General features: G+C 40.8%; 10 protein-coding genes across 14 annotated transcripts; 5 read left to right on the top strand and 5 right to left on the bottom strand.

Annotated features, from left to right (window-relative positions):
• Nucleotides 1-13,917: 13,917 nt before the first annotated feature.
• On the bottom strand, nt 13,918-30,044 carry ptpn11 (protein tyrosine phosphatase, non-receptor type 11). Its single transcript, XM_022739811.1, has 16 exons — nt 29,786-30,044; nt 27,354-27,476; nt 24,531-24,725; nt 23,207-23,399; nt 21,902-22,021; nt 21,696-21,809; nt 20,294-20,390; nt 20,064-20,161; nt 19,637-19,795; nt 18,709-18,840; nt 18,384-18,538; nt 18,209-18,276; nt 17,529-17,680; nt 17,307-17,425; nt 17,052-17,157; nt 13,918-15,845 (listed from the first exon to the last, which is right to left on the bottom strand). The coding sequence occupies exons 1-15, from the start codon at nt 29,797-29,799 to the stop codon at nt 17,088-17,090; spliced, it is 1,809 nt and encodes a 602-aa protein (XP_022595532.1). The 5' UTR covers nt 29,800-30,044; the 3' UTR covers nt 13,918-15,845; nt 17,052-17,087.
• Nucleotides 30,045-31,785: 1,741 nt separating this feature from the next.
• On the top strand, nt 31,786-37,228 carry tmed2 (transmembrane p24 trafficking protein 2). 2 transcript variants are annotated; one of them, XM_022739867.1, is made up of 4 exons: nt 31,786-32,126; nt 34,765-34,957; nt 35,520-35,627; nt 35,724-37,228. In XM_022739867.1, exons 1-4 carry the CDS (start codon nt 31,947-31,949, stop codon nt 35,846-35,848), a joined length of 606 nt encoding a protein of 201 aa, XP_022595588.1. In that variant the 5' UTR covers nt 31,786-31,946; the 3' UTR covers nt 35,849-37,228. The 2 variants fall into 2 exon arrangements, with proteins under 2 accessions (XP_022595588.1, XP_022595587.1); XM_022739866.1 differs by lacking the exon at nt 31,786-32,126 and adding an exon at nt 33,945-34,212.
• Nucleotides 37,229-39,016: 1,788 nt separating this feature from the next.
• ddx55 (DEAD-box helicase 55) lies at nt 39,017-43,868 on the top strand. The gene is made up of 14 exons (XM_022739806.1): nt 39,017-39,200; nt 39,303-39,353; nt 40,148-40,234; nt 40,362-40,453; nt 40,977-41,039; nt 41,254-41,403; nt 41,796-41,988; nt 42,114-42,196; nt 42,302-42,433; nt 42,521-42,613; nt 42,797-42,911; nt 43,020-43,188; nt 43,279-43,562; nt 43,655-43,868. The coding sequence occupies exons 1-14, from the start codon at nt 39,093-39,095 to the stop codon at nt 43,832-43,834; spliced, it is 1,800 nt and encodes a 599-aa protein (XP_022595527.1). The 5' UTR covers nt 39,017-39,092; the 3' UTR covers nt 43,835-43,868.
• A 45-nt stretch (nt 43,869-43,913) lies between these two features.
• On the bottom strand, nt 43,914-47,800 carry eif2b1 (eukaryotic translation initiation factor 2B subunit alpha). Its single transcript, XM_022739807.1, has 9 exons — nt 47,514-47,800; nt 46,650-46,751; nt 46,393-46,529; nt 45,830-45,946; nt 45,077-45,189; nt 44,896-44,964; nt 44,732-44,807; nt 44,368-44,493; nt 43,914-44,117 (listed from the first exon to the last, which is right to left on the bottom strand). The coding sequence occupies exons 1-9, from the start codon at nt 47,524-47,526 to the stop codon at nt 43,962-43,964; spliced, it is 909 nt and encodes a 302-aa protein (XP_022595528.1). The 5' UTR covers nt 47,527-47,800; the 3' UTR covers nt 43,914-43,961.
• A 1,274-nt stretch (nt 47,801-49,074) lies between these two features.
• bcl7a (BCL tumor suppressor 7A) lies at nt 49,075-55,198 on the top strand. Its single transcript, XM_022739876.1, has 6 exons — nt 49,075-49,217; nt 51,372-51,453; nt 52,412-52,508; nt 53,121-53,270; nt 54,521-54,624; nt 55,117-55,198. Exons 1-6 carry the CDS (start codon nt 49,126-49,128, stop codon nt 55,189-55,191), a joined length of 600 nt encoding a protein of 199 aa, XP_022595597.1. The 5' UTR covers nt 49,075-49,125; the 3' UTR covers nt 55,192-55,198.
• Nucleotides 55,199-59,465: 4,267 nt separating this feature from the next.
• LOC111217848 (CAP-Gly domain-containing linker protein 1-like) lies at nt 59,466-90,091 on the bottom strand. 2 transcript variants are annotated; one of them, XM_022739845.1, is made up of 23 exons: nt 90,005-90,091; nt 87,754-87,958; nt 86,174-86,554; nt 85,939-86,072; nt 85,618-85,742; nt 85,281-85,482; nt 82,922-83,119; nt 82,039-82,142; nt 81,565-81,625; nt 80,547-80,651; nt 78,961-79,122; nt 78,558-78,653; nt 78,116-78,173; nt 77,915-78,012; nt 75,530-75,604; nt 69,411-69,496; nt 65,819-65,864; nt 65,555-65,598; nt 63,908-64,013; nt 63,641-63,806; nt 63,425-63,477; nt 63,208-63,320; nt 59,466-63,014 (listed from the first exon to the last, which is right to left on the bottom strand). In XM_022739845.1, exons 2-23 carry the CDS (start codon nt 87,860-87,862, stop codon nt 62,780-62,782), a joined length of 2,757 nt encoding a protein of 918 aa, XP_022595566.1. In that variant the 5' UTR covers nt 87,863-87,958; nt 90,005-90,091; the 3' UTR covers nt 59,466-62,779. The 2 variants fall into 2 exon arrangements, with proteins under 2 accessions (XP_022595566.1, XP_022595567.1); XM_022739846.1 differs by lacking the exon at nt 80,547-80,651.
• Nucleotides 90,092-90,599: 508 nt separating this feature from the next.
• LOC111217860 (hydroxycarboxylic acid receptor 3-like) lies at nt 90,600-92,595 on the bottom strand. The gene has a single exon (XM_022739871.1). The coding sequence runs from the start codon at nt 92,266-92,268 to the stop codon at nt 91,222-91,224; it is 1,047 nt and encodes a 348-aa protein (XP_022595592.1). The 5' UTR covers nt 92,269-92,595; the 3' UTR covers nt 90,600-91,221.
• A 46-nt stretch (nt 92,596-92,641) lies between these two features.
• denr (density regulated re-initiation and release factor) lies at nt 92,642-98,580 on the bottom strand. Of its 2 annotated transcripts, none has more exons than XM_022739872.1 (8): nt 98,415-98,580; nt 96,802-96,914; nt 96,679-96,698; nt 96,486-96,570; nt 95,259-95,348; nt 94,296-94,412; nt 94,055-94,194; nt 92,642-92,951 (listed from the first exon to the last, which is right to left on the bottom strand). In XM_022739872.1, the coding sequence occupies exons 2-8, from the start codon at nt 96,902-96,904 to the stop codon at nt 92,907-92,909; spliced, it is 600 nt and encodes a 199-aa protein (XP_022595593.1). In that variant the 5' UTR covers nt 96,905-96,914; nt 98,415-98,580; the 3' UTR covers nt 92,642-92,906. The 2 variants fall into 2 exon arrangements, with proteins under 2 accessions (XP_022595593.1, XP_022595594.1); XM_022739873.1 differs by lacking the exon at nt 98,415-98,580 and adding an exon at nt 98,227-98,379.
• Nucleotides 98,581-102,204: 3,624 nt separating this feature from the next.
• Nucleotides 102,205-114,076, top strand: LOC111217826 (nucleolysin TIA-1-like). 2 transcript variants are annotated; one of them, XM_022739810.1, is made up of 12 exons: nt 102,205-102,464; nt 104,403-104,499; nt 105,323-105,421; nt 107,363-107,417; nt 107,840-107,927; nt 108,676-108,751; nt 108,918-109,023; nt 109,924-110,022; nt 110,112-110,196; nt 110,315-110,453; nt 110,608-110,753; nt 111,959-114,076. In XM_022739810.1, the coding sequence occupies exons 1-12, from the start codon at nt 102,439-102,441 to the stop codon at nt 112,095-112,097; spliced, it is 1,155 nt and encodes a 384-aa protein (XP_022595531.1). In that variant the 5' UTR covers nt 102,205-102,438; the 3' UTR covers nt 112,098-114,076. The 2 variants fall into 2 exon arrangements, with proteins under 2 accessions (XP_022595531.1, XP_022595529.1); XM_022739808.1 differs by having other exon boundaries at nt 110,605-110,753.
• A 1,041-nt stretch (nt 114,077-115,117) lies between these two features.
• Nucleotides 115,118-122,816, top strand: cunh2orf42 (chromosome unknown C2orf42 homolog). Its single transcript, XM_022739859.1, has 8 exons — nt 115,118-115,190; nt 116,903-118,064; nt 118,237-118,356; nt 119,821-119,925; nt 120,167-120,274; nt 121,105-121,205; nt 121,926-122,088; nt 122,165-122,816. Exons 2-8 carry the CDS (start codon nt 116,948-116,950, stop codon nt 122,401-122,403), a joined length of 1,953 nt encoding a protein of 650 aa, XP_022595580.1. The 5' UTR covers nt 115,118-115,190; nt 116,903-116,947; the 3' UTR covers nt 122,404-122,816.
• Nucleotides 122,817-142,179: the final 19,363 nt, after the last annotated feature.

Genomic DNA, 142,179 nt, shown 5'->3' with positions numbered 1-142,179 from the left:
ATCCACCCATCCATCCATCCATCAAGTCATGCACTCTGCTATCTCGCCTCCCCCGTACATCTCTCCTCTCCTGCGCTGGGGCTTGTCAGACGAGTGAGGAAGCAGCTTATGGAGCTTAGTTCTGCAAAGACGCATCAACACCTACTTTATCCCCTGTCTGATGACTCTCTGGGGATTGTTAACCCTTACATACACACACACACACACACACACACACACACACACACACACACACACACACACACACAATACAAGCCGCTCCTTTCTGATGACTCCTGGGTAAAGCCAAGCATGCAGATATAAGAGTAATCTGGTCTTCAAATCCCAACACGGGCGGCTGAAAGCTTTGACATCACAGAGTTGTCTGGAGATGAATGTACCTACTCTGTGTGTGTGTGTGTGTGTGTGGGGGGGGGGGGGGGGGGGGGGGGGGGGGGCAGGACAACAAAACATATGAGAGTTAAAGACGTGATGGCATTTCAGACACAATTGCACACAAGTAGGTTGAGGGGTGAGCGACCCGCAGCGTTGTTATTGTTCTTCGCCCTGCGACTGTACTGTGAACTGAAACGTCTCAACAGCTCCTGGATGTTTAATCCTGAAATCTTGTGCAGACACTGATGGTCTCCAGAGGATGAACCCTAAAGCCTTTGATGATCCTCTGACTTTCCCTCTTGCACCACCAGCAGAAAAAACATTTTCCAACAGCTCGTGCGAAACTGCACCAAGCAGTTAGTTTGCTTGTGTCATCATGGAGGAGACAATAAAGATCTTTTACACATCCATCCATCTATCTATCTATCATTCAGCCACCCTGAGGTTAACAGTTGTGGTCTTGAGCTCAGACGGATTGTAATGTGGTTCAGTCGTGTTCCCTTCTGAATTATTGTAATAACTTTCAGACTTTTCATTCAAACGTGTCCAATACTTTGGTTTTTGACCCACAACCTGCAAAACTGCTGCACTTTGTATTTAGTGCTATTTAGCAAACGTTAGCATGCTAGCACGCTAAGATAAGATGATGAACGTGGGTTAACAGCATTAGCATGTTAGCATGTAGCTCAGAGCGGGGTGTGCGTCAGTACAGCCTCAGAGCTGCAGCAATAAAGTCTGTTTCTGATGGGTCTGGATTTGTTGCGCCCTGGTGGACTGAGGTTCAGGCGCCGGCCACGGACTGAAATACAGCCGAGGACCTTTGTTGCATATAATTCTCCATCTCCCTCTCTCCTTTCATTTCCTGTCATTTCTCAGCTGTCGGCTGTAATAGAGACATAAAATGCCCCAAATATTTGAAAAAAATATTTTAGGATTTCTCTCATCATTATATGATATCTGTAATTAGCAGCTTGTCAGTGTTCAGTGTGTGATCACTCTGCATGGCAAGTTCAATACAAGAGCAAACACGCATATGGTGAGCCGCGAGTGGAAGTCACAGATTTTGTTTGTGTGTGTGTGTGTGTGTGTGTGTGTGTGTGTGTGTGTGTGTATACACCAGGGGCAGCGCTGAAGCCACCAAAACTGAGCAAAACAAAATGCAAACCTCAGGCTATCTCTGTCTCTTTCTGTCCACTGCCTCTCTCATTCCTCTGTTTGTGTGTGACAGGCCGGGGTGAGGAGCTTTGTACACGGTCTGACTCCGTGATGAGGAGGACGGCTGCAGGACTGAAGACAGACACGGAATAATGAGGAGAAATAAGGGCCAGTTCACCTCAAGCCTCCGGAGCAGATTCAGCGCTCCTCGTCGAAGGTTCTCGAAGTTTGCGTCCAACACAAAGTCTCTCTGTTCTGCGTGGAAGCATCTGCATTTGTTATGTTTTTATTAATTGAAATATTCACTTTTGACATCAAGGAACTATTCACTTTTGAAATCAAGGAACGTATCTAAATTTTGTTTTTAATGCCAGGAAAAAATTATATTCATCTGGAGACTACCAGCAGGGTAAGTGGGGAAAATGCCCTGGAGCCCAAATAATAAGAAACTAAATCGTCAGATCTTTTCTTTTCGACAAAATAATCAAATTTAGAAACAGCTCTGTTCAACGTTCAAGCCACTACTGATGAGAAATCCTCAAAGTGCTCAGAAAAACGTCTACAATTCAAAGTCAACTACAAACTAAAAACCACTGGGTTAAAAAACTGCATATTGCACCGATGCAATAAAAGCTAAACTTTACCGAGGGCCCAAAGACACCTGAGACAAGGCGACGTAGAAGTAATACTGTGTCAGGAAACCCACTGTGTTGTTGTTTTACTGTGAAGGAAAACGCAGCTTTGCACACAGAACCACAACACACACATTTATCGTATCAGGGTCTTTACACCATTATTGTCTATGTTTCTTTAAATGGGTTCAGATGAGGGCGACCCGGTGACAGATTGCTGGTGTGTGTCGGACATTTTAGACCTGAGGCCTCCTGACAGAATATTTGGGTCATGCAGGGGAGAGATCTGCACACGGCAGCATGTAAAAGTGTCATAGTAGTTTTCTATTCACAGCTGACACACACACACACACACACACACACACACACCACCCTTCTTGGCAGTGAACAGATCTAGTGCGCCCATGATACGCAGCTAATCAAACACTTCTGGCCACAGCGGATCTGTGCGGCACATCTGCTGCTCCTGCTGCGCTGAGACAATTCCCGAGCGCTGGAAAACGATGACGCCTCAGCTGCAGCTCTGACGAGGAGGGAAGTCAATTACTGTACAGCTCAACCGTCCAAATCACTAAAACGCTCCAGCGAGCGAGCTCATGTGGAACAGTCCTCACTGGAAGTAAATGGGAAATGGGAAATTCATAAATTCTAGTTGCTTGCTGATATGGATCGGGTCAGACGGACTTGACCCCGACTCTGACGGTGTTTTACGACCCGGGAGGCAATTTAACCGAAACTGGACAGACGCCCGTAAAACATCTATCAACAAACCTGATGGGCTGACAAACTCTTTTCATCTGGGAAACATGTCACATTAGAATCACACGTCAGTCTTAAAGACATGCCCCGAAGAAAATCATCCATGTTAATACGTCAATAAGGTGTTTTGTTATATAACACAAGACATGTCATGAGCTGAGTGTTTCCACCTTGTACTGCAGTGAACCAACGACACTCTCTTTTCATAAGGAACCAATCCTGTCACCTTGTGGGGACAGGGGGCGGGGCTAAATAAACCTGAAACCATGTCAGTACAGATAGAGAAAGTTAGCATTAGCACAACTGCTAACACTGTGTCAGCCACTGCTAGCTACAAGCTAACAAACAACATAAAGAAATAAAAGATGCTAACTGCGCTAACCGTTCTGACCCGTCTGCTAGTCTCTGGTTCTGGTCTCGACAGACTCCTCCTGTGAGTCTGGGTCTGACTGAGGCTCGAACATGAGGCTGATGTTTCCTCCTCTAACCGTCTTCACACTCTCTGCTCTCTCACCTGTCCACCTGGAGCAAGCAGGTGCTGGTGGGCGGGGCTCAAGGCCTGATCCAGATTTCTCAAAGAGGAAGTGAGAGGAGACGAGCTTCAGACTCGGTTTTTGATTCATTGTTTTTCACCTTTTATGTGGGAAAACAACGTTAAACAAAATGTTAATCACAGCAGAGGATTTTTACGTAGATTAAAACGTGTCTGGAGGAAACTGAAGGTGAAGAATCATCCAGTATAAACATCATTTTAAACAGCAATACATTTTCAGTCGCAGCAGGCAGCTGTTTTCAGAGAAACATCTGTAAAAAACAAAACAAAAAACAAAAAAAACCCCACTGTCCACTGCAGCAAACAGCAGCCAGACTCAGTCAGAGAGCAGCTGCCGAACATGTTGGATCAATTACAGTGAGATATTTCCCTCAGGAGTCGGTGGAGACCAAAAGCAGAGCTGAAAAGAGACGGAGCCCTGGACTCGTGTCGCTCTGTAGCTGCTGGACGTGGAAACAAGCAACTGTTTCTCTGTTCCCGCTGCCTCCGAGCAGCCGCAAAAATCAAATCTGTAATTGCAGGATTAAACAGATAATGGTTAATCGACCTCTTCCTGACATCATCACTAAGCTGTTTTTGCCACTAAAAGCAGCTTTCATTCAAGACAATTAAGTGTTTAATGCCAACACAGTAAAACGCACGGACAAACCACAGTAGGAAGGATTTCCCCTGAGATCAGCAGTCAGGGGCTGTTGAGTCGGCGTGAACTGTTTCCACTCAATCACATTAGCCACATCAGTCAGCACCTGAGAGCTCAGCAGTCTGTATAATATATATAATGTATATGTAATCCACCGCCACCCACATCACGCCAGCCGCAGTCGATACGGCTGACTGGGGGTCAAAAGGGGTCATTCAGCGGAGATTACAGGGAGCATGGGAAAGAAGAGGGGGCTCGATAAAACCCGACTTTGTCCGGGGAAGATAGACCAAATAAAAAAAGTGAGTATTGCAAATCGATTTCACACACACACACACACAAACACACACACACACACACACACACACTGACCAAGTGCATGCTTCCTTTCTTCCTCTCCCTCCCTCATCCCTTCCCTCTCAGCTTTAGCTTCACTCCACGTCCTGAGGGTTTCTGACCAGAGACTGAAACGGGGGGATGAAGGAGACGACAGAACGCCTCCTCATCTCTGCTGCACACACTCTTCACACCGGACAGCTCTTTTATTTTACGGGGAATCGTTGGACTTTCTCGCTGTGAGGAAATATGAAGCTCCAGCTCAAAGGCGGTTAGCTTAGCTTAGCATAAAGACTGGGAACAGGGGGAAACTGCTAGCCTGGATCTGTTCAAAGGTTAAAAAACCTACAAGCCCCTCTGAAGCTCAACACATTATATCTTGTTCTGTTTTTTGTTGTTGTTGGTTTTTAAACCGCACAAGCTGCTGGATTATTTATCACAGTGGTCGTTCTACACAGGAAGTTGCATTTTTCAACTGTCCACCTCCTGCAGGACCGATGGAACGATCCGTCTGCACAACGTCAGGACGTTTTGTTAGATCTTTACGCACATGAATGCAACACAAAGTGTGTTTTTACACTTCAAGTTTTCTCTTCTTTTCCCGGGTGACACTGCGTCCGTGCACACCCTGTGTCGGCACAGATGGAAGACTGAAGCTGCGGCGGATCCACTCCCTCATAAGTGCTTGATGTTAACAGGCCCCTGGTGATGGGCTCATTCATTAGCATACATTACAGTTAACAAGCCTGTGGATGTGGAGGAGGATAAAACGGTTAACGTTCAGCCGACTAAGCTTTTCATACCAGAGCTCGACTGATGTAAATCTGCGTGACTTGATCTTATCACAGATAAATGTCAGTGTCGGCGTCGACTGTTTGTTGGAGGATGAAAAACAAAAAATTTCAGTAAAGATATGACGTCATTTAGAAGCAGCGTTATATAGTTATATAGTCCGTCCACCAGAGAGCACTGACAAGTAAATTCATAAGTCTGAATTTAACAGATTCTTCACTCGATGGCTCATAGTGGTAACAACATGAGTAATCAATAAGAACGGCAGTAACAGACGTATGATATATGATTTGAATGTTTACATATGTTCACATGTTTTTAAAATACTAAACTCCAGATATTTATGTCTGAATCAGTAAGTCAGACTCTATTTAATAATAAGTTAAACTCAATATTACACCTTTGTTTTTAAGATGAACTGAAATCTCTCTTTCAAAAAAAGGTAAATTCACAATGTAACTCTTGTGACATCATCATGCAATTTTAATAAATTAAACAAAACAAACGAAAACACAACTACTGATAATAAATTAGATTTTTCATGATTTTTTGTTGTTAAAAAAGTCAAATAATTAATAGAAATTATTATTATTATTTAAAGGAGGAAATAAAAAGGTCTAAAAGGGTAAATACAGGAAATGCTCCTTTAACTTTAGCAGGTCGTTAGATTAGTATTATTGCTGATTGGACACGTTTTTACTGAACCACAGATTAATTTAAATTAGCAGGTTTTATCTGCTGCTGTGAACCTGGAATAAAAAAAAAAATTTAAACGTAAAAAAAAAAAAGCACCAAAAAATGTAATTTTTCATCGTAAAAACAGAAAATGTTTGAGTTTCAGCAGCTCGAATAAATAAAAACAGAGGTGTTGTCTTACCTGAGCGTTCACACAGACGAGCTGTCGGTCTTTCTCTCTGAGAGCTGCTTCACTGTTTCAACCAGCGGCTCCGACTCAGCATCCAGCATCCTCTCCGGTCCTCTCCTCCTCACTGTCAGCCTCCTCAGCACACACACTGTAGTAAAACCCTCGCTCCGCCCCCCCCCCTCCTCCCCCCTCCTCCCCCCTCCTCCCTCTCTTTCACTAAATCCTTCAACTCTCATCTCATCAGGGAAAGAAAAGATGGTGATGCCACAGTTTTAACTACAGTACCATTCACTCTGCTACTACGATTTTCCAGTGGTGGAAAGTAACTAAATACATTTACTCAATTACTCTACTTCAGTGCAGTTTTTAGATTCTTTACTTGAGTATTTTTTATTTTACACAACTTTAAACCTCTATGTCCTGCTCATTTCAGAGGGAAATATTCTACTTCTTGCACATCTTTACTTCCCAGATTAAGATATGACATTATTACTAGTTTATAAAGATCATTTCTAAGAGACAGAGTTGCTAGTTGAGACGTTTCCAGTTCATTTCATCAACTGTTTGATGCACAAAAGATTAAAAATATAACGTTTCAACAACGAAAGCAAATCTTAAGAAAATCCCAAAACACGAACATGAACGTGTGAATCAGAACTTTGTTTTTTCTTCTTCCTTCTCATTTATCCATCAATCATCTCACGACCCCTCAGATGGATCTGGTGACCCCCCCCCCCCAGCAGCTCCACCTGAAACAGCTGCAACAGTAAAATGCTGCTGAAGCATCGATGACTCAGGATCTAATAATGTCAGATATAATAATACATCATCACGAGAGACGTTCTTTCTGCGGAGTGAGTACTTTTACTTTTAACACTTGAAGTATATTTTGCTGATAATACTAAATTTACTTTGACTTAAGTGAGATTATGAACAGGTCTTACTGGATTATTTTTACATTGTTTTATTGGTTCTTTCGCTTAAATAAAGGACCTGAAATCTTCTACAATCAACCAATTAACAAATTAAATTTCCTGTGCTGTGTGTTTGATGGATTAACCCCCCCCCCAGTCCATTTCACTGGACCGTCCCGACTGTACACGTGTGCTGTAAACCGGCTGGGCTTCACGCACCATATGGGAATGCTTTCTAATAGATCTATTTTTGGTCCTTTATTTTCCCTCAAGCAAAACAGCTGCACTTATTATGTGCAATACAATACAAATCCAATAGGCCCGCTGCACTGTGCAATTACAGACCATAATGATTATGTAATTCTATTATTCAGTCAACATAGACGTGACTTAACCTGAAGCCATTTTCACCAACAGTCAGTGGAGCAACAAAAACACTGTCACTGTCACACGTGTGGGACGTTACACCGACATGACAAACGCATCTTCACGTCACCGACATCGGCCTCGGCCTCTGAGGAGCCACTTTGATTTATTGGGTTGTGGTCAGTGTGTCCCAGGGGAACAGCCCCCCCCCCCCCCCAAAGGCTCGACTAAAATTAAACAACCGCCAGTCATCCAGGCTGTGCAGCGGTGGTCGGCCTGTTGTTGCCCTCTTGTGGCTCCTTCATTGTAATGTTAATATCTTTACACTAACTTGCCCCACCCCACAGGACCGACTCACCCCAGCCCCCCAGCCTGTGCCTGCTGTGTAATTACGCTACATTGCACACTTAATTGGCCAAACATTTCGCCAGGCGGGAGAGATTTGCACGAAATTGAATGTTAAGTCAAGCTTGAAGAAAGTGCCAAAACAAGCTGAAGATGAGAAGAACGTGTCAGTTCATGCAACAGGACGGACGGTTGAGTTTGTTCTTCATTAATAAAAAAGAAAGAAAAGTTTAAAAATCTCAGGCTTCCTCAGTCTGAAAGTTGGATTTAATGACAGGTGAAATGTTAAATTGAGCCTCAGGCCCAATAAACAGGAAGTGATGCGAGATGACAAAATAAAGTGCAGGAAAATAAAATAGAGCTCTGTTATTTAACAAGAGCTTTTATGTTTTACTCTCTTTTCTGGGTGAGGAAACAAAAGACACTTTCTTTTTTATTCTGTAATATTTTTAAAAATGAATCTGAAAAATAAAAAAAGAACCAAAAACACAAACAAGAGCTTTTAAGACGCTTGAAATTTTATACTGCAAATTTCAGTTTTGCAAAACCCAAGTTCTTCACACAGGAAAACTAATAAAGATCTACCCATTACAAAATAACAGCGATGCTAGAAGTAAGTAAAAATAACAACATTTACATTAGAAAAAGAAAAAGTCCTGCATTCAAGTAAAAATGCAGAAATATTAGCATCAAAATATACTTAAAGTACCAAAAGTAAAAGTACTCATTGTACATTGTACTTGGGCCACTTCAGAAAATCACATATTATATGACTGGATTTTAAATTACTGAAGTATTGTCATGAAATGTAAGAATCACTTTAATGTTGCAGCTGGTAAAGGTGAAGCTGATTTGTGTAAACTGCTGGGTAACTTCATGTACAACCTTAATCTATCAGTTGATTTATATTTTGTATTAAAAATAAGAATCTTTAGAGTAAATGAAATAAAAAAAAGTTAAATATTATTGTGGCGTAAAGACAAAATGTGAAGTTATTTGCAGCGTAACACTCACAGCAGCGAAACAATCAAATGTCGTTAAAATAATCAGGACGAAGAAGAGCTCTTTAAGACACATGAGGACACACACACACACACACACACACACACACACACACAGCAATCCTGTTTTATGACATTGTGTGTGCGCTCATGTTTCCCCACATGACTTCCTGTTGGATTTATGGATGAGTGCGACCTGTCAGCACAGCACAAAGACCCACTTTAGGTTTTAGGAGGTTTGATGTTTTCACCACAAATGAACCAGTTTGTTACTTGAGTTTCAACCATTAAGCTCGAGGTGGTTCGTGTCCGACTCTTTCCTCACATATTTACATAATTAAACGCCGTTATGCAAACACATCACACTTATATAAGCCAGGGAGGAGACCTGCAGATCGGCTAAGGAGCGGCTCAGAGACTGTCTGTCTGTATTAGCTCCAGGATGCTACGGCGCGCAGTGCGAAGAGGCCGAGCTCTGATGGCCGCATGATGTGATGGAATCAGATCTGCAAATGATGCAGAAGTGATGCTTTTCTTTAGTGGTTAGAGGAGAGGAGGGCCAAAGGGCTGCCCGTGAGTTAGTGATCCCAAACACTGCTCAGCGGACAACAGTAACAAGATGAGCAGAGCGGGCGTGCAGCTTAAGCTTAACTAATGTCTTAACAACAGGAAATGCCGGGAAGACCTCAGGCTTCGTAAATCTTCCTCATCTTAGAAGTGGCCACGGGAGAATTCATTTGCTCTGCTTTCAAAGAACAAAGAAGGATTTTCACTGTCCCGTAACAAGACCAAGGGACGGGGTGTTCTGGATCGGAAGTAGAGTTTCTAAATGTTCTGAGCGACCACAAGTGAAGGTGGAGGGAAAAGCAGGCCGTCATGAATATGAGCGTAACGGCCCACCAGTGTTGCACCTGGTCGAAATTACAAATATCTGGACAAACGTTGGTTCAGAGATGGAAGTAGAGTGAGCTGCTCCACCGTCGCCATCTTGGCAGTGTCTGACTCCGCCTCCTAACTCCCAGCTAATCCAAAAATGGTCAAAGAGGTGGAGCGTGTGTGGAGCTGAGACTTCAGTGCATGCCGGTTTCTGGCAAGCGTACACTCACCCACCTGTCACTCAAAGAGGCCACGCCCCCTTAATTCTCCATAACTTTAGTCCTTAAATCAAATGTGAACAGGTGAGTTATATTAACAGGTGTCATGAAGGAGGAAATTAGCTCTAGAGACCAAAACAGTTTTTGTACCAGGCTGTAAACATGTTTATTTCTGCTGTAAAGTTGGACATTTTAACATGGGAGTCTATGGGGACTGACTCACTGTTGGAGCCAGACTCTAGTGGTCGTTAGAGGAACTGCAGCTTTAAGGTGCCAACCCATCATGAAGATGTTGAGATATTTCACTGAATATGTGAAAACTCAGGGGACCTCCAAAGTTGTTAAAATTGATCCAATGTGTACCTTCAACATCTGCAAAAAATCTCATGACAATCCATCAGATATTTGTTGAGATGTTTCAGTCTGGAACAAAGTGTTCGACTGACCAACAAACACTCAGTTTGCTCAGTTTCCAGCTTCGTGACAGAAAAGAAAACCACAAAAATATTTTTTTACAATAGTTCATTTAGCTTTAAGATTTTCCTATCCATACAGAGACATACAGGATTATTCAGATTATTAGAAAAATTCACAACCTCCAAATTTGGAGATGCGTAGTTTTTATGGAGATATTTTGGAGGAAAGAAAAGACATAAAAGACTCGTGTGACAATAAAACAGAGCAGGGGAAAGACAGGGAAGCTCTGCAAATGACGGCTAAATGCCAAATTCATTACCACGCATGCTGAGAGCTTAAGGTCAATGACGTGTAGATATTGTGTGTGTGTCTGTGTGTGTGTGTGTGTGTGTGTCTGCCTGCCTGCCCTGCATGCATACATACACATGTCTCTGTTGAATAATGTCATTAATAACCCTGGGTATGAAATCCTTCAGAGGAATCGTCCAGGTGCTGCTTGTTTGCTCTATATACCCGAATGCCTGGAAGTGTGTGTGTGTGTGTGTGTGTGTGTCATAACCCTTCCACACGTATCCCTGGTGGGTGGCAGGAAACGACCCTAGTGGTGCAGCTCAGTCTCGTGTCTCGTCCGTCTCCAGCTGACGTCGCCCTGAAAGAGACGGAAAGAGAAAGAGAGGAGAAAGATATTTTATATTTAATTTCAGTGGAAAATCTCACATTTAAACACGACACAAACCTTCATGATGCGACACACCAACATGGCTGGATTAACCTCCCACAGGTTTCTCGCCTCACACGTGATAAAAACTGTTACCTACCTTAATCCTCCGTCACATGACTGATCTCCCTCCTTCACCGCCTCCAGGCCAGAAACAAAAACTGAGCACATTTCCCATTAAGTGTAGATCACCAGAAACCATAACAAGTTACGGATTAACCGCATTATAAACATGACAGAAAACGATACCGCACTCAACCAAATAACGGACGTGTGTCTGGACCTGGTGGGAAACATCTGGGTCATTGTGACCTCAGCAAAAACTTGAACACACTCCTCCTACTGCAGAGAGAATAGAAATGTCACATTAATAAATATAAGAAATTGTTGTTTATTGTTGTGGATTTGTTCAGTCCAGAGTCTTGTTCCTCAGGTCTCTCTTGTTCTCCATCTTCTGGCCAAATGTCATTATCCTCATTAAGCACTGAGCCCATGTCAGCTTCATTGTACCTTGTCCTACGAGGCAAACGGGATTAGTTTAAACTAATACTGATCCTTATTCAGTTCTTAAAGGTCTCCAGATGAGATTTAATGGAATTCTAACAAAAAGCCACACAATCAAATTAGTCAACCACAAAGAAAAGAAAAAGGGAGGACCACAGTTAATTCTACTTTGTGTATAGATCCCGTAAAAGCTTTTCTCTTACCTTGTTAAAGGCTCATTTCACCCAAATTACAAAACCACATTTTCACAAAAACCTCAAGTGGTATTTGGCATCCAGGAACATTTTGAGTTATCTGAAGTTCTTACTCAGACATTTTCCACACAAAGTTCAGGATTTAAAACAGAGTAACTCATCCTCTTTTACATAATGTCACATTTTACACAATGTGACTTACAGTTTTTGAATTGTGGCCTTTAAAGCAACAGGAGAGCCGTCTGACTGTCTAAACACTTCAACTGCTTTCACCTAGTACTCATCAACTGACTCACACTGATATTTATTTATTCTTCAACTAACAGTTCAACTGCTTTCAGATCTCACATTTCAGCTGACACTTCAACTGTCGGTGCTTATTAACCAACATCTGAAACACACTTCAATTGTTTCCAGTGATTTCTGTTCAGCTGACATTTCAACTGCTTTCATCTCTTATCTGACATTTCAACTGCTTTCATCTCTTACTCAACAGACATTTCACCTGCTTTCATCTTTTCCCCTTCAAGCATTTACACTTTTACACTGTCATTGCTTGAACTTTTTCAGCACGTCTGTTCATTTCAGCTCTATTTTGACCGCTACTTCAACTTCCTTCAGTATTTCAACTACTTCTAATGTTTCATCTACAATTTACATGCAACATTCCTCTAGAAAATTCAGCATTTAATGTGACACATCGGATTATTTCAACTGAAGTGACTGAACTTGTGACGCTTTCTTAGAGTCACGACAAAGAGACACCAACTTAATGAGGCATGAGCTAGCCATTTATTGTTATTGAGGAAGTTAACATGGTTAACTGCATTGAAAGTCATACAATAAACCTCTTAAGCTTTGTGAGAGGTCCCTCCCTGTGTCACAGAGAGAAAGCTGTAGGAATATACATACAGTATATCTTATTGGCAAGTAGATATGTTTTTAGTAAGTACATTCTCCTCTACCTGGTACTCATGTACAATATACATGTTAAAAAATATAGTTTGTTTGCATTGCGATCACCGTTTTTTCCTTTTTTGTTCAGGATGTTCAGGATGAAAGAATTCACATTTAAGTGTTACAGGTTCTTGAATGGCGGTGGAAACTAAAGAGCACTGTTTTGTCTTTTTAATACCTATCACATACACATAGGCATATGCATAGAAGGCACGTCTATGCATCTAAATTGCTTACATGATAAATGGAAAGCAGTTTTATCATCTGCGAAAAAAACAAAAACAAAAAAACAAAAAAACAAAAACAAGAAAGAATTCAAGAACTTATGGCTGATCTGCAGCCACACTCTCACAGCACATACACGCATCCCTGCACACGCACACACACACACACGCGCACACGCACACACCACAGGACGCAAAACACCACAAACAAGCACTCCACTAAACATTAGACAAGTACAAACTCATCCGCTCCGACGATAAAACTGCATACAGTACACCACACTACAAAAGATCTCGTAACTCAGTCAGTGGATGGTGTTCACCCGGGAGAGACGCTTCAAAGAACACTTGCTGTGAAGCAGCAGCCGAGTGTTAGCAGAGTCCTCTGGTGGGAGGAGGAAGCTGCCCCCCCCCCCCGAAAAACACTGATTTCATGATTTTTTTAAAACACAAAGAACCTGTTCAATCCTGGATCAGTGGTGGCTGAGAACTGTCCCTCAAGGCAAAAGAGAAGAGCCGCTTCTTCCTCTTTTTTGTTTTTCCTCAATCAAGAGATTCCGAGTCAGCACTGTTACAGTAAGTTCAATCACGAGACTGCAGTTTCTCAAGGCGAGTGACGGTAAGCAAAAATGTGCAGAAGCTGGGAAGGCTTGACAAATGAAAATACTGTAGGCCACGTGTTTGAAATGAGTTAGTGAGTGAGTGAGTGAGTGAGTGAGTGAGTGAGTGAGTGAGTTTTCACCAGAGTAGAAAATATTTAACTTCCCTCAATACTGCAGCTGATTGAGAAGATAAAGTCCAAAGAACAGTTTGACATCTTGGAAAATACACCTTTGTGTTTTCTTGCACGGAGTTAGAGGTGACACAAGATACCACTCTCATATTTGTACACTACATATGAAGCTAGTGCTAGCGGGTGATTAGCTTAGCTTAGCTTAGCAGGAGGAAACAGCTAGCCTAGCTCAATCACCTTTTGGACAACTTGTCATTTTTACATTTTTTTATGGATCAAACAAAACAAGATGTGTTGGAGTAATTACTGACTTTAGAGGTGCTGGTAGGTGGATTTTATCTTTCTTTTGGACAAAATCAGGCCAGGTGTTTCCACCTGTTTATCTTTGTGCTTCTTTATGCTAAGCTAAGCTAATCTGCCATTGGATGTAGCTTCATGATTCGCATACAGACTTGAGAGTGGCATCACCGTTTAGCACCACCTCGAAAGCTCAACAATTAACACATTATATCTCGTTTGTTTACTCCGTCGTGCTGTGCCCTTTGGACAGAACCAGGCTAGCCGTTTACCCCTTTATTTTTTAGTGTTTACGCTAAGCTAATCAGCTGGTGGCTTGCTAGCTGGCTTCATATTTAGCGTGCAGACGTGAGAGTGGTGTCTATCTTCTCATCTGACTCTGTGCAAGAAATTAGATGAGTGATGTTCCGTTAAATGTTTGACTATTCCTTTAAAGTTTGATTAACATCAACAGAAAACAAGAAAATACTCTCCTATTGAAACCTGTATACTTGTGTGTGCATGTGTTTTAACTACTGAATCCAGCTGACTATCACAGGCCCAACAATCTACAACCACGACACTGACTATCTACACTGCCAAAGCTGAGAGATGTGTGATTGCTTTTTTAAAACAGTGACTCTTAAACTTAAGTACATGTGGTGCTCAAAATAGGCAATGGTACACAAAAAGGCATTTGTCTTTAAAAAGAACAATAAAGAATGAAAAAAAGTAATACGCACTTTTTAAAAAAAACAAAAACAAAACAAAAAAAAACTTAAAAAACAAAGTTTTTTTTATGGTTTTTGGCAGCCGGGCGTCTGTGGCGATGCCTGCAACTAAGAGACACAACTCCCCTGAAATCTTAATACGTCGTCACACTGACTTTGACACAGAAGTGCAGGCATGAAGGGGGGCAAAAAGAAATCACAACACGTGCCCCCCTCCCCCCCTGAAACTCCTGTGCTAACCCCAGATTAGAGTATTTATAAATCCACCAGGTGAATCAAGGCTTGACTGTAACTGTTATGCTGCTAAATAAAAGTGCAGCATTAAGGACATTCGGCTTGAGCTCAGGAATGGTTAACTAACAGACACTGTGTATCCCAACAAAAAGCATATTGAACCCCATGTGAACTAGAAAATAATAATAATAAAAATTAAAAGTTAATTCACACTCTGAACTGCCTGAATTTACATTTCTCTTCAAGGCGGTTCTGGCACAAAACAAAACAAAACAAAAAAAGGAATTAATGCTTAGAAGTCAGTGGATTATGATTCAACAGATCAACTGTAAGTGTGATATTACACTACAACTCCAATACTTCTTCATTAAGAGATATTACTCCATACAACACAGTGAAAACTAGACAGTAATCACTGGAGATTTTGCACCACTTTTGTCCAAACATAAGGTCTCGTCTCCCGCTGCTTTAAAGGCTTTTCAGGGCCGAATGGAGACTTTTAATTGGCTGAGAGACGTGGATAAAATAATTTGTGGTTTTGGCACAGGCCTCGTTCAGGAAACTCCTCACTTCCGTCTACACAACACAATTTACATAACTTTCCTTTGGTTAATTAAAAAAAAAAAAAAAGAAAAACGTAGAAAAAGGAGAGATGAGCAAAAGGTTAGCTAGGTTTTTCCCTCTGAGGAGAGTGCTCGCTGTTTGCAGCCCTTGTCGCGGCGAGATTTACAAAGGCTAAACCCAAACTGCGGTTTAGTCGGGGGATTTAGGCTTCTCAAAGGCTCTTCTGATGATCACAGTGGTTTAGAATTCAACTACAGGGCAAATGTTCATGTAAGATGAGCGAGAACAGGAGGACCCTGGTGTCTGGTCTCTCTCACGTTTCTGTGTTGTTGTTGTTGTTGTTGTTGTTGTTGTTTTTTGTTTTGTTTTTTTGTTTTTTTTTTTTCCTCTATTGTTCCATGTCAACACGGTCAAGTCTCAGGCGTCAAGGTGTGGCTGGCGAAAAAACCTGTCAGGTATCAAGATCCTGAAGGAGACAGAGACAAAAAAACAAAAATGTGATTTGTATTTATGTAAATTCTCAAATACTTCATTTACCTCACCTGCAGAGAAACCTGCGGCGTTACTGGCTGGTTTCACACACCGGCCTTTATTCCTAATTTTACAGTTTAGACAAAGTGGATTTTCTCTCATCTTCTTCTTTTCTGCTGTTTTAATTTGCTCTTGATATAAACTCAAAATTTCCTCCATATTTAGCTGCTGTCATGAATAAACTGTTGCTGTGTCTCAAATCAGATACTTCAGTCACTACGCTCACACGTAGTACACCGTGCTCTGTAAACAACAGCGTTCTGTTCCCGCAAAATCAATCACTGCTGTTGTGCACTCACCGGGGAAAGACGATCGTATCATGTGACCATGTCGCCCACCTGTCCGGCTGCTTTGCTCACTTTACTGTGAATGAACGTTTTACTTTCCCGTGTCCTTCTTTCTCGGTCGCCATGGTTCTTTAGCTTTCTGCTGAGGAGCCAAGATGGCGACCGTTGAAGGATGAGAAATGCCCATCGTTTGTTTTTTTACCATTTTGAGTGCACCATGTTGTTTTTTTACCTTGATTTATTCAGGGTAGTTTCACTTTCACATAAGGATTTGGATAAGTGCTGTTCTTTCCCTTTTTCCTGCCAGTCTGGGGATCGAACCGGCGGCCTTCCAGGCACAAGCCCGCTTGTCGATGTGAACACACGTACGCTCCCAAAACAACAAGTGTGAGTGTAGAAGTACATGAACTGAGACACAGCAGACATAAATGCAGCATGACGTACGCCTCAGCAGCGCTAACTCCGTCTTTACAACATCGTCAGGCCACACGTTTTTCTTTCTCTCTCTTCATCTAAACACACAACAGGACAGAGGTGACAGGAACCGGGGGGGGGGGGGGACCGGGGAACTGGGGGGGATAGCCCACAAAGTTTTCACTCAAAAATGGATTTTAATACTTGTGATCAATGTGACCTGGTTTCTGATCAAGCTACTGAACTTTCTGCGCAGACATTTCAAAATAAAAGTCATCCGGTGGTTCAAAAGGTGTAATCCCTCTTTTCTCCTGGTAGACCTGAGAGCAGTATTGTTCTTAGTAGCAATAGATTTTTTTGGCCAATGAGCTAAAAACACAAAAACCTATTCTTTTGTACGAGGAGCAGCATGTTGTTGTTGTTGTTGTTGTTGTTGTTACCTGGAACTGATAGAGCACTGGGGTCAAAGGTGAATCTCATCTGAAGCTCTTCTGCTGCTGCATCAGGCCCACGTTCTCATACACTCTAGAGCTGTCCTCCCTCATCCTGGCATCACACACACACACACACACACACACACACACACACACACACCAGTGAGAAACTACTCACAAGGCTTTCAGAAAGTGATTTAATAGCGACCTAGAGAATTGAACAGGTTCCTGCAGCAGCCTTTTACCAGCAGCGTTACTTACTCTGTGCAGGTGGGAGTAGGAATAGGAGTACAAGGAGGCAAAGGGCTCTGCTCCCCTCCAGTCAGGTCAGACATAGAGTACTTAATGTTGGTGTACTCGCGCCCTTTAATCTTACTTTTCTGTAGAGGAGAGGAGGACAGTGGGAGGTTAGAGACAGGAGCAGGAAAAAAAGAAAAGAAAGCTAAACTGTTAAAAAGAAGTGAAGCGTTGTGCGCTGCACACCTGCTCTTCCTCTATGCGTCTCTGCAGCGTCTCTATGTAATGCTGCACAGCCATGTAGATGAATCTGTACTGCGCCTCGGTCTGCACCATCCCAGAGCGCTGAGAACGAACCATCTGGATGGTCTTTGGCACGTCGATGTCACAGTCCACCCCTGCAACATGAACACATGAAACTTCACACTGACACATCCTCAGTGCTGCTAACAGAGCAATGACGTAAACTGTGTGTGTGTTATCATTATAACTCTGTCTGTTAATCAACTAATGACAAAAGAGGCAATAAAAGTGTTACTCAAATCTATTTCTAACATTACAAGATATTGAATGCAGCCTATTTCACGCTGACTTTCCTTTTTAAAGCAAATAAATACCTAAAAGTGTCGTTTTTAAAAAGGATTACTCAATGGTAACTCTTGTTTTTCTGCTTATTGTCTTGTTTTATTTTGTTTGTTTTATGTTTCTGCACGTCCATGTTTTATGCCGGTTTGAATCTCTGTGTTTTCTCTGTGATAATGTGAAACACTGTACAATCAGTGTCCAAAACAAAGAACAGCTGTAGTGGATTGCATAAACCTCTACAGGTGTTTTCTAACGAAGTGTTTGTGCCTCAGTGTAAATAAAGCTGGATTGAATCTCCGTTAGATTCTATCAGAATGAAAGACACAGGCGTGTGGACTCACCTTTTTCTCTGATCACATCTATCAGGATGTCGATCACTATAAACGTTCCCGTCCGCCCGATCCCCGCGCTGCAGAACGGAAGAGAAACCCTTTGATTCAACATGTCCGCTCCTCCAATGGAGTCTGTGACAGAGTGTACTCAAGTGTTTGTGTGTGTGTGTGTGTGTGTGTGTACCTGCAGTGTACCGCTATAGGCCCGGCGTCCAGTATGCTCTCCTGCTTCAGGTTGACTTCCTCTAAGAAGTCGAGTACGCCGCCCGGGTCGGTGGGGACGCCGTGGTCCGGCCAGGCCCTGAAGTGGTACTGCCAAACTGTACGTTCTGTGTTGCCCTGAACACACACACACACACACACACACACACACACACACACACACACACACACACACACATATGTATTATAACACTCATTTGAAAAGATGTTTCCCCTACCTGACTTCAAGCTTCCACTTTGTTTATTTATATCCACACACACACACACACACACACACACACACTTACCTGTCCCACTTTGGACAGTTTGAGCTCTCTTAAGATGTAGTCGTGTGCCGCCGTCTCTCTGACATTGCGAACGCGCATGGCGCCGTACTCCTTCAGAGCCGAGACGTCGGGCCAGTACTTCACACACTTACTCTGCGGAGACACAACAACACTCACTGTCTCACACCTCCACCACACCACCACAGCTGTCTGACGATCACAGCTGGAAATACAAGTCATCGGTCACATGCGACTCTTCTCTGGATTTCTCTGTTCACATTGTTTTTTCTCAGCTAGAAAACATTTTAAAGATCAGACTGTTTCATCTTTCATGAGTGTGATTCATTCATGCCTCCGTGTCTTCACGACTGGACGATTGTAATGTTTTACACTCCTGCCTCGGGTAAGGAGCTGTAGCTCATCTGCAGCGTCCACAAAGAAAACAATCTCTCAGATGAGCCAGCACCTTCTAGATGTTCCAAGAGCTCGACGTGACACAACGCTCAGCATGTGCCCCGAAACTTTGTTGTAGTTTAGCTCTGACTACGAGACGGTCCCGCTCAAATGAAACTTTTTAAAACTGATATCTGTCACTTTGTAAACTAATAATCTAATTTGCTGATTTTGTTGTCGTTTCTATTTCTGTTTTATTTACTATATTGTGCTTTTTTTTTCATGCTTTCAATGTGAAGCACTTTGTAACTTTTGTTTTGAAAAGTTTTATATAAATAAAGCTTTACTTATTTACTTACACACATGCACCAAAACCAAATGTTTTACTGAAGTGAGAATAAATCGTAGCTGCACTGAAAACATCTGGACGCTCAGTTCGTTCACACTGTCGCCTTCAGGGACGACAACTGCACCACAGCAAACTACAACATGTCTTTAAGCTTTGAGGAGTGGACCCGAATTAAATTAAAGCTTAACACTTAATCTTTCCGCTCACCTTCCCCCTCTCCACCTCTTTGGTCGTCATGACGATGACTCGAGAGTTTTCCTGAAACACCATCCTCCAGAAGTCACTGATGGTGTTCTGCAGACAGCCCTGAGTGGCAATGTAGCTCTTCTTCACCTTGGTACTGTTACACTTTGAGTCCAGCTCCGGCTGCGCACACACGCGCGCACACACACACACACACACACACACACACACACAGGCAGACATGACAGTCAGCTGAGTGCCTCGTGTACAACAGAGAAATACAACAAAGAGTCAAAACACGAGCAGAAACTGACAGACCACACATGCTGGTCGACTACAGGATGAAACTGACTGATGCAGTTCTACATCCAACTATCTACACATTAAAAAATGATGTGTGTGTGTGTGTGTGTGTGTGTGTGTGAGTCCCCTGAGGATGAAGTGAGTTTACCATGACAGTGGATACTACCATGATGATATTGGCGTTGATGTAGTCGGAGCCCGGCTCATTTAGGTCCCCATCATTCAGCACCACGCGTGTGTGGTCGACTGCAAACACAGAACAACAACAACAGTCAGTCAGTCAGTCGGTCGGTCGGCTTTCACCATCCCCTCAGGTGATCCGCTGCACCGTCACACTGAGAGGCTGCTGTAAGTGGAGGAGCAGCGAGTGTCTCTCACATGGCAGAATGTTCTTGTATCTGTTCTTGTTTTTGTTCTCGGCTCTCTGGCCCTCTTTACGACTGTAGAGCAGCTTGCACTCCTGTTGCTGCAACGTCTGGACGAGGAGGAGAGAGAGAGAGAGAGAGAGAGAGAGAGAGAGAGGGAGAGAGAGAGAGAGAGAGTCACATTTCAACCAAGACTTCGAACATCTTTAATCACACTGCTGGGTATTTATTCAAGCCCTTTTCAGACACGGAGTACGTTACATAACTGGCCTCATCTATCTGTGAAAGTGATGGCGTTCGGTCGTTCAGATATGTAAATGTTTGTTGTGGCTTTATTCAGACCTGACAGCACATTTACAGAAAGAGTCACAGAGAGAGAGAAAGAGAAAGAGACAGAGGGGTCGTGTCGGAGCTGGAGAAGTCATGACGACGAGGAAGAAAAGTTTTCTCTGCATCACTGAAGGATCTCTCACAGATAAGAACCGGTTGGTAGCACCTGGCCTCTCGTGAACCTGTAGTTCTGCGGTGTGTTGCGTCGAGCCCCTTATTTACACGCGCTGCTCCGAGCGGACGGTTGTTTTCTGACGTTTCCGCCACCACATATTCCCACAGCTCGTCTTTCATTTTTGCCTCCACACCGTGGAGAGTCGTAGTGAACGCGGACAGGAAGAACAGGAAGCAGGTCTGATTCACCATGAACTGCAGCTGAACCCAATCCCCTGGAAATTCTCATCATCATTTTAGTCAAATTTTTTTCTGCACAAATGCAAAAAAGACTAAACAATACCGGATCACTCACGCTGACAACTGATCTTATCGAATAAACACAAACAGAGAGCCCGGACTCTTCTGAAGGCAGCCGAGTGACGCGCATCGACCCATCGACACAACCACTGTGACACTGACGTGGACAGTCTTACAGGATTTTTGGAGGCCGACACTGATCTGGTTATTTGTAGAAATAAAAACAAACTTTTGGAAACAGTGACACTGGTCGTGTTCTGAACTCTGTTACCTGTGAAAATAAACTTTTTGCTCATGTTGTAATGACTGATGTGAATATTCACATGTTTCACTGCTTAATTAAAACAGATTCTGTTTCCTTTGTGCATAAGAGAAGATAATGAAGAGATCGATGTACTGTAGGTGCAGTCTCTGTTTATGCCTGAGCTGCTGTGGCCTTTTATGTTCATCTGATAACATTTAATACAAGCTGAAAATGTTACAGCTTCAACCTCATTGACTTTTACGTAGAAGTGACTCTGGAGCTCAGCGAGATGTGAAACCATCACGTTTATTTAACAAAGCGCACGTCTGAAAAGGGCTTTAGTGATGTTTTTTGTTTTGTGAGAAAAGACACAAACTAAATTTTTGTTTGCTTCATAAAAAGATTAGAACCAGACAGAACCACTCACCTCAAATTCTTCCCAGAAGCCCTGTTTGACCTTGTCTGTGGCTTCCGCAAGTTTGCTCAGCTCCCTAACTCGACTTTCGATCTCTGCCGCGTTAATACGAGTAGTGTTCAGAGGCTGCGGAGGAGAACGAGTCAGGACAGAGATTAGAATCGGAAAACGCCGCCGTCGCTTCCTGCTGGGGGAAAACAGGGGGATGGCGACGTTACCTGTTTTAGCTGAAGCACGGTGCCCAGAGTTTCCACCATGGGGTTCTTTTTGTAGTGCTCTACCAAGTCGGTGAGGGAGTCGAACTTCTCGCCTCCGCCGACGTCGTATTTCAGGTCGTGCTGAATGAGAAGCCACAGCCACATCAGCAACAAGTACAACAGAGCAGTGTCACCATCATGAGACAACCAAGATGTTTACGAGCACAGAAACAATAGGCAGATTGTAATGAGATGATAAACTGCAGTTCACAGCTGATTTGATTAGATTCAGCCACAATCAGGATCTGAAACTTTAAAAATATCAATAAATAAAATAATAATAAAAGTCTTACCAACATAAATCACTCCTTATTTCAAATACTGAATTAGCAATACCACAGGAAATGATGTCACCAAAAGTAAACATGGGCAGTGATACACTTTAGTTTAGGATGGATTTAAATGCAACTGGCTGGATGTTGGTAAACACAGTGTCATTCCTCTGAGTCTGGGCTTTTTAATGGAGCTGTATGGGCGCAGGTCCGTGTGAATTCATTAGAAAAAGTTTTGTGTTAAACCGGGAGGAGCTGGGGCCGAGTGGAAGTAGCATTAGCTGCTAACGCTGGCGTTACTTCCCCTTTGTTTACAGCTCCTCCCTGTAGCCGTCAGGTCTTCTTACATGAGTGATGAGGGTTAAGGGTCAATGTCAGCAGCTCTGTTTTAAAACCACAGGGACAAATGAAAAGCCTGGAACAGCAAAATAATTCTACTGATCTATAAAAATATCTACTGTTCTTTATTATTCGTGTTTCGTTATTATTCGACTTTTTGTCCATGTCGGGCTCCTGTAGGAATGACGGCTCTGTTTTCCCAGTGTTCTGATTGGTCTGTGTTCGGGCTGCTGGCAGGTAAGATGAGATCGTCTGAAGTTAACCTGCTCTGGTGCAGGTTAGCTGCGCATCATAGGTTACCATGGTGATGTAGACCTGTTAAAACTGGGCCAGCTGTGTGATACTGGAGAACCAGATATAATCCTCAAAGATAACCCACTAATCCTGCTTCATGCTACAGGCCCCAGGTTTTCTCAGATCCCCTACCCCGATTACAGAACGCTGCACGCACTCCAGCAATAAAAACATCTGGATCATTGCGGGAGTTACAGCAGCACGTCTTCACATCTGTACCAGTCAGGATCACGCCTTTAACGGAAAGTGTTAAGGTCCGGGCAGTACTGGTACCTGCACGCTTTACGGTAGCACTAACTGCTGTGACAGAGGGGATGTGAGGAGGCAGGGACAGACAGAGGAGATGAGGAGTGTTGTTTACCTTGCAGCAGATCATGACGTGAGTGACTTTGGGTTTGCTGTCACTGCTGTCCGTCTTGTCGTCTCCTGTACGAACCGACAGGACAAAATCCCCCGGATGGCTCTGGCTCTCTCTCACCAGGAAGCTGCCGTTCTTCCCTTTCTCCGTCAGCAGCTTCTCAGCCTCCCGGCCCGACAAGTGTCCGTGGAACCATCTGGCAAAAACACACATACCAGTAAAACAGGTTTCAACCGGACTCTTAAAAAACATCTGCTTCCATTGTTGATGAGGATAAACGTGTAACTTATTTTCTTTAATGGCTTCACTGCTTGTTTACATGAATAAATCAAGGATGTTTATTGTTTGCAAACATGGTTAAACAAGCAACAAACAATAACTTGAAGGATCTATTCCTTGAAACTCAACAGATAAGTGAAACACTAAACATTTTCTCTTGTTTTCATCCTGACATGCCTCAAATACATCTCACCTTCCTGCAACTAAAGTGCAGCTTCACGCACAAAATCCATTTTCTGCAGCATGACAGTAAAAGAGAAAACATGTCCGCCTCCAGGTGTGGTCATCAGATCCCATCACATCACATACACCTTGAATTAAACGTGCACTAAACAAGTCAAACAATCAGCTCACTCATTAAATACGTGGCTTTTGCTCTGTGATGTTAGACCGCTGCTCGTTTTCCCTGAAGCTTCTCTATTTCAGACACAGCGGGACAACACCGCTATAAAACACCGCTGGAAACCCTGATTTCATTTCTGGGAAAATAAAAACGTGGCAGTATATTTGTTTTACTGGCACGTATTTTTCTTAATTAACCAAACAACTGGAGTTGTGAAACTGCACATATTGTATTAAGGGAGAAGACAAAGTGGATGAATGTAATGGGAACACAGTTTGCCACAAGGTCTATAACCACTACAGTCAGCTAGTTCCTCTTTCTCAGGATGGAAAAGTACATTTTCACAGTAATTCCAGTTAATGTGATGAAGTGTAATCAGTTGAGGAACCTAAGTATGTGTATAGATCACAAATACTGGTTACTCCCATTAGGCTGACAGCAGCTCTGTTCAGCAGAGACACAGAGGCTTTCTTGAGACAGGCCTCCTCCATTATTTGCAATCTACAACGCACTCAGTTGCCAGTTTATTGGGTGCCATCTCAACTTAATGCAGTCTAATGCAACGACTCTCTCTGCTGATATATACGGAGGTGTTTCTAATATTGTGTCCACCCCATTTAAATCGGTAATGGTTCATTAAATATAAGAAAAACACATTAAATGTTAGTTATGCTGGTAATCACTCATCGGGTCGTCACCACTCACCTCTCTGAGGTGGGATCAGCACAGTTGAGCGGATACTTGAGCTCAATGACGTCACCGTTTTTCTCCTTCAGTTGCCCATGATGCTCCATGTAATACTGCACCAGCTCTGCAAGAGTGGCAAACTTCTCCCCGCCGTACAGGTCGTAGTAGTCTCCCGTGTTCTGGATCTTAATATGAGTGACGGCTCCATTTCGCCTGCAGAGAAGCACAATCATTTAGAGGAGTGTTACCAGCAGGAGTGAGATCATCATCATCATCATCATCATCATCATCATCATGACGTAAACAGGTCCCAACAGGAAGCTTATGTTCGTCCTAAAGAGTCCTGTTAATGAGTAAAAATCTAACTGTTTTATATTCAAAGTCTCACATACACAGTCAGCGTGGCGTCATTATTACATTAGATTCACCTGTGTTTCAGGTTTATTCAGGGAAATGTGGAAAACATGTTAAACCCCAAATATATACTTAAGATTAATTATTAGTTGATTATTTTCAACTATTCTAATAATGGATTCAAACATTGCCTCGTTCCAGCTTCTCAGCTCAGAGGATTTTCTCCATCTTATGTGACAATAAATGGATGAACAAATGAATAAACTTAATCAATTAAACTGTTTTCTCATCGCAAACTGAACATATTTGGACTGTTGTAATCAGATTCCATCAACAAGGACTCTGAGACAACAGGATTTTTCTGACATGTTATAGAACAACTGATTAATTGAGAAAATAATCAGTAGATTAATCATTAGCTGCAGCTCTACTGAGTGTCTTTGGGTTTTGGATCGATCAACAAGCAACTCCACGAAACTGTGACACTTTTATGACACATCACAGACCAAACAATTAAATGAATGTTCAGCATATTAATCAATAATGAAAATTATTATTAGCTGCATGTTTTGTATCCTCCAACCCTTCTGATGCAGAGCACATGCATGATGATTAAAATGAGCAAAGCGGTGAACAGTTTAACACCACACACACACGCGCCTCCAACAACACAGGCACCCTCCCTGCTATTAAAATAAACTGTGAAAATATTAAGTGGCAGAGCGCCGACACCGAGGCTCAACATTGGCAAATTTTAAAAGGAAACCACCACGTTTTTATGACACAAACCAGATAGACGCCGTACGCTGCGCTGAGTCATTGTAGGTGACCACCATTATTCCGGAAAATAGAAAAAAAAAGGAGAACTTGTGGCAGGTCTGAGGTTCAGTAGCATGTAACCTTGGATGACTTTTGGTTAAGTCTGGCAGAATGTGCACATAAAGAGACAGACGTGCTGGTTTGAACCAGCGGAGACTAGTCTCCCTGTGGAAATGTCCCCGTTTCCACAAGAGGAGCACGACTTGTTTTGTTTCCATAGGAAGTAAATATGGTGCGAGATGAGAGACTGTACGGCTAAAATATGAGACTGTTACAAAAATACCACTGGCTACATCAGCTAAACTGAGTTAATGATACTTCATCTTAAAAATTTATGACTCTACAGGCCCTTAGATAAAACCACTAACTGTTTTTTTTTTTTTTATTAGTAAAAGGTTGGTCGTCCTTCTCTGGATGATGCTGGTTTCCCACCATCATCCAACACAGTTCATGCTGAAGATGGAGCAGCATTTGTTGTGGGGATCTTTTTTTTTTTTTTCAAATAATTATCCCAGCATCATTTAACAGTGAGTATCACATCACATTTAAAGCTGCATTAGGTGATTTTTCTTGCAGGGGAACCAACTGAAAACACAACACTGACACATCATATCATCTGATTAAGCTGTGTGAAGCGTATGAGCAAAAACAGTTGCCTATCACACACCCAGGAGGCACAGAGCAACATTATCTTTCATTTTCAAGTTTTATTCGTTTCCGATTGATAAATGTAAGTCCAATATTTACTCCCCTGTTAGTTCCGGTTTCATCTGAACCAACTTCTAACTGAAATATCTGGCTCTTACGCTGCCAAATGTAAATCATCATCTTTAGTATTATGTAAGCTAGCCGACAGACTGATGTCCTAAAAAGCAAAGTATGCATAATTAACATGTTGCTTAAGGTTTGAATTATAAATAACTGAGATAAAATTCAATTTGTCTGTTCCTCAGGGGTCTACTCCAGACAGCAGGTTTAACAAACTGAGTCTAACCCTGAACTCGGAGCTGACGAGCCCTCAGACGGGAAACTCTGAGTTTTCTGTTCCAGAACAGCTGATCTGAGTTAGTTCAATCAACTCTGAGTATGTTCACTCTGAGCTGAGAGCGTGCATGAGGAATATAAAACACCATCATCAATGGAGCTCCGATTCAATGATTCACCGTGGCAACGGGTAAATAAACAGCAGAGTCTCCATTTGAATCCAGCGCAGGCAGAAAGATGAATGTGTGACATTAATGCACATTTATCTTTAAGAAACAACAGCAGCAGAGGAAGAGTCTCAGCTGGAGAAAAGAGTCAATAAGTTCAAACTATTACATTTTATTCATTGTTGTCCACTAGACACATTATTTAGCAGATTTTTTATTTCCTTGAGCTGGAATCTGCTGTTGGTTAGATTAAATGTTTGACTATATTTATTCAGCCGTGACCTGATGGGGACAAAGAAGAAGATGAAAATATAAACCAAACAGATAAGACAGAAGTTTATCTATAGATCTTGAGTGTAACCTCACAGTGGGACCCAGTAACAGCCTCATGGTTTTGATGATTTTCAGTTGAAAAAGCGTTGAGGTTAAAACTGAGTACATTTTCAGGCATCTAGAATTTTTGACACAGCATTATATTGTGCTGCTTTATGCACTCATGAATGCCACCATCACTTACCGTACTGAGAGGGTGAAGTCTCCTGGATTACTCTTACTGGGTCTGGCTAAAAAGCTCCCATCCACCCCACGAGTCAGCAGGAGGTTTTCAGCCTCCACACCTGTGATGTTGGGGTGAAACCACCTGAGAGAGAGAGAGAGAGAGAGAGACAACGATCAACCTAATTTACTGTATCATGCACTTAATTCACTCTCCACCGTTTCATGTGAGTGTCCACGCTTTCAAAAATCACAAGTATTGTCCATGGCATGTAAAATACTTTTTTCTAACAATCACACCGAAGCAGTGAGTTTTACAGATGCCAAAACTGCACTTGGATCTTAAACGACTTAAACTTTATCGTCCACGCACAGAAAACTGTCTTGTAGCCCAGTAAAGCACAGAACACACACAGACCTACTGTACATGCAGCCATCAATTGTCCATGGCAACAACATGGACGACCAGTTATTGTGATGAATGATGAATGTGTTTGAAATCCCAATTCACTGTTCACTACAGACTTAACTATTGAGCGTGAATGAGGGAGCGCTTTCAGTCTTCTTTTTAACCACCGTCGAGGATTTGTGAACGAACCTCTCAGACCAAATATCAATGCATGCTGTGTTCTGTAAGCACTGTTTGGGATTAAAATACTCCTTTCTCTTTCCCCGTCTTTTTTCCAGGACTGTGTGTCTCTTTGGTTCATGTCTCATGTCTGTGCTTCAGCCAGACATCTGTGATCCAAGTCTTCATCGTCCAGCAGGCTCAGAACTGTCTTCACATCATATGTTGCGTGCGATTAACTGCTTCATCCTCTCTTGGCATCTTGTATCTTCTCCATCTGTGTGAATATTATCCTTGAGTTCTGCCTCTCGTACCAGGCGTTTGATCGGCCCCAAATTCATTCTGCAGCAGGACATCGAGCCCAAACATAAGGAGTCGTGCAACAGACGGTCTGGTCCCCACAGAACCCTGATCTCAACATCATGGAGTCAGTCTGGGATCAAGAGACAGAGGACACTGAGACAGCCTGAATCCACAGAAGAACCGTGGCCGGTTCTCCAAGATGCTTGGAACAAACGAACCTGCCAAGCAACTGAAAAACTGTTTGTAGTACTGAGGAGAAGTGGTGCTGTTTTAAAAGCTGAAGCACAGCAAATGCTGTTTACTGTTGTTTGTGTGAAGTAAATTCATGAACAAAAACTATTTGTGGCATTACTAAAGCGTTCTCACTTTACTTTTAGTTCCTGTCTGTCCTCTTTCCAAGTTTTCATGGTGCAGGGGAGGTTTTGTGGTTAATGTCTTACCAGCTCTTGGCAGAAACTGAAACTCACTCAACATCTTCTCTGTAATACGGAACATCCACTTCAAACACATTTAAACTCTTCCTGAAACCTTTTAACCTTTTACACTCAAATGTATTTTGATCTTCACATAATGATGCATGTGCAGAGGTCGACACTAGAAAACAGTTTTCACGCTCAGCTGCTGAATGTAAAAAGTTTCTCTGTGCTCACCTTAAATCTGTGTTTAAGTCATGCACCTGCAAGCATGACTGATGGTATGTATTGGTCCGTGTGTATATATATAGTAATATATTAGTACTAGTTACAAAACTTTTGAAATGAAAGATATTTGTATATGCATAGATTATGGGTTTTTCAAATAAGGGAGAAGGTGTAAATGCCTTTAAACTTTTTCTAATTGATGATTCACAGCAGAGCATTTTTATGTCTTACAATGACTGAATGGGATCTTTAATATCTAAAAGAAATATGACATGTTTGTGCTTGTATTGTCATTCTGTTTCTTCATGTTCTACTGCTGCTATTTCTATCTACTCTTTCTATATAACCGCTTCTTCGTGTTTGACTGGCCTGGAGGAGGGTTTTCCTCTTCTGTTGCTCTTCCTGAGATTTCCCCAGCAAAAGGTTGTTATTTTCTTTTCCAAATCAAAGCTCTGTGAACAGAGGCTGTCTTTAACTGCTCTGACACCAGTCTGTGATTGTGTGCTATGCAAATAAAACTGATTTTACTCGGGGGTTCAAAGAAGTATTGTCGGGGATTTAAACAGCAGCTCCTGTCACAACAAACCTCCCCTGTGTTTTTTAGACAACAGTTGTGTTCGGTTTTCAATGAGTGTAGCTAGTCTATACTTTTCCTACTACTAACCATGATCTAAGAACGGTTAACTAAAGCAGAACCACAGGTTTGATATCAGACTTAAAGCGTTAACAGTGTTTAGTAAACATCTTCAGACTGGGCTCTAAGTTGCCGGTGTGTGCTAAATGAAGCAGTGTTTAGCTAGCTGCTCCTCTGCCATCACTTTTCTTTCCAGAAACGTCGACACACTCAGACCCTGTTCGCCGACAGTCAAACATCCAAACAGCTGAGTTTAGTTAAAGCTAGCTCGGCTAACATTTCCAGCAGACATTGTTTTCCAGACTTACCTCCGAGATGTCATTTTTTTCGTTCCTCACTTCCTCGCTGGCAGTTAGCGGTAGCTTCAACTAGCTGGCTAACGTTTCCGACCGTTTCTGCTTCGATCACAGGCTAAAGTGCTTCATCGGTTCACCCCCGGTCAAAACGGGCACCGAAATCCGGGCATCCACACACAATTTTAACGGCGGGCGTTTACAAAAAATAAAAAAAAAGTCTTTAGGCCTCGGCCCCGGAGACTTCACAGCAACTCGATTACTGGACGTCTTCTTCTTCTTCTTCTTTTTCTTCTTCGTTCCAATGGCCAATTGCAACCAAACGGATCATTACCGCCACCTAGTGCTCAGTCCTTAGAATTACAGAACGTCACCGAACATGCGACAAGGTAGAGGGAGCGCGGATATCTTCACCTTGCGCGGCCTCTCTTCGCTGTCGCTTCGCCCTCAGTTGAAGCCACAGAGCTCGACCCCATCCTCCGGCATGCAGCGTGACATAAATTAAACAGCCCTGTCGCGTTTCTATTCGCGCATGCTCATTAAAGGCTTACCGGGGGAACAAGCGGTAAGTGGCGCGGAGCGTCACCGCAGGGTTCGCCAAGATTCCGCAACGGGACGCCGTGCTTGCGTCAAACACAAACTTTGCAGCTACACTGCTTAAATAGAACATTTTATCAATCAGTCTGTTTTCTATTCTCCGGGAGCGTTTTGATGGAGTTATATTTTAACCCTTGAGTTTGGTTTCTATTGCCTTTATTGTCCCTTATTGAGACTCTAACAGACCCCAATGTGTAAAAAATAATACTGCTAATTGAAAAATAAATCAACTGTTCTCTCAGATATTCTTTTATTTTACTTTTCTTCTGTTCTTATTAAAACCAAATATGTAGAAAAGTACTGAAGTGGTAACCATTGACTTTGACAAAATGGCCTTGCACATTTAATGGATGTGACAACAAACTGAAATGACCATAAAGCAATGTTAATACACCAAACAAGAAATATTCAATACATATTCCTTTTGCCAGTGTGTTGTGTTAGTGACATTACTGATTTTGTTTGTTCATGACTGAACTGTTACAAAACTCCACTAATCGGAATCAAAACATCTCACTATCTAACCATGTTTTCATGTTTTTGTTTTTATGTGTTGTTCATAAAAGATTCCAACCAAAACGAATGCACTTGTTCAGCCTTCTTCTCCTTATCTCTAACTCACTCAAATGACAGCCACCACAGCTGATGCCAGAGTTGCCAGGTTAGCTGTCACAGTGTCTGAGGATGTCATGTGAACAGACATTTCTGACATGTACTTTCAGTGACATACCAATGTGCCAGGGCCTGCTGCTGACAGCTGCCACAGTGTGGGGACTCACTAATGACAGCAACAGGGAAAAAGATGTGAAACACTTGTGACATGTTTGAGTGCTGAAGATGCTGAATAAGAATACTGTAGGCTAAAGTGAGGTGGCTCAGGTGGGAAATAACTATATCAAGATGGATAATTAAAAATAAGGTAGTTCAATGTGTCAGTTTATTAGTGTGCTTTAAGTAAAAGCACCTTATACACAAATGTTTATATAATATAAAGAACATTACATTTAGTTGTTATAAGAATATATAAATAATTGGTTATGGAAGGTCTATGCCATTTCTAGTTTATTTTCAGATATTAGACACAACTCAAGTCAAAACAGAGGAGGCTGTGGTGTTCACAGATTATTCTATAACATTGTTCATGATGATTTTGTTACATTGTGGTTGCACTTTGGGGGCCCTTATTTTTAGTGTAGTCTATCTAACCTGTTTGTTTTTAATTATACACAAGAACAAATACCGTACACTTTTGAATTACTTTTTTAGTGTTAATAATATTTAACATCTAAGCGCTTCTCCCGACAAAATATAGGTATGGTGTTCGCCAGATGTTGCTGTGATGATCTGCTCGTCTTGACAGCCTCTGCGCCCTCTGAAGTTTGTCCCTCCCCGGCTACAGTTTAAATCCGTACGTGGCAGTCACAGAGCGGTACACCGCAGCCGAAGCTGGAGCGGCTCCTCTCCTGCAACAACTCACTCAAACAACCAGACATCCTGCACTCCTGCGGGATATACTGTGTCAGGGATACATTTTATATCGCCAGACTTGCTGTAACGGTCGCTTCATAACATTTGAAACATGTTTACCGTGTCGGAGCTGGTTGTCTTGCTGGCCGTCCTGTCTGCCACCGCGTCCGGCTACTTCGTTAGCATAGACGCCCATGCCGAGGAGTGCTTCTACGAGCGGGTCAACTCCGGCACCAAGATGGGCCTCATGTTTGAGGTTGCCGAAGGAGGGTTCCTGGACATCGATGTTGAGGTGAGATATGTCACTGAGATGATAAACCAAGCATCTAACATGGTGAAATACATGTATTTTGACTTAACTTGTTTGGTGCTACACAAGGCCTGTGCTAACGTTAGCTATTAGCGGTTAGCTACCTGCGTAACGTCAAGTGGAACTAGTCAGGTGCTTCCCGGGCTTATGGCTTTGTATATCACTGTTATTTTAATTTCTGGACAAAATATTGCAGGGACATCATTTTGTCTGTTTTGTGCTAAGGAGTGTGTGACACTGACTGATTAATTATGCATAACGATACAGGAAGTGTAGCGTTAGCATATGTCCGGCTAGCTGACTATACAGCCAGTAAGGTGTCTGAACTAATAATACACTGTGAGGGCAAATATCCCTAATCATCTTGTGTTTTTTTATTCTGTGGAAACGCTGCTCTGCTTTTAAAAAGCACAACTGAGTGTTTTGATCCCCCCCCCCCAAGNGAGTGTGTGACACTGACTGATTAATTATGCATAACGATACAGGAAGTGTAGCGTTAGCATATGTCCGGCTAGCTGACTATACAGCCAGTAAGGTGTTTGAACTAATAATACACTGTGAGGGCAAATATCCCTAATCATCTTGTGTTTTTTTATTCTGTGGAAACGCTGCTCTGCTTTTAAAAAGCACAACTGAGTGTTTTGATCCCCCCCCCCAAGATTTTCTNACAAACTGAAATGACCATAAAGCAATGTTAATACACCAAACAAGAAATATTCAATACATATTCCTTTTGCCAGTGTGTTGTGTTAGTGACATTACTGATTTTGTTTGTTCATGACTGAACTGTTACAAAACTCCACTAATCGGAATCAAAACATCTCACTATCTAACCATGTTTTCATGTTTTTGTTTTTATGTGTTGTTCATAAAAGATTCCAACCAAAACGAATGCACTTGTTCAGCCTTCTTCTCCTTATCTCTAACTCACTCAAATGACAGCCACCACAGCTGATGCCAGAGTTGCCAGGTTAGCTGTCACAGTGTCTGAGGATGTCATGTGAACAGACATTTCTGACATGTACTTTCAGTGACATACCAATGTGCCAGGGCCTGCTGCTGACAGCTGCCACAGTGTGGGGACTCACTAATGACAGCAACAGGGAAAAAGATGTGAAACACTTGTGACATGTTTGAGTGCTGAAGATGCTGAATAAGAATACTGTAGGCTAAAGTGAGGTGGCTCAGGTGGGAAATAACTATATCAAGATGGATAATTAAAAATAAGGTAGTTCAATGTGTCAGTTTATTAGTGTGCTTTAAGTAAAAGCACCTTATACACAAATGTTTATATAATATAAAGAACATTACATTTAGTTGTTATAAGAATATATAAATAATTGGTTATGGAAGGTCTATGCCATTTCTAGTTTATTTTCAGATATTAGACACAACTCAAGTCAAAACAGAGGAGGCTGTGGTGTTCACAGATTATTCTATAACATTGTTCATGATGATTTTGTTACATTGTGGTTGCACTTTGGGGGCCCTTATTTTTAGTGTAGTCTATCTAACCTGTTTGTTTTTAATTATACACAAGAACAAATACCGTACACTTTTGAATTACTTTTTTAGTGTTAATAATATTTAACATCTAAGCGCTTCTCCCGACAAAATATAGGTATGGTGTTCGCCAGATGTTGCTGTGATGATCTGCTCGTCTTGACAGCCTCTGCGCCCTCTGAAGTTTGTCCCTCCCCGGCTACAGTTTAAATCCGTACGTGGCAGTCACAGAGCGGTACACCGCAGCCGAAGCTGGAGCGGCTCCTCTCCTGCAACAACTCACTCAAACAACCAGACATCCTGCACCCCTGCGGGATATACTGTGTCAGGGATACATTTTATATCGCCAGACTTGCTGTAACGGTCGCTTCATAACATTTGAAACATGTTTACCGTGTCGGAGCTGGTTGTCTTGCTGGCCGTCCTGTCTGCCACCGCGTCCGGCTACTTCGTTAGCATAGACGCCCATGCCGAGGAGTGCTTCTACGAGCGGGTCAACTCCGGCACCAAGATGGGCCTCATGTTTGAGGTTGCCGAAGGAGGGTTCCTGGACATCGATGTTGAGGTGAGATATGTCACTGAGATGATAAACCAAGCATCTAACATGGTGAAATACATGTATTTTGACTTAACTTGTTTGGTGCTACACAAGGCCTGTGCTAACGTTAGCTATTAGCGGTTAGCTACCTGCGTAACGTCAAGTGGAACTAGTCAGGTGCTTCCCGGGCTTATGGCTTTGTATATCACTGTTATTTTAGTTTCTGGACAAAATGTTGCAGGGACATCATTTTGTCTGTTTTGTGCTAAGGAGTGTGTGACACTGACTGATTAATTATGCATAACGATACAGGAAGTGTAGCGTTAGCATATGTCCGGCTAGCTGACTATACAGCCAGTAAGGTGTTTGAACTAATAATACACTGTAAAGTCAAATATCCCTAATCATCTTGTGTTTTTTTATTCTGTGGAAACGCTGCTCTGCTTTTAAAAAGCACAACTGAGTGTTTTGATCCCCCCCCCCCAAGATTTCTGTTGCCATATGTTGCCACCAGTCCCTTCATGTTGTTGATGACCTGCCCTAATGCAGCTCTGTGCTTTACACTTGTCTCCTCTCCAGATAACGGGGCCTGATGGCAAGCAGATTTACAAAGGCGACAGAGAGTCCAGTGGAAAGTATTCAGTGGCAGCACACATGGACGGGACCTACAAGTTCTGTTTCAGCAACAAGATGTCAACCATGACACCCAAGATCGTTATGTTCACCATTGATATTGGCGAGGCACCTAAAGGCCAAGACATGGAGACGGAAGGTACATAAAGGGTGTATATGTGGGTCACTGACAGTCTGTGCAAACGAGATTCAGAAATTCCACTTTCAATGTCTTACAGCCTTTTTCCAAATGGATCATATAGGATCCAGACCTACTTTTCTTTCTGCATTCTGCTTCTATTTACCTTGTTTAATTGCTTCTATCAGTTTCCTTCTTTCTAACTTTACCTTGGGCACTCTTTTCCTCTTTGTAGGTGGTGACAGCTGGGATGGTAGGGCACAGGGCAGGCTCTGACTTTTGAGTTTGTGATGCACTGCAGAGTTTTCTCTAACCAGTGTTGTTTCCATAGAGAAAAAAAAACTAATATTGTGCAGTACTAGTATACGTAGTCAAAACGCCGTGATGTTTGTGAATGGTTTGACAGTTTGCACAGTGAGAAAATGTATGACCTGTAAATGTGTCTGGTGATTGGACAGCATCACCTGCCACATACTGTATGTCACAAGTGTTCAGCATGTATTGTGTACCCTATGCATGTTTTTCTTTGCACAAATATTGTTTTGTGACTTATTACTGATGGATTAACTTTTACCTGTTTCAGCCCACCAAAACAAGCTGGAGGAGATGATCAATGAGCTGGCGGTTGCTATGACAGCCGTAAAGCATGAGCAGGAGTACATGGAGGTCCGTGAGAGGATACACAGAGCAAGTAGGTCCCGCTCCTGTCAGAGCATATATGCAAAGCCAATTTACCATGTTTATTGAAGTGTTTAACTTCACAAACCCTCTTTTCCTCTCCCTCTAGTCAACGACAACACAAACAGCAGAGTGGTGCTGTGGTCGTTCTTCGAGGCTCTGGTTCTGGTGGCGATGACACTTGGACAGATTTATTACCTGAAGAGATTTTTCGAAGTACGGCGAGTGGTGTAGTGCGATTAAGCGATCCCTCCGTGTCCTCCACTGTTTTTCTTCACCACCAAGACAGTTTATTTACACTCTGGAAATGAGACTGGCAGTTTGAGTAAAGCCCACATGTGATCGGATCTCAGATGTTTTGTTGTCCTTACCTATTTAGTTCCTTCTTTATAAATGTAATAATTGTATGTTTGGAACGAATGGCCAAAAGCTTCTGGGATAGTTATGAGTTTTCATTAGTTTTTTTTTTTTTAAAACAGACTTTTTTTTGTCAAATGGTGTTTGATAATTACACTTAAGTACCAATCACTTGCCAGTACAGTTTTGCCTGTTTGATTGAGTGCAAGGCTCATGATTTTAATTGAAGGCAGTCAGATGAAAAAAGGATTAGAAATGCACATCAGTGGATATGCATGTGTGGAGTCACCATGGGTGAATGTAGCCCTAATGAAGATTGAAACGTGATGCTTTACAAATGATAAAAATGGCAAACATGAAAACAGATTCTATTAGTTCATTGTCTGAGAGGCAGGGAGCTTTGTTTCCATTGTCCAAGCCAAGTCAGACCCTGTGCTGTACATCGTGTTAATGCTCTCAAACAACAACTTGCACTCCTGATGAATACGTCTAAATAATCTGAAGGATTTACATAGCAGCTGGTCTTTAAGGGAAGCTGTACAGCCTCTAGCTCTGTTGATTCATAGCGATCCATGCCACAGGGGGCTTCAGTGGTCATCTTCTGCAGGGAATCTGCTTGACTCACTATGTGGTTAAAAAAAAAATGGCGGAGAGTTTACGTGTTGACTCAATTTTTAAACACTTAAACTTTAAAACTTTGACTTTGAGAAGAGCTGAGATAGGTTTAATTTGAACTGAACTACTTGGGGTGTAACTCCAAAATGTAGGGGGATACTGAAATACATGTTACATGTCAACTGAGGCTGGCTGGGTGGGGGTTCTGACACTTAATGACTGCTGTGTGCTTTAGTTGCTTCTTCTATAGTTAGTTTGTTGGGGTTGGGGATTTTAAATTATACGATTGTATACAATTTTGAATTGTTTGCTGTTTTTCCTGGAGCGTATCCAGTGACATGTGACTGTTGGGATGACGCCTTTCAAACGACTTCCACATACATAGTTAAAAAGTTCAATCCAAGGCAGCAGCTTCACATCTGGCACACGGCTGCAGCATCGAAGGTGTCGCATGTCACTGAATATGCTCCGATTTTGTATTAAAAACAATCTTTGGTGAGATCAGGCAGGTGAACTGCTCTGTACACAGTCTCCTTTTTGTCATTTCAATAAAATCTGATAAATGGATCTGTACAAATGTAGATTGGTTGTCTGTGGAAAATGCCCCAGGTTTCATAATAAAGCCAATATTCTGTACAAGTACTCGGACGTCTTTGTGAACAAGTGCTAACAGTATTTTATGGAGAAGGTTTGACCACAAATCGTTTAATCCAGTAGAGTAATAATCAACGAGTGTAAATATTAGTAATTGCTCCATTGTATTGCAGTCATAGCTGCAGCTGAGGCGTCGTTAATGTGAGTAGTTTCACCTGCTCTGACAGGTGCTGTGACAAAGGCACAAACTGAGTGACACTGCAGCGACATACACGCTTCTCTTCTCCCTGTAAAACTGGAAATTCATTCTAAACTGATACAATACAATCTTGATTTTTTTTTTGTCTCATCTTAAATTTATGTGGTAAAATTTAAACTTGATTTAATGAACATTTATTCCTGCTTTTAGAAGAAGTTAAGAGGGAAAAAATTTATGCTTTTCACATAATGACCGATGATCAGTGGCACCAGCTCAGTCTGACCTGTTGTCAAAAGCCCAACTCTGCAAAAAAACAAACTCAACTGTTACTCACCACGGCTCAGTCACTATCATGTGAATCCCTCTTAATTACTCAAGAAACCCTGCACCCACTGGTCAGCACACATCTTGAGAAAGTGACTCCAGGACAGAGGAGGGTGGTTCCAGTTGGAGGTCTAGACTCCATAACTCAGAGTGTTTTGGCAGAGACATGTAAGCAAATAGTTCAGTCTTGTTTCTACAAGTGTCCTCAACGCTGTAATGCCTGTGACCTATCAGTGCTTCACTGGCCACCAGATTTATTTATTTTACCAGATTCACTGAGGGTTTACAGCTTCTCTGACAGCCGCACCCAGCTGCTTACTAAACAGGTTTCTCCTATCAGTGGCCATCAAACCGTCGTTTCTCCCCCACAGCAGCAAGATTATTTTGTAAGTAGCACCAGCTGCCAGAAAACTGAATAAACGCTTTGATGTGTGAGAGAGCCAGAGCAAACAACAAGGTTTTACCGAGACGACTTTAATGGAAGTCCTGCACCAAGTTCGATCCGCAGAACCAGAACCACAGAGGACATCTGTTTCCAACCGCTGTGTCACTGCAGACACTGAAGCTGTGACTGTCACTGTCACAAAGGCTCTGCAGAGTTTCAACTGTGTGGATGAGGAACTTTTTTTCACTCCTCCACTACATTTATTTGTCTTCTATAGTCACATTAACATTTTATTAAGAAAATATAATCAATTTATAAAATATAAATTAATCAAAATGAGTTCCACCAGCTATGACATTAAAATGTTGCTTACAAGTTTGATCCTTTATGCTCATCAGAGTTGTCTGTGGTGGAAGAAGAACTCAGATATTTTACTTAATTAGCAATACCACAGTGTAGAAATACTCTGAGTCCTGTGTTCAAGATGTTACTCAAGTAAAAGTACAAAAGTACCAGCATGAAAAGATACACAAAGTACCAAAAGTAAAAGTACTCATTATGCAGAATGGGCTATAATTATTTATGCGCTGTAATAAAACATCATGATATATACTGTCGATTATATTTTGTCTTATAACTAAAGTTATCAGATAAATGTATTGGAGTAAAAAGGTCATTATCTTCCAATATAGAAGAATAAAGCAGCAGGAAATGGAAATTATGACGTAAAGTACAAGTATCTCAAATTTAACATATCAAAATATATTGTAAAATATAATATGTTATGTAGGTCCTTTACTCTTACACGATAAAAGATTAAAATAAATAAAATAAATAAAAATAGACGGAACGCGGAACGATACTCGCGACAGCGCTTCAGTTCCCACCCGGCTTGTAAACATCGGCGCGCCCGGAATAAGCAGCGGAGCAGCGTGGAGCTCGATCCCAGCAGCGGAACCACAGCTTCATCCAGAACCAGTGGTTTATACTGGTCTGTGTCCAGTATGGATAACACGACGGACGGGACGTGGGACAGTTTACCTGTTCAACTCCACGAGAGCATTTTACAGACGCTCGAGGAGCTGAAATTCACTCACATGACACCTGTACAGGTAACACCTCCACTGCAAACCTGTGTCTCTCACCAGCTCTTCAACACATGCTTTATTGATCATTATAAAATCATTATTAATACTATTATTGTTTCCCTGTAGTCCGCTTGTATCCCGCTGTTCATGAGCAACAAAGACGTGGCTGCAGAGGCGGTAAGTTTGTAGTTTAACCAGGTAACAAACTTTACCTGTAACACGTTAACGACAAATCTGAGGTACCTGTGCTTTACCTGAGTGTTTCCACCTTAAATCACTTTCTACTACATGTGTCTGATAACTGTAGTTTCTTCACAGATTCAGATCAATAAGACAAATTATAACCAAGAAACAAATGATCATGTGTTATTACAGGTTAAGACGAGATTTTGTCCCGCTACCCAGCAGCGTATGAAGTCATTAATTAGTCCCTCCATCACCAGCTGCAACATTAACACTAATAACAAGTTGATTAATCGAATATGAAAATGAAAATTAAATTTCAACTATTTCTTTAATAGAATAATGATTTTTTTTTTCTCAGATATGAGAGTTTTAGTCTCTTTGGGTTTTCGACTGTTGGTCAAACAAGACGTAGTTAATAAATAATGAATATAATTAAGTAATAAGTAATTATAATCCAATAATATAATATACATTATTCTGAAATGGGCCACTCTGCTTCATGAGTACTTTTACTTTTGATTCTAACTTACTTAATTTCACTGAAGTAAAACTGACCATTAAACCTGCAAGTGATTGAAAATCCAAAGGTTTGATGCCTTGAATAAAAACTTGAAACGGTAGAAGCAGAAGAGGATTTACTTTGTCTCCTACATTTACAGTACTAGAGCACATTCAGTAAATAAAAGGGAAAGTTTGCAAAAGTCGCTCTGACCATTCAGGACCACTGCAGACGGCTGAATCAGTTGTTTGATTTGTGCGGCTCACGACACGTCGTCTCCCTGTAGGTGACTGGGAGCGGGAAGACGCTCGCCTTCGTCATTCCTGTCATAGAACTGCTCCTGAAGAGAGAGGAGAAGCTGAAGAAGATGCAGGTAATGACGACACCGCGGGCAAGATGGCTGTTTTGTATTTATCTGCTTTCACAGGTGGAGGAGGACGGGGGGCGGGCGGTGAGGACTCTCAGAGGAGATGTTGAAATGTAAATCGTGTTTTCCGCAGGTCGGCGCCCTGGTGATCACTCCCACCAGAGAACTGGCCCTGCAGATCAGTGAAGTGATGGGACAGTTTCTCCACAAGTTTCCACAGTTTAGGTAAGTATTAAATCATGAATGACGGTGTGAAATGAGACTGAAGTAATTAAAGCTCAAACGATTAATCGATTATTATTATAATCCACCAACAGAAAAATAATCAGCAACTGTTTTGATCATCAATTAATCATTGAAGTCAGCGGTTCAGGGTATTTTTCACTGTATAATCTGACATTTATAAACCAAAGAATGAATCAAGACAATAATAAGACTCATTGATTGTGAAAATACTCGTTAGTTGTCGCCTTAGAGCGATTAAAGCATCAAGATCCACTTACCAGCTTCTTCTGCAGCTTCTAACCACCTCAGTTATTTCAGTCACTGATGAAGACAGTGAGATGCAGCTGATAGCTCCAGAAAAGTTATTATTATAAAGTTATTATTTTCTGTCTTTGACTATAATATTACCTTAAATCTTAAAGCACCAGATGAAGAGTAAATGTTAGAGAACTTTCTGTTTGTGCTGAGAGACCTGCGCCTTCATCCCAGTCGCTCAAATGTTTCACGTGTGTTTGTTTCTCAGGCAGATTTTACTGATTGGTGGCACTAACCCGATAGAGGATGTGGAGAAGTTCAAGGATCAAGGGTATGTGATGCATGAAGAGGCAACAGAAGCCCCGAGCTGGACTGAAATCAGGGATGTTTAAACATTAAACCACCAGAACGCTGCAGTCTGATGATTTAACAAGACGCACTTGGATTGTTTAATGTTCCTCCCATGTTTTATCCTTCAGTTATCTTGTTCACAACCGTGTGTCGACAGAGACAGAGACACCAACGTGACGACGCTTGTGTTTCAGGGCAAACATCGTGATAGCGACTCCCGGCCGCCTGGAGGACATGTTCAGGAGGAAGTCAGACGGTCTGGACTTGGCCAGTTCAGTCAAGAGCCTGGATGTGCTGGTTCTGGACGAGGCCGACAGACTGCTGGACATGGGCTTCGAGGCCAGGTACGGAGGGAGAGTGGATGTTTTTTAGTTGTTGTGGAGGAAGAACTGGGCTCTCTCTGCACAGTCCTGCAACATGTCGTCAAACACGTGAACGACCAGCGCTGCACAGAAGTTTTATCCATCAATTCACTTCTTACAATGTGCAGCAGAACATAAATCAGACAGTGGTGATCTGCTGCAGGACTCCTTGTTCTTCTGGTCTCTGAAGTCACTTCTTCAGGACTGTGTGTTTAGACTCGTTGTTCTGCTGCAGGATGAATCTGGGACCAATCAGACGCCTCCTTGGTGTCGTAAGCTAAACATCTAAAGTGCCTTAAACCTTTGCACAGTGCTGTGTATTTATTTGTAGGTATTGTAGATCTAACACTGTGTGTGTGTGTGTGTGTGTCCAGTCTGAACACCATCCTGAGCTACCTGCCCAAACAGAGGCGCACCGGCTTGTTCTCAGCCACTCAGACACAGGAGCTGGAGAAGCTGGTGAGGGCCGGCCTCAGGAACCCAGTCCGCATCACCGTCAAGGAGAAAGGCGTGGCCGCCACCGCCGCCGCCCAGAAAACCCCCGCCAGACTCTCCAACTACTACACTGTGAGTAACACACACACACACACACACACACACACACACACACACAGACGCCTGTTTCACATCAGTCAACTCAAAGTTCAAACAGTAACGACACAAAAATTCCCACGTGACGTCTTTCACTTCAGATCTGCAGATCTGAGCACAAGTTCAACAACCTGGTGGCGTTTCTAAGGCAACACAAGCACGAGAAGAATCTGGTCTTCTTCAGGTACGTTCAGCTGCGCATTAATTCATCCTGTGTGAACTCAGACTCCTGGAGAGATCTGTAAGTGCAGTTCAGGTGTGTATGAACTTGTCTCCGTGTCGTCGTCAGCACGTGTGCGTGTGTGGAATACTACGGTCGAGCTCTGGAGACGCTGGTGAAGAAGGTCAGCGTCTGCTGCATCCACGGCAAGATGAAAAACAAACGCAACAAGATCTTCGCCGACTTTCGGAGCCTGAAGAGGTGAAGACGAGGTTTCGTGATGAGTTCGTTCTGGTCGGTCTGTGATTTGGCTTCTATCATTTATTTGTCCTTGTGCTTGTGTTGCAGTGGGATCCTGGTGTGTACGGACGTCATGGCCAGAGGCATCGATATCCCCGATGTTAACTGGGTGCTGCAGTACGACCCGCCCAGCAGCGCCAGGTGAGGTGACAGGGCTGCACCTGAAAGGCTGAAGTAGAATCACTGTGTTGTTTATAATGAAAGGTTTATTTTCTATAATCTAATCTCATGAAAGACCAAAACCAACATCTGCTGAGCTTTAATTTTGAAAGCGTCTGATAAAAGAAGCTTCCTGCTTTAATGTTTATTCTGTCTGCGTCTCAGTGCGTTTGTACATCGCTGCGGGCGAACAGCACGCATCGGTAATCAGGGCAACGCCCTCGTCTTCCTGCTGCCGATGGAGGAGACCTACGTCAACTTCTTGTCCATCAACCAGAAAGTGAGTTTTCACTTTTCATTTCTGCTCTTCTTGTTCTGAAGTTTCTCCACGCCTGATGAAAATGCTGTGACTTGATTTGTGATGACGTGTCCTCTGTCGTGTCTGCAGTGCCCGCTCCAGAAGATGCCCCCCGTGTCTGATGTTGTGGACGTGCTGCCCAAAGTGAAGGCCATGTCTCTGGCAGACCGAGCCATGTTTGACCGAGGCATGAGGGCCTTCGTCTCATACGTCCAGGCCTACGCCAAACACGAATGCAGCCTCATCTTCAGGATCAAAGGTGAGAAGAAAAAAAAAAGCCGCTTGACATCTCAAGATTCAGTTCGTTATCAATCCAAATAAAACATCGTGTGTTTCTCCCTTTGTGTAGATCTGGACTTTGCCTCCTTGGCCCGCGGCTTCGCCCTCCTCCGCCTGCCGAAGATGCCCGAACTGAGAGGAAAAACGTTCCCCGACTTCGCCGAGACGACAGTGGACACAGAGACCATCCGCTACAAGGACAAGAACAGGCAGAAACAGAGACAGAAGATGCTGAAAGAGAGAGAAACGAATCCCCTCCCCAGAAGGACTTTCACCAAGAACAAGTCCTGGTCCAAACAGAAGGCCAAGAAGGATCGCAGGAAAAAGGTTTCAGCCAAGAGGAAGCACGATGAGGTATTTCCATTCACTGATCGTTGAACGTATTGATAAAAACATTAGGATTAGATTCATCTGTGTCTCTCTGTTTGTCTTGTCTGTGTCTGCAGGACTCTGACGTGGACAATGAAGACATGAAGGAGCTTTTAAACGACACTCGTCTCCTCAAGAAACTAAAGAAAGGCCAAATCAGCGAGGAGGCCTTTGAGAAACAACTAACAACTGGACCGAAGTCAAAACACAAAACGGAGGAACTCGACGACGCCTCAGAGCAACAGGATGTTTCATAAAACTGCCGGAGTCAAATTCTTCCATGTAAAAAAACAAAAACGGACTTAAAATAAATCCCAAGCCACGCCCACTGACATCTGTTTAGCTTTTCATAAGATTTTTATTTGAGAATTGTGAGGCACGGAGTTATAAATAAAGCTTGATGAGTTCGTCGCTGACGGCGGACGGGGTGAGGACTCCCAGGTCAGTGAAGAGGAGGGTGATGAGGGAGGGAGGTGTGTAATCAATCATCGGATGCTCCTCTGACAGGTTCTGGACTGTCTTCAGGGTGTCTGCTTTGTACTGTGGACGAAAGGACAAGACATTACAGTTGTGTAATAAAATATTAGTACAATACCATCAGTGTTTCTTTTCTATTCGTTAACGTTGTTAAATAAAAAGTAACATTTAAAAAAAAACAATGTTTAACGTCTTTGTGCAGGAGTTGGATTTACATTTTTTCACTTCTAAAGAATTCCCAAACTGTTGCCTACGACTGTGAACACAAAGTAAGACTAGACATGAAACTCTGTCGTCATACATGACGCGATACCTTGAATTTATCCGGCACGTCCTGCTGGTTGAGCGGATAGAGACGGACGAACTTGAAACTCTCCGCCACGACGTAGAAGGGCTTGTTGTGAGCTTTCGAACAAACCGCCATCTGATAAGTGCCGATCTGCGAAAGGACGAAGGTGAAACATTTAGGCCTGTGTTTCTCATTACATCAACACCTCGTTTATCTGATGCATGTGGCCTGTATCACAGAGAACAGTTGGGTTAGTGGCTACCTGGCGTCATAAAAAAAGCTGGAGTAGCTCACCATGCTAACACCAGGGAAGCTGGTTAACCCAGACACCCAGACTGAGCTGAACACTCTCTGTGATACAGGGCTCTGACTATTTCCTGGAACACACCTTGTTGATGATTCCTCCGCTCTCCACGACTCCCTCTGCACCAATAATAACTAGATCTACCTTCTCCAAGACATACCTGGGAAAAAAATGAGAGAAATACACTAAATAAACTCCGCTCAGAGTTCAAGCTGACGATGTGTGACACTGATGATAAATGTATTTACCCCACAGCTGCATCCAGGACCACCGTTACTGGAACATTGAGTTTTCTCAGGGCTTCGGCCATTTGTCGCCTGAACAAAGACATTTATATAAAACACTGATTCAATGAGTGTGTGTGTGTGTGTGTGTGTGGGTCTCGTCAGAATAAAACTGGGACGCATTTTACTGACACTATTCACTCACCCAGCTGAGTCAGGCTGCGATTCAGTCACATAGACAGAGAAGCGTTTCTTCTCCGCTGCAGCTTTTTCCAGCACTCTGAGCACGACTCTGGAGTAGGAGTGAGTCAGGATTTTCTGCAAGAGAAACGTTTGGATGACAAATGAGAATAAATGAGTCCCTGTCTGAATACTGTGAACAAACTGTGTACAAACTGTACTTAAATCCTAGAATCACTGGCCAACTCACAACGTGTCTCTCTGGACGATAATAACAGTCACAGCAGTCAGGATTTAGACCTGCTCATAGTGCAATAACTGCTGTTGTGGATGACACTGTTAACCTGCTTAAAGAAAATCAACATTGTGCTGTGCTCTTTGTTTATATGTCCCAGGAGTTTGATGACAAGATTTTGTTCAATAAATTGATTTCCATTGGTTTTAATGATTCTGTTTCTGGCTGGTTGTCAGAGTTCAGACTGTTGTGGTTTTAAATCTTCAAATGGTTGATAAGGTGTCCCACAAGGATCAATATTAGGTCCCTTACCATTTACTCTAGACATTAATGATATGTATTTTCCACAAAAAAACTAAATGTATGTATTTTAAAAGAGCACAGAGCTCTGAATCTGATCTATACTCATAATAGAGATACAGTCCACACAGTACAGCATAACAAATTCTTAGGAATTTGGATAAACATCAAATAGTTGTACAAAAAAGAGCAAACTAACATTTTATTGTCCACGTACGTATGTAAAACAAATACTGTACTTACGGTGCCATCTTTGATGAAGGTGTGACAGAGTTTAGCAACTTTGGTCCTGGACATTGAGATCTTCTCTAGAAACAGTTCTCCTCTCTCCTCCATCACCTTCTTACAGCGCGACAGATCCTGAAATACACAGAGCAACAAAAGTTAGTGCTCGCCTTGTAATAACATATTTTTTGTGACACTCTTTTTGATGAAGTTAATGTAGCTGTTTGCTCTCATCTAGGAGCCAGAAATTCATAGTATAATAAAATGAAAAAGAAAAAAAAAAGAAAAGCAGCAATGAATTCCACCGGCTGTGGAAGTCGGTCATTCAAACAAACAAGTCCCAAACACACTTCTCTTTAAGCCAGTTCAAAAATTCCACCAACAAAACTCTGTGCAATTTTTTCACCTTTGACCTTTGACCACCAAAATCTAATCAGTCCATCCTTGAGTCCAAGTGAATGTTTGTGCCAAATTTGAAGAAATTCTGTCGAGGCATTTCTGAGATATAGTGCTAAATACAGTATGTAGGGCTGTTTCAGACGTGATGTGGACCAGCAGTTTGTACCAGGCAGGTAACTCACCTGGTGCTCCAGTGATGTGAGGCTGATGAAACGCAGGAAGAGCTCTCCTCCTGAGGACACGGCCACAGAGGAGTCCACTCCTGTCAGGCAGTTTGTGGCCCACTTCAGGCTCTCCCTCAGACCCAGGATAGTTTCACCTGAGGGGGCAGGAAGAGTTTGTTGAACAGGGCTGACACCAGGACGCACCTGGTCTGTAAAAGCTACAGGAGCTACATGATTCACAGGTGTTGGAATGACGGTGCTGGGAGTGAACTCACCTTTGTCTCTCTTGAGGAATTCAAGCAGAGTGCGGATAGCGGCCACAGCAGAGGCTATGTCCGGATCTTTCCTCATCTGAGCCCTGAAATACTCCACCAGCTCTGACCCGGGACAGAGCGAGACACAGTGAGTGGACCAACACAAAAATCTGAACTCCAATATCCTGTTCTGATACATCCATTGTTCACACCTATATAAGTGAACACATCTAACCCCATACACCATCAAACTCTGGTCCCTACACTGGTGAAGTATTACTGTGTTACTGGATTTCACAAACATCCAAATACATTTTATTTGCAGAATTAAGATGAATAAGGGTCTAATAAGTGCAGCCCAGTCTGATGGAACATAAATATAATACAATTAAAGTTTAGAAACTTACATAGTAATAAACCTGTTTTGACACAGAAAGCAGCGTTCAGTAATAATAACCCAGTCTTACTTGTGTAACTGCTAAAGATTTATTAACATCAGTAAACTGATAAATTTTCTGAAACTGAAGGAAATTCTGTTTCATTAAAAAATGTAATTATTATATTAATAGCTCACTGTTCAGAGTATAGCACACTTTCCTCTGACTGCCATCTTGAAATGACATCATTCCTTTAAAGGCTGTAATATTGTGTTAAATACATAAAATAATATGTTAACATATTCATCAATCCAACAGAAATGGTTTACTCATAATGTTGATGATGTAAAACATTTAAATTGCAGATAAAATTCAAACTTGTAACTCTGTTTAAGGACCCCTCCCATGTGTTTCACTGTCCCCCCTCACTGCCTCACACCTGGATAGGTTTAATATCTGCGCTTAAACACATATTATGACACTAAATGAGAAGCTTGAAATAATTTACCTTCTTCATTCATCGTGAAACGAGCCGGAGAGGCTAACAGGTGTAGTTTCTACGGTGAAGACAAACCACGGTGGATCACAGTCTTTACTGAGTCCACAGTTTTATAACGCTCCTTGTCACAAGTTAAATTATTCACGAGACTCAAGACAAACCTTTAAACAAACTATTTATGTCACAGTTTTCAAACTACCGCAAAAAAAAACACGTTAAATTCTGTCTGGACAGTGTTATGTTGTTGTCAGTGACTGCGGAGCTGCACACCGTTAGCTTCTGAAGGGGTGCGTGTTGACGTGTCGCGGAGAGATGACGTAGTCACTTCACGTGCGGTCGGAGAAGTCGAATTCAGTTTGGTTTTGAGGGATTTGAATAAAAGATTCAGGCTTAAAAAACTAGAGTGTGGTTGTAGTTTATACAACGAATGACTATTTCATTTGTTTTTTTCTTTATTTATTATAAATGATAATTCAGAACAGCACAGAAGAATTTCCTAAAGCTTATTTAAATTTGAAAAAACGCTCACAGTGACGAAGACCTTCGAAAATTACCATGCTGCCCTCTGGTGGCGTAATTTTTAAATTACGCCACCAGAGGGCAGCATGGTAATTTTGAGTTTCTCTTAACTTTACTCATCAATCATTTAGTTTTTCCCAGTTGTATAGTAGGTAGACTGCAACAATAAGAAACATTAGATTTTCAGTGTGATAAGATTACATAGAATTTCAGTGTGTAAACTTTTGGCTGTGGTTGGCACTAAAGAATAGTTTGACAAAATATTAGGAGACCATATGCTATTCATAGCAAATCTTAACTGAAGTTCGAGCATTAGCTCTCCGGATAGAGATCTTGTCTTGGACCAAAGTTTTGATCAGTTTTTGATGGTCACAAAATAAAAAGGAAGACCATCCTTAATCCAACAGTTTCAAATTGTTGCAGAAAAGCCTTGAAAAGCCATAAAGGTGAAGGTGAAGGTTACAATGATCATTTGGGAGGCTGCAGTGTGTGTGTGTGTGTGTGTGTGTGTTGTTTGGCCTAAACCTCATTGATTTGAACAGGGTGGGCAAAATAAAAGTCAACTTAACACAGTGCAGTTTAACAAAACCCTCCTTCAAAGAGCTGAATCAATAGTCTTTAATACAGGTTCACAATGTATTACAATATAAAGAAAGTGTAGACATCACAAATTAGCAGCTGCATCTATCTTTTTCTTTCTGTTTCTAATTTATTTATGGCTAATGATTTATATATGTTGTATATTTTTATTTGATATGCTATCTATCTATCTTTCTATCTATCTGGATCTATGTGGATCCAGGTTTTATGGGGTAAACCTGGCTCTTCCCGGTATATCCGGGTGTAGTTGCCCACTTCAGTCCGGCTCCGGTACTTAGTTACTTGCCCTGTATCCAGGCTGTTTGCTGGCTCTTTGTTCTCCTACTCACACAGCAGGAGACAGATCTGTCTTCATAGTGCAGCTGCAGCCGTGCTCCCCCCCTCCCTCCCTCCCTCTGTGCTCTATCGGCCTGCGCATGCGCAGTGGCTCCTCTGTGCGCTCTACTGTTTGCATTGTGTCTGAACTGCCGGCGAGCTTAAAAATATTATAACCACCGCGGCAATGTCGGGCAGGTCGGTCCGAGCTGAGACCCGGAGCAGGGCGAAGGATGACATCAAGCGGGTTATGGCCGCTATTGAGAAAGTACGAAAATGGTAAGAGGACGAAGAGAAAGAAGCAGGCTCGGTTATCTAACACGAGAAAGGCTTGCTTGTTGGGGGAGGAGAGGGAAGGAGCGAGACGGAGTGAGGGATGAAATTGAAAGAAATTAAAGGACGGTTTTTGAACGGGATTCTCGGCAGATGTACTTGCAGCTCAGGTGCACCGGGGCGCACTAGTGCGGTGCACCACCCCGACCGTCGTTCGGCGGCGGAATCAGACATGTACCCGGTGTCTCTCTCTCTCTCTCCTTTTTTTTTTTTTTTTTTTTTTTTTTTTTTTTTTTTTGTCTCGCTGATTTTAACGGGAAGGGTTGAACCCAGAAGCCATTTCGATGCAGTCACATGAAGCCATTGCTGCCCGCTGTGGAGCTCGCAGCGCGGGCGGCGGCGGCGGTTTTTAGGACCGAAACGTCCAATAACTCTCGACTTGGAAACAATTTGACGACGGCGCTCCGGAGTCGGAGCAGTTTAGTCCGTCTGGAGTTTTAAATTAAGCGCTTTGAGTCGCCTTTAGGTCTGATAGAGAATAAGGCTCGGTGGGGGTGGGGAGAGGGAAGTAGGCTACTGTAGTGCATGGCTGAACACGTAGTGACTCAGTCTTAACGTTTAACACAAGAAAAAACACATTTTTATTCACATTTAGCAGCTCAAACACACATGGAGTCAATCTGAGAATATCTTGTTTTTGGATTTTTGCTGTTTAACCCCGAATTTAGCTGATGATTTTTTTTTTTTTTATCAGGTGGTTTAATCAAACGTCCCCAGGTCAAAGTCAGAAGTTTTTCTAACGAAAAAGTTGATAAAATAAAACAAATGATCAAACTGAAATATCATTCAGAGTAAATATGGAGCACGTGACATTTAACATTAATGTTTTGATGATTTATGTTTTCTGACCTTTTCTACTTTATACTTACGACTTTGTAGTAAGAATTTGTTTTCTGTTGCTGTAAACTAACATTATTTGTTTAAAAGTTACTTTACAGTGACTTCAAGATAGTTGATTAATCGATTAGTCAAACCACAGTTATTGTACTTCTTGATAAATTATTTAGGTCATTTATTTTGAAGCAGATATGTCAAATTCACAGGTACAAGTTTTTCTTTGTTTTCTACATTAGTAAACTGAATATCATTTGATCAATCAGGACAATAATCTACAGATTAATGAAAATGTTGATTTTATGTTACTATAGTGTTTTTTAAAATCATCATTTTGGAGCATAAATGATTAGTCAGCTCAGTCAGATGATTAAGTTGTCTTTTTTCTTTTTAATTTTTTAAGCAATAATGTCTAAAGTCATTATAATCAGTTTCTCAAAGTGAATATTGATTATTTTCTTAGTTTTCTGTGGGTTTTGGGCTGTTGGTCACACATAACAAGTTATTTGAATATGTCAACTTCGGCTTTGTGAAATGGAAAATTGAGATTTTTCACTATTTTCTGAGCAAATGATTCAGGGCTGCGACTAAGGATTATTTTTATTACAGGTTATCGCACCAATTATTCTCTCCAGTGCTCTTATTGATGTAGAAAATGTCAGAAAATAGAAGAAAATGTCTGTCACAATTTTCTAAAGCCCACGGTGATGTCTTTAAAACGGCTTTTATCTTATTGTATTTAGAGTCTGTGGGATTCGTTAGTGATTTTAGAGCGTATTTATTATAACATGACATTTTCCATTCATGAACAGGTTTAAGTCATTTAACATTCTTAGTTTTCAGCTTCCCAAATGCTGTTTTATATCATTGTTAACTGAATATTTTTGCGTTTTGGGCAGATAAAACAAATAATTAGACAATGTAATAACTGGCACCGGGAAATTAATGACAGTTTTAGACAAACAGGCTCATAGATTATTAGAGAAGAAGAAATTGTAGAGAGATTAACTTGTAATGAAAATAATCTACAATTGCAACACAAAACTAACCTCGCTGTGCTTTTAAATCATATCACTATAACATCTCATCAGGAACCTTTTGTTGTTTTGTAATATTTATACGGTGTTTTATAGAATGACTGCAGTGCTTTTTGCTTTGCGTTATTTCACAGCATGTTGATTCAGAAGTGCCGGGGTGGTAACGTGTCGCTCCCCAGAGGTTTTGAGTCATCTCGTGTTTTGTTTTTGTTTTGTTTTTTTTTAACAGGGAGAAGAAATGGGTGACTGTTGGAGACACGTCCCTTCGCATCTACAAGTGGGTGCCAGTGACGGAGCCCAAGTCAGATGATGTGAGTTCAGCCTCTTCAGCGACATTAACAGACGCACTATCAGCCACATGTTTTACATTTACATTCAGGCAGATGCTTTTATCCAGAGTGAGTGCTGCTGCCCCTGCTCTGACAGGAGCTCGTTCCACCATCGAGGAACATCAGTTAATTAATAAATCTTTTCAGAATCAGCTTCTTTTTTTTTTATATGTTTATACGTATAATGAATCTGACTCCCACTTCCTGTAGTTTTTAATGTACTCACACACAGATCCAAGGACAAACGGCTCAGGACGTGACCTGCAGCTAAAACAAAACAACAAAGCTGAAACAATTACCAGAAAAATTCATCTTCAACTACTGATTAATTGTTTAAAACTGAAACGCCAAAATTCTTTTATATCATTGTTAATTAAATGTATTTGATTTCTGGACTGGTGTTCGGACAAAAACAAGCAAGTTTAATTAAAAAAAAAAAAAAGTGGAGTCGTGATGGGAAATTTTTGTTCTTTCTTTTGTTTTCAATAGAGAAACCAATCAATCAGTTTGCTCTACAGTGAAAAACATCTTTCATGTCAGGCCTGAAACTAGGATAAGCAAACATGATGGCTGATGATGGCCATTATCTACAGGCAAGAAGGTGGAAAGATTATATATTAACAACAAAACACAGTGTCCATATACAGGTCAAACTGTGACTGTAAACTGTAACGTGTGGGAGCAACTGGACTGCTGAGATCAATATGTTCCTGAATGGACATACAGTAGCTGGTTTATCTACAGGATATCCATGTATAGATTGCAGTAACATTAAACTGTAATATATAAAAGGAAAATTTTGACCTTTGTTTCAAGGCTTAAATATTTTTTGTAATGCATATTCTTTTTCCTTGCTGCACCATTTTATATTTGTTTGTCTCACTACATGTTAATGGGACTGTAATGGATTTAATTTAGTGTATTTTTCTCTCAATTGTAGAAGAACAAGAATAAAAAGAAGGGCAAAGATGAGAAGTACGGCTCAGAGCTGACGACTCCAGAGAACAGCTCCTCTCCAGGCATGATGGACATGCATGGTAGGTACTGAAGGCTGGGGATATTCTTCTTACTGTCAGTCAATACCATGAAGGGACTTGTTCAAGAATGAGTCACAAAAGTGTTGTTTCATTTTTAAAAAGGCTCGGTCACCTGAAACATCTGGGCACTGCAGTTACGCTACCAAAACAGGAAACAGTGTGTTTGTTAGGGACTATTTTCAGCGGTGGATTAATCCACTTTTGATGCTCTAGTGAGTATTTGAAGTAATGAAGCAGCAAACACTGATGTGTTTTTGAATAGTTTCTGAACAACAGTGAAGCCCTGTGGCTCAGAGGAATAACACCAGGCTTAGATCAATTTGTAAATGTTGCTGGTTTAAGTCTTTTCATGGGATTTACTGACAATAAGAAAAATATGGAATAACTTGTTCAGCTAGGATGAAAAGGGACGCCTTTAATTCAAACATCTAAAAGAAGCATCTTTATTGCTTGTGTTTGAGTAATTGAGGGAGATTCTGCATCTTCTGTGAAAGATATGAATGTCAAACTAATTCTAATGATGAAATACAGAAGCATAATAAAAATGTGTTTGGTGTCTACGATGAAAGTTGGATAATCTCAAACTAAAATGAATCGATCTGTCTCTGCCAGACGACAACAGCAACCAGAGCTCGATCGCTGACTCATCCCCAGTGAAACAGGAAAACAGTTGTAGCACCAGCCCCGCCCCCGAGCCCACCGCCTTGTCTCACCGTGAGAACAGCGAGGCCAAGACTGACCAGAGCCCGGACAGCAAGAGGGGTCAGACTCACACACACACACACACACACACACAGATCGCATCACTGACCTCCAGTCAACAGCTCGCAGGTGGTGGTGATGCTGAACGGCGAATGACGAGCCACATCCTGTTTTTTTGTTTTTTTTTTCGTTTTTCTCCCCTAATCTCGTCTCTGTCTCGCAACATCAGGACGAGCGGCGTCACGCTGAGAGATAATTAGAGTGGCGGCTTCCCTGTCATTAAATACATAAAGTGAAAATACATGAAGGGACACAGACACACTGCAGCTGCGGCTCCCCCAGAGATTTCAACCGTCAACCTTCTTCTAGGTTCCTCCGTCTCCGCCTTACTCTCACCCTCTAGCTTGACGGCAGTTTTACACCTCGACCTCGCGTCTGAATAAACCTCCAGGTCACTTCATCTCGCCCGTCATATTCCTGCAACACAAGTCACACGTCTGAACTGAAAGTCACCTGATGACGGTAAAAGGCTGCAGCAGCTCAATGAACGGAGAAAGTAAATAACAACTTTTGCCTATGGGGGGGGGGGTCGCTAAATTTGAGAATAAAGTCGAAATATAATGAGATTAAAGTTGTAATTTTAGGTTGCGTGTTGATTTAGAGGGGAAACATCAGAAGCTTTTACATCTACTTTAGGTTTCACTAATGAGGAGAAATTTCATCTTTTGGCTCATCATCATCATCATCATCATCATCATCATCATCAGGACAATGAAAAGACTGAAGAAACTGAGTTTATTCTGTCGTTAGACAAACAGCAGCTGCCACTGACTGTTGATTGTAATATTCATAGAAATTGTTTTGTTCTCTCGAAATTTTACATTTTTACAATATTGTGACTTTATTACGATTCTTCTTTCTAGAAATAATAACTTTTGCCATAAAATTACAACTTTTTCTCTTGAAATATTCTCAAAATAACGACTTTATTCTCGAACATTTCAGAGTTTTTTTCCTCAGTGTGACTCTGATACTCCGTCTCTTTCTAATACTCCACTTTACTTTCTCGCCTGTTGCTGAACCAACACTCACCTCTGGCTGAGAACAGTAGTGTGTCTCAGCTGTGTCAATCCATTCAGACTCTGCAGTTACTCTGCTCAACCACACAGTGTCATTAAAGAGTCAGAGACGGGGTCTGCAGCTGCAGCACATCACCTGTACTGTGCGGCGTGCAGCTCGCTCTCTGTATTTGCTGTGAAATAAAGAACCGTGCTCCTGGTCTGACGTGTGCATGTGTGATCATGTTACAGGTAAGACCATCCCTTCATCAGAGACCTCAGAGAGAGCACAAAGTGCCAAGAGAGACAGCCTGTCCTCAGGGGAGAAGGACTCTTCAGACAGCAAAGCCACTCAGGTACGAACACCTGTGCACATCTGTCTTCAAACTCCAGTCACACCTGATCCGTGTGACCGTGACTGTTATTTATTTATATTTGATTCAATCAGGAAGTCACATTCACGTCAAAATCTCATTTACAAGTGATTCCTGAGAAGATAAAATACAAATAAATAACAATAAGAAACATTATATACTGTATTAAACTGTTAAAGAGTCAAATAAACAACATACAGATTTATTTTGTCAACACTCTCTTCACTGACTCGTGTTGACTTCACTGCTACACCTACAACAGTCAGTGTTGAATGGATATTTGTAGTCACATAGATACAGTAGGACCGTGGATACACCAGGTGACAGTGAACTGGCTTCGCATGGGGAGTTTTGTTCACGAACGTCCGTGTTTTTATTATATAAAGTTGTAGAATTTTAAATGTAGAATTTCCAATTGATGACGTTTTGTATTATTGCTGACGACTGAACATTATCCGTCTGTTCTCGCTGCAGGACTCGGAGGCGGAGGCCCCACCCAGCAAGAAAAGCAAACTGGAGTCCTCATCTCAGGACTTTGAGGAGAGTTAAATGTTTGGGGCTGAGTTCCCCCCCCCCCCCCCGTTCCTCCCTCCTTTAGATAATTTAGTGCTAATGAACACGTTAGCCTCCCTCTCCTCTTCCTCCCCCCCACCTCCTCCTTCTTCACCCAAACTCCTCAATACCAAAGGGAGAATGGACGTCTCTCTTCCTCCCCCTCTCCCTCACCCCCTGACGTCTTACCCCCCCCCCTCCCCTCTAATTTGCCACCTTTGCCCTAACACTCCTCTGCCACAGAGGGAGAATGGATATTACCTCTATTCACTGGTCCCCCTCCGTGCTTCCTTCCAGTTCTCCACACTTTTTCACTAATGCCAAGAGAAGCTCTGAACCCAGGCTGCAATCCCCTCTGTGACCAGGGGCGGCGCTGCCAGCCCAGCCCCGCCCAGCCCAGCCCAGCCCAACCCAACCCAACCCAACCCAACCCAACCCAGCCAGCGCCAGGCCAGACCACAGACCCTGACCTGCATCTGTGACTAAGAGAGTCAACACTGGGGATCTGAGAGTAGGACGAGGTTGATCCCGGACGCTGCTCTGAGACCGCTTTTTAAAACGTTTCACTGCTAATGGTTTAGCTCAGGATAACTCAAGAGGCTAACCTGGTCTCAGATCAGTGGCTGGGCGGGGAAACCTCCACCCTAAGACCACGTCACTTCAATCCTCCCGATTCGCCTCCTGTTAGACTAATGTTCTATATTTGTTTAGGAAATGTTTAGGGTTTTTTTCTCAGGAGGGTCAATGCACTGTTATGGTATGTCACAATCGATCACAGATAGATTTGCTGCTGTAGTGGATGTCTTTTTTCTCTATCCATGAAAAGTTCTCCATTCACGTTTTTTTTTTTGTTTGTTTTTTAAAAGCGAGTTAGTTTGTGGTTCGTAGAGGAAGACGACGACGGTACTGGTCAAGATATTAACTCTTGGATAAGTAGTGAAGACAAGCATAGGTAGCATAGGTCCTGAAGGCGTGCCTTGAGTTGCTACGATTAAATACATGTTTTAGGTCAGACAGGCTTTGAATTACAATTTTGGTGCCATTTTTTTTATTTTATTTTATTTTTATTTTTTTTTGCCTTATAATTGTCACTAATCAGTTTGATCCAATATTTTTATTCATCTACAACCATTTGATTTTATTTAAAGGAACAGTTCAGCATTTTGGGAAATGGTTGCTGGGAGTAAAACGAGACTGATACAACTTTCATGTCTGTCCAGAGGCAGTTAGCATAGCTTAGCATAAAGACTGGGGGGGAGGGCGGCAGCTAGCTTGACTCCGCCTACCTGCACCTCTAAAGCTCACTGGTCAATACATTTAAAAAAAAAAAAAAAAAAGGTTTTCTTCCAAGAAATATGTCTTTTAAAAAAAAAAAAAAGACAAATAGTGGTTTTATATGTGGTGACTTCCTGGTGGAAAACTAAAGCTTTTGTACTGATTAAAAAAACAACAAAATAAAGTGTGTTAATAAGTGATCTTCAGAGGTGCGGATGGGACAGAGCCAGGCTAGCTGTTTCCCCCCGTTTCCAGTCTTTATGCTAAGCTAAGCTAACAGACTCCTGCTTGATATTTACCGTACAGACGTGAGTGGTATCGATCTTATTTCAGTCACATTCCCCGAGATGTAAAAACGATTCCTTTAAAACAGTTGGAGACTGGAATTTGAACACTACCCAGAAGTTAAATTTAAATTTGTCTTCTGGACATTTGAACATCTGTGAACCTCATTAATCAGAACTCCTGGTCTGTGTTTACTTCAGGTGGCACTTTGTTGTTGTTGTTGTTGTTGTTGTTGTTGTTTTCTTCCCCCCTCTAAAGTAGAACCAGACCAGTTGCTGATACTGGTTGTTTTATTCCCCCCCCCCGTCTGCTCCACCATCACGACTTTGATTTCCTCGCCTCCCATCTCTGTACGTGTTCTGTGTATCACTACTTATCTCTGACCGACATGTTTCTGTAGCTCACCACAGAAGGGTCCAGTCTTTTAGCTCAAACATTGGTTCTAATCCTCCTTCAAGGTGCTGTCTGTCGGCTGAATCCATACACGTGCGGCATCAAGCTCTCGGTTTTGCTACTTGAACTTCATCGTACGGATTCAGACCTATGACCTCTAATGTACAACCTCACACGTGTAAGATGTACTTTGATTAATCAATATTTACTTGTGAATATGGATTGAAATCAATTGAATCACTGCAAACCAATGACTTCATGACATAACAGGGGCTATGGAAGTACTTCATGACACAGGATTACTTGATCAGATTTCAGCAAATCAGCATTCACATGGATGGAGAGAAAAGAAATGAAAAAAATGACAATTGTCTCAGTTCAGAGGATGGATTAGCATATACCTCATTCCCAGTCCAGCAGCGCTGGAACTTAAAATGCTATTGTATTGACATTAACAGTTATAAACAGCATTATGTACACTCAGTTTAAGAAAAAACAAATCTCACTTATGTTGTAGCTTTCACCTGATCGAGCCGATTGCTTATAGTTTGCTCATAACTGTGCGTAAGGAAAAAAACAAAACAAAAAAAAGCTGTGAGATATAAAATCTTGTATGTTGGTTTTTTTTCCTTTTTCTTTTTTTTCTTTTTCTTTTGGTTCGTTTGTTTTTTTTTTTTTCTTGGGACCATTTTGTTTCACTTTAGATCTTGTACAGATTTATGGTTTGGTTTGACTTATTTATTCCATCAGTAGTGCTTGGTTTTTATCATGTCCAATGGTTTTGTTTTCTTAATAAAATTCACAAAGTTGTCGGTGTTTTCTCGACTGTTTCGGTGGGAAGGAATCAGTGTTAGAAAATCTAATCTACATATATAGAAAGTTGTTCTTTCACACTGTGCTGTTGATTTAACTTTTATCTATATATATATATATATATATATATATAAATACTCGCTGTTTCCCATTCACTTCTGTCGAAGCCAGAACGAGAGACAACTTTAAATGTGAATTTCCTGTGATCTCCAGCCGACTTCACCTTTCACCTTTGCTCCCCTTTGATGGAGTCGACGCTCTTGGTCGGCCAATAGAGACACCGCTGCACTGTCTGCAAATCATTGTAGCTATGAGCCGACTCACCTCTGTCTCACCATGTCATCTTTATCAGAGAGATTAATGCTGGGTCGGTTTGGTCGGTCGCTCGGTCCTCTGGAGCTCGTGTAAACTGCATCGGCTCTTTGCTCCTGAACCTCTCAGGAGAAAATGGATCTGGGGATGAAACTATAATGATCAGAACATCAGTTCATCCATATTGTCCTGTTAGAAACAGGAAGTAGACCGTCGTTCCTGCTGGAGTCAACAAACACAAACACAAACTTCTTTTTTTTTTTTTTTTTTTTTTTTTTTCTTAGTATTTCTATAGGACTGTTCAGGAGTATACAGTACATAGAAAACAGTGACATTTCTTACACCACATCAACATCTGTAAAANTGTGCGTAAGGAAAAAAACAAAACAAAAAAAAGCTGTGAGATATAAAATCTTGTATGTTGGTTTTTTTTCCTTTTTCTTTTTTTTCTTTTTCTTTTGGTTCGTTTGTTTTTTTTTTTTTCTTGGGACCATTTTGTTTCACTTTAGATCTTGTACAGATTTATGGTTTGGTTTGACTTATTTATTCCATCAGTAGTGCTTGGTTTTTATCATGTCCAATGGTTTTGTTTTCTTAATAAAATTCACAAAGTTGTCGGTGTTTTCTCGACTGTTTCGGTGGGAAGGAATCAGTGTTAGAAAATCTAATCTACATATATAGAAAGTTGTTCTTTCACACTGTGCTGTTGATTTAACTTTTATCTATATATATATATATATATATATATATAAATACTTGCTGTTTCCCATTCACTTCTGTCGAAGCCAGAACGAGAGACAACTTTAAATGTGAATTTCCTGTGATCTCCAGCCGACTTCACCTTTCACCTTTGCTCCCCTTTGATGGAGCCGACGTTCTTGGTCGGCCAATAGAGACACCGCTGCACTGTCTGCAAATCATTGTAGCTATGAGCCGACTCACCTCTGTCTCACCATGTCATCTTTATCAGAGAGATTAATGCTGGGTCGGTTTGGTCGGTCGCTCGGTCCTCTGGAGCTCGTGTAAACTGCATCGGCTCTTTGCTCCTGAACCTCTCAGGAGAAAATGGATCTGGGGATGAAACTATAATGATCAGAACATCAGTTCATCCATATTGTCCTGTTAGAAACAGGAAGTAGACCGTCGTTCCTGCTGGAGTCAACAAACACAAACACAAACTTCTTTTTTTTTTTTTCTTAGTATTTCTATAGGACTGTTCAGGAGTATACAGTACATAGAAAACAGTGACATTTCTTACACCACATCAACATCTGTAAAATGGTCTGAACATTTGGAAACCATTTATACACTGTGCCTGAAGTTGTTACATATAAAACATTACACTAATAACAATAATTAGACATATCACTTATAAAGTACACAATGTTTTAAAGTCTATACAAACGGGCTTTGTTTTTCCCCTGGAGCGGAAACCTCCTTATACGACGTCAATCTTATCAACAGGGCAGAAAAATAAAATGTAGTACACATAAAAGCTATCTTTTGTTCCATGGCACTGTGTACACATTTATCAGAAGGAGGTTTCTGATTAGTATTTACAAAGACTAGTGTCAATGGTTAGTCATGTCATGTATTATACACTGTTACACTGGAAGATTCAATATGATCCAAAATTGTGCTTAAGAACAAGATAAGTCAAATACATGTTTCTGTACAGGGTTGATTTAAAGGAATAGTTCAACATTTTGGGGAAATGAGATTATTCACTTCCAGGCGTCTGGACTCGCATGAGAAAAACTGATATCACTGTTTTTGTTTAAATCGTTTTTTTTTTTTATTCCACACATTCTTCTTTCTCGTCAAAACCTGACGCCTACATTACCCACGATGCCACTTGATGGCCACAGACGTTTGGGTGAACTCACTTCTTTCTTACCCCCCTTTTGTTTTTTTTTAACATTTCAAACTTCTAAACTCTTCAGACATTTATCAAATTTCATGCAGCTCTTTCCTGAGCTTCTTAAAAATTCATAGAACTTTTTTTCACCTAGGTAACAGTACCTGTAAACAGACGTGTAATATCTTGTTTGTCTAGTATTAAAGTATAAAAACAACAATTTCACTCGGGTCCTGCAGGAGATAGAGCCAGGCTAACTGTGTCCCCTGTGTCCAGGCTTTGTGCTAAGCTAACCCGCTCTAGCTTCACATTTACCAGACGGATATGAAAGTGGTAACTTGTAAAAACTTCTCATGTAAAAGTGAATAAGTGTGTTTTTCCCAAAATGTCAAACTTTAGCTTTAAAGAGGGCAGTAGTACTGAAGGATCTGTACTGACCTTATTGATAAAATAACTTTTAAATAACGTTAGAATCATAACATTAAAGCGCCGTGTGTTTCTGTTGAATCTTTAAAGTGGACAGTGCAAATCTAAGTGAGCGGAGGCGTCTATAGTTTCATCTGGGTCAGTTCCTGTAACACGAGGCAGATGTTTTCAAAAGCCCACCTACAGTATACTACAGTAGTCCTAGTACAGACTATACACTTTCAATCAGTGCTAGCTTATTTCTCTGTGGGAACATCACTGGTTAGTGAAAGATTAGACAATAAATAACAAAACGCAACAAATTCATCATCAACTACAACAAATCCTCAGTGACTTTCAGTGGCATTAATAAAGATTATTAACCGACACTGACCTCTGGAGATGTAAATACACAAAAATGTTAAAACAGAAAGTTCATTTGTGACCTTAGAAACAGTTGCTGACAAAATAACCTCACCATAAAGTCCATTTAGTAGCTGTTCTGGAGCTTTCAATCAAGTCGCCCACTTGTCATGGAATCATAAAATCTCAACTTTAAAGCGATAATAAAAATGGAAATTTTGAAGATCTATAATTCCACCACAACTGCGCAAACTCCATCTGCTGAGAAAGATTGTGTGATACGATCGAAAGCTCCAGATCCCAAATTAAAGGGACCTTGTAGTGAGATTGTTTTGTCAGTCACACAAATGCTTTAGAGCCACTTCCTACAAGAAAAGTGAGCGAGTAAACAAATGAACTGACCTGTATTTGTAAAATATGTGAGGTGTCCCTTTAACTCAATGTCCACTTACTAGCCTTTTCTGAAGCTTTCAGTTGCTTCTCACAGTCTTCATAAACAGATGTAAACACAGGAGTAAACTGTTTATTCCTGAGTCTCGAGACTAAAATGCTTAACTCTGTGAGATTCAGTTAAAAGCTCTGGAAAAGAACCAGTAACCGTGGAAACCACGATTTCCAAGGTCAAGACTGAACTTCTCTCATGTTAAATTATTAATGTGTGAGTTTACCACAGGTTAACATCTAGCTAGGATCGTTAGCTAGCGGAGGATCAGGGCCACTACAAGGTCAGAATATTTTGAGAATAAAGTCAAAATTAAAAGTCAAAAATTTATGAGAAAAAAGTCGTAATATATCAAGTATAAAGATGTGATATTATAAAAAAAACTGAAATCACAATATCAGAAGAATTAAGTCGTAATATTCAGAGAAAAAGTTTTTAATATTCAGAGAAAAAGTTTTCTAGAATAAAGTTATAATATTACAAGAATATTGTCTTAATATTTTGAGAAATAAGTTTTTTAGTTGCTATTATGAGAAAAAAGTTGCATTATCTTGAGAGTAACTTAGTAATATTTCTACATTATGCTGTAATATTATGAGAAAGTATTTTCAAAATAATGTTGCAATGTTTTGAGCATAAAGTAAATATAAAGTCGTAAAAGTCATAATGTTAAGTTATATTTTAAGAATAAAGTTGTAAAATATTGAGAATATTCTGTAAATATTCCTCATCTTTTTCTTCAAAATCTTACTTTTGTTTTGGTCAAAATATTGAGTTTTTCTCATAAAAATTACAAATGTATTTTCCAAATGTTGAAATCCTTTTTTCCTACAAGTGGCCCTGACACTCTGCTGTGAGTTGATACACTGGAGGAAGGGCTTTGGACTAAACATAAACATTAGTAAACTGTTTGACGTGGCAGTATCACTCCCTCTGATTGGTTGGTAGCCGTACAGACTGAGGAATGTAAAGTCGGAAAGGAGCTTCAGTTTCCCTTCAGTTTCTACTGTGCTTCACTTCGTTGCATCACTTTGTTTTGCTAATTCAAAAAATAAAGCCCCCAAAAAAACAACGAATGTGAAACATCACTTCTGCTTATTTCAGAAAACAAACTTAAATGCAAAACAACACGTTAAAAAACGACAAGTGCAGAGGACGGATTCCTTTTGTCATAAACATCAATATTGCACCAAAGCAGCATATTTGGACGAGCATTCTGCATCACAGAACAGTTTATCTTCAGAGAAAAAGAGCTGAGATCAGGACAGCGGCTACCAGTGAAATGCATAAATACAGTATAAAAATACGTTATGGAAAAATCTGCAGGCATGTCGGGCTGGATTGTGGGGGATGTAGCAGGAGAGTAAAAGGTGAGAAGTGCTGAAGAAGAAAGAGGAGAGGGAAGGGATGAAAATGTAGGGAGAGAGTTTTTGGAACCTCTAGAAGGTCTGGTCGTCGTTGCAGGACTCCGTGGCGTGTCCGAAGGCCTCGCAGATGTCGCAGTAGGGCCTCTCTTCGGCCGGGTTGCCGTGATAGGTGGTGTGAGGTACGGAGTCGGGGCTCTGGGCCTGAGTGGGACAGTCCTCGGTGTCGTGGAGGTCGAAGCAGTCGCAGATGTCGCAGAACAGACGGGGGGTCGGCTTCTTTTCCCGCTTCGACACGGCTTCACCAAAACTACCAGACAGAGAGAAGACAAGGTTTCGATTTTAGACAAAGTTTTGCAGCTCAACCGGGACTCAGAGGGAGAGACTGGCCACAGAATGAACCTTTTATTTGTTTTTTGTGTTTCAATCTCGCGACTCAATCTTCATCGAGGGAAGCAGAAATCATTACATATGTGAATTATTTGAAACTGTGTGTTGGTTACCCATCGGTCCCGTCGTTGCCGTTGAACTCAGCCAGAGCGAGCTTCTTCAGTTTGATCTTCAGCTCCTCGTTCTTCCGCTGCAGGTCCACGATCACGCTGTTCAGGAAGTTGATCTGGCGGAGACAGTTAAGACACAGATCACCTTCACGTAGCCACAGGTGAGAGCGGACAGCACTGAACGTGAAGTGGCTGACTGGAGGCATCCTGACGGTCTCACCTGTCCCTCAGCGAACTCCTTCTCCTCCCTCAGCTGCTCCAGAGCTGCGTCACCTGCAGAAACACCAATCGAAATATAATCGCTGATCAATATGTCTGGGGTCTTCTGATTGTATCAAGGACTATTCAAGGCTATTTTCTGTTTATTTATTTTTATTTTATTTGACATATTTATTTATTTGCAGAGCAGTGTGAATGTGAATGATTGTCTCCTCACCTGACGGTGGAGCTTCCCTGTCCTCTCCCTCTGAGGCCTGCGTTCCCATGAGCCTTTGCTCTAGACTGTGAACACGGCCCTGCAGCTGAGCTTTGTCTCTCTCCAGCGTCTCCACGGCCGACTGCAGGGTCTTGGCCATGGCGTTTTCTCCTCGCAGAACCGCGATCTGCAGCAACAGAGCGAAGAGATGAATCTCTCACCCAGCTCAGATTACACCGTGTAAAGGAAGATAAACCAGAAGACGTGGGGAAAGTCGTGTGTGACTACCTCATTCCTCAGAGTTTCCAGTTCCCGATCTTTGTCTGAGATTAAGGCTCCAGTGGATTTCTGGAATTTTACTTCTCCCTCCGTTTCCTGATTGGAGATGTTTTCTCTGTGGAAACATGGAGATTTAGAGCGTGTGCTGCAGGTTGTCTCCTGTCAAACAACTACAACTCCTGTCTGGTCTCTTCCATCCACATGAGCCTGACTTCACTGGGAACTACATTCAAGTTCCAGCATCAATACAATTTGAAGATGTAAATGACGCTTGATTTTAACCTCCATAAACCGAGTAATAAAGCAGCAAGAAACCAGGGACTCAATACAAATTCACACCTGAGAATCCTCTTTGCCGCCGCTCGGTGGATTAACAGAACTGTGCATTTCACCCACGGCCTCAAAAATCAATTATAACACAACAGTGACACCCAGCTGACACCCCGACAACATCTGCCACATAAGTGAAACTGAATCACATCCCCTCGTCTCTTTTCATGTTCACCTGAGAACAGACTCTCTCCCTCTGCTGCATCATCATCATCATCATCATCATCATCATCATCATCATCATCATCATCATCTCTGCTTTAATTGATCAGCACCTCTTCATTTCCCCTCGGCCCAAAAACCACAGAGCTGCCAGCTGCTCTTCACATCCCTCTGCCTTCATCCCTTCTGTCGCTTCGATCTTACACCACACGTCTTTGATCCACGACTGTCATCTTTCCTCAGTCCCCCGATCATCCCCACTTTATTTAACATTCACTCTCAACTTCAGTCGCTGCTCTGTAGAAGTGGTGAGACGTTTTAATCCTCTTGATTACTAAGCTGAGACGTGCGAGACGACGAAGTCACAGCTTCTTTTATTTCCAGACTTAGAGAGGGCTCAAAATAAGACCAATCAAAACAAGTAACAACACAGTAAATAGATTTAGAACCTAAAACACCATTTTCAAAGTGTTCCTGAAAACTAAACGCGCTGTTAGATACAATAAACCCTGCTGTCGTTCAGGAAACAACATGTAATCAATATTGAGTCAGTTCCATTTTGGACCCAGTTCCCAGTGAGAAAAACACTCACCAGCTCCAGCTAATTAATAATTAATTTATTCTGTAACAGCTCCAGTGAAACTTCAGTCTGTTGGTTAATCTGCCAAAGATTGTTTGTGAGTGAAAAGACACATCACTCTGTTACATCTCTCTACGACCTTTTTTGTTGTTGTTGTAATATTTGGCACAAGTAGGAAAAACAATGTAAAGGTCAGTTTGTTCCAGCGGCTAATACAATCAATATCAAATCACTAATCAATGTTTCAGACCTTCTGCTGCTGAGGTTGGAGCTAATGTATATTATAGTGTCTTATAATGATGCATAATCCATTTATTGATGATGTAATGTAAATACATTCTAAACAGTAGGTTGAAATAGCTTGTTCCTGATTATGAGTCAGTGTATAATCTGTTTAATGAGCTATTTCATTGCTTGCGGAGAAATAAATGTGACCGTTATGATTATCTATTAAATCACGTTTATTTTTTTTTTTTAAATCTCATTCATTTCTATTTTCTACAACTAAAAACTGGGTACAACAAAGTGACTGCATCAAAGTCCGAGCAGGAGAGAGAGAGTTAGAAAGTCCGAACATGTCTTACCTGGTCTTCATGTCTGGTGTCTGACTGTTGCGGTCCTCGTTGTGCTGAGAACAGATCACACACACACACACACAGATATAGAGGCATTAAACAAGACGCTAAACCCATCTGAGCTTTAAGAGTCCAGTCACAGCGGGAGGTCGAGCCTCGCTACGACAAAACCTATTAATCACATCACCGTGTCTGTTTTTACAACAAACCCCGATCTATAACAGGATGAAGGAACCTCGTTTACATAATGTGGAATCGGGAAAGGGTCATTACCTCGTCAAGGTGCTGAGACTTCTGGGAGGCCAGCTTCAGCTCCTCGCTGCAAGACAGGAGACGTGACACACTTTAAGTGCGACAGTAAAACCACTCAGGTTCCTGTGATATCTATGTCACGATCACTGCTATATGCTTAAATCTAAGTCTGCTGCCAGATGTTGACTCTGCTCACATCTGTTGAACACGAACACACACATCACTTGAGCTGGTACAGTTACTCGTCAGAAAAATGATGCTCAGGTATGAAGATTTCCTGTTTCCTGATGTGGGTTTTATTACTTAACTTGTAAAGGCAAACAGTTGCTTGTTTACACATCCAACAGTCGTGGAGCAACAGGTCGTGTACTACCTGTTGACACTGATGAAAACCATCTCATCATTCAAAAAGCCATCTGTCTGTCTACCTCTGCTGCTTCTGCTCCTTTTCTCTCCAGCACCGAGATACAGTACGTATACATCCACTCAACCAGGATATCATAAAGACGATACTGTAATCTGCCCATATGATCAAAATCAGTCAGTAGCAGAGACGCCGTTGTCTATTTTTAGCTGCTGGAACCAAATGATTTTCTGGAGGAATTGAGTTTAGCTCCATGTGGGTCATTCTTAGGATTTGAGTGTGGTGAGGAAGTCTGAAGCTACGCGTGACTAATATGCCGCTCTGAGCACCATCTGGGTGAAATATCTGGCTGACTGATGTACAATTACATTCATCATGTCGCTATAGCATCCTGCACACACACAACAGAGGAGGAGGGGGGAGTTAGAGGAGACTGCACTTCCATATTTTTGTATAACGAAGACTGTTCAAACGAAACGTCACTGTTCTCTCAGACTCGCTTTTCCAATTTGACTTGTGACAATGTTTCATACAAAATCTAAAACAACAGTATTTAGTTTGTTAAGGAAAATCCCCACAGAATTTGTTCTCGTTTGAAGTGGAAACATTTCTCCATCGATCGATAGTCAAATAAAGTTTGAAAGTTTTGGTCAAAAAATGCAAAACATTTGCTGATTCCAGCTTGTTAAGTGTTAAAACTTTACTTTTTGGACAAAAATATCAAGAAAATATCTGGCAGATTAATTGATAATGAAAATAATCGTTAGTCGCAGTCCTAAACAAACCCCATGAAAAGACCAAAACCAACAGTGAGTCTGTCTCTCAGTACAATACTTTCTGTGACCTTGGTTCCTTCTGAAGGTATATATATCTTTAAGAACAGATCACAAACATGTTTTCATTTTTTATAATGGCAAAATAATTTCTTAAAACAGTTGGTCACTGTAGTTTTAATCAAATATGGTGCGTCTATTGGGGAACTACTTTCAGTGGCGGATGAATCGTTTGAGTTTAGTGAGTATTTGCAGCAGCAGGGCGGTGTGTGTGGGACTGAGGCAAAATAAACGACAGTGAGTGTTTATGGTGATGAAGGAACATATCACCCAGTGTAACAGTGAGTCTCCCTGATGGGTTTTTAATGGTTTTTGGAAACAATGGAGCTCTATGGCTCAGAGGATTAAGATCACACACACACACACACACACACACACACACACACACACACACACACACACACACACACACACACAATAGTTGTTCGTAGATACAGTCATTGTTGGTTTTGTTTTTTTATGGGATTTGTTGACAAGAAAAAAAATATAAAATATCACCTGCTTTAACCTTTAAACGTAAACAACAACAAATTAGTTATAAACATAAAATATTTGAATATATATGAAGCAGAAATTCAAAGTGAATTGTGCCCTACTTTAAAACCAGGGCTACAAATCCAGCTGTGGTGCTTACAGCTGTTCTCTCAGAAGCCACAAAAGCCACATTGATTCCACACAAACAAAACACACAAAGTCACACAATCAGCTTTACACAAACACACACACACACACACAAACACTCTGATGTCACAGCGGGAGAGGAGCCCATGTTGGAGCCAGGCTGTCCTAGGAGGAGAGATTACATAACAGCGGCAGACGGAGGAAGGATGTGCCTCGGAGAGGACGGAGGAACACATTGTTGGGTCGCGACAGGACGGAGGTGGAGGGTGGGAAACAAGTCTTAAAGGTGTTTAACGTGACTCCTCCACGTACAGGCATTTGATTTATTTTAGTGTTGCGTTTAGGCACAACGCCGAGAAGCAGACAAAGCGCTGCTCACTCTAACGAAGGACATTTGTTGACATTTTCGTCTCCATCTGCTGCTCCTCCTACAGGACGCTGTACGTTAATGACTGTAATTCAGCCAGTTAGATCCATCTGGAGCGCTGACGTCACAGCTCGGGGCTCTGATGACTCAGGGGAGGTGTGGCAGGATGATGTAAAGACTCAACAACACACCACATACCTCCACACACACACACACACACACACACAACAGATACACACACAAGGTCTATAAATAGACCTCGACATCAGGTTGGAGATCCACCACGAACACAACAAAGCAAAGGTAAAAACATGCCGGGAAAGGAAGGAATATTTTTACCTTGCATCAAAAGCATCAGCTGAGCGATCAGTCACAGATCTGCTGCTGATTCATATTTCATATATTTTTTTATATTTTACTGGATAAGTGTGATACTAAAGAAACATTAGAAACATGAGGATTCTCAGGCACCTTCTGCACTTATAAGAAGCCTCTTTTTTTCCATGATTTAAACACAGATTTATGGATGTTCATTCATTCATTATTCAGAGATAATAAAATCCTTGGGAAATGTAATTCCCACTAAATCTAAAAATATTTCTTATCATGTCTGTTCAGAGTCGACTGAGTTATGACGCAAAGACTGAACATCAATATTGACTTAAATTGCATCTCACGCCTCATGTTTCCATTTTGCAAATGGATACATAAATAAATACACAAACAAATAAATAAAGGAGTTTCTTTCATTTGTTTTCATTCATTTCCACACAATATGAAAATCATTCGGCGAAACTCTTGAGTTGTGTAATTCACTGGATTCATTTCTTTCCGAGTGGCGTTATCATTATGAGGTGTCACGCTCACATTCATCTGCCCTTTAACTGTGTTACTACAGTTTGTAACAGATTACACGACTCGAGCTGATTTCAAGAACGTTCTCACTGATTTTCAAAGGATCTTAAACTTGGTCTTTTAAGGATAAACTCAAACATTTTCAGTGAGGACTCATGGTTTCCAAATGTTTATGTGAATACCCCGAGACGGTTTTCTGAGTATTGTGCATTGTGCTCCACTCCACCATTATATCTATAATCACATAATAGCCCCCTTAGGCTAATTATGGACCTTCCACAACAATTTATAGCATATTTACAAGTGGACGTGTCTCTCTAGAGAGTTAGAGATGGAGCCAGCTTAATAACACACTTGACATTTCACTGGTCGACCAATAAAGACATTTTATACATATTTACATTGTCTACATATAATTAAAACAAGCCACAGTACTTTCTTTGTTTTTAATAATCAGTGTAAACCGCCCCACCCCACCCCTCTCCTCTCAGGACAAATTCACCACACCAGTGTAATTAACTGTCTGGCTGGAGGTCACCAGGAAAAAACACAATAGTTATAGTGAGTACTTACATTTCCTTGCAGAGGACGCCGATACGCTGGTTTTCTGAGCTGCTGCGCTCCTTCGACAGACTGAGCTCCTCCTGGTATCTGGAGTTCTGAGAGGAACAGACACAGACCGATGAAGCGAAACGGAATATTTACAACGTAGGACATCACGAGAGGTGAGGTTTGTCTCTTTTCGCTCTTCTTAATATCACATTCACAGGTAAAACGCTGTTCCACTTCAGCCTCAGTCGGGCTGGATTAGCTCCTCCGGTGGCGGGGGAGCGATTTTAACATGATCTGTTCTAGTCAGTGATTTTAATCCTTCCTGGAGCCATATTGTGGGTATCGTTTCACCCCCACCCTAGTAATAATAACAGCTGCAATTACCCACTAATTTTCAGTGAACTCCCTAGTCCTGCTGTAACGTCCTTGTGTTTTAAAGTGGATCTCTATGGGAGAAGCTGTTTGTCCTTCTACTTCATTTATTTTCTTAATCAGCTCAGTGTGAAATTCAACTTTTGTGTGAAAATGTTTTTGCTGGTCTGACAGATGGAAACGCGCTAACACCAACGGGTATGCTGCATTAGCTGTCAGCGCTTCCTGTTTGTAGTGTACTGATGGATGTAAAGACAACGATCACTGTGTGACCGAGATACTGAAGCTTCTTTTTTCAGTGATTTATCAGCAGATTTATGGACGTTTATTTGCGCCAGAGATCAGAGATCACGATATCCTCAGGAAGCGAGTGACGTCAACATATGTTTCACGTCTGTGATTGGGCTGAGTGATGTTTGACTCTAATTCACCTCACACAGTATCACTGCCTCCACTTCAACTTTGTCTTTCTCTTGTGGCTCTGTCTCGTCTATTACAGACCAAATCTGTTATTTCATCTTCCCAAGGAAAAGCTGCTGTAAATTCTGGGCCATTAACTGTAACACCAGGTAACACTTAAAATACACACTGCCTAGATACTCCTGCTGACTCAGCAGACTGCATGGGTACGGGTTAAATCCATGTGAGGCTAAAAATAAAAGCCCCAGAGACGTCAGCTCCTTCAGCTTCACCTCAAGCAAAGTTTATTATTGGAGTCTAATTGTCTGGGATCCCAAAATCATCACCAGAGCAGAGCAGTGACACCAGCAGCTTTAAAAAAAAAAAGAAAAAAAAGCAACGATCAATAATTAATTAACATGTATGACTCTGAAATCAATGCTTTTGCTACAATTGGCATCAAATACAATAAGTAAATAAAAACTAGCGTGTAATGATTCAAACTGTAAGTCGGTTTGTTTTCTGTTAACACTTTGTTAAGTGTGTCATCAGCTGTGTTTTGTGATGTCTCTCACTTTGTTACACCTCAGTATTTCTCTACACCTCCAAAGTGAGATCGAGGCCAGGGAGCACGCTAAAACACACACACACACACACACACACACACATATGTAAATACACACAAACATGCAGAGCCGCACACACACAGGTTATCTGGTGCATGCTGAAATAGACACACACATATAAGCTAATAAAACACATGTGAAACAAACACGCAGGATGTAAACAGATCAAACGCTGGGTGACAATCACAGGCGGCAAAAAAGGAAATCTGACATCAGCACCGAGAAAAACAATAACTGACCGGAGCTAATTAGAGCAAGTGGAAGAGGAGAAAGAAAATAACCTCTCTAACTGTTCACAGTGCCATGAAAATGCTCCTGCACTGGCTGGCGGTTCAGTTTGAATCCTACCTGGTAGTGAGGCGAGTAGATGTTGCTGGAGTAACCCTGATGCAGAGCAGCTATGTCCATGCCTGCACACGGCTCGACCCTGCCGGATTTCAACCTGATGTTCCCCCTGCTAAACACAGCAGCTCTGTTACTGTGCCTCCGCTCTCCCCCTGTCCACCAGTGTCACATGCACAGACTAACACAAGCTGGGCATCAATAAACCATCAGCTCTCATCCCCCCCTCCCCTGCTGTGCACAACAACCGCGAGAGGCAAATGGAGAGAGTGTCGCCTGAGCAGCCTCCCTCTCTCGCTTTCTCACAGTCGGGTTAAAGAAGCCAAGCACTTCCATTATGTAAGCCTGAATAAGCTCCTCCCAGACACCCCCCCCCCCGCACCACCACCACCACCACCATCGTTCTGCTGCTCACAATCTTGTTTCCTCACTCTCTGACACCGCATGTACACACACTCCTCTAAAAGCTTCACCTCTCGCTCTCAGTGAATCACAGAAGCTTCTCACAGAAGAATCAGCTGGTAACTGCAACTACAACACTGTTTTGCTTTTACATAACAAGCTCCGAGAAAAACAACCAGCCATTCACACTGAACTCTGTCACACTGTTTTCCAGATGAGCTGCAGCAGCTGTACACAGACGAGCCAACAAACGGCTGCAGCTAATGATCGTTTTCACAATCGCCTGGTCTGTCAAACGTCAGAAAATAGGGAAAAATGACGATCATAAGTTTTGCAGAACCCAATATGATACTGAAACTGTTTCCTTTGGTTGATCGTTAATCGTCACCTCCTTCTCCTCAACCATCAGATATCGACTGAGAAGCCAAACCCACTGAAAAAGCCAATTAATGAGGTTTCTCTCTCTCTCTCTCTCTCTCTCTCTCTACGCCAAAACCCAAAGTTTAGAGATGCAGCTAACAGTCATTTTCATTGTCAATAAATCTACCGATTATTTTCTTGATGAATGAATGGATCGTTTGGTCAGAACAGACGGAGACGAAGGCGACAGCTTCACACCTTTTCTTTTGTCCGACAAACAAGTGCAAAACCCGAAGATATTCAGTTTATAATGATTTAATACAGAGAAAGAAAATCTGATCGAAGGAGTCGGAATCAGATCATTTTAAGCATTTTTGTGCTTAAACAAATTAATTAAACTGAATAATAGATGAATCATTTCAGCTCTAAAGACAAGTAATTATTCACAGCTGAGAAGCTGCAACCAGAAAAAAAACACAAACTGAAAATGACCAAAAAACAATAATAAGAAAGGCACAAACAATTAATCAATTTTTAAATCTGTTGCTGATCAATCATCTGTTGATCGAATAATATTCATTGAATAATTGTTAATCAAACAGACGTCTGAGGACGATCTCAAATCAACCGTCCATCAACTAAAGCAATGTCCTGTCCAGCATCATCACAGGCATCATCATCGTCATCATCATCTCACACACACACTCTCTCTCTCACACACACACACACACACACACACACACACACACACACACACACACACACACACACACACACAGCAGCTCACTCTAACATGTGCAGGATTACATCACAACCTACAGCATCATGGGTGAGTGGAGAGCAGAGGCAGATGTGAGAGCGTCCCTGCTGAATAATTGCTCTATAATGTGTATATATGGATATGTGTGTGTGTGTGTGTGTGTGTGTGTGTGTGTGTGTGTGTGTGAGAGATGTAAACTCCTGCTCTCTCTCTGTTGTTGCTGCAAAAACATTTTTCCATTTCTGACGTTGGTCGCGTTTGTCGTTTGTTCCAACCTTTAAACACTGGACGTTATTTTACGCTCTACTTGCCTCTGTTGAGTGAATTTAAATATTCCAGTTTATAATACCTATAATACCTTTAATCATGAATTTGAAATTAAATCACAATTATTTCCTGCTCATCATCACAAAAGCTTGTTGTATTTACACAAGTATCTGAGGTGTTTATTTTGGGAGCGTATTTGCATATTAATAGTGCTCACAGGTAAAACCACATACCCCCAAAATGACTATTATTAAATAAATAAATAAATACCCAATCACCCTGTATTTTAACCCTCCATATTTAGCATTTAAATATATAATAAATAACACACTTTAATGTGGTTGGACTAAAGCTCCTCCTCTGAAGCGTCAGTAACTGGTGTATAAACAGTTAATAAATGATTAACAACATAACACAGCTGTAATCATACAAACTGTGTATTTGTATTAATTAAGTATTATTTAATTATTTATTTATTTAGAAATACTCCCTCTTCAACTTCCATGACAACTGAGCAAACTCTGTCTGCTGATGAAGACCACAAGAAGCGAGTGAAAGATCCAGATGAAGCTCAACATGTCTCCATTTTAAAACACATTTATTAATCATTTTAAAACCAGCTTGTGAATAATTTGTATAAACAGCTAATAAATACTTGATATAAAACTCTACTGATTTGTTCATGTGTATAATTATATATCAGTAAATATGATTATAGCTGCTTTGATTCATTAACTGTTTATTATAGTATTAGAAAAATACATTAATAAACACTTAAAAATGTCTATATATCCGTATCGACTCCATTATAGAGTGTTAGAAACATTTCATTAAATGTTTTTAGACTGCTCATAGAGAAATAGAAAGGGTTGAAACCCTTTTTTTAATTTGAAAATGCCCTTGAGTGGTAGATATACTGTCAGGAAATTCACCCCCAGCACTCTTACAGCTGTTTTCAAATCCATCCAATCTCCAGAAGCTAAAGGGAAAAAATTCCTCCTTAAGTTATGACCCAGAACAGCAGGACAGCACAGTTACAGTGCTGAAATATGGAGCATGAAAAAGGCTGAAGCCGCGGAATGACGCATATAAACACGACCAAAGAGAAAAAGCATGTTTATGTTCTCTCCATATCTCCCGCTCTAATCTCCTATCCATTTCTCTCGCTGTCATGAGACCGACCAGCTGGAGCGCGCAGGCAGCCGGAGTCGCAGCGACGACACACGGGAGAGGAGATGCACGTGCAGCTGACGAGCAAAGAGGGCGCCAGAGAGCCGCCGTATGGATGAGCGGCTGCAGGTGTGGACCTCGGTTGGAGGCGCGGCACGGATCGAGTGTGAAACGGTAAAAGATATCAAGTTTACAGACAGGGAGGCTGAAGCGGGAAAAGAGAGAGAGAGAGAAAGAGAGAGAGAGAGAGACTGACTGCAGTGTTTCACGCGTGGCTGATTTAATGCGATGACTGGGACTCGCACCGTCACTTGCAGTCAGTGTGGGAATCCTGATGTGAACGCGCAACATAAAAAAAAAACCCCTGCAGCACACTGATGCTGAACTTGTGTACGTGCATGTGCATAAAAATCCTTTCACAGGCCCGTGGACGCGCAAAGTGGCACACAAAGCGTGTGTTCATCGAGCTTCCTCCACATGCTGACACAGTTTACATGGGGCTGTAGTGCGACTGTCACCCGGCATTAGAGGTTAGAGGTTTCCAGGGTTGAGTCTTTTTTTGTTTGTTGTTAAAGCCAAATATAGAACAGCACGAGTGAAAGGAATGGATTAAACACTGTTTATCTGCTCTAATGGAGGCTGCACATGTTAGCATGTCTGGCTAACTAACCGGTCACTCTCAAGTTGGTGTGGTGGTTACATGAACACACAAACACATCCTCACTATGTGGAAGCTGGTACTGGAGGGTCAGACTTGTTCTCCACAACTGAAACTCTCGACTTCCTTGTCCAAACATGTCAGCTCAGCAGCTAAATGGGGTCATGTCAGAAAGAAATACTGAGAGAGAGATTGTTCTGAGGGAAGCTGGAGGAACGGGGGCCGATAACATCATGACTTTACCATGTGTTTACGGTACCACATTCACCACAGCACTATTCACACATCAACACATAAACATAAAAATGATCACTTTCAGCTTCCGTGAGAAGGTTTTCACAATCTTCTCTTGTCTGAAAGCGTCTAGAGTCTCAGTGTCCTGCTGTTTCACACACATGAACTAACCGCAGACGCTCCACTCGCTCTAGCTGTGACATTTAGCAAAGGCAAAGGCCTGAAAGCGTATGGGAAACAGTGTTTGCTACAGGCCACGTGATATTACAATTTAAAATTTAAACTACAGATACATATATCTAAACATATGAAATCATTTGCATAGTCACAAATGTCAGAATGAGTTTTCTTACTTCTGGACTTCTGGTTTCATTCTGTGAATCCTACATTTTTCCTTATTGTGCATGTATTACTGAAGCTAACTAGCTTTTCGCTGCAATGCAATGCAAAGAGTAGAAGACCAAGGACTAAAATATAACAGTGGATATTCATGGTCTCTTGTTGAGGGTCATATCAACCCATATAGTGCTTGTTGGGGCTTTCTACTCACCTGTGTCTCCAGTGTCTTATTCTCATTGGTCAGCTGCTCCAGCAACAGACCCGTCCTCTCCGACGTCTCAGTGGCCTGGAAAACATTGTTATACATTAATTTTAGCTTCGTGGTGTATATATAAACTGTGCACAATGACGACTGTTACAGGACAAGCTCGTTTTTCCTGCGAACGCAAAATAATAATGTTGATCAAGAGAAAACAGGAGGAGTTTCTTTTTTAAGCTTAAAGACACTAAAACACACCACGGAGCGGAGAAAGCAGCTTTAATCAGACAGTGCAGTTAAGAATCTATTTCCCAGCATTATGGAAACTTCAACATAGACAACATCAGCACTCAAACAACTCTTTTCCATTTATAGACCAGAAACATCAGAGGTCGTATCAATCCTGGCTAAAAAAAAGGAAAGGTGAGTCTTTTACTGAGTCATCCTCAAGCTTGTTCAGCTGTTTCACTTCTACATCCATTTGTAATGAGCTCCATGGAGCGAGAGCAGAAGTATTAAAGAGAACAAAATACTGTCTTGTAACAGCAGTTTCCGCTGCAGCCTTTTTTTTTTTTTAAGGGAAGTATAAAAGCAGTTGAAAGAGCGAACATGCTGCTGCTGCTGCGTTTCAATAGCTGAGCTTTTAGGCGGTATTGACCAGCAGTGAGTCCACTCTTCTCTTTCTGTTGTTTACCACTCTCTTTATTCACCAGCTGCTAAGATGTCTGACGTGTGCAGGAACACTGACTGCTAGAAATGAAAGAGCATAAATACTAAATGAGCTGACGCAGAGAGTTCCTGTGGTTTCAAAAGGCAGCAATTGAATTTGTCTAAAGGTAAAAAAAAGAAGGGAGGGACATAAGAATAAATATTGAAGGTATGATAAGATCATTTGTGATTTAGAGAAGCTTGTTCCCAGACAGCTGTGACACAAAACCTGACTCTTTCTGACTTTTTCTTACATCACCTTCTTAATATGATTGATGAAGTCGATCGAGGACAGGCTTTCTGCTATATTTAGATGTTTATTACACATGAGGGGGTTTCTCTTTTCAAATAAGCAGTGTCATGTTCCTCTGTGAAGGACACACAATACAGTGAAGGAACTTCCCTCCTTGCCTCCTAAAACATCTGGAAAACTTTTATTGAATGTCTAAATCAGGTTGCAGTCTTCTTCTCCTCTTTTATAGGTTAATTTCTACCTTATTTCTGCCCTTAACAGCCTGTTTTTGTTCATTTGTTTCCAGTTCAAAGGGACATACATACAATCCTACTCTGCGGTCGCCTGCATATTGTTTAATCTAATGAGAGGGAATGAGAGTAACGTGTGCATGCGTGTGTTAGTAATGTTTTAACAACATCAAATTAGCCGGAGGCTGTAGTCAGCTTTAAAACAAGAGAGCTTCTCTGAGCCTGAACGTAAGCACACTGGAGGGAGGGGGGGGTTATTTAAGGAAGGACTATTAAAGGAAAGTATTCAAATTCAATTGTGACATTTTCAGCACAATCATTTTACCCACTTCCTTTCCAGAACATCACCAATAATCTGCTCAGACGTGTTGACACCCAGAAGGCAGACTGAGCCATCTCGTTCAGAATCAGCAGATGCCGACACGCTGATTCATCGTCTACGTGCAGAATCGCTCCAGCTGCAGCCAGAGCCGCAAGAAACGGTAGAGACATCGGCTCCCAGGCTCTAATGTGTGCAGTGTGAGCACAACAATAAGGAGACTGGTCACATGTTCTTTGTGTGTTGGTCCAGCATCATCTACTGTGTTATTATCATTACGCAACATGCAGTACTTAGATTGGTTTTTTCAAGTAAAAGTGCCAATACAATGATGTACAAATACTCTATTGGAAGCAAATATCCTACAATATCCTAAAGTAAAAGTACAATATCATCAGTAAAATGTATTTAAGTATTAAAGTAAAAGTACATTCTGCAGTAAAATGTCTCCTGTTTATTATATATGACGTTATTAGATTGTTGATATTGATGCATCAATGTGTGAAGAGCATTTTACTGCTGTAGCTGGAGCTGCTTTAGACAGGCTAGTTCCCAACCTGGGGGTCGGGCCCCTCCAAAGGGTCATGAGATAAATCTGAGCGGTCATGAGATGATTAATGGGAGAAGATAGGAAAAAAAAAACAACAAGTTTCCTGTGAAATATAATATAATTTCTCAAACAGTTCAAACCGTCTTCCACGTTCAGAGGGGAAATGTGTCGTTGCTGGAACCGCTAACAACACCGACATCTTTCAAGGCAAGATCTAAATCTGGACAGTAGCTGGTAACTAAAGCTGTCAAATAAATCAGTGGAGTAAAAAGTATGAAGTCCCCAAAGTAGAGCAGTACAGTAACGTAGTTATTTTCCGCTCCGTGTGAGATCGTACCTGTGTCAGCTGGACCTGCAGCTCTTTCTCTCTGCACTGGCTCTGCTCTGTCAGGGTCTGGTAGTCCTTCTTTGACTGCTCCGCACTCTGCTCCAGTTCTGGCAACAAAACAGAAGGACATCAACTTGTAATAACAAACTCCAACTAAATCTGAATATCTAATGAGCACAAAAGCTGCAGAGATACATCCGCTGTGTTTACCTTGCATGGTCTTTGCTGTCCTCCTGTTCTCCTCCTCGGCCGTCTCAAGCTTTTGTCTCTGAAATGGAGAAACATCAGCTTGACTACGAGCTAATCACTTACATAGTAACATTCTTGTACCTTGAGCTAACCAGGGAATAATTACTGCGTCCAGAAAACACGCAAAGTTAGTGGATGAAATACTTCTCTTAATGAGGCCACTTTCACGATGCCCATGAGCAAAATACCTCACAGAGAAAACATAAGACCCGGCAAATCTCCAGCTACAAATAGACATGCATTTTGTTTATTTATTTATTTATTTCACATTGTTTGTTTAAAGCCTGAAAGAATCTGGCAATATTACAGATTTGAAATGGGCCACGGTGCATTGTCCTCTTTTTTGTATCTCTCCCCTGAGTTTATTTGTGGTTATGATGAATTGAGATTCTCCCTCTCTTACCAGACTGGTCAGCTGCTGCTCCACACAACTCTTCTCTTGCTGCACAGACTGAAGCTCTTTCTGTTTGCTCTCCAGGTCGACGCTCAGCTCGCTTATCTGTTGAGGACACACAGTATAGAGCGTACAGTATACACATGTACATCTGAGTAGAGCCATAAATTATGCATTATGACGGCAGCTTAAACAAACCACACATAACAGTGACGTATGCCTATTTACATTAGTGGCTAAAAGGAGGGCTGTAAATAGGAATAACATCAATTCTTATAGTTTTACCGCCATAAATTACATAATAACACTGTTGAATAATCCATTTTACAAGCACAGAGTCTTATCTAGTTGTGGGTGAGGGCTGACTGAACAAAACACCAGCGCTGGGAATTCTCTGACGCTTTCCACAAACCTTTTTCTCTTGAGACTGCGCCTGGGCCTTGAGGCTGCTGATCTGTTGCTGAGACAGAGACGCAGCATCCTCCTTCTGCTGGGACGCCCGGAGCCTGAGCTGGAGATCTGCCACCTCCCGCTCCAGCTCCATGATCCGGGAGCGCTCGGACACGGTGGCCACCTGCAGCAGTGAAATGTAGAAGGGAGGCGTGAGGGCGAAGAGGAGACAGCGGGGCTGACAGAGGAGAAAAGTAGTGGAAATAGTAGACCTGGGTCGTGTAGTGTGAACCAAATATGACAAACTGCTTTAACCTGATTATTGTGATCTGTGTGGGATGTAACTGCAGCAAAATAACTCAGAATTAGCAGTTTAGAGATGAAACTCAAATCAAGGTTCTGTATGTAAGATTTATTTTTGATTAATCGTTCGTCTATAAAACATCAAAAACGTGAAAAACGTTTTTCAAAATTACCTGGAGCCCAAAGTGACTAAATATATTTCATTTAAAATTATATAACAAAGAGAAAAGCAGCAAATCTTCACATGTGAAAAGCTCGGACGAGACACACTTTATGCTATAATATGCTGTAAATGGCTTCATTTAATTTTAATTTATAACAAAAACAAACAGAATTTGTATTATAATGTCTGATATATATGTATTATGTATCTCTTTCATCTCATCTTACATTACTAAAGTAATTACCCAATTATCTAAAGTTATTTACTTTTATATTCCCTGTATTCCCGGAGCACTAATTTAAAAAGACCTGTTCCAAAAACAGCGCCTGCGGTTCACGCCTCCTACCACGACAATTAATTAAAATTCTTACTTGTCAAACAACTGGAAGTCACTGGTAAAGTTTGGATATGTTGGTAAATGCAATGAAGGAGTTTGTGCATTAGAATAAAACTCTACATGCACTGGGTGACATGTTTCATCATCACCACGGACACACACTGTAGTTTTATTTTCACTCATTCCCACATACACTGTCCTGCTGCCCCAAAATACTGACTGGAGAATCACGTGGATTAATCCGCCACTGAAAATAGTCCTGAACAAATGGAACTATTTCTTCCACATTTGCTCATTAAAAAAGGACAGTGTTCAGCTGATTTGGGAAATTACTTTTTAAATTATACATCTGTGAGGTGTTTGGTGGGAACCAGTGGGTTTGGGGCGGAGTGCAACAGACAGGGCGGAGAAGTTGGAAAGTTGAAAGACAGACTAACACGTTGTTGGCCTTTTCATGGGATTTGCTGCAGAAGAAAAATGTAGCACAATGGCAGCCTTATCCTTGAAGACCAACAACACTGGAAACAGGCATTTCCAAACTGTGTCCTAAGAACTTTCAAGCACACATGCATAAGTTTCAGAGCTCAAGGCCGATGAGATGTTAACGTCCCTGTGCCGGGACTCGTCGTGGACTAGGATACGTGGGAAGGAACTTGTGATGAATAAAATCATAAAGATAAATAAATAAAATAGTGTTTGCATCCTGTGGTTTCTTCGACATATTATTCTGTATATAATTATCAAACCCAGTGGGGGAGAAGCACATCACTCAGTGCTGCAGTGGGACTGGGAGTGCCAGCATTACCCTAGTGTCCTCTAAATCCCTCTGGAGTTTTTCAGCTTTGGTCTTTTCAAAGAGCAGGCTCTGCTCAAGCTCCTTTATGTGGGCATGCTCCAGCCTGGTCTGCGTCTGTTAGTAAGAGAGAGCAGGAAGAGAAGGAGAACAAACACCAATGCAACACTGACATGCCAGCCTTGTGCCACGGACAGAGAGAAGAGCAGTAAGTTGGTAAGAAAGCACCGATGGTTTCCAGCTTTTCAATTACATCAGTCGGTTGTGAGCAAAGGAAACGATTATTTGCTCGTTCTGCTCTGAGGAATATCAGGAGCTAATTATTTCCATCATCACAATCTGACTCTCAGGTTCCTCGGATACTTGTTTGATCGTATTCCAGCACCTGAAGGAGACCAATTCAGGCGGTAAACTCCTCTCAAGAGTGACAGAGATGCAGACAACGGAGAGGAAGATGGAAGCATGTATGAAGACCGAAGGCGAGGGAAGACAAAAACAGCTTTCAAGTTCAGGCGTGTGGATGAAAAGATGATGAGAGGATGGTAATGTAAGTGCTGCAGATGGGTAGAAAAATCTCAGAGGGAGGGTAAGTGAATGAAGCACGAATGAATAAATAAAAAAGGAGCAGGGAGAAAGACGTAACTTAACAAGAAAGTAAATGAATGATTCAAGGAGCGCAGGAGAAAGAAAAACCTTAGAATAATTGATTCAATCATCAGCTGTTATTTTTTTTTTAGAGGAAAAGTAAATTAGTGGCCTCTTATTTAACATTTTGAAGTCACTTAATGTGCTTAAGAAAATGAGAACAGAGCAAGTAAAAGAAAAAGATATCAAACTCAGGTGTTCATTGGAAACCTGTGAAAAGGAGGGCTTGTTCTAAGAAGAACTAATGTAATGTAAAATAAGTAAATCAACTAGTTTGTCATTAAAAAAGCATCAGCTTCATAATGAGAGACAGATAGCTACAGTGAGCAAGAGAGAGCGAGAGAAAATGTTTAATTGCAAATCAGATTATATAACCACGAGTTACCTCGAGGTCTCCTTTGGTGATGCACACTTCTTCCACACGAAACTGCAGATCCTCCACTTTTCTGTCAAACAGGGACAATAATAAAACTCTGAAGTGTACATATGAGAGATGCTGTTGCATATATTCTTTATGAAGAGTTGGTATTAAAACTTGAAAGAATCACACTTATGAATGCTCTCGAATGGGAAGTGTATGAGATGGGGTTAATCACACGTGAATTAAGGCTTTCTAAAGAGGCGGAGCCCCGTAACGGTCCGATTGACGCAATGAGTGACGTGTTGATAAATGTTTTTTATTCTTCAGTTTGTGACGAGGAGTAAAAGTGAAGGAATTTCACTTTTATCTTTCGCTTGAGTCAAAACTTTGTTTGGTAACCACGGGCCCTGGTGTCTGCTGTACGTAGCTCTCACGCCTGTCATTAACACCCACAAACAGTGTCGTGTGCAGCTACAGGTAAAGTCACAGCACCCCCACCTTTTCTCCTCCTCCAGCTGGTTGAGCAGCTCCACTTTGTCTCGATCTGCCGCTTCCACCAGTGAACGCAGCTGATCGAGCTTCGCCTCCATCTCCAGGGCATACTGCAACACACACACACACACACACACACACACACACACGATACAGTCCCAGTTACAATTATATTCATGCTACTCTCACAATATAAAATATATACTAATTAGACGACATTTTAATTCTAGTGGTAGGAGAAGCAGGAGCTGAATCTGTAACTATTATAAAGACATTGTTTGAAATATATATATATTTATTATTATATTTACTGATCCAGAACATTTTCTGCAACATCAAAGCAACAGATGTGATGATGAAGCAGCAAATAAAAATCCAGTTTTTGTTATGTGCTTTGTGTCGTCTCCCCTGCAACATGCTGGGGACCTGTGCAGTGACTACAAGGGTATTCTGATGCATGTGTATAAAAACTTTATATGCATCATCACTTGACTTATGTTGCAATGCAGTCTGCTGAGGCACAGACATTTCATAGGTGTGTAGTCATAAACTGCTTTCCCCCTGAAAGTGTGAAAGCTCTTCCTGTAAAGTCCGTTGAGGTCATTTTCTAACAGCAGTGAACAAACCCAGAGAAACACAAACCTTGAGGTGTTATAGTGCTAAAAGCTGTTGTGAGTAACATCTTAGCTTCATCACACATCCAGGAGACACAGAGCAGCTTCATCAGACCATTGGAGTCAGTATTTAAGCAACTCTTCTGATATGAATTAATAAATGAGACTTTATTAAAAATAGAAAGGGAAGTTAATCATCTTTATGATGTGTTTCTCTCTGTTGGCCCGTGTTCATGTCTGACTGCAGGAAACATACACGTGTGCGTGTTTCTCACCTGGTCCCGGCCTTTCCTCATCACAGCCAGCTCCTGCTGCACCTCTCCTGCGTGGCTGGTTGCCTTTGCGACCTCGCATCTCTCCAGGTCTCTCTCAGCGAGCAGCTGCTCGATGTGCTGCTGCTTCTCCTTCAGAGCCTCCTGCAGCGCTGTGGTACCAGAAATCTTACGAGCGTACCGAGCAGATGTCTCCGTCAGCTGGAAAATCACAACATACATCCATATTGAAACACTATGTCTGTTAACTCATATTGTTTTTCAGAGTATTTTACCTGGGAGAGACAAAGTATGACTTACACAGTGTAATTAAGGCGCCACAAAAACAACAGTCTAATTTAATACGGGCAAAACATTCATCTTTCACATAATTTACCTCTTTCAGTTACACTAGGAGGAATTTAATAAGTAGAATAATTTAATTCAAAACAGGTAATTGTGCTTAGATACACTGATGCAGAACACCCGGTGTGCAACCCAGAAACCACATTCATTTATTTTGCCAAATACATTTAGAGAGAAATAAACTGCTGCCCATGTTTTCTATGTTTTTGTACCATGTGCACGTCTTATGGAGATGGTAAAGCTTTGACACTAGAAACCACAGTTCCTAACCTCAAGTGGTTATGTTAGGACAACAACAGCACTTTGGTTAAGGTTGGTGAAATACTGTGGTTTCAGTTAAATAAACGTTAACTTTAACTTTAACCAAGACCATGATCTTTCCATAATAAGCTTTGATTTCTTTCAAATTAAAGCATTATTTTTTATTTTAATTTCTAGCTGAAATTGTAGGAAAACAAATGAATATGTATTTTTCCAATGAAAGTCGTAGAGATACGTTTACAACCTGGTAGATACATTTATTCGTTAAATGTTTCCTCGTTATGTAAATGTAAAATGTAACTCAGGTGATATTATGTGTCTCTAAAAAAAATAAAGTTAAAGGCCGCAAAGCGTCGTGAACGATGGGACACGAAGGAATAAAAGTCACCAGGGGCCTCGTACAAATGTCGCACAAAAACGTTGCGTACGCCAACAGATGTATCAAGAGTGACACGAACATGAGAACTTAAGTTCCTCCTCGCCAGCCTCACGTCCAACCTCGACGAGGTCTGTGCCGGCCGTCCTTCAGCCGTGTTGTGCCAGCTGCGTGGGACGGGCTCATCCGTAGTCCCATCGATGTAGTTGACCAGGATAATATTACAGCGCAATTTGCACAATTGTAGCCAGGAGCGACTTCTCTTATGTAATCGGAGCCTCCGACTGAACACACACACATACACACACATCGCTATAAAAGGCACAATCAGAGGATGAATTTGCTTATGTCAATAGAACAAAAACATCTCCATTCCATAATGCTATGCAAATATGTGATGCAGAACTGACTAATATTGAGGCACGGGGACGTGGATCAGCCCATGATTCATTTATCCTAAAAAAAACAGCACAGTCAGGGGCAGGCTACAAGCTGGCAGGGCGCAGGACGGGTGGCTTCTGGATAACAAATTAAGTCATGAGTTTAATTAATTTAAGCTCAACTCCTCTGAAGCACACGAGAGGCACATACACCCCCAAATATCATGTTGTCTTTAAGACGTCATTAGACAGAATCGGTGCTTTGCAACAAGCCCCCCCGTTTGTCCATGTGAGTCATTTACTTCCGTCGATAAACTAATGTGTAAAGTTGGAAAAGAAAGCCTTTTTTCTCTACTGTATGTGTTCAGAAGATAGTGTATGGTGGACGTAAAGACTACACGCAATAATCCAAATACTACCGTGAACTATTTTAGTCATTTCAATCAAGAGAAAGTGCAAAATGTACAAGACAAATACGAACGTTCGGGTGCAAGGCCGGTCAGGACCCCGCCACATTAAAAGCCTCCGCCACACTCTCCCGCTTTGTTTGTTTTCTGTTATTATTAATGCCAGAGGACAGAGGGCAGAATAAAATCTTTCTTTTCTGAACTCACCTCCAGCACACACTCCCTGCTTGGTTTCGCTATTTTTCCTGATTCTGTCAAGAGGTGAAGCCCAGACATTTATACTCATTATCATATTGAATTTAAGGTGGAGAGAGGGCGGAGAGTATTTTAACATTTAAATAGGATGTACCAAGAAGATGTGCGTGGACTCCTGCGTGTGCACGGTTTCAAACATGTGAATTTTTTGGCGCATATGCTGCTTTCCAGCTTTGTACATTTTTGTTCAGGAAATAACCCTCACACTCAAAGCTTTCAGACAAATTTTCAGCCTCCACAAATTCAGCTACAGCTCACACTGAAGTTTGAGGATGAGCTGCATGACCAGTCGACATGAAGCCCTGAGGCGTCGCACAGTACCACAGTGTGAGTCTTACCAGTCCTGCTCGGCTGGGTTTGCCGCTGATGGAGGAGGTGGCGGAGCTGAGCGAGCTGATGGAGGAAGCGCTGGGGCTCCTCTTGAGGGCGGACCTCCTCCGTGAGCTCTTGGCCTTGGTAGGTGTTGTGCAGGGGAAGCCGATACGAGTCACCTTGTGGACCGGAGCGAACAGACCGAACCTGGGCATGCACTGGAAGTATCTGAGGGGGAAACAGGTCGCACAGTCAGAAACTGAAGCAGAGCCACTGACGGCTGCTGGTTTAGGAACTGTTTGGTTATAGGTTATTGTATAATTGTGTTAAAACAGATGTTATAAATGTGTGAATGCTCTTCACCTGGTCCCTGCTACAGCTCCATCATTCTTCCCGAGTGGCTCATCCAGTTCCACTCCACACCAGTCTCCCTTAGCAAAGTCTGTCTCTCCCAGAAACCGCACTACTCCTGCCTTGGTGCCACCCACCTACACGTAAAAAAACAATCAAAATTATCTTTGATTTACTACGTTCTTCTTTTTTTCTCTATTTGTAATTAAGGTCTTCACTCTGTGCAAACAATACTACGTTTTAATACTTTAATTAACTGGAATAGTGTTTGCACTCATATGAGCAAACCTTACAGATTTTCTGCTAAATAAACCAACTGTTACGATGCGTTACCAGCACTCGGTCTCCCAGCCTCAGCTCCCTCCTGTTCTTCTTCATGGAATCCGTCTCTGAGAGGTTTGACACCGACTCGCTGGACGTGAGCATGCGGTTAAGTACACCACTGGTCTTTATGCCGGTGCCCTGAGCTGAGGGAAGAAAACAGTTGATATGACACAAGAAAACAAGCACAAATCAAACAGCTTTTACTTTACCGGAGAACACAAGTATCGGTCTTGGTGGATGTTACCAGTTGAGGTAGCGGTGACAGGTGCAGCCTCGCTGGCTGCCGAGGCTCCTTGTGCTGGGCTCGGCTGGCCCCCGTTCGCCTCCTTCTCCGGCAGTGCGGTCCTGGATAGCTTTGAAGGCCGCGTGAATATCCCCTTCCCATCCTCACACTGGAAGTACCGGACCCCTGCCACCGACCCGTCGTTCTTCCCGATCGGCTCGTCCAGCACAATGCCCGCCCACTGGCCGGGAGCGAACTGCGTGCCCCCGATAAACTGCACGTAGCCGGGCTTGTTGCCATTGACCCAGACCCTCTCCCCGATCTGATAGTCAGCACCTCCATCCGTGGTGGGGGAGGTCACGCTGCCGGGGGGCTTCTCAGGAGGAACTGGCTTTGGAGCACCTGTAATCACAACTTTGTTTTATTAACCTCTTTTCACTCATATCAGTCAAATAAAAGCAAGTTTTATGTGTGTTGTGTATGTGTTTTTTTGTTTACTACCAACTTCTCAGCTGAAAATAAACCTTTTAACTTCCTTGTATCATTTTTGTGGAATACTAAACAAATATTACAGGTTTAACTTCAATCAATTTAATCATCTGAACAACAGAACATCCACAATAAATGCCAGAGACGTCTTCAAATGTCTTCTTTTTGATGACTGAACGTCCAAAACCCAAATATATTCAGTTTACTATTCAGTTTTGCAATAATCTGCTGCAGGAACATTTTGGTCAGAATTTAAAAACTATTGAGATTATACACCAATCCCTAATGTCATGAAATAACCATCCACTGCTGAAAATAGTCCCCAATAAATACACTATTTACTTCAGTCAGTAACGTTTAATAAAAATACTATACTAATGATATAAAAACTACTGTTTAAATTAGTTAAATTATAATTTAAGATCAAAGAATAAGATTAAACATGACCAAACATTACATATAAACTTCCAATTTGACAGTTTTTACTAACTTGGTGCAACAGGGAGATTTAAAGGACTGATAATGATAGTCAGTTCACACCCAGGCACTGCAGTTACCGACACAGCTTCCCTTTATTCACAGCAGTAATGACTTTCTGTGCAAATGAACCATGATCATAACAATTAGCTAAAGACCGATCAAGTATGTTGAGAATAAAAAAAGGCAGCAAGTTTTTAGGCAAAAATGAAAGTTTTGATCAGCACTTCCCCCGCAGATCAAAGATAAGGTGTGTGTCCTGCTGAGGTTAATCAACAGAGCACTTTGTGACTGATTAAAGGATGGACTCTGTAATCAGCTTGGCTCCCTGCTGAGGTTCAGAATGGCCTCAAGTGTTACTTAGTGCAAACAGCACAACATACAACACTGTTTTCAAAGCTGCATGTTGTTCCCTTTGCTTATAGTGTCATATTCATTATTTATACACAAATGTTCTCTTGTATTTTCTTGTTTCTGTTTCTGTTGCAGTGTGAGTGAAGATTCACCAGATAATATTAGATTAAGTTTGACTAAATTCTTATATTATAAAAACTCAAATACTCATCAACAACAACATCCTCCACTAATATTGCCCCCCATGTATTAAATGATTTCAATAACTGATCGGTTCTTACCAGAGGACGGGGACGTCTTTCCCGGCACCACAGATGGACGGAGTATTTTACTGGGGGGTTTGAGCCCGCTGACTTTGCCTGGTGTACTCATGGCGCCTTGTTTGTCCATGGGGAGCAGGGGGTGTGTGGGGGTGTCTGGCCTGATCAAGGTGGGGGACTAGGCCTTCCCCACTACCCCATAGAGTCCCAATATGATATAAGAGAGCTGAAAAAAAACACACAAAAATGTCACTACATATAAAAGGAACAGCATCAAATCAAAAGCATCAACTCCTCACACATGAGAAGATGGAAATCTACTTTGATTCAATGTTATAAAGCAATAAAACATGAAAACTTCTAAGGGAGGGGGACACTTCTTTGTTAGCACGTTAGTCCGTCTATAAAGACCCTAAACCACCCATAAACACAACAGCATCTCTGTGGGAGCTGCTGCACTGCTCAGCCAGGCCTCCAAACACTAAACCCTTGTATAATCCCACTCTTTACAGCGCCCTCAACACCTCCTACTGTATGTAACCAAACCACAGCCTATTTATTATCACCCATTCAATAAATGTGAGCTCTGACTTTATATCACTCTGTACACATCTCTACTCTAGAGCTATAAATACAGATGCTTTGGCATTTATTGCACTTGCCAAGGTTTTTCACATCAGTCTCCAAAATAAGAAATCGCCTTTTCTGACATTTTCAAACGACTAAGGTCAGATTTTTTTCCCACAGGTCTGTAGGTGGTGGACAGCGGCCTGAGCATGCTGCCATTTCACTCATAAAACTGATGATTCACTCTGACCGACTGCAACTAGATCAACAATGAGACCTCAAGTTTCCTTCAGCGAAAGACGTGTGCATGGTGGCAAGGATTAGTTGACAAATCAATTATTTTGATCATCCAACTAATCTATTTTTGTAGTTTTTCTAGCAGGAATGCCTCTAAAATCTGAAGATTCAAGCTTTTTGTTTGTCGCGCATGAGACTTCTGAATATATCTCCTTGGGTTGTAGTAAATGTAAACAGGTGTTTTTCAATATTTTCTGACACTTGACAAAACAATTATCAAGAAAATAACCAGTAGATTAATCAATAAAAAATAAATAAATAAATGGCAGTTTCATTATTTTCCCAGTAATGATTAACTGATCAATTGATTGGTTGTCTGATACCAGCATCTCAAATGTGAGCGTTTGCTTGTTTCCACACATTTCTGTGACAGTAAACTCAACATTTTGGGGTTTTTTTCAGACAACAAAAGCAATAACAATCTGTTCCCTCAGCATTTTTCACTATTTATTAGCATTTTATCAAATGAGCAATCAGTTGATTATTAAAGGAAATAACTGTTATACGCTTTGATAATAACAGTAATTGTTGGTTGTATGGAATAATATCACCTTGCTTGGGGAAGTATGACCAAAGACAGCTTTATAACAATATAAACTAAAGCAATTCAGGTCTTAAAACAAGAGTTTGACACAGAGTTCCCTCTACAAGACTAGGGCCACAAGTTAGAGGATGGAGGATTAATCAATCAATTAATTAATCAAATTGGATGTGGGGTAAATCTGTGCCCTTTGGGGCCCATGGGGGTCTGGGCAGTTGCCCGCTTTGCTCTGCTGATAATCCAGCCTCCCTTGATCCCATACTCTGGACCAGGTAAGAGGTGAAGGTTTGTCAGTGTGTGTAATGTTACCTGAACGCTCCTCCCCCCGCCCAGCCGGTACTGCCAGATCAAAACAACAAGCACACCTGGAGCTGTCAAACCCCCAATCCTCGGTCCTTCTCATACTGCATCTCTGCTCCGTCTCCAGCCTCACACAGACACTCGCTGACACCAACCGACACGTACACGAATGAACCACAGCTGCAGCGGGAAAACACGATGAGACCAGCCCGTGTTGTTTGTGTCTGGGCTGGGCTCTTTCTCCTTCCACCTACTGCATCCCTGGAGCCACTGAGCAACTTGGGTGGTTACACTTTTACTCAACATCCATACACATTTAATTTCACAACGCCGGCTTACTGAGACCAAACCTGATATTTGGCGGCTACTCCCGGTGTTTAACGGCTGCTTCAACTTTACTCCTTGTCATATTTCTGTGTCCCTGCTGGAATGCCAAAGCTAGCTAGCTACAGATTAGCGAGAAACCATAAACTGGGGTTAACGTTAAAACGACTAACGCTCCGTTGAGGCGACATTACAGCAGAATAAGAGCAAGAATTGGCGGGAAAAGTTGCTGCGGAGGCTTACTTGGTGTCTTTCGGTGAACTGGGTCTCAGTGAGGACTGTCGCGGGTCGGTACACCGAACCTTTCGCCGTTACATGTTTTCCCAGCCCCAGCCCGACAGCATGACGTCATCTTGGGAACTAATGCTGCCTTCACGGACCCAAACACGAGCCCGTACATCCCAGCACCGAAGTGATTTGCGGTTTAATTGGTCGACCAATTTAGCATAAGGCTGCAACATAACAAGATTTGAAAAAGGAGAAGGGGTCTTAATAGTTTCTGAATGACTTTTTTTTTTTGCTTTACAGCAAAAAAGCTCCTTTCCTTATATTATATTATTTACTGTGGTCGTGTCTGTGTCTGTGACCCTGAAGTGATGTGGAGATCTTTTTCTTGCCATGTGTCAGACCTTTCTTTGGAAAATGAATAAAAACTTGAACGCAGAATGATAAATATGATTCCTCCTGTCAGAAAAGACAACACAAGAGGACACATGGGACATGGCACAAAAGTACTATGATATTTGTATTATTTTTTCCTAATGTTCAATTTATTCAATTCAAAACAAAGCAGAGCGCACAAGGATACAAAGACTGGAAATTTAAATGTGCACACAGAATGACAAAACCATAATCATAATTATGTATTACAAAATGTGCTCTCTATCCTCCTAAATTCACAGAAAACCTCACACACCTTGCAGTGAATGTGAGTTGTGCGTTTATTGACAGTTGACTCATAGCGTTGAAGTCATCTGACCTTTCCTATGGCTGTTCAACTGATTTGTCCTGTAAATATTATTTTAATGGATGGTATAAAATCAGTGTCTGCTGTTTAGAGTGGAAGTGATGGACAATTGAAAGGATAAAAAAAATGAAAGAAAAAAGATGCAGTATATAACATCTTAACAATTATTACTTTTACAAGCTTTTGCAGTTAATATTTTACTATTCTATTACTATTATTCAGTTTTAATGGCTGATAGTTCCCTTATTGTACACTCTAACCACACTCACAAGGGTTTATGTTATACCAGTACAAGTACATGACACAAAGCTACTAATTTTTGGGTGGGTAATTTTGTACATTTTTTTAGTAGAAAATTTATACAAGTTATAAACTGGCTTAATAAAATTTTTTATCAATAGCCAGGCCTTTAAGGTGTATTATGCAGTCATGTAACCAGTTAAAATTCACAGTGACCCTGCAATGTAAGCAGGGAGCACAACAGCTCCTGGCTTTATAGCTTTCTACCATCAATGCTGGAAATATTATCAGTTGACTCTGCCTGATCTTTGTCGTCGCTCCTTCTCAGCAGTTTATTCAGGAGATTCTTGAAGGTGCCACTAAAAGCAGGGCTGGAGAAATAATACACCACCGGGTTGAGGACGCTGTTAAAGTACGTGAAACACACCGACGTGTAGAACGCCAGGTTGGCCTCTTCAAAGTGTTTGCACTCATCATACCATACCTTGAGGATCCATACAGCGATACGTGATACAGTGCTGGGGAAGAAACAGATAATAAAGATCAAAGCAACAGCCAACACGAACTGAACGGCCCGTTTGATTTTCCCCTTTTTGTCAATAGTCCTGCTGTTCAGCTGCCAAGTGATTCTGATGGTGCAGAAGGCGACGATGGCAGTGGGCAGGAAAAACTGGACCACGTAGAAAGTGTTGTGCCAGGTGGAGAGGGGGTCGAAGCCCATGCAGATGTTGAAACTCTCACACTGTGTACGGTTGTTATTGTAGAAGAAGTGCTCATCAGCAAGAAGGTACCCGGTAGCAAGAAAAATCAGACCCCAGAGGCCAAGGGAGACCCAGAGAGCGTAGCCCAGGCCCATTCGGTTGATCCGGTTCATGGGGTGGACGATCTTGAAGTACCGATCGACGGCCACGGCGGTGAGGAAGAAGATCCCCGCCGCACGGTTGGCTGCCAGCAGAAAGAGCAGGATACGACACGGGGCATCGCCGTACAGCCAGTGTTTCCCACGCCTGTAGTAGTCTGCTCTGAAAGGTAGGCAGAACAGCACGATGGAGTCGGCAACAGCCAGGTGAGTCAGGTACACCGAGTTGGGCTTCCACTCGTCCATGTGAAAGATGAACATCCACAGGGCGACAACGTTCCCCATCAGCCCAAACATGAACTCCAGGATCAGTACCGGAGGCAAAATGTGATCCAGGATGGGAGACTCGAAGGCGCAGCACTTCTCTGCAAGTGTAAGATTCATCGTTTCAACCGCCAACGAAGCAAAAGACGAACCAGCTGCTCTACACAGAGTCAACATAGATATGCTGTACCAGATAACTTATTTGGTTGGGAGTCATGTTTGCGCTCATGCAAATGATTCTCAGACAAACATCTTAAATCCTGAGTGGAGCGAACATCTGTGCACTATGTGTTATCTATGGGGAAGTGGTATTGACCCAGAGGAGCATGGAAACAACTGTAAATGTTATCCGTCTGGGGAGTGTGCCTTCATTATAAAAATTATTATGCAGGGGAATAGGTGCTCTCATGGGTATAATGAGTGGGGTGCATGAAAAACAAGTAACCTGCGGCCATTTAAATGACTCAGATAAAGCAGGTGACTAAAACAAATTATAACCCATTTAATGTTTTGAAAAATCAGACACAAACTTGGAAAGAAGACGTGAGCGTACAGGCGAAGGAAACTGAAATTTATTAGCCTATAGTTTGCTTGAGTGAAGAACATTTGGGAGGGATTCACGTCATACCACACCTTTGGCAAACGAGAGAAAGTAGCTATTAGCTAAAAAAAAAAAAATGCCAAGTGAGTGGCCAAGTCCGCAACTTTTTATGTACAGTAAATAAAATAAGTATAAAATGACTTAATGTGTACATTTGGCCAGGTTGTCGCTGTTACAGGTCACATCCATTTCAGTAAAAGTGCATATTTGGTCTTCACTTCTTGACTTCACCCAGATCATCAATGCTGTCATCATCCACCTGTGAAGAGAGATACAGAGACCGAGTTCAGCGTTTGTGATCTCGAAGCACAAAGAGCCTGAGTTTTCCCATCCTTTCCTCAATAAAATGTAAAAAACGCCTGAGGACAAATACACTACGACTGTTATGGCTCAAACTTAATAAAAAGGTGAAGCAGCATTCTGTTTTTATTCACCACATATCTCAAACAAACGTGGGGCCTGCTCCAACTCATCATCTCTTTAAAACTGAGGTTTAAAAACTGTGCTGCCTTTTGTTGTCTTGGCTCTAAGGATGTTAGTGTGGGTCAGTCGGTTCACCGCTTCAGTCCCGACAGAAATATCTCAACAACTATTGGATGGTTTGTCAAGTTTACTGAGAACATTCATGTTCCTCTCAGGATGGATTATAATCACTTTGGTGATCTCCAGACTTTCCATCTTACCTATCAGGTAAACTTTTTTTAATCTGTCCAATAAGGTAAGACAAAAGTTAAAACTTTATTGTCCATTAGATTTGCATAAAATGGAAATATATCTTTGACAACCTGGCAAGTGGGAGCTTGTGTCTCCTACCAGATGGCAACACTAAAGTTTATGTCAAGTATTAAGCATTAGAAAAACCCACTATATCAGTCCCTAGATAAAGAGTGAACAAACTGGCACTTACTGCAGTACTGTTGTCAAACAACAATCCCATTCACACATCAATATTCCAGCGTGAATCTCATGAACCAACATTTATCTCCCTCAGCTCGTGAGCTGTGGACAGCCAGTGTTTATCATGACTGCACTCAAGTACAACTGTCATTATATTTATTATTAATTATAAAAAAAATGTTCAAACGACAGATAGAAGTTAAGGATGGATGAGAGATGTAATCAAGCCAAGCCCCGGCTCCCCTCGTGCAGACGTTCCTACATTATTTAACATCACAGTGTAGACACCGAGAGGTTCAAACCCAGTGCAAGATTACTAATTAAAAACTATCTCTGCTTCATCCAGTAAAAATGAATTTTAAAATGAGTAAATAAAGGCACAAAAGAGAAATCTCTCTGGGCAAAATGAGGGTTTATCTTTCAATACATGATTTCCTTATGTTTTGTAGAATGAAGACAGCTCACCTCAGGCCACTTCTCTTGAATGACGTCGATTATGTCGTCTGTAAAATCTCCCTGAATGATTATTTCATCCTCTGCTGTAACTGAGGCACCACAAGAGAATTTCTGGGCAAAGAACCGCTGAGCCTCTTTAAGGTCAATGTCTGCAGGAGTCAACACAGGATTTATGTTAAAAAATAAATAAAAGCATTAACAGGAAGAGAATTAAACAACTTTTGAGAACAATAAAACATAAAGCTGTTACCAAATGTTGCCAGGCCACACACACGAGTCACGTATTTCTTCTTGGCTCTTGGGATTTTTGCTATCGTAACTTTCTGAGGCACAGTCTTCTTTTTCTGTTTGATCTGGCCTCTTCCACCTTACAAAGGTAAAAGGAGATAAACCAGATTATTTAAGACTCATGATGTCACTCATCAACAACAGCAAGATATTTAAATACAGACAACAGTGAGGAATCATTTTCTTTAAGTTGAAATAGCTTAAGATTTCCATGAAATTAAACCCATCGCTTCTGATACCATTTAAGGTCAGCATGTTTTCTGCTATGGTCATTTCATGTATTTACATTCTGTAATTCTATCTGTATGATAGTTTCCACTGTTAGTTTCTCATCTCCATGCTGTATTCAAATTTCTATCTATGCACAAAGGATTCACAGGAAACGAAGCAGCATGTTATCCAGTCTTACTGTTTTTAATTTTATCTCACTGTTGTTCACGCTCTTTACACCGATATCAGAGTCGTATCATGTTTGTTCATCAGAAATGCTTCTACAAAAAGAGTTATTTCTTACATTTCTTCACAATGTATTAAGATTTAATGTCACGGCGACATTAAATCAGATAGATGATTTACATGAAGAGCTGCAGGAGAGAGAGAGCGGCGACACACTTCCAACTCCGCAGCCTCATAATCAACATAACTGTGTGGGAAAAGTACTCACTGTCTGTCAGACCGTCAATCATTTTGACTGAGGTCTTTATTTCTTGCTACTCAGAGAACAACTACTAAACTCAACAGTGTCACCAAATCAACCAGGATTGAAATCTTAAGGATCGTGTTTTTAAACAGCTAAACAGTGAAAGTCTCTAATGCTATGACACACGACAATGTTATTTTTAAATGTATAAAAGTCATAATGCAACATAACAAGCCTACTGTAACATATTCTGAATGATTTTCCTTCTAATGTTTGACACAATACCTCTCTTCTGTTTCTTCTTCTCCTCCTCCTCGCCTGCAGGGGGAGCGTCTCCAGTACTGGGTTCCTGCTTGGGTGCATTCGCTGCCGGGCCAGTAGGACAGAAATAAATAGGAAGACATTAAAACCAACCCAGCAACAACGCGTCTTACCTTTTCAAGGACTGCTACAGTTCATGTTCACACCTGGATCCCTTAAGGTCCGGGCTAGCCTGACTAACGACTAGTGTGCGTCTGTAAGCATTTCTTTCTACCTTCACGGTTGATAATGTGACATTAAAGACCTCGAATCAGGGATAAACTTCAACTTGAAAATCTATTTTTCACACAACTTCACCTTTTTTCTGGAGCTATTTCTGATTATGGATAGAAAATAACGAGCCTCATCAGTCCCTGTCAGAAGCATTATGATTCCAAAAGGCACTCTCAAAAGTCCACATTCACAAAATTAGGTTTACATTTTTAATAATAAACTTTTTGGGGTTTTGGGGGGTAAAATCTATCAAACCTTCAGGTTCATGCTCATTACATCAATATGACCTTTTAATGAAGCTGTTCCAGCCCAACTACATCACTGTAGGTAAGAAAATTAGCGTATTCTCTTCACTGATGAAATAATAAAAATCAATAAAATCAAAAATCAACCGCACTGACCTGCAGATGGTCAGTCTTTATAAACCCGTGCTCTGCAGCCAAACATTGATCAAATCTTCACAACCTTACAACTTTACATTTTACTGGAGATCCCAACGTTTCTGGAGATACCAAATGTGTCGGCTTGAATTTTTCTTATGTGTATAAAAAGGCTATTTAAGACATATGATTTTTCCATTATACAGAATGATGAAACCATTAAAACATGGTGGGTTTGAATATTTATAGAATATACAGTAATATGATACAGTCAGAAAGTGTGGAATAAGATTATCTTAAGCTGTTTAAGGGGGAAGCCTGTATATTACCACCTTATGAGTGCAGCAATAAAAAGTGACAATATGAGTGTTGATGGTTGATGGCACTAGAAACAAGATGTGAACCCAACAAGAACGGGCATTAAGATTTCATTTCAGTCTCACCAGGTATTTGTGTCACTTAACTGAAGCTCAGGAAACACAAGCTATAACACAATATTACCATCTATAAAAATGACAGAGGTATAGAGCAAACCGTGTTAACTTTGGGGAAGTTGAGGAAAAATCTCTTTGGCAAGAAACTCATGAGTGGCACTCACCTACAGTCATCCTGGCAAACACATCTGGGAAGTTCTTCTCAAGCCACTGCCTACATTTGGCTGGCTCAGGCATGTACTCACAGTACTGCAGACACGACCACAGTGTTATATTCAGTTACAACTCAAAGAGCAGCATATTGGTGAGTGCTTTAACAGCAACAGAATCGCCAAATTGTTTAATAATTAAACTTACCTCTGTAGGCAGAGAGCACACTGCAGAGAGAGAGAGAAAGAGAGAAAATAGTCACATTTCGAAAAGACGTCACAGTTAAATGTTGTAAAGATGCCAAACTCAGTAAAAGGTTATCCACTGTACCTCCACAATAAAGAACTTTCAGTGGGTACTTTGAATCACTGTCAACTGTCCCATGCTCTGATCTGCTTTCCAAAGAACCTGATTCCATCTCAGTAGTAGCCATCACAAATTATCTGAATAAAAGACAGAGAAATGGACACAAACATTTAAGGCACGAGACACATTTACATATACTGTATAAATAGGGCACGACAAGTTTATTCATACAGGTTCAAATCGAGCAAGAAAACAAATAATTAATGAAAAATAAGGTGCTGGTAGAGAGAAAAAAGCCCAGATAGCCTTATTAATTACCTATATCTGAATTATTTCAATTTAGGCACTATATCATGAGGAATACAACTAATAATTATTTTCAATACCAATTAATCTGCTGACTATTTTCTGTCATGTCATAAAGTAGCAAAGATACCAATCACTGTATATAAGAATCTCCTCAAACATTTACCTTAGAACTGACTCCATTTGTCTATTTTCATATTCTGACAACTAGGATCAAAAGATCCACCAGATAATGAAGTATCGTTTGGACTGATTTAAGTGTCTGTCAGTGTAGTGCACGCATATAGGGCTGCCACAGGACATTGTTTTATTATCAATTAATATTTTGATTATTTTGTCGAGTCATCAAAGGTTTTTTTCTTTAAAGAAAGTCAGAATAGGGCAAAATGCACATCACGATTTTCAAAGCTTACATTATCATATTCAAAAATTGCTTTTTTGGTCCAACTGACAGATCAAAACTCAAATATATTCAGTTTACTGTCGCATTTGACAGAGAAAAGGCATGAAATGCAAATTTGAGATGCTGTGACTAACAAATGTTTGGCTTTTTTTTGCATTAAAATAAATGAATCATTGTTCATTTAACAAAATAACGACAGATTAATCTTCTGTCCATCGATAAATCGTCGCAATTCTGAGTTTTTGTAGAGAAAAGATTTTGTGAATAGTTGTGAAAAACACAGATCAATTTGAAACATGAGAGGGGAATCTAAATAAAGTTAGAATAAAAGCTTAACGCCATCACTTCACACAAAAAGTGATTTGTTATTATCGGATTTGTTATCATCAGACTCTACTGCAGTCATGAGTGAACGAGGCTCCTGCAAATATTTCATCATGCTAGCATGCTCTGCCAACACGGCTCGTACCTTTATCTGACAGATAGATGAGTAGCAGCTAAATAACACCATAAAACACAACTGAAATACTTCGCATGTCGGTCTCACAGGCCTTCATTTAACTTAAAACTACAGTAAATCGTTAAATAGCTGGTTAGAAAGCATCAAGTCATAACTAGCCTCAGCTGGCTAACATGCGGCTGTTTATAAAAATCGTTTAGCCTAAATTCTTTTCATTAATATGATTTAAATTTCTCTATTATTGCAGGTCCCATCTGTGTACAGACAAACTAAACTGTACCTTGCTGAAAACAAAGATTCTCCGAATTTAGTGTCAGTGGTTTCATTCATCAGGTAACGTTGAGTCACCCAGCTGTCACCGTTAGTGGGCATTAGCTTAGCAGGCTAGCTAAGCTAACGCACCGCTAAATGGACAGGCTCTGCTGCTCTAGAACTGGATGAAGACACAAGAAATGTCGAGTTACATACCCCGCAAAAGATACTCTAAAACTGTTGTCTGTTCAGTAAAGCCGTTCGCATTATTAACGTTAGTCTGACTTTTAGAAAATCATTCTTATGGATTGAGGTTTAGTTGGCGTACTTTGAGCACGCCTTGTAGCGCTCCTTGTTCTGGTCGTTGTAGAGGTCGATACGCTGCGCTGACGTTCGACAGCGCCCCCTAGTGTTCCGGAGAGCTGTTTTTAAAAATGTATTCAAATTCAAACTGAGAGTGACAAAGAATTTGAAAAGAAAAACATGAGACCAAAGGAAAGAAAAATGGAAATAAGTAGAAAAAAAATATTCAAACATCAAGATAACACAAAATATTAATTATTGAGTTAAATAATTAAGAAGTTATTGGTGGGAAAGACATCAATATCGGCCCTTGCATTAAGTATAATTCTTCTGCAGTTGTTCACGTTGTATAATGAAAAATGCCAGTTTAGGGGTTACTGCCTAATTTCATTGTCCTACTTGTGCTGAATGTAAATGTATGTTGACGTTTGTGAGCTTGTTCTTCATTAGCCAATGCTCTTTGCGTGTGTTATTGTCCCACTGAATGAAGACATGCAATTCAATTCAGCGCACATAAGCGTCAATTTGTTCCATTATCCAATTTGTACAATAAAAATTGAACAAGAAAGTCGAGAATTTACATTTCTTATTGCTGTGCCCTAGAACAGATTGATTATACTTCCGGAGTCTGTTTTTCTACTGTATTAGTTCATCATTTGCACCAAATAGCACTTAATGTGGGGGGTTCAATTAAAAAGTGCATTCAACATTTTCATTTGTCACTTATGACATTTAATTGACATTTTAATGGAATATATGGAATACACAACTGTTGACACATAAAGTCAGTGCCCTTGTGTTGTCTATGGAGGATTTGAGGATTCTGTAATTTCTAGCTTTAAGACAGATAATACAGACTTAACTGTCCTTGGGCAGGGGAATAACATATGTGACATTTAAGCCTTTTATTTAGTTAAAATTGCTTTCAAATGAATGAATATTAATGAATGTTGTGATTATTCATTAGTATTTTGAACTTCACACAAAGCTGCTGTTGGACTTTTACCTTCACTTCCCGCTGCAGTTCATGGCTTTTAGCCACAGTTTATGAATTTTGACAATCCTTTATGGATTTTGTGTCACTTGCAGCTAGACTTCATGTTTGCTGGTTCACTCTTAAGGAGATACCCTGCTGAATTCCATTCAGTGTTTTTAATGGCTCCTTTTATTCTCCTGTGTAAATGAAACTGAGCGATACCAGAGCTGCTATGGAGCAATATGTGAGGCTACATGGGAAAGTGGTCTCAATCTTTTGGACACCACTGTATATAAACTAACACTATACTGAGAGGTGTTCCTAATATTTTCTCCATCCCATTTATAGGAATTAGATTTGACAAAATATTAGGAACACTTCTCAGTATATCCCAGTACACTTAAACATTACCACAATAACAGTTACAGCCTCCACAATGAACATTAAAATAAACCAACACTTCTCAAACAGATTCAGTAAATACTGAACATTATAATCCTCATGAAGGAGGATTTACTGTAGGCCTGTTCCATTAAACTGCATTAGTTTCATCCAGGTTCACCCAATACATATATATGAATTAAAACTAAAAATCAAGGACACTTACAAATGCTAAAACAAATCAGCCCTTTATTTAAAGTTTTCCCAATATACAGTTTCAGCCTACATTCCTGTAGGCTCTGGTCCTGGGTACAGGTAGTCCAGGCAGAGGAGGTGGATGAACAGAAGAGGGGAGTGGTGCTGGAGCGAGGGGAGGACCAACAGCACTGGATGAGGGGCCGTGCTGTTCATCGTCTGGAGGAGGAGGAGGAGGAGACAGACCCCTGCTGGAGGGCCCAGGCTGCTCGTCTGGGACATTGAAATGAAAGTGGCTGTCCTTGTCCCACCTGTACCAAGGACAGACCCTTTGCTGAAGGGAGAGTCTGGCCAGCACCTGTTCTTCCCCGTCGCTGCCTTGAACTGTCACCTGGGCAGCCTCTACTGGTATCTGGGAGGGAAGACAACAAGCAGCACCAGCAAGCTTCTTTGTCACCTGGAGAGAGAGAGAGAGACAGAGAGAGGTTTCAAATGTTAATGTTAATATTTGTGTGTGAATTTAGTACACACACAGCAGTGGTGTGAAAGCAGCTGTAAGAACATAAACTCTGCCTGAATTACACCTCATCCTAGAGAAACTCCCTGGTAGGAAGCACCTGTTGGGAAAGAATACTAGAGATGGCTGTTGGACAGATCAATCAGTTAGACATACAGTGCATTTAGAAAGTTCTCACTTTCATTCATCAATGAACAATGCCAGCAAGCTAGCTGCTAATGCTAGCTACTAATGCTAATCCTAACCCCCCCCCTTGTCATTTTGATATTTCATAATGAAATCGTTAAATGCAATCATCAATGAGCAATGCCAGCAAGCTAGCTGCTAATACTAATGCTAGCGCTAATGAAAATGGGGGGCAGCTCTAAGTACTATACATGCACATGTTCATTGCTGCCATTATCATCATTATCATTTATTGCAATTATAATATATCATTGTTAGCATTATAATTATTATCAATGCTCATTATCATTGTTATTTTTACAATTATAATTATTATTTTACTATTATTGTCATTATTATTATATACAATCACAAACAAAATATCACTTTATATACACTGTCACTTGTCTATCGTGCTTCATGGTTGAAATGTCTTCTATGTCACCTTCTGTTTGTCCATTTGTCACCAATCAAGATACAAAAAATGCTAATGCTAGCGATCCCCCCACTTGTTATTTAGTATTCTTATGAAATTGTTAAATTCATTCATCAATGAACAATGCCAGCAAGCTAGCTGCTAGTGCTAGCAAGCTAGCCCCCCCCCCCCGTGTTTTAAATTTAAATTCAGGTGTGAAAATAGGATCTAAATAATTGTAACCTCAGCGTCATACACTTGCAGATTTATGAAGACAAGGGCATACTGCAGGATACATGGGTGGGCGTTGGCAGGATATGGCAGCATGAGGAAAGAATGACGACATCATCACAAAGGCAGTCTCAGAAATTGAGGTTTATTGCCAGGTAGATTTTCACTTACAAGATATTTGGCTTGGTGTAATATCCAATTAACATGTTCATAGGAAATAAAAAAATTATGCAACACTCAAATATAAATATACATTGATATATAAAAAAAACACAATGAAAACAATACTACACAACTATGTACAAAAGTGTTTTAAAAATAAAATGTTATTTTCATTTTCATTTTTACCCCGGAAGAACGTGGTGACATGTAAATGTAAATGCAATAGATGTTTTGCAAATTGCATTTAAAGATTGTCCATCATAGACCAGGTTAAGACTTTGAAAATGAAATGTCAAATGCTCTTTTCATTTTCATTTTCAAATTGTTAAAAAAAATGCATTTTAATTGTGACCTGAATATTGCTTGCCTATTTGTAAAATTAGGTTAAATTGTTTATATTGCATTTTAATTTTCAAATTTGAATTCACATTTGAATATTGTCCACCGTGCAGCAGGGTATGACTTTGAAAATGAAATGTCAACAGCTTTTCCATTTCATTTTAATATTGTCCTAGATTGCCTGTGCAAGTACGTGAAAATGAAAATGCAAATTGGTTTATTAAAATTAAAATGCTATTGTGGGATTACATTATCATTTGAATATGGTCCCCAATAGGCTTCCATACAGTACAGCCCTTGAGTACTTACTCGGTATTTTGTAATGAACCCAGAAGTTGCCTTTCGTTGAACTATTGCGCATGCGTGTTTCGTGTCGGCCCCGTCGCTCCGCCATCTTTGTCGGCTACCCCATTGTTCACCGTGGAGATAACAGCGGCGCTAAATCAGTTCATACTGCGCAATAAAATAACTTGACGGTGTCACAGGCAGCTGCCCGCGACAGTCGTGGATTTGCTCTCAGGGTTGCGACTTGTTCTCGGCCAGCAAGTTAAACAGAATGGACGATGACCAGCCCAAAACCCTGTAAGTGTGTGTGTGTGTGTGTGTGTGTGTCTGCGTTACCGTTAGCTAAACACTTGTACTCGTCACGTAACAGTCAGTGGCAGCTTGTTTTCCCCAGACTGAACTCCATTCACAAAACGTCCTTTTCTCTGGTGTGCACGGATTGAACGTTTAAACTCATTAGAAATTCCCCAGTTTAATGTTTTTGTGCGGTCTACACAATCTAACACGACTTGTAAAATTGAAACACATTGCAATGAGCTAACTGTTGGTCAATTCTCCTCATTGTTTGTCACCCCAGCAGGGTTTAACGCTAGCTAGCTAGCTAGCTAATTCCAGAAAAATCGCAAATCTCAATCTAAAAAAACGCATGGGTTCACACTGCTATCTTTAAAAAAAAAAAATAAAAAAAAAGTCAAATGTAAAATGTTTGTTTGTTATTCAAGTAAATGCGGTGTGCTGTGTTTTATGTATGCCGAATGAAAGAAAAAGACTAGCCAAAGATTAGTCAAATGTATCAAGACTGACGATGAGCGGAGCATTAAACTACCATCTTTTTCAATGGAGTTTGGTGTGTCACCTCCTAAACGTTAGTTGGGCGATAGAATCATTATTGCCTAGGCCTTGGAACATATTTGTATGTATAGTTTTGTTACCAGCAACCTCGCTAAATGTTATCATAGGTCAATACTGATGTTAATTTTGGTTTTGTGTTATTTTTATTACCTGCCTAAGATTAACTCAATTCTATTTAAAGCCAGTAGTGAGGTAAAGCAAGGTCAGTAGCTGAGATCTCAATAATAATACTTATCCCCAGCTGCTCTCTATATTTGGTTGAAGAGCTGATTAGTACACACACAAGCATTTGCCATAAACAGCCTTGAGATTTCATTGTTTTGAGACAAGATCTTTTCATGCATGAAATTTGCATATTGCTGTATGCTTGTAGGTGTTTTATTGTTGTTTGTTTGTTTGTTTGTTTGTTTGTGTGTGTGTGGTTTTGGCATTTTTGTAAATACACAGGTGTCTCATGATAACATTCTAGTTTCAGCTAATGATTCTGTTCATTATCAATTTAAATTGATGATTATTTGTTTGATTGTTTTGTTTATGAAAGGCTGAAAAATAGCATATAATCACCGTTATAACTTCCCCACAGACCAAGGTGACATATTCAGATGTCTTGTTCTGTCTTTACAGTTGTCCAACATCTAAACATATCTAGTTTTCTATCGTGTATGGCAAAGAAAATAACCAAATCCTCACATGTGGGAAGTTAGAAACAGCAAATGTCAGTTATTTTACTTAAAAAAAAAAAAAAAAAAAAGATGATTGTTTAACGATCTAAATAGTTGCAGATTAATTTTCTGAAAATTGACTAGTTGAGTCGTTTTGTCTATAAAATATCAGATGAATTGTGAAAATGCCCATTACATTTTCAAAGAGAGTCTGTGTTGAGGTCACATAATAATCCCCTATAATCAGTTTTGAATATATAACAGAAAACTAGCAAATACATTGAAGAGGCTGAATTCAGTGGATTCTTTGCATTTTATTTAAAAAATGCAAAGAATCCATGGCTTAAACAAATAATCAATCATCAAAATAGTTGCAGATTCATTTTCTGTCAACTGACTAATCAATAAATTGTTGCAGCCGTGTAATAGTGTTTTTATATTGTGGTATTGTTACTTAAATGAAAGATCTCAATACTTCTTCCACCACTTATTTTTATACTACCTTACATGCTTAACAAAACCTGCACTACCTACACACAAGGGAGGCAACCACCCCTATACCCCTAGTGATTTAGACAGAGACAATTCCTGCTTGTCGCTGTGCCCATAGTCCTCTGTTGATTGTAAATTCTTTTTTCTCTCCCAGGCAGGATTTTCAAACATGGAAACATTATGAGTAATATGCAACGTCTGTTTTCTGTCCATGTTTGTTTGTATTTAGGTATGTGGGGAATCTGTCCCGGGACGTAACAGAGGCCCTCATCTTGGAGTTGTTTGGCCAGATTGGACCCTGCAAGAGCTGTAAAATGATAGTAGATGTGAGTCGTACTTTTCTTACATGAGAAAATGTTTTTTCTGAGAATTCATAGATAAACACCTTGCTTCCCGCCCTTGTGATCTGATATAGTTATTTGTTTCCTCTGCTGTCCATCCTGTTGATCCACATCTATTTTTCAGCAGTAGAGCCGGACCAATAGAGGATATTTGGAGGTTTAATGATAACACTATACTGGCTGATATTCATTTCCTAACACAAACACATATCATAAACAAAAATTTTTGACCAGGATCCATTACATTTACTTATTGAGGGGGGGCATGGGGAGTGACTGAATTAGCTTTCCTGTCCGTTACTTGTCTCTGCTGGTCTACCAATCTCTCTAAGATTTAGTTTTATATATTTTGCACAATTTGACAAAGAACACAAGAGTGTAGGGAGAGGCTTATTGAAAGTCTCCACCTAAGTATGTAGAAATATCACACAATTATAAAAATACAAGAAAATAACGTGACTACATAAAAATGATGAGAAACGAATAGATTCAAAATATATATAATAGAATTAACATAATTATTAACAATAATATCAAAATAAGAGCAGAGAATGTGAGACTGATGTGTGTGCAGTATGAGCAAAACAACAACATGACCATTTTTACTTTCCATTATTTGAATTTGTCGTTGCGTATCATCCGTTATGAACACTGATATTAATTTATCTGCAATGAGCTTAAATCGATGCATCAGTCCAGATCTATCCACAGCCTCCCATTTTAATACCAAATGATGATGTCATTACATTTGCTAAGGCTTGTATAACAGCCACAGTGACTTAATCTTTGTGTTTCCTGTACACTCCAGACAGCAGGTCATGATCCGTACTGCTTTGTGGAGTTCTATGAGCATAGACATGCCACTGCCACAATCGCAGCCATGAATGGTCGGAAAATACTGGGTAAGGTAAGCTATCATATCTCCTGGGTGAGTCAACTAGGGCAAAGCTGGGTGGGCAGGGTTGAAATGAAGTGGCTGAAAAAACCTGTATCTTATTAAACCTTATCTTACTTCCCTCTTCCACTCCACTTAATTTGTTTTATTCCCCCGTGCACATTTATTCTTTTGTGCACACTCTGTAATGACCGGGGTGGGAACACCAGACACTGATCTCTGTAATCTTACTGCTGTGAAGAATCCTGAGAACATCGAATCTAAATACTCACTGTGAGATTTTGGTTTTGTGTGTAACTGTTCACTGGTTTCTTGCAGTATTAACACATTCAGAAAGACCATGTCTTAGATTTAAAAACACAAAAGTAATTACATAGACCACTTACTAGATCATTTAATGTATTCTGCCTTTAGATGCGTTTATTATCCCTCACAGTTGAAGGTGTAGGGGACTTAAAGATAGTAAAAAGTGCTGTTGCTTTATTCCTCTACAAAAGGAAAGGAAAAACAAATTGTTAGGCTTTATACAATAACATCCAGACTAATGATTAAATATCGAGTATTGATTTTTAGTAATATTGTCAAAAAAACAATGTTTCCATTTTTACAGTCTGTTTTGCCGTCTAGGGTCTTTTTTTTTATTGGGCTACAACTAATTATTGTCATTATTGATTAATCTGTCGGTTATTTTCCCAATTCATCCTTTGTTTGATCTGTAATATGTCATGAATTTGTGGAAAAGGCATAACTTCATTCAGATGATGTTGTTTTGTCTGATCAACAGTTCAAAACACCAAAATATTTAGTTAAATATCAGAGAAAAGTAAGAAACCCAACACATTGAAGAAGCTGCAACCAGTGAATATTTGGGCATTTTGAGTTTAATTTTCTGTTAATCAACTTATCATTTAATCAACAACTTGTTTTCTTTGTTTACACATTTGATCAGGGGTATTTTTTTTAAAGCCTCAATTAATTGATTGCCCACATGTTGTGTGACGTTAGGGTCAGTTGTCACCACTGCACCCAGCTGTAACAAATGCATTTAATATTCAGATTCAGAGGCGTTGATTCAACTGTCTGATCATTTTGGAGGCTGTAGTTTTGTTCTGACCAGGTGTACCTAATAAACTGGTAACTGAGTGTCTAGTTTGCAGATTTTTGTAAGAGATAACATCACAGGCGAAACTAATACACTGAGAACTCAGGTGTACAGGTGTAATTCAGTTTCAGTTTTGTTTTTTTTTGTTTTTTTGTCACTTCATGCTCCATGCTGTCTCTCCTTTTTAATCAAGTTTTTCCTTGAGTGAGTTTGCCATGTGTGTGTGAATTAATTTAACAAGGCCCTGCTGCTGTGTAATCATGCTACATGTAACATTCTCTGATCTACTTTAACTGATGCTCTTCTGTCCCCCTACATCTTTACTGCTGTGTGTTCTTTTGCAAAGTTATTTCCACATAGAATCCACATAAGAGCAACTTCAAGAAAAATACATTCAGTTGAAAATATTTTATCCTCAACAGGTATTGAAGGACCATTTGAGGAGTATAACAAGTTCGTAAAAATCACTTGTTTGTAAGTCCCTTGTTATTTGGACCTTACTTCCTTCAGTTTTGCTCCAAATTTTTAATAGACTGAGAGTGAAATGTTCCTGATTGTGAAGGTGAAATCTTGATATTCTCCACTGTATTTTACTGTTTAATTAATTAATGCAAAGGTATGTAAAATTAGATAATGATCAATTTGTAGTGGTGGTTTTAAGAACCCAAGTGTGACATACAGAGACCACCTTTATTAAAAAAAAAGTTCTCAATCACAAAATATGACCTAAGTAAAAGTGGTGTGTGACAAAACCTCTAATCAAAGAAAAAGCACCTTCCTTGCCTCTGCAGCCGTGCTTCACGTCTCACCTTTGTCTTCTTCCTCGCTCTCTACATCTGTCTCTCTTGCAGGAGGTCAAGGTCAACTGGGCCACGACGCCAACCAGCCAAAAGAAAGACACAAGCAGTAAGTAGTTCATCTTGTGATTACACTGTAAATAATAATGTAACCAAGTTTGTATGTGTAATATATGTGCAATTTACATATATATATATATATATACTTTTTTTTCTTAAGTCTGTATGTACTTGTTTTCTCTTTCTCTGTTGTTGTTTTAAAATGATTCATGTGGTGGTTTATTCTGTTTAGTTTTAACTTCTTGTTTATAGGCGGGTGGGGGGAGGTATGTATGTTTTACAGGGTTGGGAGTGTTATGTTCTGGTGGTTGCTTTGTATGTACGGATGTGTATGTTATACAAGCATGAGTACACGCATTCACGTGTTGTTCTGAAATAAATAAAGGTATTGTTAAAAAAATAGAAATGTAAACAAAAGAATTTACTGTGTTAAATGATTGTATGAACTACAATGTGAATGTTTTTTCTCAGGTCACTTCCATGTCTTTGTTGGAGATCTAAGTCCTGAAATCACCACAGATGACATAAAAGCAGCTTTTGCTCCATTTGGGAAAATATCGTAAGTGTATTCTCGTGATTATTAGTCTGTGCAAGTCTGTGTTTTTGTATTTATGTTTTTTTTTATTTTCAACAAATCCCACAAAAAGACGTGTTAGTCTGGATTTAAATACTTTACAACTTCTCAACTCTGTCTGTACCTGTCATCCCCACACCTGCTGGTTTCTAATGAAGACATAAATGTTAGAAAAAACACAAATAAATAGTTCCATTTAAAAAATGAAAATAAAAATCATAAGGCACAGTAATTTACTAAAACAGCAAAATGCTACTCAGATAATATAAGTAGTGAATTCACTTGGGACTATTTGCAGCGGTAGATTCAGGGTGTTTTTTCCACTTGGTCCCTTTCAGCCTTCAAAACAAACTCAGAGCGATTAGTCAGCATTTTTGTGCACATGTGAACTAAGCATCATCATCATTATTATTATTATTATTAACATTATTATCATCAAATTGGGTCAGACCCTTTAGAGTGAGTCTCTTTTTTGAAAATGAATTTTCATTCTCGTCATCTTAGTATCATGTCACTCACTCAGTGCATGAATGTGGCTTCATTGATGGGTTTTAATAGTTTTTGGACGACAATGGAGCTTAAGATTAATCAGGCTTTGGATACACACACGATACTTTATTAGTACAATCAATTCATCATCTTTGTTTTCAGTCGTTACATAAAACTCAAATTTTTCCCAGTTAAAGAAGAAGTGAGATGAATAATAATAACGGTGTGTTATATTTGTCCCCAGGGATTGTCGAGTGGTGAAAGACATGGCCACAGGTAAATCTAAAGGCTATGGCTTTGTCTCCTTCTTCAACAAATGGGTAAGTGTGTCTGTGTGTTAGACGACTGAGAAAACATTAGCAGGCTCTGACTGTTGACTTAGTCGAAGCCAGGGTTCACAATGACAAGTTTTTTTTTTTTTTTTTTATAATTGGTGTCGGTGACCCAGGAGTGTGTGCTGTGTGTTTTCCCCCTGTGTGTAATCAGGATGCAGAGAACGCCATACAGCAGATGGGAGGACAGTGGTTGGGAGGCAGGCAGATCAGGACTAACTGGGCCACGAGGAAGCCTGCTCCTAAAACTACGAATGAGAGTAAGTTCACAGTGATTAAATATATATTGACTGATGGACTTTATCTCAGCCAGCTTGACGTGGTGTTCGCTTGTTCTTGTACTCTGTTATAAATCCTTCAGTTTCGTCTCAACTGCTTCACTTTGCTCCAGACTGAAATATCTCAACAACTGCTGGATGGATTGACATTAAATTTGGTACAGATGTTCATGCTCTCTGCGGGATACAAAATAACTTCTGTGGTAAATGACAAGTTCAGTTTAACAAGGTCCAGGACCGGTTTTCTGAAGCAGTATAAACAGTGAAAAGATGGTGTAGATCACTGCCTCTGTTTTACAGCTGATGTTATTTAAATCATTTTTCATTGCACATATTTTCAAACATTAGTGAACACTTTGGTGTCTATCAGAGAGGTTTAAATACATGAGGGAAGTCAAACATGTTCCATGACTAAGCATTAAAGAACAGCTTTGGAAAAAGTGATGAGTTTTAATTGGCTCTTCATGAAATAAGGGGACGATACGATATCAGAGCAAGGCTAAGTGCTGTCCTGAGGCATCACACTCATCCCCTGTGATGGGACTTTTCATATCAAGTTAATTCACTCGGAACATAGCTGAATTTTACATTTGTTTGCTTTTTATTGCAGTTATTGTTGTGTTTTGTATCAACATCTACAAGAAAACTGAAATAAAAACGAGTTTAGCAAAACAGAACCTGCCTGCATTAGAGTTTTATACTTCAAAAGTCAAACTGTTATGCTCCCAATGAATGAAATTTATCATTTGACTTTTGTCTGTGAGGTCAGGGAACCTGCAAGTCTGAAAAGGTGTAAAAAGCATTGATTTCAGTTGCCTTGGAAGGGTTTAAAAAGCCTTGAATTTCATTTATATTTGACTTATATTTGTGTTTTTCTTTCAGCGACCAACACCAAGCAGCTGTCTTTTGATGAGGTGGTGAACCAGTCCAGCCCCAGCAACTGCACCGTCTACTGTGGAGGAGTCACAACAGGTCTCACAGGTGAGTGGGAGACTGTTTGTCCATGAGTATGTATCTGCAGGTTTGGAAGCTCGCAGGTGAAATTAAAACAGTTTTCTCTCTGTTCACAGAGCAAATTATGAGACAGACCTTCTCACCTTTCGGCCAAATAATGGAAATCCGTGTTTTCCCAGACAAAGGCTACTCATTTGTGAGGTAAGGACTTTCTGTTTGACCTGTCATGTTAGCCAGCCATGAATTTATAAAACCTAACGTCTGTGTAGGAAGACTTGATATAAAACGGTCTAATTTCTCCGTTCTGGTCTGTGTGCAGATTCAACTCCCACGAAGCGGCAGCTCATGCCATCGTTTCTGTGAACGGCACATCCATAGAGGGCTATGTTGTCAAGTGTTACTGGGGCAAAGAAACAACAGACATGGTTAGCCCCATTCAGCAGGTACAGATGCCACAGGTAAGAACGAGGATTATCCCCAACACAATAGACTCTGTAGTCATCACCCTGGACACATATCTGCTATCAAGCTTTTTTTCATCTGACTGTGAGGTCGTAACTGTGATGCCATTTGATATTCTGCATCCTAAAATATTCCTCTGCATGTCAGCAGAACACGGTGAGCTTCGCAGCGCAGCCCTACAGTCAGTGGGGTCAGTGGTACAGCAACACGCAGCAGATTGGTCAGTATGTGCCCAATGGATGGCAGGTGCCGAGCTATGGAGTCTACGGACAGACCTGGGATCAGCAGGGCTACAAGTGAGTACCACAGGCGCCCCCCCCCCAGGTCAGAGGAGGTGAAGTGCACATGGAACAATTCTTCTCAAGTCCTCACTTTTAGTCTTTTAATGAAAATGTATATTAGTTTTAAAACTAAAAACGTTTTATACATTTATACGTAGTTTTCCTCCAATGTTTTGCTGCTCCCTCTCGTCTAATTCTCAGCAGATTGTAGATTAATTTAGTGCGTAAATCTGTTTCTTCCAAGAACAGCTAATGTCAGATTATAGATTTCTACAGATTATTGTTACTGACGGAGACGTAACTTTGCAAATTGTTTCTTATTTACAGCAGCTAAATCATCTTCTGAAAAAGAAGTCTTTGCAATAAAACGTCTCCATTTCTCTGTCTTTCACTTTATTGTTGAGTTTCTATCTAGTGGAGGAAATGTAATACATTAAGTCATAGTTGTTGTTTTCAGACATTACTCCTTATTTGGTTTTAGTCTCATTTTCATTGTGGGGGGGAAAAAAAGATGTCAAGAAATATTTTGTGTCACTTATTGTTGATGAAAGTAACACTGCCCTCCAGTGTGGATGTGAAGTTCTACATTGTGGCGTTAGGGCATCATGTAATGTGACAAATAAAAATAACACCAACATAAAACCGCAGAAAAATGTATTACTGAAAAAGCAGGACAGACATGACGGAGCAATAAAAAGAAGCTATAAATATTCTAAATAATTATTATAGGACAGATAATTACCTGTGTAGGTAACATTTAAACAGGTTGTCTCATTTTTCCTGAATGAGCATTTTGGCTGATGAGGGAAAAGTAGACAAACCTGCAGGTGTGTCAATATTTCTTATTTTATTACTCATTATTAAATGAGTAATGCCGTTGGTTTGGCTGTCATTCCCGTTTCCACAGGTAGTTTGCTTTATAATCTACACGAGTGTAGTCACGTGATTATATTAATATTATAGCAGTTGGCCATTCTGAACAGATCCTGATCAAAGGACCAGAAAAGCTTCACAGAAATACACCTGAGGTTCCTCGCTTGAAGCGCCACAGAAATGCATTTAAAGGGCGGGAACATCCTCGATAACGGTGGACCTTGAACCAGCTGTGGGTCACATGCTTGGGGGAAGGGGGGACATAATTATCTAAGTGGACACCACCCACTGTGTCTCTTAATCTGACTGCGCTTGTTGAACTGTTTTGTCTCTGTCTGCTGTTACAGTCATTTACATGCCGGTGCCGGATGGACAGGAGTGGGCGCCGTGAGCAACGGAGGGATGGTGGAGCCCGGGCAGGGAGTCAACGGGACGATGCTAACCAACCAGGCTGGCATGAGCACCGCCGGCTACCACACCCACTGATCACTGATCATAGTAGTCCTCTCTCTTAAGCCTCTGAGGTCACAAGGATGATACTCTGCTGGAGAAGGAGTGCATTAGATGTGCTCTCTCTTGTCTGTTACCACACAAAGTTATTCTCTGTTAGGCTGGTACGCCATTTTATCAGCCTCACCAGCCCATAACCTCACCCACTGCCCAAATCTGCAAGTGTAACAAAAACTATCCACTCCAGAACACGTAAACACTGTTACTACAGCTGTCGCAAATGCACCGTGCATTCCTGGGCCCATTTTATTATTTGGTGTATTTTTCTAATGCCTGCAGATAACTGGCCAAATGTAAATTATAAAACATGGAGATATTTCTAGCACAGCCACGGTTTAGTTTAAAAGGAAGAAACTCATTTAATCTATAGTAAGACACAAGGTTTTGTTTGTTTTCAGCCCCTCAGAGCCAAAGAGCAAGGGCAGAGTTTTATACCAATGTTAAACAATCATACAGGGAGGAGAGGCGAGCAACTTTGCCACAACAGATACTCAATAGTCCATTGTAATGCAACGCAGCCACAAGACGTGTTGAGTGCGGGGTGTGATTTTTATTTTAAATGTTTTCTAAATTGGAACATCTCGCTCTCACTGTTGGTCTGTCCACCTGTTACTAAAGTGAAAACACAAGTCCAAGCAAGTTCTCAGGGTGTTGTAAAGTCATTCTGTGAAATGTAGGGAATCACTGAGTAGAGCTAGGCAGGTTGAGGGAAAGCAGATACCACAAAACAAGTAAAAAAAATATATATATATATATATATATCAGCGTTCCTTCACTTCATCTCCCTGAACGGACTGAACAGACTGAGAGTCCAGTCTGCGGAAAACGAAAATGTGTGTGTGCTTACGTGTGTGCATGAACTGATGCTTTTACACACAAGACAATGTCCAGTTCATCTTCCCCCTGAAACAGAAAGGACTACGCCACCTTGTTTTGCTACAAATATAATAGACAAAGTGTCAGTTTCTTTTTCTTTCTTTCTTTTTTTTTTGTTTTTTTTTTGTTTTGTTTTGTTTTTTTTTTGTTTTGAGCAACTTTAAAATGGTGACATTGTATAAAGAGCTTTTTTTTTTGCCTTTTTGTTGTTTCATTTCGGGACTGTCTTAAAAAGAAATGTTGCAGTGACACCATTGAATCATGTGACGCGTGAATCCTTTTATGTTTGTTTATAAAGCATTAAGTGGCTGTCAACTGTCAACTTTATTTTTTAAATTAGATTTTCAATATCTCAAATAAATCGATTGCAGGGATTACTGCCACTCTTATCTTACTTATAGGCAGACGAATATTGCACAATTACTTAAGGTTATCTTTTCACAAAATTTGAAATACTAGGGTTTTTTTTTTTTTTTTATGTTTTTGCATTCCACCTTATTTTGTAATTTCATTTGGAAGTCTGTTTTTATGTAAATAACCAAACAGTCTGTTCAATTGTACTGAATCTGTATAAAGACAACATGTTAATAAAGGAAGCGAGCTTGCTTCTGGTTGGAGAAATGGATTCCAGAAACAGCTGTTTGACAGTAGCATCCCTGTCCAGTGCTGGTCTGTGTACAGTAGAGACAGTGCAACATTTGATTCTTCCAGAGGCACGGAGGACAAGCAGCATTGCTATGCAATGCAAAAGCCTTTAGATCGACAAGTATTACATAATATATTCTGTTTTAAACCTAAATGACGATTGTTTTTTTTGTTTTTTTTTTGTAGATTAAGAAACAACCTTATAAGGATCAGATTTTTGCACTGTGGCCACCATTATTTTAATATAGTTGAAAAATCCATTGTGTTGCCTTATTATCAGTGAGTTACTTTTAATTTAACCAAAAATCATCCAAGAGTAGGCGGTGCCTAAGAATGTTTTCAACCTATGTTTTGGCGAGGGAAGTTCTGTTGATGCTTCAGTATCATGGTTTGTGTTTTTGCTTTGTCCCATTAAAATGCTGATGCTTAAAACAGCTCACATTTACACTGTTTGCATCTGATCTTTACAACCAGGTGGAAGGTGGAGTAACTTTAGTGTGATTGACTTTAATTCACAGCACACTCCTGCACAGGCAGGGACATCTCCAGCATGTATATTCCACTCCAAAAGATGCTTAGTAATATCTCATTTCCAGTATTGAGTAGAGGACTGCAACTAAAAATAGTTTTCATTACATATTGTTCAGATGGTTATTTAATAGATTTGCAGATTAATCATAATTTGGTTTATGAAATGTTCAAAAATTCCCATCAGGCCCAGGCTGAAGTCCTCGGATGTCTTGTTTTCTTTTACCAAAAAACCCAAAGATACTGACCAAAAGGATTAATATAGATTATGAAAACGTTAGCAGATTTTCTGGCACTGTTAAATATAGGGGACAGCTATTTTAGTTGGTCTTTAGATAGATAAATCCCTTTTATAATACGTAGTGGCTAAAGTTCAGGGGTTCAATATTAATTGGACACTTGGCTACTAAATGTTTGAGAGTTGAGGTGGATTTGTCAGAAATATATCAGAGAGATATCAAAGGTCGGTTTGACAAAATTAAGTTTGGTACATTTAAAAAAGGTCTGCACAGGAACTAGAAAATGGCGAACACATAACGACCACAAAGAGAGTAACTTCGTGGTCGCCTTTCTCATATCAATATGCTTTAATAAAAATTTAAAACCGGAAGTGTTTCAACTGTCTCTAAATTATCTACATACACTTTCAAATCGGCATTTTCTCTCATCTTCTTTATTTTGAAGAACTGAACTGTAGATTTTACTCAGCTGGAAACTTTAATTCTCTTTCTTTCCCCCACGTTTTAAATCGATTTCTGTAAACTCAGTCATCAGTGTACGTGAACTACAGCTCCCATGATTCACCGCTCTCCAGAGCGCCAGAGAACCCATCCTCCCGCCTCCACCCTTTTTTTTTCTTTTTTTCTTTTTTTTTCTGCATCACGTGATCGTCTCCGGCCAATGGGGAGTGTCGTTACAGGCGCAATGCGGTTGTCGGGATGTAAGGAGGAATGGCGACGGTCGAGACGTTTTTGGAGGCCAGAGTCGAGCTGGATTTGACCAAACAGAAGCGGATCACAGGTAGCTGGAACATTTGATTTCAAAAACACACAGTAAGATCATGAGCTAGTCGCGCAGTGACTTCACAGCGAGGAGGTGAAGCACGTAAACGGACGCATGTCGTTTTAATTACAGTCAAATTGTCAGCAAAACTTAAAGAGGGCAGTGGCGTGTTAATTAAAGTTTAATAACATAAAAATAATTTTTAAAAATATATTTTTGAACTTCAGCTTTATTATTATTCCTGCAGGAAATTAGGTTTGCATGCAACACTCAGGCTTAGTGTGCACTGATGACAATGATAACAATAAATAAAGCCATAAGATATACAGTATATATAACAGTAGAAAGTAATTTTCTAAAGTTTTGTGCTTTCTTGTGTATTTCCATTTTATGCTACTTTATACTTCTACATTTCAGAGTGAAATATTTCTAGTCCCCTACATTTGTTTAACAGTTATTAATACTTTTAAAACTAATATTGAACATGCAAATATATGATCAATTTCTAAATTATAATGCACCATCACTACATGATAATGATTTTCATTGTTGATTCATCTGCAGATTATTTTCCAGATCAATTGATTATTTATGTTGGCTATAAAATGTCAGAAAATTGTGAAAAAAGGCCTGTTGTAATTAACTTCAATTCTTCAGATGTGTTGTTTTGTCAGAGTAGCAGAATAAAAATCTAAAGATATTCAGTTTATTATGATTTATGACAAAGAAAGGCATCAAAGTTTCCCATTTGAAAAGCTGGAACCAGCACCTTTACTTATAAAATAACTAAAAGTTAACAAAATACCTAATTTTTTGGTTGATTGGTTAATGGTTGCAGCTCTGTAGATTGTACCCAACAGTATTAAAAAGCATTAACAGCTTTAAAGTGCCACTGACATGTCAGTATAGTAATGATAATGATCCGATACTTAAATATGAGGGAGGCCGTTCTGCATAATGAGTTTACCTTTGATATTTTAAGCCAATTGTGTTACTAATTAGTATTTTATGAACGTAAAGGATCTGAGTGTGTCTTCCACCACTAATATATAAAAAAAAAGAAAAACAAAAAAACAAGAGAATAAGATAAAATAAAACAATGTACCAATAGAAAATAAAAACAGCAGCAGATCAAGCAAAAAAATAGAAACATCCTGCCCATAAAAAGACATACAGAGCTAAACTACATAAAGTGCAGGTGTGTCAGTCTGTGTTACATGAAAAGATCCAGTGTTTCAGTGGCTACAGGAATAAAAGAGCATAAAAGAAGGAGGAGGTCAGACCTAATGATAAACCTACAATAAACAATACAGTAGGTAAGAAACCATGGGTGGGTTACTGAAAAGGCCTACTGGGTACAGGCTGAGGGGCCCGAGGGGTCAGGGGTCCCTGGTTTTCACCTGCAAAATATCCCAGAAAGAGACACAAAACAAGAGTAAAAGTAAACACAAAGTGACAACAAAGAAATCCAAAATGATACAATATCACCACAAAAAGATATAAAACGTCTACAAACTGATGCAAAACAACCACAAACGCCTTTTACATGTCTGCACTGAACACCTTTAAACAATCAATGGAGGTATTTGTAAGTGATGCTGGGCTTGTGTCTTTGGTTTTTGGTCACACCAAGACATAAAATCATCCACATCAGACTCTGCCGTTCTTCTGCCGTCATTTGTGCACAAGATACTCATGATGTTTATGGTTTGTTTTCCCTCTTTGTGAAGGAATCCCGTCACTTCCAGCTGAACTCTCAGTGATAGCGTCCCAGAATGGAGCCTGAGGTGACGGCGTCGTCATCGTCGACGCTGGTCTCGTCCTCCGCTCCGCAGACCTCGACCACTCAGGCCAACCTGGCAGCAAAACAGCGAGACAGCAGGAAGACCACATCCACCACTCCCGCCTTTCTCTCCAACCTGGGGAGGGCCACCCTGCGGGGCATCCGCAAGTGTCCTCAGTGTGGCGTCTACAACGGCACCCGTGGGCTCAGCTGCAAGAACAAGGCCTGTGGGGTGTCCCTCAGAAATGCCTCCGCGGGGGCCAGAAACGGCAAGAAGTGTGCAGTGGAGGTGGTGAAAGTGATAATAGACAGTGAGGAGAGAGGCGGGAAAGAGCGCGAGGGGGGAGGAGTCCTGGGCGGCGGCTCGGGCGGAGGAGTCCAGGTGTTTTCAGTGTGTCACAGAGGAAGAGGAGCCACGTCTACACAGCTGGGCTTCGTTGAGCTGGTCCCCACTGACACCGCCATAGCGACAGGTGACGGCGCCACCCTGCTAACCCGCATCAACCTGGGCCGCTGCTTTTTGCCTTCCTGCAGGCAGGGTCAAAGGTCAAATCAGGGTGAGGCAGAATCGGCGACGGCCAGTTCCAAACAGTCCTCCGACAGCCTCTGCATCCACATCAAGCAGGCCATCGAGTGTCAGAGCCGCGCCACGCCGCTGACCTTAAAGAGCTCCGTCCTGGAGGGGCTGCAGGCCTCCATCCAGGCCAGGGAGGAGCTGTGGAGGCTGGCCACCGAGTCTCCGGGACCCCTGGTGCAGCGCGTTTCAAAAGACACCCTGGTGGTGAAGTGCCACACGGATTCCCATCATCCTCTGGGCCTGCTGCATCTCACTGTGGGTGCAGGTGGACTGTCTGAGGCCTCGAAGAGTGAGAGGAGGGGCAGAGAGACGCAGCAGCAGGGCGTTTTCCACTGCGCCTGTCAGGTCGGCAGCAGCGGCAGAAGAAATAAACCAGGTGCTGATGGAGGAGGCGGAGCCACCGGCTCTCATCCTCCTGCCGGCTCAGCCACGCCGCAACCCTGCCTTCACTTCTACGCCTGTGTGTGTGCCTTTGCCAGCGATGAGAAACTGGCTTCAGAGTTCGCTGCTTTCATCAACTACACCCCCAGTGGTACAGTAACTGAGTCTGTCCCTCTCAACCTGGATTAACAGTTAATACTTTGATATTTTAGGAAATACACTTGTTGCAGGCAAGAAAGCAATAAGCATGTTTCCTAGAATGTCACATTTTTTGGTTCAATAAGGCCGACTGCTCGTGTCTGTCTCTGTGTCTCTGCTTTCAGGTGTGCAGCAGAGTGTTTCCAGTAGAGTAACTGGTCCCAGTGAGAAACCTCTGCAGCAGGCCGAACCAGTCAACTCCCATCACAAAGTGAAGAAACTTCGCCTGGATGAGTCTCTCTCTGGTGGTTTCATCATAACATCTGCTGAAGGATTTAATTACATTTATGGCTCATTAACGCAGGAAGATTCTGCACAGCATGTTTGTCCTTCCTTCTCTCTCTTGTCTTATCTTTTCACAACCTGTCCTTCTTTTCATTTCCTGCCTCTGTGTCGCCCCCTCAGTGGCCTCTGCCTCTGGGGTGGGGAAAGAGGGAGTGTCGGCCTCCGGCCTGAGGAGAGCTGGTCAGAGGAGAACCCCTGGTGCCGGTGGGCCGAAGGCTCCAGGTGCTGCCCCCCCTCCCTGCCTGTCTCACCACTGAGCCCACTCCCTCTCTTGGCCTCTCGTCTCTCTGCTGCCTGAATCTCTCTGTCTGTCACGGAGCCTCACATCGTCTTCGACATCTGCCTCTATCTGTATCATTCCTCTGTCTAATCCTGCAGCACTAATCCTCATCCATTATTGAAGAGTACAGGGTCGCAGTGTGGTGGACACCGAGCATATTTTTATGTTTAATTTGCCCCTGATAAAACCAGGGTGTCTGCAGATCCTGACAAGTCATTGAAAAGCTTTGATTTCAGGCCTTTAATGGCCGTATTAAAAAGTCTTAAAGGTCCCATCCAGTGTAAAGGTCTGTGTCCATGTGTAGTGTGATTATAGATCAGGTCTAGCTTCTATATTAATACTGTGAAAGTATCAAAGCCTCAGTCCACAGAGAAATGCACACAGCCTGTATTCAGAAACTGAGCCTTAAAACCAGCCGTCAGGACTTCCTGTAACTTTGTGATGTCACAACAAAGCAGTCACCAAGCCCCGCCCACCTGGACCCACCATCCAAACCTTGCAGGATTTTGTTTCTCCTAAAATCTGCTCTATTTTTATTGGATCACTCAGAAAACCATCAGCCAATCAGAGGATAGACTCAAAGCCTCCTCTCTTCTGATTGGCTCACCGACCTGTTGTAACTAGAGCTCCAGAGAGAAGCCTGAGAGAGGAGATGTAAAACTACACTGAGATGGTTTTTGGTTCTTTAAAACCACAAATATATCTTCTGATGGATCAACACTTCAAAATAAAAGACAGAAGAATGATTTTAGTGCTTTTTCAAACCTCTGATCTTATATGAAATTAATATATCTACCTTAAATAAATAGGTTATTTTAAATATTCTGTTCATTTATCCATCCATTTTTTACTGCTCATCCAGGTTCAGGTCGTGTTTAATGATTAATTAATTATACTATTTGGAATAATTCATGGCAAATGTGATATCAGTGTCAATAAGTAACTGAAACAGGCACTAAATTGTATCTGTGTGACATTAAAAAGGTTTGAATAACATTTCAACATAACATTTAAAAGCCTTTAAATTGAATTTGACAGGTGAAAGCTAACAGTGTTATGGGCTTAATATCATGGTGGTAGAAACAGAAAAGATTGAGTGATAAGTTTTGTGCTGTTTGATCTAACGTGTGCGTGTGTGTCTCAGGGAACACGCAGGCTGTGGACGAGCGGACTGTCACGCTGGGTTTCCATCAGTGGCTCGCCAGTGTCACGGAGAGGATCCACCAGACGATGCACTACCAGTTTGACGGTAAAGCTAAAGCACATTCATGAGACTAACCAGACGATAAATCAGCTCATCATATCTGTCATTATTAAATGATTTATTTATCGCTGATAAAGTCATTAGTCAGTTTGTTTTCACAGAGCAGGAGGTTTAGACGAGGAAGTCACTCACACCTGCTCCTCTCTGCAGGATGTCGGCTTTAGTTGCTTGTTGCACACAGTAAAAAACGTTGTTGTTGTTGTTGTTGTTGTTGTTTATCCACCAGGGAAACCACAGCCTCTGGTCTACCACATTCCCCAGGAGTTCTTCAACGCGCTGCAGCACCGCCTGTCGCTCGGATCCAAGAAGAGGAGGCTGCCGAACTTCACAACAGGTGGGAGAACCAACTCGTTAAATTATGTCCAACAGAATTTGTAATTAGACCTCATTAGTTTGGTCATTTCTCAACAACAAGTGTGTTCATGGAAATCTAAATCAGACCCAGATTTCTGAGCTAAACCCAGCACCACGCGTTTACACAAGTACTGAAGTGCAGGTTTGAGAAACTTTCACTTTTACCTCTTTTTCCATTTTATGCCTCTTTATATTTTTACTCCACTACATGTGTTCGATTGCTGCAGTAACTAGTAACTTTTCAGATAAAGAGTTTACACAAAAAAACATATAAAGCTTCTAGAATACAACATATTGTCAAGATTAAACCAGAAGCAAACAGATCTGAAATGGGTTTAATTAAAAAAACTGTTAAAAGTAAAATTATTCAGCATTTCACAGAAACATCAGTGATTAGGGAAAAAAAATTAAATAAATAACTTTATTTATAGAGCACTATTCATACAAGAGATGTCGCTCAAGTAGTACAATGACTGAGGGCGGATTGAAGGACAGTCAAATAGACAATAGAAAGATGGAAGATGATGAAATATGTAAATGAAAATAAAAACAGAAACAGGTTGCAGCAGAATTGTGTTTTTTCTTCTTCCCTCTCACATTAATCACCTCATGACCCCTCAGATTTATCTTGGGCCCCTTTGAAGGAGCCCTGACCCTTAGGTTGGGAACCAGTGGACTTCACTCCGGAGCTGAAGTATTTAAAATCAGCTGCAGCTCCAACACAGTCGTTTGACAGTGTTGTATTGGTGCTTTCACACAAGAGCAGGATCTGACTCTCTTGTTCTCTCTCTCTCTTTGTCACTTTGTCAGCGTTTGTGAGAAACGACGGACTTCCTCTCGGCTCGTTCTCCAAGTACACCTGGCACATCACCAACCTCATGCAGGTCAAACGCATCTTCGACACTCCAGAGGTAAAAACACTCTCCCCGTCGCTCTCATGACACGCTTTAGTTTCCACTGAGGTCGATTTCAGAATCAAAACAAATCATTTTCCAAATCCTATTTGACTTTCACGATCTCCCGTCTTTATATATTTTCCCCAGTTACAGAGAAATAGCCTCGCAGTTGCAGAGTAGTGGCTGAGAACCCTTCCTCTCCCAACATCCTTTTTCTTTTTCCCTTTGTTTTAAACGATATATGTCCAATAGAAGTTCCCAGAACTATTTTACAATCAGAGAAAGGGATGTGTATTAACCCAGGTGAGCATAAACATGTTGGGAGACAGTCCAGTAAGTTTCAAGACCAACAGACAAACAACTAAGAGACAATTCATCTGTTGACTGCATCAGTTGTGGCCGTGACCGCTGTACATGGGAAACACATTTTGACCGATCAGGTTGATTTTCAGAGTCAAACTGAAACTGAAATCCAGAGAGAACACCTGAGCTGATGAAATATTTACATTTATTACTGTGCAGTTTGTTGAATTGTATTGCAATATATCATTTTTTCCACCTCATTTATATCAATGAGTGTAGGCTAAATCACCTGTATCAGCTGCCACGTGATTGGCTGATTGGATAATTGCATGAATAAGCAGGTGCACAGGTGTTCCTAATAAAGTGCTCTGTGAGTGTGGTCATGTTCTGACCTCTTCGTCTCTCTCTCTCCACCTCACGTCTGTCCACCAGTTGCCTCTGGAGGTCTCTCAGAGTTTTGTAAAAAACGTCGACGGCTCGTATTCACGTTTCCGCTGCCCCGAGCCGCCGCCTGAACCAGAGCTACCAGACGGATACAGGACAGATCGGCCACAGGCCATCCGACCCATGGAGCTCCGCACCTTCCTCAAAGTCGGTGAGTGGCGGAGTGTTTTCAGCCGTGAAGCCGTTGCGCGGAGCTGTACGTGTTTACGCTGCTGTATCTCTGGCAGGACCAGGCACGGCCGACCAGAAGGAGGCCAGTCCGTTCGTGATCGAGTGGATCCCGGACGTTCTCCCCCGCTGTCAGATGGGAGAGCTCAGGATCGGCTTTGAGTTCGGCCACCAGCAGAGCGGTCAGCCGGAGCACTGTGACAAAACGAGCGTGGCGGAGAAAGGGGGTCGGAACAAGCCGGACTCCACCCAATCCAAACACACGAAGGCTGTTGAAATCCTTCAGGTGGTTGTTTAAAGGCTCTTCAGTCTCTTCCTCATCATCAATCATTGATTTTTAACTTCAACACTTGGTCATTGAGACGTTTCTGATAAGGATTGATATTTCTCATTGACATATACAGTGGGACTCACCCATATGTCCATGTTACATATGCAGTGTTTGGATAATCAATAACCACGTCCATTATACAGTATAATATTGACCAGTACTCATGTTAATGCCTTTTCCTTAATACTAAATATGCACACAGTATCACACAGTAAAAACAAAACAAAAAAGGAGGTATATTTTTAAATATACAATATATATATATTTTTATAGCAAATTAGCAAAACATTTTTGACAAATCATACAACCAGTTAAGAGCATTTTAAAAACAATCATGTAAAATTAATGGAAATAGATGTTCATCCATTTCCTGACTTTTCCCAAAGGTGTGTTTAAATCTTCAGAGAAGGTTTTTTTTTTTTTGTCTCGTTTGTTGTGCAGTGTAAACACTGATAAAATAAAATAAAATAATCCACATTTAATGGATAAAACGCTCTTTACTGTGCAGTGGTGGAAATTATATTGAGTATTTCCATTTAATGCTGCTGTATTCTTCCACTCCACTGCGATTTAGAGGGAAATATTTAGATTTTTACTCCACTACATTTACCAGTCAGCTATTGTTACTTTAAAGATAAACTTTAAATTAAAAAAAAATATAAGATAAACTCATAAAATACTCAGAGCCTCCTCTCTTCTGATTGGCTCACCGACCTGTTGTTGTGAATAAGTCCTGTAGGTATTAAACAGGGAAATTAATTGTTTAATCTTAATGCAAACTGAATTAATCTGATTATCCCAATTTATCAAATAAAACATAAGGACATTTTGTCAATGAGACTTATATATATAAGAATTAGATTGACATGATAGTGGATACCATGAAATTATATTTATTGACATTTAAATAAAGTTTTGGTTGTATGTAACATTTTCCTGGCTCTTATTACAGTGGAAGTACTAAATGTGACCAGCAGGTGGAGGCATACACCTGCCTTCACCAACAGGGGACCGGCCTGACAAAGCTTTTCCAGCAAACACAAGTGGAGGAAGTGGAATATCTGAAAAGACTATTGAAACTGCCTTACTTTGAGGAAATCAGTGTAACCGGTGTGTCGCTGAGCTCTGCTTCTGTGTCACAAAATGTTCTAATATGGAGGAAAATGAGGTGTATAACTGCATTTCATAATTTGGCTGGATCTGTCTTCCTGCCTTCTGGGCATCACAAAGCAGGAATTACACACTCGCTGTGAGATGTATCGCTGGAAACATCACACACGCTTCCCAAATGTGTCCAAATGTTCATGAATTAATTAAGATTACAAGTTAATGCCGTGAGAACATCACGCCAATTTATACGCACTGCTCAGAATAGCAGCTTGCACACTGTGTATCTACATCAGGGGTGTAGGCGTATGAAAACAGTGCCAGCCCCCGGCCCTCGTTCCTCCCTCACAGGCCCCCAGGACATCAGTGTGAGTACAGCCTCTGCCTGCACAGGGGGGCCCCGGCTGCCAGACAGCTCTGAGCCACACATTTAGCTGTTTGTGTAGCCTGTCAGTCACAGCGAGGGGAGACGCATCAATCCTGCTCCTGGAACGAACAGCAAGCACATTTTGACAGGGAGACTTCCTCTGTCGCCGGAGAGATGTGTTATAGACGGAGACAGCAAAGGCCTGAGAGGGGAGGGAGGGGGTAGAGAGAAAGAGAGAGGAAAGTGGTACAAAAGTTATTAAAGGGTGACCCTGTCTCCTGCAAGAAAACAATCTGTGGCTGGATTATATTCAGGCAACTCACTTTCTGAATAAATGAATGAATGAAGCACTACATTTATTAACAAAGCACACCACTGTCACACCAGAGACCAGGTTTCACATCAACATTAAGTTCATAGACTTCATTTCTCCCATCGACTCATCCCATAGTTTTTACTCCGACAGTGGGGGTTAAATAAAACACAGTTTACAATTAAAATATGATATTCTTCTGTTTAGGACTCTTAACTTCTCAATGGCATTCATTGATTTTATTTCATTTATTTGTTTATTTGATAGGGACATCACAAAAAGATATAAAATAAAAATAAAAGACAAATTTTGCTGCTGACTGAGTGAAAGATGATCACAGATCTGGTTTGATTTAATGTTTGAGATGTATCTTAAAGGTGGGACACGTAGGACAGTCCCTTGGTGTAAGTAAACCATTCCCATATTTTCTTCCCTTTACTGACAGACTATATAAAAATGCACGTCGACTCCGGGTCTGGAAAATGAAGCCAATGCGGAAGTGCCTTGAACTTGCATTCTATCCAATGACCATCATGGCGACTCCACTGGTTGCAAAAAGAACTCCGATTGTATTGAAGTCTGTGGGGAAATGACCCTATTTGTCACTTACCTCAGTAAACGTTTTCGTTATCAGTTTATGATCTGAATCGCTAATTATACAGCAATACAACATGATGTTCATTTTTCAAATTATGGTCCTATTTAAAAGAAAATAGACGTTAAAGAAGTGTGGGCGTGGCTACTGCGTGATTGCACGCAGGGGGACCTGCCTGTTAATCCGGATATGAGGTCAGAGCGATGTATCGGACGTTTGACTTGTTATTGTGTTTTGAGTTCATCAAAGTTAGCTCCAATATGTTGTTTACCTGTAAATGTCTTGTTCTGTGTTCAGTTGTTCTGAAAGACACTCGGCAGTTCAATTTCTTCCGGTAAGTACATTTTGTTTTAAGCCTATTTTTTGCTAGCCAAAATTAGCTTCCCTGTTAATATCACAGTTTAGGTGAAGATGCACCTTGCTAACCAAGCTATCCAGCTAGTGCTAGCGTTAGCCGATAACGTAGCGATTGCTATGCTAACAGCACCTGGTCCCGCTGGGCAGGTAACCTGTGTCAACCTGGGTTTTCCCGTGAGGTGTTCAGTCAAAACCCAATAAAAAGGTGAATTTAATCGACATTAAGCTAACGACGTTTGGTTTGTTGTGTCTCGCACATGTGACCCAGTTTAAGTGATCTGCATTGGTGTAATGCGCAGCGTTAATGTTAGTTAATACATTTACAGGTTGAATTAAGTACAATACAAGTTAAGATAACGTGACGTATACAAAATGTGTAGACAAATATTCAAATAGTCATATAGAAGATTATCTTAAGTGTTTATCTTTTATTGTGGTGTAAGTGATCTGTGCCAACAGAAGGAGGACCTCATGTACAGAGCAGCCCATTTGTTTCCATTCATCTGGTTGTGGAGAAGGGAGACTGTATGGACATCCTTAGTTCTCTAATGTGCTGTGATGATGATGGTAGAAAACCTCTCCCAGTTCAGCTTCCTCTGATGAAATGACAGACTAACTGCTGATGAGTTTGTTTATTATTCTCTGTCTTCAGTATTCATAGGTTCAGTTTCTTACCTGCAACTTCATATCTGCTGTTGTTGACAGGTGATGGTAGCAACACTTTTAAGATCAGAATTTATAAATATTAAACTGTGATTAAGTGATGGATCAATTCTAGCACTGTCACCACCTCCACAGGTGAAAGTATTTACCAATTGATATCAGCATGTTTTTTGATCCTTCATTGTCAGTGTTGTCAGACAACATTGAAACATTTATGTTGTTGATTAAAGCTAACATAGAAAGAGTCACACAAGACCATCGACAAATTTAAAGCAAGAGCTTCATAAATAACTTTATTGGACATTATAAACAACATTAATTTAAACAATTTACAACACTGGAAATTGAATAAAAGAATGTAATAAATTGATTCATTAAATACTGAAGTGTACAATTTACAATGAACTGTAACTTTAAAATCATAAATAAAAAATAACAGTTGTGGATGAAGTTAAAGCTGAATTTCACTGTCATGTAAGTTTACATAACAAAAAGAAGAAGTTTAATCAACAGTGCAACAGAATCTTTAGCAACAAGTATAATCATTATTCATCATGAGTCCTAATGTGTGAGACAGTTAATATTTATTTGCTCCAGTAACAATCTCCCTCTAAATAAGTGATGCTGTTGGAACAGCACACTGATATTAACTATAATGGCTGAGGACTATGAAATATGAACTCTAATGTTTTAAACTATTGACAGTTTGTTACAGCTACAGTGGAGTGGATAAATAGTATTTACTCATATCATGGCAAGAGTACTTGACTTAATGATTTTGAGATTTGGAAACACACTTTTGCACATTTTTGTGCCTTATGGGGATATAGTGGTATAGCTTTATTACAGATCAACTTCTGTTAGGGCATGTACGTGTGTGTGGTTGTGGGGACAAATTTGTGTTTGAAACCAGCAGTGTGAATTTATTTTGGCCAGTCGTGACAGCTTCAAAAGGCTCTTTGAGGGACACCTGCAGTGACTGAGGTCAGTGTCAGGATGAGTCTCTAGGACATGAATGAAACTGAAAGTAACGTCCTTTGCACAGATTGAAACTTGAGGAGTGAAGTACACGCACCAAACAGCGGGAACATTCAAAATTTCTCCAGAAATTTTCTAGTAATTTTAATGTTTTCCTCTACCGGCGCAATCTTCCATGGTTGTGTCATCAGTTCTGCTCGTTCTTCTTCAACTTTCTGCGTGATATAAAAATATGTTCAACTGAGCGGTGCGCAGTCACCTGGGCAGTCACCTGGGTTTTGTCTGTATGCTAATCAGGCTAAACGGATTCCATGACGGGATTGGTCGGAGCAGAAAGGAGGAGCCTCCGACTCCACAGTCGGCTTCTCCTATTGGTGCAGCAATGATCCTGTCAGTCCTCACCACAGCTGCAGCTGTTTAAGCATCAGAGGAAGAAAGTTTAAGAGCCCGGCCCGCACATCATTAGTGGCGGCTGACATGATAGGCAGTTTGCCTCTGTGCCTCCTTTGTGAACATTTGTGTGTAATTTGTGATTTGGTTTGAGATGCTGGTAGTGATTGTTACGGACTGGGCTAGGTTTAAAATTCTGATTGTGCATCACACCCTTAGAAAAAGACTGTTGGACACATTAGGAACAGGGGTGCTGCTTCTTGTGTTTTTGGGTATAACCTGGTTTTATGTTGCTTCCTTTTTCCCCTAGCTGGGTCGTAACATAAAGACTGGCCACATACAGTGACTGGGAAGACATATATACATTTCATATATAGATGCTAGAAACCAACATGACTGCAGTGAACTGAAACCTGGCCCTGTGAGCAGTCCACAGTCAGTAAGTGAAATACTCGGTGAGTTAAATTTCTCAGGCTGTTGTATCTTCTTTGCTTGCAGAAATCAACTACCCGGTACTGGATGTTTGTCTCACAGCATCGGAGGTTTTACTTTCTCAGCCAAGTGGTTCCACAAAGGGTTTGTATCCTGAAGCTTCATGTGAACAGTGCAACATCTACTGGCCTGAATGCAAAATGGGCAAATACAAATGTTTGTACATCACAAATTGAATGTAAGTATAAGGGAAAGCATGATTGTATTTGTGGTCATTCATTCTCAAGGATTATGTGGCCATCAGAGAGACAGTGCTGGCCAGCCCGAGGTTCATGGCTCAGACCAACATCCAGCTCTTTGAATTGAATTGAGGATTCAGTGGTAAGAGTTTGTCATAAAGCTGTTGGTGTGTTGTAATCTGTTCTGTAATTTATCTTTTAATGAAAGCTGAAAATCCTAAAACAGTCTGTGTTTGTCTGTGTGTTCAGGTGCTGGCCAGACTCTCCCTTCAGCAAAGGGTCAGTCCTCGGTACAGGTGGGACAAGGACAGCCCTTTAACTTCAATGTCCCGGAGGAGCAGCCTGGCCCCTCCAGCAGGGGTCTGCCTCCTCTTCTTCCTCCAGACGATGAGTGATGAGCAGCCTGGCCCCTCATCCAGTGCTGTTGGTCCTCCCCTCGCTCCAGCACCACTCCCCTCTTCTGTTCCTCCACCTCCTCTGCCTGGACTACCTGTACCCAGGACCAGAGCCTACAGGAAGAGGAAGGCGGCCCGACGCTTCTGTGGCAGAGCGGGGGCTGCTGCCTGGAGGAAAAACTCCTCCGGCTGCCAACGTCATACATCTGCAGCAAGTGTGGACAACCCAGAAGGATTGACACTGATCTCACTCACATTGCAGGTGTGTCACACTGTGACTGTTGGTGGAAAGACTGTGGAGGGAAGAGATGAAGAGAAGACAGGAGGACAACTTCTTCTATCTTCATTTATAACTTTTAATTGACATTATTTATTATATTTTATTTGTTGCATTTGGAGTGGTGTTTGTGTAACCTGATGTCTCATGATGATCTCAGTCCAGTGTTCCCTCTCTTTTAGCTCTGTGTTTGGTCTCCACCAGCTCCTGAGGGAAATCTGTCTCTTTGGCTTCTTAATGCTCCACTATGTTCAGCAGCTGCTCTCGGACCGTGACTGTCTGCTGTTTGCTGCTGAGGAGGTCGTGGACAGTGGCTACGGCCGAAATGAGAGGAGTGAAGTACACACACCAAGCAGCCGGCACAGTCAAAATTTCCCCAGGAATTTTCTAGTTTTGTTTTTTATTCTCTGTCCTCAGTGTTCAGATTCAGTTTCTTGCCTTTTACTTCATTTCTACTGTTGTTGATGGATGATAGTAATAACATTTTTAAGTGCAGAATCTGTTCAGCTCTAGCACAGTCACCACCTTCACAGGTGAAAGTATTGACCATTTTAACATCAAAACGGTGTTCAGTAGGAAACATATGGAACTGACCCACCAGAACTGCAACCTGGAGCAAAACCAGACTCTTCATAGATGTGATGCTGTGACCTCAGAGATGTATGTATTCACCTCACACCTTCTTTAGTGTGAACTGAAACATGAGTTAAGATTTTGAAGCAGTTGTCAGTGTAGTACAGCTCATGTTCATTAGTTTTATTCAGAACTTAATTGTCACAGAAAAGGTTTTTAATAAATAAACCTGTGATTAAATTTCACTGAGTATGTTTTTTTTCATATTTACCGTCTGCCACATGATGAATCTAACTGGTCACTTTGGTGAATTAGTGTTTTCATTATTTAAATTGGTAAGTACATAAGACAAATTAGAAAAGCACAAACTCTAGTATCTATCTCTAGATCCTGTATTGTCACTGTTGAAGGACGGACACATTTAAACATTTCTATCATGTTTGTTGTTGATTAAAGCAACATAGAAAGTCATTGATTAATTACAGATTCAGGAAAAACTTCAATGTGTTGTGATTTCTATACTGTGCTGCTACTACTGTTAAAATTCATACCAGACACGCTCCATAAAAACCATCAACAAAGCAAAGCTTCATAAAAAACTTTATTTCACATTAAAACTGCATTAATTTCAACAATTTACAATCAACTGGAGATGTGTACAAAAGAATGTAATGAATGGATGAATTAAATAATGTGTGAATTTACAATCAATTGTAACTGACAAATTAAAAATAAACGTTTGCATAATAAAGAGATGTGGATAAATCTTACTTAGTAAAAAGTATAAATTATAGTAGGAATGTAAAAATAATACTTCATAGCTAAGTGAGGAAAGTGCAACAGTTTGACAGGTTGACTGGAAACTGTTGCAGCCGTCCATAAGTGATGGAGGGAAGGTGCAAAAAGTCCAGGAGCCGTTATTCATCATCAGTCTTCATGTGTGACACAGTTGACATGAAGCAGACTCTCAGCCTGAGGGAGAAGCTGTTCTGAAGTCTGTTCATGTTCTGCAGAACCAATTTAAAACACAAGGTTAGAACACAGTTTAACACTGTGGTTTTACAGTTTAACACACATGCTAACTTCAACTACAATAACATTACAAAGTTACTCCTCACATATATTTGCCAAATGTGGTTGTATGCAATACAATGCTTATAAAACTAATTTAACAGATTACCTCGAATTGTGACAGCTAACCGTGTTAGCAGCATCTCTGCACGGCACAGGTCAGATCCACCCCTCACTCCTCCCCAGCTCCACCCTCTCATCCAAATATGGTTTCTTCTGGCTCCAAAAAACCCAAAATGGCGACGTCCATTAAGCCAAACTCGAGGCTTCAAAATGGCAGTTCACAAACCAATGGGTGACGTCATGGCAGTTTTCCACTTGCTGACAGCACAGGTTGTCCAAATGCAGTGCACCTCACAGCCCCCTCTAGTGGTTGCCCTCTGTTAAATGAATTAATTAAAAGCTGGTGGGGAAAGCTAATGCAAAACCTTATAAATTAAACACTGCATATTTAAAAAACATTTACATCTCAAAACTAAATAGATATTATATTTTTTCGGTATATTGCAATGATGAAATGAAGATGCTTTTTTAATCTGTTATGCGTTAATTCACGGGTCAAAATTTATCATGTTCACCATCTCAGGTGACGCTGAGGCTGATGGGAATAATGTTTTCAGTTTTGCAGGAAGATCAAAATTTTGACCTGATGATGGCGCTAGAGGATCAAACCATTGTTGTTACGGTTCATCCTGAGACGAACATGAATGTTTAGCAAATGTCACGGCAAGTCATTCAACTCTTGTTAAAATACAAAAACCACAAATGTCAGCCTCATGGTGGCGCTAGAGGAAAAGTCAGGGGATTATCAAAGTCAGCAGGGTTCATCCTCTGGGGAGCATGAATGTCTCTACAAGATTTCATAGAAATCCATCAATTGTTTGCAGAGAAATTTCAGTCCAAAGTGGTGGACCAACACTGCAGTCCCTCGAGCCATGCAGGAAAAATAAAGACAGAAAAACAAAATTTAGGTTTAGGCAATCCTCACAACCACATGTCAAGTGGAACGTGATGAAGTACATGGCCGAGGCAGCTCTGTCTTTCTCTGTTATTATATGACTGAGTGAGTGGAAGCAGCCAAGATACAGCCGACTATGACTGCACATCTGTCAACACCAGACGACAGACACGCACTGAGCCGACAGCTCTCTCCAGGCCCTGTCATCCCATATTATCTGCACAGAAAATATTCTCCAAGTTCACTCACTATCCAACGTTTATAAAGTACATCACACAGGTTGTGACTAACTGTACCTTTCACTGTCCAGGTTGAGTCCCAGCATATTTTGGGGCTGAGAGCAGGTTACGTCATTTGGAAAACGACTCACTGCAGATGTTTTATTTCACATAACAACATGCTCCATCCACGGACCATTAATCAGAACTAGCTTGTGTTCATTAATCTGCTGTACACTCACATTATCCATCGCTTTCATCATTGTATTAACGTCATAATGGTTTCAGGATAATGCACATTACAATAAACACTGAGTAATATTTATTCCTTTAAACAGGTCAGTCAATAAATGAATTACTTTTAAAGATTTTGGCAACGCACACTGAGTAGTAACCTTACAGCTTCAGGCCTCCAGGCCTCTAGGGGGAGCTCTAACTTCAAAACCTTCAGCATAAGCCTGAGTTTCAACCCGAGAAGCCAGACCTACGACCGGATCTTTGACCTTTGACCTTGGACCAATCAAGAGAGTATGCGGAAAGAAAGAAGACAATATAGGCAACATAAAAGATAATAAGGCCGTATTTTCTGTTGCATATGTTTTGGGGGTTTCGTGTGTTGTTGTTTTTGCATTATTTCTGTATTTGCTGCGAGTTTGCTTTTTGCTAATTTATTTGTTTTGGCTTCCTGCAGCATGCTTTTTCCTTTGCAGCACGTTTTTACATTGTTGTATTTGTTAAGTATTTTTGTATGTGTTTTGAATCTGGACTTTAATGACTCCATATCTCAGCTACTGTTCATCAAGTTCATCACAATCAACTTAAAATGTGATGCTAAATAAAATTTGCATCTACAACTTTGCTAGAAACTCTGTGCTGCTGCCCTTAGCCACAGTGGTGCTTTGTGCTGAGATCATCAAAGCCATTAAGATTCATCCTCTGAGGATCATACCATACAAGTGTATTGAATTTGGATTGATGGAAAAAACTACATGAAGGTAAAAATCAATAACATGCATAAATATCAGGTGTGGCCTCTCGCTCTCTGAGCAAAGAAAATAAGCTTATGTCATTGTCTCTTCCCCTGAAACACATCTGTGTTACAAAGGAAATACATCCTCATGCAAAACAACCAATCCCCTAAAAATGTTTTCCATATACAAATACACTGAATGAGGACAACCATTATTTTTTGCTGTGCACATGGAATGGCCTACATGTAATTTACTCAAATGCAAATTCTAAAATCAAAAAGAGGATGTCTTACATTGAGTGAACACAACTTTTCTTAGTCTAAGTAGTAGTAATCTATCTATCTATCTATCTATCTATCTATCTATCTATCTATCTATCTATCTATCTATCCATCTATGTTGGTGTTTGACTATAAATTCAGACATTACTCTTGCTCACTCTCACTTTGGTGGTTTGTGGTTGCAGCGTCCTTGGACATGGAGTATTACTGTAAATGTCTGAGTCCATCAACTGTGTAATAATTAGGTCAGAAGAGGTGAGTACAATCTGCACGCAATAAGTCGTTTGCTTTGTGTCTTTGTATCTGAGCAAATAGCTAAAACGTTAAAAGGGGAAAAACCTCCAGGAAACGCCGATCATCAGCTACAGAGGTCAGCATTTTCTGGGCCAAATGAACAAGGCGAAACACATTATCTGAGGCTGCCTGGCAGAGTCACACACATTAGATATGCATACTCAGAGCACCTGCACGCAACCACACACGCACTAATCTGATGTGCTGCCCTTCGCTGTAAGACAAGGGGGAAATAGACCTGCCAACAAGTAGTCTACCTGCCAACTGGAGGAGGCGGAGGCAGACTGACGGGACTTGTCAACACATCCGAGATGACTGACGACAAACCGTGACGTGCAGCTTTTCTACAGCTTCAATACAGACTCTGCAGGACTGGAAAGAGAGCGTGATCAGCAGAGGAGGTCAGAGTCACATCTGAGACAGGAAGCCAAGATAGACCACTTACCCGACGGCCTCGTAGCTCTGCCTGTCAGTCCCCGAGTCAGCCGACCAAATCCAACGCCCATCCCCTGACAATCCACGTCTCAATCCCTCCACTGTTTCCCATGATTCCCACTGAATACACAACGACCAATGCTGACTCATATTAGGAGGGTTAAATCACTCCTGAATGATGGATGAATGTGCCTTGTATTGTGTCAGTGTCCTGTGCAACAGACACTCAATGGAAATGAGGTGTGCAAAAAATCAAATTCAATTTAATTTCATTATCGAAAAGAATACATTTAAAAATTGGACTGAATAAGAAGTTGAAAAGGAAAAAGACATGGCTGTACCTAACTGAAATGACATGAGGTTTTGACAGTCATGCGTTATACAGTATGTCACTCTCCATCATACTGTGTAAGGAAGAGGAGGCGTCGATTTATTGGAATACTTTCCATCCACCTGTTTTTATGTGCATTTTCAAAACAGACAAAAAAAAAGTAGAAATTTGAAAGTCAAAATATCCCAGAAAAGCTTGGCTGAGATGAAAAAGTTGGTGTGTGGATAAAAAACTAAATGTGAGAAAATGCTACAGAATTAATCATGATGTGCATGAAGCATGTGATTTATGCTCAACTTCCCTCAAATGAACACATGAAACAAACAGAAATGTCACATTTCCATCATGGTTCCCCACAGATTTGAGTTTTTTTTTGGTTTTCTTTAATCACGTTGTCTTGTAGCGTCCTCTTCTTCTGCAGTGGTTTAATGGCATCGGCTGGAGAATTAACGCCAAAGTTTATCTTGATGCATGCGGCAAAACACACATTGATTTGCATTTTCTTTTGCTGATATTATGGAAATTTGGTTAAAATTTGCACCACATTTGGATGCAAACTTGACTAGTGACTGAGAAGGGAATCGGACTGGAACAGCCTTGTGTCAAGATAATGCAGATGTTGGTGGGATCATGTTGTTGAAGGTGAGACGATGAAAGCTCAGTTGGACTAACAGATTGATGCATTTAAAAGCTTGTCAGATGTCAAAGCACTGACTGACAGGATTTTACAGCTCAGTAGGAACAGTAGGAACACGATGGCTCTGAATGTGTGCTTGTATGTATTTGACATTTCCTTGCAGCTGAAGTTGAGCCTGGTTGAACTTTTTTGCTGAACATGTTTTTCGTTTTTGCCTTGTGAATTGGCACCTTCGCTGCACCGCCAGAAATAAAATGAGAGGGATGTGTTCTTTTTAAGTCGATTTGAACGCAGCCAAATTGTGTTTGTATTTGAACCAGAAAAGCTGAGATCCCATTTTGTACATTTCACTTGCTGTATAATCTAGTTTGCCTTAGAAACCATTTTGTATGATGTTAACACATCCTTTTATCTCATGTGCATCCTCCCTTTACATTCAAACTTTCTCTCCCTCCCTTCCCTCTGGCTGATGTCTGATTGTTGAGCTGAACGAAGTCATCATCAAATCCATCAGTGCAGAGTCATTGCCTGAGGAAACACAGGCCAATTATGGCCATAAATAATAATGGGAGCGTGCATCTGGCATGATGACTGATGGGCCTCTCCCACAGCTCATTTACATGGCTTTTGTGTGGCCATCAGGAGCTCCGCTCCAATGTAATGCTCAGCAAATGAGCCTTTGAGAGAATATTGTATGATTCAGGGGTGGAGGCGGGATGGCACTCAGGGCCAAACACACGGACTGGAGACGAGTGAGGAAAAAGAGGTTTTTATCGTCCCGCTGCATGTCGCCGTACGTGCACAGATTTCCTGCGTGTGTTAATGTGGCTTGTCTGTGCATGCGGGTTAGACAAAGAGAAGTCCACGTCCATCCATCAGCATCAATTACAGCGACAGGGAGGGAGATTGATTGTGTCTGTGTGGTCAGGTAACAAACCAACCACCTCCCACACTTGAACACACACACTGCAGATACTTTACATGTGCCTGTCACACACCTGCCCTCCCATCCTGCCCCCTCAGTGCCTCCCATGCTGTTTTATCTCAAGGGAGCGAGGTGGACAAATGATGGAGTTACTTCAAAACAGAGATTGGTGGTCAGTTTTTATTTTCTCAAGATAGGTGTCAGCGGCTTTCAGAGAATCCTTAATCTGTCCTTTGGGTCGGTGGAAGCCTCGAGCCAGAGAACAAAAGGCTGCAGCATGCTGACGTGTGTCCCGGGAGCTGATAAGCCTGGTTGTTAATGGTGTTAGGGTAGATTTCATTACCCCCTCCAGACTGCTCTCATTAAATAAACATCCTCCTGTCACATCCCTCACCCGGCGAGTAGAGGTGTAACCAAGGCAGGAGGGGTGAGGGGAGAAGAGGTATGAGGGAGACAGACAATGAACTGAAATGTTAATGAAAAACTTGTCAGTCAGAGTCGAAGCTGGAGCAAAACTTTGAGTGGTTTGTGTTCTTGTAGAAGAGCTTGTGCCAATGTGGCTGCTTTTCAGCCAAGCTTAAAGTAAAGCTTTAAAGATTTCAGACATTTGGTCCGGACTACGATGTCTATTCGATGGATTGTCATAATATTTTTCATGGTCAGCAGAGGATGACTTATAGTTAAATGTCTCAACAACTATTGGATGGATTGTCATAAAATCTTCTACAGACATTCATGATCCCCAGAGGAAGAATCCAGATACTATTGGTGATCCTCTGACTTTTCCATTAGCACCACCAGCAGGTCAATGTTTTCACTTATCCTGTGAAAAATCTCAACATCAACCAGATGGATGAGCACAACAGGATGAATCCTATAGACTGTCCCTGTCCGCTACCTTTGTGAGCAAATACCTGCAAAACTAATGCTAATTAGCAAATGTTAGCATGCTAACATGCTAAACTAGGCAGTGACCATGGTATACCTGATAAACATTAGCATATTACTATTAACATTGTCGTCAGCCAAGTTTCCATCCAAATTTAGTTCAATTTTCAAACAGATTTCCAGAAAATTGGCAAAAGAAAAAGCAAATGAATACATGTTTTTTTTTATTTCCTACAATTTCACTGGAAATGCACTTAATGTGAGTATATGTTAGCATGTTAGCATGTCCAGTGCAGCCTCACAGAGCTGCTAACATGGCTGTAGACTCTTGTTTTATTACACACAGGTCAGGGGTTGTTAAGACCATCTGCAACCACCACATGGTGATCTGACAGAGCAGGTGCAGATACACACAGGTGTTAGTGTATCATCCAGTCATTTACAGGGTTTCCACAGGTGTATCACTCCCTGACCCAGACTCAGTTACCCATTTTCCACTCCATCACCTCTTCAGACAGCGTTTTCTCTGGTTCCACTCTCCGTCTCTTTCTCCTTCTTCCATTAGTTTTTTCCACTGTTTCCTTTTGTGGCCTACCCATACTCACCCTCTCACCTGACCTTGTATGGACTCTCCTTTCTCCCTCTCTTCTCCTCTTCCCCTCCTTCACTCCTCTCCTACGCTCTGCTTTGACAAATCTCTGCCATCACCCTCTCTTCATCTATCAGGGTGCTCTCATTGTTTTGACGTCTAGTTAATTCTCGGCTCATGATTTATCAAATTCTTATTACCGCCTGCTGAAAGCCTCATTCATTGTCCTGATGTATGGTAATGATAGTCCTGGTGTGGCTGCCTGAATCGCAACAAACCCACTCATTTTTCTTCTTCTTTTTCCTCTTCTTTCTCTCTCCTCCCTCCTTCTCTTCATGACTGCTTTTCTTTCGAAAACTGTTTTCTTTTTACTTTGTCCTCGCAGCCGTCTTGTCTCATCAGACTTTTGCGTCTTTGCAGACAAACACATAAAACTGTCCTCTTGGAAAATGCCTTCACTGTAACCTATAATAAAATTTTCAAACCCCCTTAAACAGTGTTGTTCACTACAAGACAAGTTGTCAGTGGATTTAGGTAAATTAGAGCTTCTTTGGTGCATGTATTCATTAGTTGTTGACAAGTAATCATTGTTATTTTAAAAAAGACATACTACAAATTTCCTTTACAAAATACTTCTTAGGAAATGTTTATTGTTGGTCGAGTTCTTACATTTAAACTTGATTGTTTTATACTGACTTTTTTTTTCATCACTTATTAATACATTTTATCCTGCAGTGGTGGAGGAAGTATTCAAATATGTTACAGCACTAATACAACAATTTAAAAATACTCCATTACAAGAAAAAGTCCTGCATTCACTATTTTACTTGAGTACAATTACAGAAGAATTTTCAGTAAAATATATTTTTTAACTATGAAAAGTAAATGTCACTATTCATAAAGTGTCCCTTGTGACTGATATATTATTATATGTAGGTGTAAGCAGCATTTTAAAGCAGTTTTAACTACTTCATATAAAGTAAAAGTAACAATACCACAGTGTAGAAATCCCTTGTTACAAGTAAAAAGTACCAAAATACAAAAGTATTAGCATTAAAATATAATTCAAGTGCAAAAAGTAATAATACGTGTTATGCTGAATGGCCTATTTCAGAATAATGTACATTATATTATTGTAATGTAATTATTGATGCATCATACATCATACATCATTTTAATGTTGCAGCTGGTTAAAGTGAAGCTATTTTTAGGATAGCATGCTGCTGGATAGCATGTGGATTTCAGCAAGGGATCAATAAAGTCGTATCCATAATAATACAATATTATGTATTTATTGATTATATCATGTTTTATTCATCTGAATCTGGACAGCAACTTAAGTTATCAAATAAATCTTGTGGAGTAAAAAGTGCAATATTATCTTATGCTGTGAAATAAAAGTAGTGGCAGAAAATGGAAGGTACAAGTACTTGAGTAAATGTACTTTCCACCATTGTTTATATATAGTCAAAAGATCAATCTGAGGCGCCATGAGATGGTGATGGGAGATGGTGGCAGTGGTGACATTATACCTCATGCATTTATAGTCCATACTAAGCTCCAGTGTTGTTACAGTAAAGCACCAGATTTTTGATAACATTAAGATTCTCTGCAGAAATTGGATGTTACTCGCAGCAGCTGCCGACTTCATGCTGCCAACAGTTGAGCCTGCTCCACTCTTCTCTTAGCCAACCACAAACCCAGTGGCAGCGTGCCTGGTACATCTCCTCACACATTTTTTTAGGCTGTAGTTTAGGTATACCTCACAATATAACGCAACCCAGTACATCAGTGGTGGAGGAAGTATTCATATTCTTAAGAAAACGTGACAACACGTTTTCGGCTGCAGGCAGGTGTATAATTTAATGTATATGGAGAATAAAGTTTCCTATAATAAATTATTATTAACAGTCAGTTTTTGAAGTCAATAATATTTTAATTATTCCTTCATGGAAATCACTCTTTATAATATATATTTGTATACACTACTGTTGTTTAGTTTAAACCACAACCATGTATTATTTTACCTAAGCACAAACACATAAGTATGAGCAACATAATGTAATTAACCTATCAAAAATAATTAACTTATTTTTCATAATTGCCCCTGACAGTGTCAGGGTTGTGTTATTTTTGCTTGGTTTTATTTGTTGTAAAAATTATTATTATTATTATTATTATTATTTTAAGTATTTTATTGTAAAGCACATCTGCTCTTAATGTGCTATATAAATAAAATTTACTTTCTTTTTATTTGATCAAAATAATTGATTGTTATTGGAGTCTGAAGAAATGAAAACAACCTTAATGTTAATTGATTTCGTGTCATTCCTAGTGTTGTTTTGTATTTTACTTCCATTTCGGGGGGATAATTGTGCTCTAAATTTCCCATAATGCTTTGGGAGATGTAATCAGGAAGCATAGGCTCATGTCCGGGACTAGTTACTATGGGCTACAATGGGATACAATGCTATATTTGTTTACGTTTTTGGCAAATTGACTCCATTAAAAGTATGCCGAATTAGTTATTATCAGTTCGTGATTGTAAATTACTCATGTATGCACAGACAACTATCACTGAATTAGTTTTATACTGAAGAAAACTTAAAAACGTGAAGATTCTCAAGCGAATTCTGGAGCTATAAGGAACGTCTTTTTTGCACGGTCTCTACGCGGATTTAAGGAGGTTTCTTCACGATGGACACCGGAGACAATGACATTTTCAGACATTGTAAGTAACACTGAATCTAAAAATATGTGTTACATGTATGTGTGTTCAGATTTGACTCATTTATGACTCGGAGAAGAAGTTCCGGTTTCGACGCAAATTTGCAATTTGGCGCTAAAAAGGTTTCAAAAAGTAGGATACACACCTGGCAGTATCTATTACTAGATAGTTAGAGTTAAACACTAATAATTAACAGTTAAAGTCTTAATCTGAAAAGTAGCTTGTAACTTCATCTAAATTAATTTATTTCTGAAGTGTAGTGGAGTAAAAGTGTGGTAGCCTAGCATACAATGAAAACATTCAAGTCCCCTCAAAATAGTTTCTTAAGATCATTGCTCAAAATGCCTAGTTTTTACTCTGAATTTCTGACCTTATGTCTTTTTAAAATTCATGAAATCATGCATTAACTTTTCAAATGATCATTTCCAGGAAGTATTCCAGCATACATTTATTTAAATCAACCTGTAAGTTGCTCCTTAAGTACAGTAGTTGGGTAAATGTACATAGTACTCATGCAGAAATAACTTATGAAGCTTTAAACTACAGTAGCATAATACAGGATGTGATATTTATTCATAATGATAGTTTAGATTTAAGCTGTGTCACATTAACTGATGAAGGGCCAAAATTCCCCTCCTGAAAAATCCACCTCAGCATTTCTCCTCCCAGTTTTTCTTTTTCTTTTTTCTTATCACTCTATCCTGTCCCCCCTTTTCTTTCTGCCCTCTTGTCCACCCCCTGTCTTCAGGCTCCATGAAGGAAAGACACCAGGGTAGAGGAGGTCAAGCATTAGCACAACTATCTAATCACTACCTCTCCTCTTTTTCTTTCTCCTCTCCTCCTCCTCCACTGACAAGTCATCTGTCAACAGGCTGGCGGCCCTGGCCTCTCCATTAGAGCTGTGGCACCTGAGTATTTCTCAGTCCTCTACACACACACACACACACACACACACACTTTTCCATGCACCTCCTTGCCCAGACATCCTCCCTACGGGAGAGGGGGGGTTGTGGGGGGGATCAATGCTGCCAGCTCCATGCATCATTTGTCACACCGCTGCCCTCTCTTTAATGAGCTTGTCTGGCTTCAGCTCCTCCTTCTTTTTCATTCTCCGTTTTTCCTCCTCACCTCTCATCCCTTGCTCAGCTGACTATTTCAATCTTTTAACATGTAGATCCACTTTTTTCTTCTCCACTCTTGACCTACTGTCAGCTCTGACTCCCTCTCTATTTAGGTAACGATACAGGTTTTGTGCTGACAGCGGGTGGAAATGACAAAGGTCACCCTGTGGACAGTGCTGGAGGATTTATTCACCAACACCATAGTTATATTCAATATAACTATAAATATTCAATTTAAGTAAAAGTTCTGTATTCAATATCCTACTTAAGTAAAACTACAGAAGATTCAGCAGCAAAACGTACTTAAAGTAAAAAAAATAAAAGAATAAAGTTAGAGTGGAGCATATTTAACTGTTTTATAAACAGTTATGACTAATGATTATTTCCCTTTGGGATTAATGTGTTGATTATTTTAGTTGTAAATCTAATGTCTGATTGTTTGTCCAACCAAAACCAGTTGTTTGGATAAAACAAACCACCCTGTAAATCATTTTAACCTGGTTCAACTTCAAAACATGAAAAAAGTTTCCCTGCTACCATAGAAACATTAGTTTCAGCTGTAGCTGTTGAATTTACACACCTTGATTTAATGTGTTATGACATCTCATGTAAACCTCACAGACCCACAGTTAATGGCTGAAAATGAAAATGACACTTGTGCTATTAAATGTATAAGCTTAGGACATTGAATACACAAGAAAACATTTTTTATTGACATCAAATGTTTTATTGGCCAGTGAAAACAGTTATTTTTTGTTGCTATGACTTTTTAATTACCTTTAATGTACACATGCTGCACTCAGTTGCAATAAAAATAGAACAGGGGGGGTTGGAAGATATTTTTTATTAATTACAACACAACAAAAGCACTTATTAACTTCTAATTTCTTGTGTTTGTAGATCACAAGTTGCAAATAATTTTAAGATCTGCATTTGTTTGATATAGACATTAGTTTTGGGGAATAAGCACCTTGTTTCAGCAAATTGTAGGCACCAGAGTCCGCACACCAGGGGGCACTGCAGAAGTTTATTTAAAAGAAGTTTATTTATAAAAAAGATAAAAAATTTTCATATCAATTGTGTGTTGAATTTGTAAAGTAACTGTAGCTGTAGTGGGGTAAAAAAGTACAATTTCTGTCTAAAATGCAGTGAAGTAGAAGTATAAAGTACCGTGTTTGTACTTGAGTAAATGTACTTCCACCTCTGCCTGTGGTAAATAGTCCTGGACAGGCAGGAGTGGTGCTGCTGGGCCGGTAAATAAGTGACGGCAGTAAAACATGCTTAGGTAATGATGGTAGATGAGTAGTTGCCACAGTGCTTGAGCAGCTAATATGTCTTAAGAAAACCAGACGAATGAGCTGTTCACCAGTTTGTGTGTGTGTGTGTTTTGTGTGTAGAGAGAGAAATAAAAGAGGGAGGGAGGAGCCGCAAGTGACTCTATTAAGAGATATATGTGGTGCCACTTCTTGTTGGGCTGCCAGGAGTCACCTTACTTGTCCCACAAGAGTTGATGCATGGGCCCTAGGATCCCAAACATAACACCTCATCAGCCCGTGTGGCTCTGCACAGGCGTATCAGTGGCTGTGTGTGTGTGTGTGTGTGTGTGTGTG

This window comes from Seriola dumerili, unplaced genomic scaffold (assembly GCF_002260705.1).
Source record: "Seriola dumerili isolate Sdu_G_001 unplaced genomic scaffold, Sdu_1.0 BDQW01000047.1, whole genome shotgun sequence".
Taxonomy (NCBI): Eukaryota; Metazoa; Chordata; class Actinopteri; order Carangiformes; family Carangidae; genus Seriola; species Seriola dumerili.
Note: the sequence above shows the minus strand (reverse complement) of the source record. Positions and strands in the feature narration are given on the sequence as shown.

Coding starts and splice junctions, on each gene's coding strand:
- tmed2 (XM_022739867.1), top strand. CDS start 31,947: ATGTTTACCGTGTCGGAGCTGGTTGTCTTGCTGGCCGTCCTGTCTGCC. Junction 32,127..34,764: donor TCCTGGACATCGATGTTGAG/GTGAGATATGTC, acceptor TCTCCTCTCCAG/ATAACGGGGCCTGATGGCAA. Junction 34,958..35,519: donor CCAAGACATGGAGACGGAAG/GTACATAAAGGG, acceptor TACCTGTTTCAG/CCCACCAAAACAAGCTGGAG.
- ddx55 (XM_022739806.1), top strand. CDS start 39,093: ATGGATAACACGACGGACGGGACGTGGGACAGTTTACCTGTTCAACTC. Junction 40,235..40,361: donor AGAAGCTGAAGAAGATGCAG/GTAATGACGACA, acceptor TGTTTTCCGCAG/GTCGGCGCCCTGGTGATCAC. Junction 43,189..43,278: donor CCTCATCTTCAGGATCAAAG/GTGAGAAGAAAA, acceptor CCCTTTGTGTAG/ATCTGGACTTTGCCTCCTTG.
- LOC111217860 (XM_022739871.1), bottom strand. CDS start 92,268: ATGTTGACTCTGTGTAGAGCAGCTGGTTCGTCTTTTGCTTCGTTGGCG.
- bcl7a (XM_022739876.1), top strand. CDS start 49,126: ATGTCGGGCAGGTCGGTCCGAGCTGAGACCCGGAGCAGGGCGAAGGAT. Junction 49,218..51,371: donor ATTGAGAAAGTACGAAAATG/GTAAGAGGACGA, acceptor TTTTTTTAACAG/GGAGAAGAAATGGGTGACTG. Junction 52,509..53,120: donor AGGCATGATGGACATGCATG/GTAGGTACTGAA, acceptor TGTCTCTGCCAG/ACGACAACAGCAACCAGAGC.
- LOC111217826 (XM_022739808.1), top strand. CDS start 102,439: ATGGACGATGACCAGCCCAAAACCCT. Junction 107,418..107,839: donor CCAAAAGAAAGACACAAGCA/GTAAGTAGTTCA, acceptor GTTTTTTCTCAG/GTCACTTCCATGTCTTTGTT. Junction 109,024..109,923: donor TCCTAAAACTACGAATGAGA/GTAAGTTCACAG, acceptor TTTTTCTTTCAG/CGACCAACACCAAGCAGCTG.
- denr (XM_022739872.1), bottom strand. CDS start 96,904: ATGGCTACTACTGAGATGGAATCAGGTTCTTTGGAAAGCAGATCAGAG. Junction 94,413..95,258: donor GAAGAAGAAACAGAAGAGAG/GTATTGTGTCAA, acceptor TACCTTTGTAAG/GTGGAAGAGGCCAGATCAAA. Junction 92,952..94,054: donor TTCAAGAGAAGTGGCCTGAG/GTGAGCTGTCTT, acceptor CTCTCTTCACAG/GTGGATGATGACAGCATTGA.
- LOC111217848 (XM_022739845.1), bottom strand. CDS start 87,862: ATGGACAAACAAGGCGCCATGAGTACACCAGGCAAAGTCAGCGGGCTC. Junction 78,654..78,960: donor CGCAGTCTCAAGAGAAAAAG/GTTTGTGGAAAG, acceptor TGTCCTCAACAG/ATAAGCGAGCTGAGCGTCGA. Junction 65,599..65,818: donor AGTCTCAGCACCTTGACGAG/GTAATGACCCTT, acceptor ATCTGTTCTCAG/CACAACGAGGACCGCAACAG.
- eif2b1 (XM_022739807.1), bottom strand. Junction 45,947..46,392: donor TCACATCACTGGAGCACCAG/GTGAGTTACCTG, acceptor TGTGTATTTCAG/GATCTGTCGCGCTGTAAGAA. Junction 44,965..45,076: donor TCGCAGCCTGACTCAGCTGG/GTGAGTGAATAG, acceptor GTCTTTGTTCAG/GCGACAAATGGCCGAAGCCC.
- ptpn11 (XM_022739811.1), bottom strand. Junction 22,022..23,206: donor ACGTCATGATCTGCTGCAAG/GTAAACAACACT, acceptor CTTCTCATTCAG/CACGACCTGAAATACGACGT. Junction 18,539..18,708: donor AACTGTCCAAAGTGGGACAG/GTAAGTGTGTGT, acceptor GTGTGTGTTCAG/GGCAACACAGAACGTACAGT.
- cunh2orf42 (XM_022739859.1), top strand. CDS start 116,948: ATGGAGCCTGAGGTGACGGCGTCGTCATCGTCGACGCTGGTCTCGTCC. Junction 119,926..120,166: donor GATGCACTACCAGTTTGACG/GTAAAGCTAAAG, acceptor TTTATCCACCAG/GGAAACCACAGCCTCTGGTC. Junction 120,275..121,104: donor GCTGCCGAACTTCACAACAG/GTGGGAGAACCA, acceptor TCACTTTGTCAG/CGTTTGTGAGAAACGACGGA.